Source organism: Primulina huaijiensis, chromosome 3 (genome assembly GCF_012295235.1).
Source record: "Primulina huaijiensis isolate GDHJ02 chromosome 3, ASM1229523v2, whole genome shotgun sequence".
In the NCBI taxonomy this organism is placed as follows: domain Eukaryota; kingdom Viridiplantae; phylum Streptophyta; class Magnoliopsida; order Lamiales; family Gesneriaceae; genus Primulina; species Primulina huaijiensis.
Genome location: NC_133308.1, coordinates 25588077 through 25727253, shown reverse-complemented (window position 1 = coordinate 25727253; position 139177 = coordinate 25588077). Strand labels below are relative to the sequence as shown.

General features: G+C 33.7%; 19 protein-coding genes, 1 long non-coding RNA gene, 3 other non-coding genes and 1 pseudogene across 33 annotated transcripts; 14 read left to right on the top strand and 10 right to left on the bottom strand.

Annotated features, from left to right (window-relative positions):
* Positions 1-478: 478 nt before the first annotated feature.
* LOC140972308 (protein TIC 20-II, chloroplastic) lies at positions 479-1247 on the bottom strand. The gene has a single exon (XM_073434754.1). The coding sequence runs from the start codon at positions 1200-1202 to the stop codon at positions 597-599; it is 606 nt and encodes a 201-aa protein (XP_073290855.1). The 5' UTR covers positions 1203-1247; the 3' UTR covers positions 479-596.
* A 493-nt stretch (positions 1248-1740) lies between these two features.
* On the bottom strand, positions 1741-10239 carry LOC140974071 (membrane-associated protein VIPP1, chloroplastic-like). The gene is made up of 11 exons (XM_073437293.1): positions 10022-10239; positions 8068-8192; positions 7862-7972; positions 5184-5248; positions 5025-5106; positions 3706-3780; positions 3435-3505; positions 3264-3346; positions 2688-2752; positions 2335-2409; positions 1741-1969 (listed from the first exon to the last, which is right to left on the bottom strand). Exons 1-11 carry the CDS (start codon positions 10149-10151, stop codon positions 1853-1855), a joined length of 999 nt encoding a protein of 332 aa, XP_073293394.1. The 5' UTR covers positions 10152-10239; the 3' UTR covers positions 1741-1852.
* An 806-nt stretch (positions 10240-11045) lies between these two features.
* Positions 11046-12790, bottom strand: LOC140974070 (uncharacterized protein At5g01610-like). The gene is made up of 2 exons (XM_073437292.1): positions 12112-12790; positions 11046-11429 (listed from the first exon to the last, which is right to left on the bottom strand). The coding sequence occupies exons 1-2, from the start codon at positions 12646-12648 to the stop codon at positions 11367-11369; spliced, it is 600 nt and encodes a 199-aa protein (XP_073293393.1). The 5' UTR covers positions 12649-12790; the 3' UTR covers positions 11046-11366.
* A 2007-nt stretch (positions 12791-14797) lies between these two features.
* LOC140974068 (U1 snRNP-associated protein usp106-like) lies at positions 14798-22520 on the bottom strand. Of its 3 annotated transcripts, XM_073437291.1 has the most exons (13): positions 22296-22520; positions 21806-21858; positions 21526-21694; positions 21380-21443; positions 19835-19914; positions 19598-19745; positions 19014-19075; positions 18735-18797; positions 18330-18388; positions 17942-18023; positions 16110-16153; positions 15792-16016; positions 14798-15023 (listed from the first exon to the last, which is right to left on the bottom strand). In XM_073437291.1, the coding sequence occupies exons 1-13, from the start codon at positions 22440-22442 to the stop codon at positions 15005-15007; spliced, it is 1215 nt and encodes a 404-aa protein (XP_073293392.1). In that variant the 5' UTR covers positions 22443-22520; the 3' UTR covers positions 14798-15004. The 3 variants fall into 3 exon arrangements, 1 of the variants encoding a protein (XP_073293392.1); XR_012174713.1 differs by lacking the exons at positions 14798-15023; positions 15792-16016 and adding an exon at positions 18156-18205 and having other exon boundaries at positions 16104-16153; XR_012174714.1 differs by lacking the exons at positions 14798-15023; positions 15792-16016 and adding an exon at positions 18156-18202 and having other exon boundaries at positions 16104-16153.
* Positions 22521-23333: 813 nt separating this feature from the next.
* Positions 23334-28257, bottom strand: LOC140974072 (calreticulin-3-like). Its single transcript, XM_073437294.1, has 14 exons — positions 28073-28257; positions 27453-27560; positions 26587-26779; positions 25841-26099; positions 25524-25580; positions 25387-25434; positions 25098-25184; positions 24949-25006; positions 24787-24854; positions 24415-24507; positions 24261-24317; positions 24078-24176; positions 23972-24001; positions 23334-23583 (listed from the first exon to the last, which is right to left on the bottom strand). Exons 1-14 carry the CDS (start codon positions 28182-28184, stop codon positions 23572-23574), a joined length of 1281 nt encoding a protein of 426 aa, XP_073293395.1. The 5' UTR covers positions 28185-28257; the 3' UTR covers positions 23334-23571.
* Positions 28258-30425: 2168 nt separating this feature from the next.
* Positions 30426-32862, bottom strand: LOC140974067 (acyl carrier protein 2, mitochondrial). The gene is made up of 2 exons (XM_073437290.1): positions 32572-32862; positions 30426-30821 (listed from the first exon to the last, which is right to left on the bottom strand). The coding sequence occupies exons 1-2, from the start codon at positions 32785-32787 to the stop codon at positions 30645-30647; spliced, it is 393 nt and encodes a 130-aa protein (XP_073293391.1). The 5' UTR covers positions 32788-32862; the 3' UTR covers positions 30426-30644.
* A 5964-nt stretch (positions 32863-38826) lies between these two features.
* On the top strand, positions 38827-45677 carry LOC140974066 (uncharacterized). The gene is made up of 12 exons (XM_073437289.1): positions 38827-39015; positions 39137-39192; positions 39293-39326; positions 40399-40497; positions 40595-40743; positions 41331-41369; positions 42681-42773; positions 43059-43157; positions 43743-43823; positions 44395-44478; positions 44844-44909; positions 45291-45677. Exons 1-12 carry the CDS (start codon positions 38940-38942, stop codon positions 45375-45377), a joined length of 963 nt encoding a protein of 320 aa, XP_073293390.1. The 5' UTR covers positions 38827-38939; the 3' UTR covers positions 45378-45677.
* A 1213-nt stretch (positions 45678-46890) lies between these two features.
* LOC140972307 (large ribosomal subunit protein eL38z/eL38y-like) lies at positions 46891-48565 on the top strand. The gene is made up of 3 exons (XM_073434753.1): positions 46891-47017; positions 47923-48106; positions 48347-48565. The coding sequence occupies exons 1-3, from the start codon at positions 47015-47017 to the stop codon at positions 48367-48369; spliced, it is 210 nt and encodes a 69-aa protein (XP_073290854.1). The 5' UTR covers positions 46891-47014; the 3' UTR covers positions 48370-48565.
* An 8422-nt stretch (positions 48566-56987) lies between these two features.
* LOC140974064 (phospholipase A(1) LCAT3) lies at positions 56988-62762 on the top strand. Its single transcript, XM_073437287.1, has 11 exons — positions 56988-57275; positions 57452-57543; positions 58056-58183; positions 58340-58475; positions 59421-59472; positions 60307-60407; positions 61029-61208; positions 61376-61533; positions 61973-62027; positions 62314-62367; positions 62498-62762. The coding sequence occupies exons 1-11, from the start codon at positions 57068-57070 to the stop codon at positions 62687-62689; spliced, it is 1356 nt and encodes a 451-aa protein (XP_073293388.1). The 5' UTR covers positions 56988-57067; the 3' UTR covers positions 62690-62762.
* Positions 62763-63107: 345 nt separating this feature from the next.
* LOC140974065 (ycf20-like protein) lies at positions 63108-67424 on the bottom strand. Its single transcript, XM_073437288.1, is given in 4 exon segments — positions 63108-63702; positions 63943-64066; positions 67014-67100; positions 67235-67424. Coding segments are annotated over 3 exon segments (585 nt in total). The 5' UTR covers positions 67045-67100; positions 67235-67424; the 3' UTR covers positions 63108-63272.
* An 875-nt stretch (positions 67425-68299) lies between these two features.
* On the bottom strand, positions 68300-74129 carry LOC140974063 (phosphoglycolate phosphatase 1A, chloroplastic-like). Of its 2 annotated transcripts, XM_073437284.1 has the most exons (11): positions 73788-74128; positions 72342-72409; positions 71893-71985; positions 71737-71808; positions 71230-71301; positions 71059-71118; positions 70425-70477; positions 69693-69790; positions 69031-69130; positions 68644-68747; positions 68300-68561 (listed from the first exon to the last, which is right to left on the bottom strand). In XM_073437284.1, exons 1-11 carry the CDS (start codon positions 74083-74085, stop codon positions 68455-68457), a joined length of 1125 nt encoding a protein of 374 aa, XP_073293385.1. In that variant the 5' UTR covers positions 74086-74128; the 3' UTR covers positions 68300-68454. The 2 variants fall into 2 exon arrangements, with proteins under 2 accessions (XP_073293385.1, XP_073293387.1); XM_073437286.1 differs by lacking the exon at positions 68300-68561 and having other exon boundaries at positions 68662-68747; positions 69016-69130; positions 73788-74129.
* A 2268-nt stretch (positions 74130-76397) lies between these two features.
* Positions 76398-82774, top strand: LOC140974061 (chromatin assembly factor 1 subunit FAS1). Its single transcript, XM_073437282.1, is given in 13 exon segments — positions 76398-77247; positions 77774-77873; positions 78583-78730; positions 78803-79001; positions 79270-79637; positions 79732-80043; positions 80766-80847; positions 80918-81055; positions 81431-81844; positions 81997-82134; positions 82316-82361; positions 82458-82564; positions 82566-82774. Coding segments are annotated over 13 exon segments (2631 nt in total). The 5' UTR covers positions 76398-76752; the 3' UTR covers positions 82650-82774.
* Positions 82775-82956: 182 nt separating this feature from the next.
* Positions 82957-83776, bottom strand: LOC140974062 (uncharacterized). The gene has a single exon (XM_073437283.1). It carries the CDS (start codon positions 83685-83687, stop codon positions 83109-83111), a length of 579 nt encoding a protein of 192 aa, XP_073293384.1. The 5' UTR covers positions 83688-83776; the 3' UTR covers positions 82957-83108.
* A 1966-nt stretch (positions 83777-85742) lies between these two features.
* On the top strand, positions 85743-91211 carry LOC140974059 (uncharacterized). The gene is made up of 14 exons (XM_073437281.1): positions 85743-85899; positions 86375-86491; positions 86777-86911; positions 86987-87183; positions 87561-87764; positions 87974-88066; positions 88206-88244; positions 88565-88654; positions 88733-88835; positions 89006-89086; positions 89413-89489; positions 90185-90265; positions 90389-90480; positions 90925-91211. The coding sequence occupies exons 1-14, from the start codon at positions 85875-85877 to the stop codon at positions 91046-91048; spliced, it is 1458 nt and encodes a 485-aa protein (XP_073293382.1). The 5' UTR covers positions 85743-85874; the 3' UTR covers positions 91049-91211.
* Positions 91212-92331: 1120 nt separating this feature from the next.
* On the top strand, positions 92332-92453 carry LOC140974689 (small nucleolar RNA SNORD14). Its single transcript, XR_012174846.1, has one exon. It is a non-coding gene; the product is annotated as a small nucleolar RNA SNORD14 (small nucleolar RNA).
* A 288-nt stretch (positions 92454-92741) lies between these two features.
* On the top strand, positions 92742-92817 carry LOC140974674 (small nucleolar RNA R12). The gene has a single exon (XR_012174832.1). It is a non-coding gene; the product is annotated as a small nucleolar RNA R12 (small nucleolar RNA).
* Positions 92818-92904: 87 nt separating this feature from the next.
* On the top strand, positions 92905-92992 carry LOC140974696 (small nucleolar RNA SNORD24). The gene has a single exon (XR_012174852.1). It is a non-coding gene; the product is annotated as a small nucleolar RNA SNORD24 (small nucleolar RNA).
* Positions 92993-100133: 7141 nt separating this feature from the next.
* LOC140974058 (uncharacterized) lies at positions 100134-104698 on the top strand. Of its 3 annotated transcripts, none has more exons than XM_073437279.1 (9): positions 100134-100750; positions 101043-101563; positions 102402-102452; positions 102527-102634; positions 103560-103655; positions 103806-103904; positions 103967-104026; positions 104119-104187; positions 104422-104698. In XM_073437279.1, the coding sequence occupies exons 1-8, from the start codon at positions 100252-100254 to the stop codon at positions 104182-104184; spliced, it is 1500 nt and encodes a 499-aa protein (XP_073293380.1). In that variant the 5' UTR covers positions 100134-100251; the 3' UTR covers positions 104185-104187; positions 104422-104698. The 3 variants fall into 3 exon arrangements, with proteins under 3 accessions (XP_073293380.1, XP_073293379.1, XP_073293378.1); XM_073437278.1 differs by having other exon boundaries at positions 104316-104698; XM_073437277.1 differs by having other exon boundaries at positions 100135-100750; positions 104368-104698.
* A 2280-nt stretch (positions 104699-106978) lies between these two features.
* LOC140972620 (putative F-box protein At3g51171) lies at positions 106979-108043 on the top strand. The gene has a single exon (XM_073435012.1). It carries the CDS (start codon positions 106979-106981, stop codon positions 108041-108043), a length of 1065 nt encoding a protein of 354 aa, XP_073291113.1.
* A 2866-nt stretch (positions 108044-110909) lies between these two features.
* LOC140974056 (uncharacterized) lies at positions 110910-115701 on the top strand. 2 transcript variants are annotated; one of them, XM_073437276.1, is made up of 8 exons: positions 110910-111171; positions 112029-112098; positions 112242-112401; positions 113017-113098; positions 113563-113779; positions 113905-113969; positions 114549-114814; positions 114995-115701. In XM_073437276.1, the coding sequence occupies exons 1-7, from the start codon at positions 111064-111066 to the stop codon at positions 114801-114803; spliced, it is 957 nt and encodes a 318-aa protein (XP_073293377.1). In that variant the 5' UTR covers positions 110910-111063; the 3' UTR covers positions 114804-114814; positions 114995-115701. The 2 variants fall into 2 exon arrangements, with proteins under 2 accessions (XP_073293377.1, XP_073293376.1); XM_073437275.1 differs by having other exon boundaries at positions 114985-115701.
* Positions 115445-120737, bottom strand: LOC140974055 (V-type proton ATPase subunit H). The gene is made up of 11 exons (XM_073437274.1): positions 120583-120737; positions 120268-120393; positions 119578-119680; positions 119459-119531; positions 118950-119015; positions 118751-118862; positions 117880-118041; positions 117530-117655; positions 117188-117313; positions 116254-116433; positions 115445-115928 (listed from the first exon to the last, which is right to left on the bottom strand). The coding sequence occupies exons 1-11, from the start codon at positions 120691-120693 to the stop codon at positions 115680-115682; spliced, it is 1434 nt and encodes a 477-aa protein (XP_073293375.1). The 5' UTR covers positions 120694-120737; the 3' UTR covers positions 115445-115679.
* On the top strand, positions 118039-118872 carry LOC140974057 (uncharacterized). Its single transcript, XR_012174712.1, has 2 exons — positions 118039-118166; positions 118694-118872. It is a non-coding gene; the product is annotated as an uncharacterized lncRNA (long non-coding RNA).
* A 5013-nt stretch (positions 120738-125750) lies between the features above and the next one.
* Positions 125751-129367, top strand: LOC140974054 (protein FAR1-RELATED SEQUENCE 5-like). Of its 5 annotated transcripts, XM_073437273.1 has the most exons (5): positions 125751-125880; positions 126556-126840; positions 128247-128721; positions 128817-128884; positions 128962-129367. In XM_073437273.1, exons 2-5 carry the CDS (start codon positions 126558-126560, stop codon positions 129003-129005), a joined length of 870 nt encoding a protein of 289 aa, XP_073293374.1. In that variant the 5' UTR covers positions 125751-125880; positions 126556-126557; the 3' UTR covers positions 129006-129367. The 5 variants fall into 5 exon arrangements, 2 of the variants coding, with proteins under 2 accessions (XP_073293374.1, XP_073293372.1); XR_012174711.1 differs by having other exon boundaries at positions 126556-128721; XR_012174709.1 differs by having other exon boundaries at positions 126556-128721; positions 128817-129367.
* A 208-nt stretch (positions 129368-129575) lies between these two features.
* On the top strand, positions 129576-135272 carry LOC140974053 (leucine-rich repeat receptor protein kinase HPCA1-like; annotated as a pseudogene).
* Positions 135273-139177: the final 3905 nt, after the last annotated feature.

The following is a 139177-nucleotide window of genomic DNA, read 5'->3' as shown; positions in this document are numbered from 1 at the left end:
TTTTTTTTTTTATTTTGTAAAACTTACTAAAATTTTCACATTCCTAGTTTTCAATATTAGAATTCTATGCATCCTTATCATGATTCGTGTCATTGAGACTGTTGGGGGGGAAAAGTGGGTGAAAGGATATTTCATAGTACTAAATACCATAGGCATAGTCAAGAATATTTAATAATTTTAAATGAACAATGGTATTTTTGCTTGGGGATCGGAAATGGCCAAATTAATGACAAATATGAACTCTCAAACTTAGCAAAATATCTTTTTTCGAATTAAAATCCCATATTCATCTATTCAAACAAAAATTACGTTTTTCATTGTATCATATTATTTTGCAAGTACAAAATAATTTGGTCCATTTTATACAACAAAAACGTCTCTCAAACTTTTGATTTTCGACTGGATAATTAAAAATAGCGATTTGATGAAATATTGAAATGAATATGGAATAAATTTCTAATTCAAAAAAAATATGGAATAAATTTAATAAGACATATCATTTCTTTTTTCAATAGCACCAAAATACAAAAATGTATTCTCAATTTTCTGTTGAACAAAATTACAAACAGAGCACCGGCGGGATGCGGTGTCCTCAGTCAGTCCAGCTGCCGGCCCGCCGCCTCCGCCACAAACGGCAAATATGGAGTTTTCCCGATAATGCTGGACACCAGCCCATATAAGAAACAGCACGTGACGAACACGAAGAGCCCGCTGTGGGCCCACGCGGTCACCTTCAGTGCGATGCCGCTCCTACCGGGAGAAAATATCCTCTGTAGCAGCACCGGCACGGCAAGCATCACATCCAGAACCAGCGCCTGCAGCGCGTTGAACCGGGCGTACCGGCTCAGATTAGGGTTCCTGACGACGCCAAGGTAGAGGCCGAAGAAGGTGACGAAGCTGGCGTAAGGGACGGAATGGTAGAGGGAGAGGAGAGGGATGAGGGGCTCCATGGGAACGGCGAGGAAGGGGTATTTGCTGAAGAGGAAGCGTCCGTACTGGAGGCCGTTGAAGAAGGGGAGGAAGTATGAGGCGGCGGAGATTAGGCGGTCGGTGGCCGGGGTGGGAGTGTAGGAGCACTTCGTGGTGGTGGAGAATTTCTTGGGATGGTGGCGGAGGTGCGTTGGCGGCGGGAAACTCCGGACGGAGGACTTGAGGAGGCTGAGTGGGGTGTGAGCGGGGCGGAGGATTGGGAGGGATGCCATGTTTTGGTTTGGTTTGGTTTGGTTTGGTTTAGGCTGTGAGGATTATGCCCGAAATAATTATTTAACTTGTTATTTACTATTTACTCAATTTTAAAAAATTAAAGTATAAACTAAGTACAATATTTCTTTTATATTATAATATTTTTATGTTTGTTATTTAATGTACTTGAAGAATTTTTGTATTTTCTAGTAAGATTTATTTTGTTTTTGTTTTATATTTTTTACATTTTTTGTGGTTTTAAGATTGTCTAAATCAGCTAATGAAGATTTGTTAATTATTGTATGTATCATAAATATGTTTCTTAGTAATTGATGAAAGAACATCAAGATATGGAGGCAGGGGTAACTTTTTTCCTCGTGAATCTATCTATATTTACAAATATATAATAAAGTCGAAAATTTGCACTAAAGAGAGTTTTGTAAATGATATATAACATAAAAATCAGGAAAAAATAAAATATAATTTTAAAAAAAAATACATAGTCATATCATGAAATGATGCAAACCATGAAGGACATATTCACAAATACTCTGAAAATTAGAGAAATCTAACAAAATATTTATTATATATAATAAGATATATTGTAAAATATAAACAATGCATAAAATATAGACAATGCATGAAACAATGAGAAACCAAATGCAAGCTACTAGTATTCTTTGGCTTTTCGCCTTAGTTCATTCAGCTCCTTTTCAACTTCAGGATCTTGAAACTTTAATGCAGAGCTTGTGCTCAACGCCGTTCTCCCTTCCGGAAGCTCTCCCTTCTGCCCAAACACAAATGACAAAAAATTTCAATCATTCAAATATTTCTGATCAAAATACAAAAGCGATGATGGTGTCTCGGAGGTGAAAAGAGAATGCGATACATCACGAAATCAAATCTACGTGGTTCGGTCACGGACCGACCCTTACAAACATGACAGAGTGCCTAGAAGACGGACTCTATTAATATCTTTTAATTTATGATATAAACATCGCTAATTTATGTAGCTGAAAATATGTGGGATAGATATGGTAAATCTTTCAGAATACATGTGTCATCATCATATCTTGAAAAGTTGATTAGATTTCTGACAAAAAATTTATCACCAGAAGGAAAAAGAAACCCCGGGGTGAGAATTTGAGATACCTTTGTGCTTCCAGATAATTGTTTCTTCAAGGCAGCAAGGTCATCATCAACCGAAGAAGTCTCTAACATGGCAAACTACAAAATGATATTTTAATCGATGAAATCCAAATTCTGCTGATAAAAAGTTAAACACAGTTCAGAACCACATAGATATCACATTTCTGGTTTGTATATAGCCTATAATCAGCATCACACGACTGGCCAAACCAAGCATGACGAGTACAGGACTACAGGGGAACGCATTATCGTTTGACATGGAATGTTAGAGTACGACAAATTCACTATGATGCTAAGAGAATGAAAAAATGTCAACTTTGAGAGTTGAGCTATAGATAAATACAGAAGACAGCTACCTTTCCTTCAAGTTCGTCACTGGTCAGCTGGTTAAGCGCTTCCGACTTAGATTCCAATGTCAAAACTGTTGAGAGGAAAAAAAATATTCTTTTCAGGTACTAAATCTTTCAATTTTTATTTATCTGTATCAGCATACCATTGAAAAGCTACGATGAAGGAATTATATGCAAATTATAATTCCAGTAAATAAGATTCAACTAGAATTGATCCAGTAAAATCTCCTGCGTTTCAGAGAAAAACAGTCAGCTGGGGAAATTGATAAGAACGCCTGTCCCAAACCAGCTGAAGGACAACTTAGGTTGCATTTGGATGGAATCATTTGCAATTGATAAAAAGATTTTTAGGATGGATCTCAACAAACTCCACTTTGTAGGAATTTGAAATCCATTATGTTAGCTTACGAGCAAATTAAAAATGTAAAGAGAGGGATTTCAAGAGTGCTAAAATGAGTGAGATGGATTTATATCTAGGATTGAGACAATTTTAAGAACCTAGCTTTTAATGCGAGAACGAACATTTGGAAAGAATAATAGAAGCCTAAATCTCTTGGAACAAAAGTATGAAGGTCACTTTACCTTTTTCCTCCATCCTTTCGAAAGCTGACAAAGCACTGCTTGTATTTACATTCCCCAACATCTCACTCACTTTTGTTGCAGTCCTATAGAGAAGGTAGCCAGCTACAGTCAATCAGTGTAAATTGAAAAAAAAAAATGAACAGGCAACAGCAACAAAGGGTAAGAACAAACCTGGCAGATTGAGCTCTTGCTTTAAGCGTATCTTTTTTAGACTTCGCTTCTTGTATTTTGCTTTCCAGTAGCTGGCAAACAAGAATTATATGTATCAAGATCTAAGCACGGGCACATTCATGGATAGAAAATAACATCTAATGTTCGGTTATCATGAATACAAGAAAACGGCTATACAAATTGTCACCAACTTAAATAAGGAACAACCATTTGTAAGATAAATATCCATTCAATCGACATCGTTGTAACACAATAATAGATAGTCACCCACCCTTGTGTTGGAGACAAGGTTATCAACTACACTTTTCTGCTGATCTAGCTGAGCCTTCAATGCAGTAGCGTTATCCTGCAAGATTAGTCACAACAAAGTAAGTCAAAATAGAACTTACATATTTTCGTTGCATAATATTAAGCTCTGATCCACTACAAAGACAATGTACATACTGTCGAACTAGAAAATAATGAAGAAATGTAACTTTCTGTGTTATGTTGTCAAACCTAACCCAGAGATCAGAGGGACTAAATGCTTAATATTGATCCTTCAACTGTATGATAATGGCATCTGCAGACGGACTAAGACCACAACTAGAATTTTATTTAAAGTAACACATCAGACAGAAATTCAAGCTAACATAATCTGAAGATACAATCTCACTTCTCACTAAAAACAGAGTAAGATGAGTTATAATTAAAAAGAAGAAGAAAAAGAAAATAATAAGCATGATATATACTATACGATTACCATAAATATATATAACAGATCCCCCACACATTATGTCCGACACTCAACTCCAGACGGACATTTAAAAGTTTATATAAGCTAAAATATCAGAACCCTCACCCCTACACCCACCAAACACATGCAATAAACCAAAATAGAAAAACAGGAGAAAAAAAAGGTCCTGTCCATTATCACACGGTCCGATTAGATGTCCCATCCAATCACACTATTAAAATTAAGACTAAGGGCAGCTAGGTTTTTAATCACAAATTTTCATATTTCAATTTGAAAGTATATTCTCCCCAACAAAAGTTCACCTCAGTCATGATCATGTTTTACCCACGCCACCAATGTTATCTTTAAGGCAATATATAGATTTGCTTGACGTTACTTTTTTACCATTCTTTTGAGGTTATTTATGTGTTAACACAATTTTTCTTATTAGGGATGCAAAAATACAATTGAAACATATTCATCAGCTGTGTAAACTAAAAAGTGCAAAAAAGCAACTAAGAACACAAAGCACTTGGTCATGACTAACATGGTATAAGTTCTATTGATTTTCTATTTTCACTAGAGCTAGATTAAATCTTATATCCATAGAAATAGTTAATTGGATCTTGAAATATAGCATGTACCTTGAATTCATTGAATAATAGTTGGTTTGCGTGGATCGTGAACTAAAAAAATAAGCATCTTTCGCAAATGAACTTAGATTGATCCTAGCAGTTTAGATGGTAGACAGTTCAATAAACTTAGAAATACAATAACATAAATTGTTAAACATCTCAAAATAAGTTGCTTCCAGATTTTTAACAAACCAAGAAATTCTAAAACATCAATTTTATGGAGAGATGGGTTGCCCTTACAGCATAAGATTTTCTCCGCTTAAGAGCTTCACGAGCAAGATCCTCGTCACCCTTCCCAAGAGCAAGTTGCGCTCTGCGATACCTGTGTTCAGACCAACAATGAAGTAACTGCTTCAAGGAGATGCAAGAAATAAAAATGAAACACTCCTTGACGTTTACCAGTCTTCCGAAGCTTGTTGGGCAGCTTTATATTTGTTCTCCAACTGCTTTTGAGAAGCCAAAACCTACGTTAAATACATGCACTGATAAGTTTTCGCTACTTGTTCCTCTTTCTTGTAAACTTTTAGATTCATTATGTAATCATAAAGAAATGCATGTCTAGAAATAATCAAAGCAAAGAGGATAACCTATCCAAACAAGACAAGGGGGCATCCTGGGGAGAGACTAAAATTACGTCCTAGAATTTTTGGTTGATAACCTTAGTTCCATAATCACAAAACAAAAGAAAGCTGGATTCTCGAGCAAAAGAATGTGTTTTTATTTGATATTCTCCAACTCAAAAAAGTTACAAATGCTTTGACCCAGACACAAAAAAATGTCAGTAGACATGGATGTGATCTTTTTTGAAAAACAACCATATATGCATACTCATCTTCAGTGGAAGAGTGAAGGGAATATTTTTTCTTTATACTACTGAATTATTTTTTTATTTTTTTTATTTTGTTTTTGCAATTGATGACCTAAGGATAGATAGTGAGACTCAACATCAAAGAGCGGTTGATAGAGCGGTTGATAGTTTCTCAAAATCCTAGGTCTATTGTTAGATAAACAGCATTCCTAATTTAAAAATTAGAGAATTTTGGATAATCTAATGCAATGCTTTTGTTTAAACATAGAGGAATAGTATTAGAGATAGAGAAAGTGGAAAAATTCTACACTGTCACGTGGTCACGACTTCAAATCCAGATTAAATCAACAATTGAATTCTATAATTCTTCCAGTAAATCTCCTGATCTTGGGATTCCAATTGTTCATAGAAAAGGTATTACACCCTATGCCAAACATCCTGTTGAGTGCAATAATTGTCCTTGCTAGGTAGAGCAATCAAAACATGGTGTTTGAGCTGTTATACGGATTAAAATATTTGAGTTACACCATTACCGCTAACTATAGCTTGCGATAAACCGGCAAGCGCTCAATCCTATAATTGGTATCAATCCCAAAGTCACGGGTTTGATTTTCATTGATTGCAAGGAGTACAATTATTGGAAGAAAGATTGTTAGGTGAAATTATTGTCCCAGATGGGTGGAGCAACTGAAACATGGTGCTTGAGCTGTTATATGGTTTAAAAGATTTGAGTTGCACCATTACTACTAGTTATAGCTTTCGGTCCAGCGACAAGCGTTCGGTCCTGTAAATCCCATGTCTAAATCTATCCCCTATGAAAAGGTATCTTTCCTCACAACTGTCTGATGAAGAATTTCCTCATAATGTATAGGAAGCTTTTAAAATTCCAAAATGAAAGGAAGCAGCTCTTGAAAGATGAGAGCTCTTGGGAATAACAACACTTGGAGTGCATTGACGCTGCTGACTAGAAACAATGTAGGTTGTAAATGGATTTTCACCATAAAATACAAAGATTGGTGGATCATTGTAAAGAGACAAGGAGAGACTTGTGCTCAAAGATTTAATTCAAACGTATGGTGTTGATTACTTCAATTCCAAAACTAAATACAATGGTACTAGAAGATACCAGTGACTAGTATGTTGTATGTAAACTAATCTACATGTCTCATACACATCCTGATTGTTGTTTGTTGATCGTGGTAAGTCAATTTATACGTGTTTCTAATAAGAAACATCTTGAAGCTATCTATTGTATCTTGAGGTATTCAAAGGCTACTCATGGGAAATGTCTATTTTCAAAAAGACCGATCAATGTGTGGTTAAGTGTTTATAGACACAGATTGGGTCGGCTCTATCACCAATATGAAATCTTTGTTTGTGGAAATTTGGAACTTGGAAAGATAACATACAGAATATTGTTGCTAGAAGCAATTCCAAGGGCTGAATTCAGGCTTATAGTACAAGGAGTCTGTGAAATTCTTTGGTTGAGACCAGTTCTAGAAGTGTTAAAGAAAACAGTGAAGCATCCCTTGGGATTATTTTGTGACAACAAGCAGAAATAAATGTCACTCATAATCTAGTCCAACATGATTAAACAAAACACATAGAGATTAACATTTACTTTATGAAGGAGAAAATTGAAACTAGAACAGCATGCTTGCCATTCGTACTAACAGCACAACAAACAGCCGATATTCTGAGCAAAAGGGCTTGCAATACCTGACTTCAAACATTTAATTAGCAAGTTGGGCATTAGCAATATCTAAGCACCAACTTAAGGGGGTGTGTCAGAAAGTTATGGATTAGAAAATCCTTGTTAAGTAAATTCTTGATTAAGTTGGTGTGTCAGAAAGTTATGGATTAGAAAAACATTTCTTCGTAGTAAATTCCTAACTTTCAGTAATAAGAATAAATTACAAAATACTTTATTTTGTTTTTACATTTCCAGTTTTGTTCCTATTTTCTATGGACAGAATAGTTATTCCTCACCTATAAATATGTTATGTTTTGTAGATGAATGTATCAACAAAAAATGATAAGTTGACTTCTTTATCCAAAATAGTTCAATATTTACACTTAATGATTGACTTGCAGTAATTTGTCTAAATTTCAGCTTTGTATAAAATTTTAATATTTAGCAAAATCTCCAACACTTTGTAGAAAAAGAAAGAGAACCAAAGGGTGATGTTCAGACGCTATCAAAACGGATTACTTCTCCTTTGGGGAAAAACAATGAAAAAGCAAAATGTAATTTTGAACTGCGACATACTTGTGCTGTAGCTTGACGCATCTTGACCAAATCATCATTCATTTCAAGTACAGTTTGATCCAATATTTTCTCTGGGTCCTCGAAGGTGCTTATGACAGCATTTGCGTATGACTATGATTAAAATAGACAAAATACAGTCAATAACATAATAGAAACATAAACACAAAGGTGTAGTACTGATTAGATTCACAGGAATGCCAAACAACCTTGACAACTCTAGTAAACCGATCAAAAAGGTTCATTTGAGTACCAAGAGCACCCACTCTACCACTCCTACATCTAGATCTATTAGAACAACGTAGACGTATTCCAGAATATTTTGGAGTACCCACTGCACAAAAGAAAAGAAAAAAAGAATTAGCTCCATGATAGTTTAAAATTATATGTGTAACACCTTAAAACACAATTAGAGATCAAATACAAACATAATTATTGAAGCAATAGAGAATACTTATCATAATAACGTAAATTATACCTGCATAACAAAAGGAAGTTGTGCATGAGAACAACTCATAAACCTCCTCTCATCATGCCCCGAGGTGGGAAAATAAAATGTGTTATATAGGTCTTGAAAACAAAGGAAGTAGAAGATGATCCAAAATCAGAGGGTCAGCAGACGTCGTACATTCACGCAAAATTTTGGGATAAATATAAAGATTAAATACAGCAGATCATACACAGAAAATCTTCATGACCTCAATCTATGATAATGAAAAACACCAGTGGAGTCAAGCACAGTCCATTTGTTACATAAAAGAAATCATCCTAAATTATACATCAAAGTTGTCAATGAACTTTCAACAGCAAGTAGATCAGCCGATAACATTTTACTAGCTAAGCCAGGGCATCTGATTATCACCAATATTATTCAAAATTTTCAAATAATGTGAAGATGGTAACAGCTTTCATCGATAATAAAATCTTATAACAGCATATGATGAGCATGTAGTTTGATATATTAGGGATGCATTTGGACGGGATGATTGAAATCTACATGATAATTTGATAGATAGATGAGATTTTGAGATCTATAAAGGCTTAAAAAAGGGCAGCGGAAGAATTTAATATTCGATGAATTATTTTCTATTATTTTTTTAAAAAAAATCATTGAATTATATATTATTTTTTTTTGGAAAAATCATTGAATTATAATTAGCGAGCAAACATAATGAATTTCGATCATGAATCTTAATTCTTTGATTTCAAATCTATCAATGCAAACAGACTCTAAAGGAACAAGCAAACACGACTTCTATTGTTATAAACCACAACTCTCGTTCCATTTTGACTCCCAAGAGTTTCTGTAATACAGGATGAGAAAATTTATGATCTAGTTGGGAGAATGTGTGTGTGCCAGTAACTCAAACTGCAAATTCATAGATTTGAAACTTCATTATAGTAGGGTGTGATTTGGCCCAATCCAACTATGCAACTGGGGGATATTGCAAATGCATAGATTTGAAACTTCATTACAGTAGGGTGTGATTTGGCCCAATCCAACTAGGCAACTAGGGAATGAATATCGAATGAGTGCTGCTATGGATATTTCAAATTTCTCATAACATAGACCTTAGAAACTCAAACCAGAGTTAGACTGTAGCCTGCACATTTCTTTTGAACTTAATCCACATCCACTGTGGATACAGTCGAAAATCATAAACTAAAGACAACAAAATTCACGAAACACAACCCAATTTCTCTCTTGCAGAGCAGCACAAGGATGTGACCGTGTGCAATATTCCTCAGAGGATAAGCAAATTTAGAACTCTCTCACCATTATAAAGTCAGATGTATATTTACAACTAATATACCACGTGGGAGACCCACAAACATTCAAGTCATAGACTCATAGCAGTCTATACAAACATCCAATCTTAACAAAAAAATCAATCCAAAACCCACAAACAATGATCATTTACAAAACAAACCTCCCAGTAAACGCAAAATCAAATTCTTTGAAAGAAAATTCCAAAACAAAAGGCTAAAGCATATGATAGTTACAAAAGCAGTACTTCTTTATCAACTCTCCCCATATTCCATAATCCCATTAACAATATCGAAAGTATCCACTAGTCAAAATCGCCAAAACTTCAAATCAAACTACTCCAATTTCACAGTTAACTGCGAAAGAAAATAGCCATAGGAATGCAGAAGAGTTACCTCCATGGCCAAAGAAAGCATGCCTGAAACTGAAAGATTGTAGCTTTACAGTAATCACACCTCTGTTGGAGGAGGGAGTATCAGTAGAAGTAGCCATGTTTATCCCTGTGATTGGCGCTCTTACTGCCATGGCTCTGTGATTATTAGTTTGTTTCTTCGTTTGTGGTTAAATGGGAAGGAAGGAAAGCAGAGATGGATGAGATTTTTAATTTTAATTTGTATTTCTTCATAATTTCTTTTTCTTTTTAAGAATATTTTTTTCTTTCCTCATTTGTTTTTGTGATTTATTAAAATATTGGGCCTGTCACAAATTTGATCCGATTATTATTGGGCTGATCCATATTTAATTGATGGTATGTGGATCATTCCAAAAAATATTCCAATATGTGGAAATTAGTTTTTTCGTGAATTATATTTCTGTGTATGATATGAAGTAATTTCCTCGTAAAAATTTAGAAATTATGTTAAAATTATATGAAATAATTTTTAAATAAAAAATATTAATATTACATTTAAATTAAAAACTAAAAGTTGATTTTGTGTACGATTTTTTTTAATAAATAACAAGAATAAACATATGGGTAGACAACCTTCTGTTATTTTCACATTTTGCGGTTATTTGCAATTTTTTCTTTGATTTAATATGTCATGATACCAAGGCAGTTACTCTGCATTCCAAATATATTAGATAGAGTACAAAAATCGTCGACCAATTTCGATATTAAAAACAAATGTTTAACTAAACATTGTTTTTTTGGGTAAATTGAGAAATAGGAGCAATCCAACTGTATCACGTCTTATCTCATGAAATAAACTGTGGTTTCACGTGACATTATATTTCAGCCCCATGCCAACCTCAATTAATGCCAGATTGCATGTAACAGGAGTAAAATAATTGACACGATTCTTTCTTCCTACCTCAGAATCCCAACCAACTAATGACACAACACAATTTGTAGAATGAGGGAGAGCTACGAAGCCCTAATAATTAAGGGCACGAACTTTGACATCCCAAAAACGAAAGTGTAAGAAACATGAACTGTCCATGCTTATAGACAAATTATGATGCTAGCTTGCAGTTCAACAATATAATCCACTTTTCACATTGCATAAAACTTGGACACAAGGACACTCCTATACACAAGAAAGTAAGAAAAAGGAAAGGGCAACGCAAACATTTATCTTTGCTATTATACAACTCAAGACATCAAAACCACACAAACCATGTCATCAGCATCTACTCCATGTCCTTCGAATCTCAATGATGCAACTGTGAATCACCACAACTCTTCAAGCGTAGCATAAAGCTCAAGTTAAAGTTCAACTTGGATAGAAAGTGTTTGCCTTATGAATCAGCTATCCGCTCCTCACCTGCAAAAGGTTTTCTCCACAAATTTCCAGATTCATGCTGCAATAAGAAAGTGATTATTTTATAAATACAATAATATGGCTTACACACCTCATCCAATGGTAATCAAAATGAAGATATTTATATGGAAATTCACTAGCTGGCTGACACCTCTACCAAATAAATCTCAAGCCTCTTAAAGAAATTCCTTTTCATGGGTTTGGGGGCTTGTAGATTTACTCGACTTTTTTAAAGGATTTGTGTATTATAGAGATTGTGTACCTATTTCAAGAAACATGCATCTTATCGAAAAACTCAAACGTACTGCATCAACCAGCACAACAGCAAACCCTTTCTTGGTAAATGTCACAAATAATCAGCAAAATTTCGTTATTCTAGATACAACGAAATGGGATTCTTTGGTAATAAGACTATTAAGCTTAAAAACTGATGATGTGCCTGGAATATTATTCCTCATCTACGAAATCCTCGTCAAAAATGAAAACTTGAGAGCAACTTTCAGGGGTCGATCAATTCATTAACTACCACAAAACATTGTATTTTCTTTTTTGAATGACCACATCAATTGCATATGCTAATTGATAAATTAATCGCTCACGACTAAGCAATTAAAATAGCACGAAACGATTTGATAAAACCTGAAAATCCTAATCCAGAAAGTTAAAAATATGAAAGGATGATTTGCTAACGGTGAGAGTATCTGATCTACAGAGATACAAACCTCAGCAATCCTCCCGTGATCATTAAAGAAAAAGACCTCATTTCCTCGTCCTTCCCCCTCCTCAACAGCATCACAATCCTTAGGCTCCTCAAAAAACGACAGCGAAAACTGCTTAAATACCACCCCAACGTCAAAGTAAATCAACCCAGAGCTCGGAACATCCACCTGGATGCCCTTCACAGGCAACCACAAAAACAGCTCCTGAGTTGCAACCCCAGACAAATTAGCAATCTTCCCGTAATTGACGAAGCCGCTAATGTTGAACGTGTACCTGACACGCGTCTCGAATTTGGCGTCACAGGGGGACGGAGGCAGCAAATGTAGCTCGAACCGGCCGGAAGCGGGGTCCAGAGAGAAATCGGAGATGCCCTTCGGGAAGATGCCCATCGGCAGGCCGTTCGACTTAAGAACGTCGTAAAAAGACCTCGCCATCGAGGAGTGGGGATCGCTGGGAGAGAGCTTTTCGCCAGCCACGACTACGGTTAACGCTAAGATCATCGACGATGCGATGAAAAACGGGTGATTGAGCGTAGACATTTTTGAATTGTTCGCGTGGAAAAGGGGGGAATTTAGCTAGGGACTTTGGGAAAAGGATTCGATTTCAGGTTAGGGTTTAGACTCCACAAATGCCGAGATAAATTAGGGATTCCCACTTCCATCAAACATGTTTCGGGAATTTTAAAACGGTTGGAGGAAAATATTGGTTATAATATTTTGTCGAAAATTAATAATTTTTTATTTTATTTAAAACATTATTATTGTTTTCTATATGATAGATTATTTAAAATGTAAGGGTAAAATAATTTTGAAATTTTAGCATATTTTATTTCTACGTAAAAAAAGAGAGAAAATCAGAGTAAATTATTGAAGATGAGAAATCATTACGGAAAATAAAAAATACAGATATCTTTTTAGCATTAATATTTTAGTTAAAATTTTATTAGATTGAGGAATCGAATTCATTTTCGATTATCCAAAACTAGCCATTAAAAAAACAATTGATATATTCATCAACCATTTTCTGAAAAAATTATGTCTGTTTTTTGGCTTCATCTCCATGTACTATCTAGTAAATAATAATGTATATTTTCAACTTTTAAGGATATCCAAGTTAGTAGAGTAAATATTTTGTCAATAGTTAAGAATTTGATTCCTCTTACCAACACATTATTGGATGAGCTTATCGCACAAAATTTGCTCAATGTGGTTTACTTGATTAGCGTAATTTTCAGGTTATTGTATTAACCCTAGGTTTATTCAGTGCATGTCAAAGAGTAGTAGTTGCGTGTTTCCATGGAATATAAAATTTTTTTATTATCAAAGTATAAAAATTCTGTACCTCTTATACCATATTTGCTATCATCTCACATGCTCCTCCATTTAGTAATAGTATGTCGTAATTCTTTACATATTTCATTTCATTAGTAACTTAATTTTTCGAATTATTTTCAAATTCCCAATATATTTGATACCCCATGGGCCCTCTAGGCCCGGATTACATCTTGGAGGCCCAGATCACATTTGGGTGGGAAGTCCATCAGGACCCATGTATTTTTCTATAAATACCAGGTTTGAGCGTACAGTTGAGGGATTCAATAGCAGGATTCAATATGCTATTTTTCAACAGCACCTTTAGCTGCTCCCTCTTATATGCCCAGTCTCTGACTTGAGCGTCGGAGGGGCTACGCCGGGACACCTTCCCGACCCTCTTTTAACGGTCTTATTCGTGATTTCAGGCTCGGGACAATTTCGAAACTTGCGTCTGAACTAGTGACACTTGCTGGAATCGGACCATAAATTTCCCGTGAGTATCAATATTTTTTCTTATTTAATAGACGATATGATATAAAGATTGATATTTAAAAATACTAGTGTATCTATAATTACATAATCAGTTCAAACACATGTACAACCTTGCTATAATACTATCATTTATCGAATGAATTTTTTCGGGCTTAGAAATATTTAAGAGACATTTCAATCTTTTTCTGATCAATTAAAACAAGAATTTCTAATTTTTATTCTAAATTATATGGGGTTAAATAAAAATGCAATTCACTTTTTGATATAATTGTTTATACTTAGTGTGCGACTCGTTAGTTGGGATTAGGATTTTAAAATTTTGGGATTAGGATTTAAAAAAAAAAAACAGTCCCATAAATTAGATATTAAGTAAATAAGAGTATATTAATAAAAAAAAAATAAGTAAAAATGTAAATAAATTTCATATAAATAAATTTTAAATGAAATTATATAAAATAAAATAGAAATTTTGTTTTAAAATTTTATTTTTTCAACCATTTTCTTAATCTATGTTAGATAACAATCTTATATATTTGGAACATAAAATAATACTTTGTCTCACTCATTTAGACTTGTATATATTTTCACACATATTAAAAGAGTATGGAAAAATAAATTTTGTAACGCACTTTTTCATTTTCCTAAATAAAGATTTTAATATAATAAAACAATTATACATATGATTAATGATATTAATTTAATAAAAGTAAATTGATAAAAGAATAAAATAGATAACATTAAATATAGAAACTAGCCGAGTGAAAAATAAAATATAACCTAAATAAGTAGGACGAAATGAGTATAACTAGACGGATGAGTATTATATTATCCTGTCTTGTTCAATATACCGATGAAGCCATTTTCCAAACATGAAAATTCCCAGTTAAGAATAAATTGCAATCATCTAGTAATCATAATGCAACTCAATCCGACAATACGCACGAAACCAATCTCAGTTGTTAGTTGTACAGCTCAAACAGGTAAAACAAAGCACTATCTTCGCATAATAACCATCTTGTCCAATAACCTAAGACTTAAATTTCACATCCCTTCCATACAAGAAATCGGGCTTCGCTTGTCCGCCTGGTATTTAGTATCGGTCGTGACGCCTGCAAAGCAACCAAAAACGGCACATTTAGACAAAAAATTCATTGATTACAAAAGGAAGAATAGCAACCGGGTGTGTGTGTGTGTGTGTGTGTGGCTAGCTAGGTTGACGAAATATACAATCAAGGAATGTGAAACAAAGTGAAGGTACAGCAAGAATTAACCTTTCTTGGACGAAATAATGCAAGTCGCGTAAGGGAAATAAATCACAACAGAGGAACCAAAAATTTAAGGGAATCGTGCAGACACCCAGGTTTTTGTACAAGCTACTCTATCTTTGCTTTAAACGTAAAAAAAAATCTATAATGGCCAGCCCAAATCAGTGCATCTCGAGACCTGAAGTTTAATTCTGTCTGCCATTTCCTCGAGAATGCAAAGTATTTGTAGGTTGATATTTTTCACAAGAATGGCTCTTTTAGAAGCTAACTTGTTATACTAAAATAAGCCGAGATGAAACTGACTTAGAAAATAAAAAATTAATCAGGGACCAAGCACCATATATATTTAATTTGGCAACAAAATTACTGTCCAAAAAGCAACGATCCACGAGAAAATTTGACTTCGATGCCTCCAAGCTATAATAACATGGGTAAAAATACGCTTCATTGATGTAAACCTCAGATTCATAAATAAACAAGATAAGTACATCCAGACAGTTCATAAGCATAGTAGGAATCAACAATGTAATGACAGGCTAATCCCCAGACAAGGCATATTTAGGAGTGATGCAAACAGAAGCAACAAACAAAGACAAGGCACATGTAGAGAACCTGTTGCGATCATAATCCCTTGATCGTTCTATTGATCGAGAACGAGACCTTCGGCGACTCCTGGAATCATAGCTGCGAGAAACATTTCTATCTCTTTCACGCTCACGGTCTTGGTGCCTATCACGATCTCTGCGGTCATAATCCCTTCCATGGTCACGGCTATCAACTCTATCGCGATCCCTGCTAGATTCCCTTTCACGATCCCTGCTTCTCTGATCTCTGGATCTGAATCAATACAAGAAAAATATTACTCAACCAGTAAGCGAAGAAACAGATGTGATTTTGTATTGAAACGCCAGAGATCATATTGAAATCAACCTTCTCTCTTCTTCATAGGCTTTTTGTTTCTTGTCTCTCTCTTCCTGGTAATTGATCACAAAGAAACACATTTCATAGAATTTAAATTCCACACACGTGATACTAGACATGGCATCTAAACAAATCAATGCACATAAAACATGTCATTCCTTCATCAATTTTAAAAATTCAAAAAAATAATTATACTGAACTCATTCAACCTCTGCTTCTCATAATCAAGACGAGCCAAATTATCAGATAAAACAAGTATTTCTACACCCAACTGCAAAAGAATATGTTCCTATCACTCAATAAAAACACAAATTAACTCATCACACGTATTTTTCTTTTGCAAAACAGTTTGGAATTGTAGACCAAAATTGCAAAAATTTATGGTCATGAGTCAAGACTCACGACAGATAACAAGGAATAATACCAACTCCCAAGCAAAAGATAAAGTTCGCTGGTGACTGATGCATACACACCAAAAGGGACATTTAGAATGATTTGATTAATATGTACCTATGATTCACTACATGATCAAAACTGAGACCATATGCAGCAACACTGCCGTAGTGTGTATGACATGATGGTACTTGGTATGAGTATCAGAAATTGAAAAATGCAGATGATGGTATCAGAAAATTGGGACACTTTTCCATAATCTCAGTCCTAAAATAGTTAGTTCCAACTTCCTCAACAAAATCCAATTTCCATCATTATTTAATGGGTTTTGTCTCAAGTAGAACTTGCTATTCAGAAGGTCTTCATGTAAACTTAACAAACAATTAACAAGTTCACAAGTAGCACATGGCTAAAGAAGAAAATTAAACCAAGACCAGGCATACTCAATCAATGACAAATTCCTTGCTATTTCCAGCATGCATATCATTCATCAATACTTTCTTCACCCCTCTCTTTTACTTTAAGATTCAACAAAAGGAGAAATTTAATATTTTCATTGTTCTATAGGCATTGTCAGTAATTAATGGTTTTGGTTTTAGATATTAATAAATTAACGGACAATCAAGTTTCAATGCAAGCTGTTTATATTCAAAGATAAAATCTAATCTAAACACAGATGCGGCAATAAATATTGAAGGATAGAATACAAAATTTTGATTCAGTGTAATGATCTACGGTGGATGGAGCAAAAATAATTAGCCAATGTGACAATATACCAAACAAATAGAAAATTGTGACTTCCATCTTTCAGGGCCGCAGGCTTGACCACAAAGTCTACTCATTGGACCATGTGGATGTGCCATGGTGGTCTAGTGTAGGCTCCACAAGTGTCAGCGGTAAGGGGTAATGATGAAGTGAAACACTGAGATGAAATGAATGTGAAGAACCTGATTTGATTTCTATCATGCAATTAGCAAGGACAATTGTGATTCTAATGATACTACATCATGTCTTGAGCTTGTTCAAAATATTGTTCAGCAGCTGACTAGAACATGCAAAATGACATTTAAAAAGCGAAAATTGCCTGAATTTATCATTTAAATAATCATGGCGTCCATTTAAGCAAAAACTCACAAAAGCCTTGCACTGAGATTTTCTATAGAAAGAGTTGAACGATCCTATCAGCAATTGAAGCAAAATGTTCAGAATAACATCTTAAGTAAAGCAGCAGGGAGCATCTATAGAATTAATAAGATTGCTAAAAGCACAAGCATAGAGAACATAACTTTTACACTTGACAAGCAAAAAAACACATTATATACTGCTAAAAAGAATATAGTAAAGCTAATTTTTTACTTTAAGATGTCATGTTTGATTATCACACAACACATTTATTCAAGTAAAAAAAGTAAGTGGATTTAAGTTGATAGTAATTTGGGAAGTAATACCTGGAGTTCAGCCAATTTTTCCCGAATTTGCATGTAACCTAAGTGAAGCTTTCCGCCAAAATGATCTGCTAAACGACGATCACTGAAAGACACAGAAGATCCACCATTTGTTGTCACAAGTTTAAGCAACAATGTCATGGAGATGCAAACAGAAGCCGGTCAATCTTTATCTACAATAGCATGATCAACAAACATGAAACAGAAAATAACGCACATTCTGTAGCTGCAAAAGTTTATCCGCGTAAAACTGGGCCCATAAGCCTGCTGGTGACAAGGAGTTATAATTTCCAGGTCAAACACTGAAGCACCCAAAAGCCTTATAACTACTTATTCCTCCTAAAAGCTACAAATCGCATTCTACAGCAAAGAAGTTTGAGAAAAAATATACCTGTCATAAACACTCAAGAATGCTCCACAAATGTCACAGACACGAAGCTTCTGATCAGTCTGTAAAACAAGAATGATGCATAAGAATCACATATTTTTTTACATAAAACTTGTTTTTTTATTTTCAAAATCGAAACAGCAGCCCTAACAGGAAAATATGGAAAAAAATTTGAAATGATTTGTTAGAAAGTGAATACACAATAGCAAAATTTTGTAGGTTTGAACAAACAAACAAGTTCGTAATTATGGAAAAGAATCTTTTGTCCAGAATTTTCCATCAATTTTCTCCTAAGTTTTAACAATTAAAATCTGGTTCATATAATTCATCCAGAAGCAAAGAAGAATTAAGGAGACGTCAACAGATTAAGGAAACAAAATATTCAGAACACGGATACGACTAACTTACAATTCGCACATCGGCAGCTGTGTACTTTGAAGGATCTGCCACAGGTTCCTGACGTGCTGGAAGCTGGTTAAACAACAACAAAAAAGGAATCAAATTCGAGCACACACATCAAAATAGTAAAATTTATCAGGTGAAATGGAAATGAAAATAGTAAGTGGCAAACATAACAGCGAGTAAAAGCATAACAGAGTGATAAAAAAAAGTGATAACATAAACATATCTTCGTATGTGAGCTACAGACCACACAAAATTCAAATATTCAATGAAGTACAAGTAAACCTTTTTAAGTGCTTCAGCCTCTTCCAAAGCTTTCTGCGCTTCATCTACCATTCCTTGTTCACCTGAACAATGCACAAACAAATTGGTATTCAATACAGTCTCTAATGCATGCAGCTCATAGCGAAAGGTTGAAAAATATATTTTAAAATGTGTGCAGATCATAGCGAAAGGTTGAAAAATATTTTTTAAAAAAAGGATAAAAAAAAGAGAGGTGGCATTTCTCAGCATGACTATCATTTCCCATAATTCATTATAAATTGGTTAACTTAAAGGATCCTTCGAGCAGGTCCATTAAAGAAAAAATTAAAGCATCGTTTTTTTTTGTCCCCACAAAAACAAGCAAGTTCCACTAACATTGGAAAAAATGGAGATCAAGAGTAGATGCCAAGGAAATCTGCCATATCTTCATTCTAAATGAGAAAAAAGGCTTCTGATCCTTGAAGTATAGTTAACCATAAGAAAATTGAATTCAGAAATCCTGGAAATATAAACCATCAAGTATGTGTCATCAATTTTTAAAGCTTGTCCATTCTCTGAAGTCAACCTTCATAGTATTTATGTTTTGATTGACAGAAAGATCTTACCAAGATCTTCAGCTTTCTTTAACTTCTCGTTGATCATTTCTTGAATGCGAGGATCTGAGACAGCTGCAGGCAAGGAAGACGCAGTGTTTGTGGGGGGTTGGGGAAGGGATGCACGATCTTTGTTGAAAGCATCCAAAAGAAGCATCGACTGTCATCATAGAATATTAATACTTTACCCACCCCATGTTCACCATCACTAGTTAAAATAAAAAATGGATTATATTAAATCAGACAAACCTGGTTGTCCGCTCTTTTAATTCTTAATTCTTCAACCTCTTCCAGAGCTCGAATCTTCATGTCTGTCTTGCCTTCAAGATCTATAAAATCAGATCAATACCATCAGATGAATATCAGAAGGACAACCAACTTAATGAGAAAAAAAATGGGAGATTCCTTGTGCTTCACATATTCTTCATTGGATTCGAGGTAATTTTTTGAGTCACTTATACATATGATCAAGTTAGAAAGGAATATTTTAGGTCAGGAGAGGAAAACCATGATGGGATTATTCACAAACTGATGATTCTCTTGTGTCTCATTTCTATCAACCTATCAAACCTTCAATGCTCATTTTGAATCAAGGAAAAAATTAATAGACATTCAGCTAAATAACTATACGTCTACCCCATGGTTACAATCACAAGTAATATAAGATTACATTACGAGTCACAAATGGAAAATTCAAGGTTTGAAGTAGTACATGCATAGCTGTTGTTGTCATCATTAACGGCACTAACATTTGTCGTTTCTTTTCATCAGACATAATATAAAGGCATCAGAACAATATGCAGCCCACAGAAGGTTCTTCTTGTCTTGGTTTTCAAATCTTACAACAAACTAGTTGGTAAAACTACACCGCATTTTCAGTACTCAAAAATAAAATTAAAATTAAAAACATCGTATAATCAACTCTAAAAGTCACGAATTAAATGCCTGAATATATTTTCATATCATGTTCTTCATATTTGTAAGTTGGACATATCAAAAGAATTCAAATCCAAGTTTAATAGTGAATATAAAATGCATGTTTAACATGTTGACTTGAGACTGAACAAAACAATGCAGAAAATCAGTTGCTACAAGACAGAACCTTGCAGAAAGAGACTAAAATACACTACAAAAAATATTATTAAATCATAGTATCTATTTCCCAAGAATAAGAACATCCATCAATCTCTCAACCCAGATAAATAAATGTTGAAAGTTTCTACAGTCAAATTAGTGAAACCACTAGGAAGCATTTAACAGAGAATCAGAAAGATATTGCACTACCCGAGCAGCACAAATTTTTGGCACCAATCTAAAGTTTCCTAGATGTTCTCGTTCAAATTATCAAATATTCTTTCAAAAATTGTTACAAACTAAGACTTTTAGTTTTCATGAAGAAACAATACAAATATATCTTTCGCATGGACATAAGAAAGTAGCTTCCATCAGTTTCTGTTAAAAAGGTAAGATGAACACACTAAATTCTGAAGGGAGAGACATAAAATCTTGTTTCACAGGCCAAGGGGGAGCAAGAAACAAATACAGCTCAATATTTCATCAAGAACACATAAACACTACTAACACCTCAGAGCCTCGATTCAAATTCAAAATAACGAGAAATATGAAAGTCACTGAAATGCCAAAGATTTCATACATCATACTGAGCTACTGGAAAATCTTTCAAGATCTTCCTTCCGGCTTAAATGCAAATCACGAGATGAAGATTGGGAATCACTGTCCCACTAAGATCCACAAATGACAGCGAATACCAACTACGAACACAATTAGACTTACCAAATTGATCAGCCTCCTTTAGTTTCGCTTTGATTTGCTTAGACAACTCAATATTTTCTGGTGTCTGAGATGACAAAAGATTAAATAATTACAAGGTTCAAGAGGAATGGGTCAGACATAGAAAAACATTGCAAAAAGATACATACCTGGGTGACTTCGGTTACAGAGATTGCAATAGCTGCTTTAGCATCCTCTTCATCAAGTCTCCTCAAAGCCCTGGAGATTTTACGATCGCACTCAACAATAAGCCTGTCTATAGTATCCTCCAAGTCCTTGTCATAATTGTCAAGACCTTTTGCTTTCGCTTCCTCGTATCTGTGTAGAAGTCAAAGTAACAAAAGGACATCCAAACTAGAGGTAGGACGATGTGATAACAGCATTCTAACTGGTGCACCATAGATTACAAAAGTACAAAAAAAAGGATACTCTTTTCTCAGCGGTAAAGAATGTATCTTGGGGCATGGTCCTTTGTCCATTTTCTGCATCGAATTCAAATAATTAAACAAAAAATGCAAACTTGAATTATCAGAAACCGCAGGAAGTTCAAACTTCAGACAAGTCATTTAGGTAATTTTCTTCAAATCTTCGAAAGTTATTCAGGCGCAGAACGACAAATATATAGCCTCGATAAAAAAAATACAGATAAAAGGCAGCAGCAGCAATGCGTAAAAACTAACTTCGAGACTTTCAGAAGCAAAATCAGGTCACAGCACATTTAATTTTCTTCAAATCTTCGAAAGTTATTCAGGCGCAGAACTACAAATATATAGCCGCGATAAAAAAAAATACAAATAAAAGGCAGTAGCAGCAATGCGTAAAAACTAACTTCGAGACTTTCAGAAGCAAAATCAGGTCACAGCACATTATTCATAATACGAAAAGGGGAAAAAAAAAAAAAAAGCAATAGCAAAATTACCGTAAGCTGGAAAAGCTCGTGAGGGCAGATTCCGGCGAGGAAGAGCCGGCAGACATCTCGATCGTAGTATTTTCGCGTCACCTCTTTCGAGTCGCCATTCCGATTCGCTCCCATCAGCACGTCCAGCTGTTTCCTCAGCGCATCCATGGCTTCTTCGACCTAGTTTCACTCTCCCAGAACTACCTCAACAGAGGTGGACCGTGGATTAGCTGTTAGGGTTTGTTTTGGTTTATTAAAATAAATTAATTGATTATTATTTTGGCTGCCTGATGTTTGAGGAATTACAACATAGCCCCTAAACTTTTGTGCTATGTTACTAATTGGCACTACAAAATGATAGTATTCATTTTCCATCCTTTTATTTTCTGTGTGTTTAAAGATTTGACCATAAAAGCATTAATTTGTTATTTGATCTTACAATCCAAAAAGTTTACAAAGCTTTTTCTATCAAAACTTTTGAATTTGTGTTCAAATTTGCCTTCTAACTCTTCCTTAGATCATATTTTAAAGTTGTGTCAAACTAACTCGAATGTTATTTTCTTTAGATCATATTTTAAATTTGTACCAAACCAACTCGAATGTTATTTTCTGAGCTAAAACGTACTCAAAGTTACTTTCGATAAAACTTGCTCCAAACTTATTTAATAATATTTTATAGATAGCAATCAACCCATGCGATTTATATAACTATGAAAGTTGTTGAGAAATTAACTCATGAGACTAAGGCTAAAGCATCAATATACATTGTTCACGAGAATTTCGTTACCTACTTACGCGACAATTATACTCCATATTTATACTGAAATGTTTATTGGCATGAACTCTCTACTTGAATTAATAAAAAAAATTAATATGGAACTACCTCATATTCTAATAATACGTTTATTTCAAATGAATCCTCCGTAAATGAGGATGAACCGGATGTTGTATCTCGGACATAGAAAAATTTAGCATAATTAATTATTTATAAAAAAAACTTTTTTATTATTTTTCGAATTTTTTTAATATNATCACCTTATTAATCAATGGGGAAAAGAGTCAAAATAGATCGTTTCTATCATTATTGTTATCATACCAAAGGCCTCATTCCAAATATTAAAGTTGATAGTACAGAAAAATATGACCCGCCCGCCCCCTTGTTTGCTTTGATTTCAAATGAGGCACTCCAATACATCATGCAATGGTGTCAGACTTTAGTTCTGAAAAATAGAATTGGAAGGGGAAAAATAAGTAATTGGAGAAAGGCCTCAAACAAGAATGAGCCACAGGCGCCATCTCAAAGTTCATCCTGCAAAACATTAAAAAACAGAAAATTACTGAGTTCAAGCACACTTACTACTAAATGTGTTCGACTAGTTTTCAGTAAGTAACCGATATAACCAAATTAGTAATTTGATTCGGTTATTTCGATAACTAGGGTCATCAATCTTTAAAAACGTCAGTTTGCTTGGATTTTCTTTGTAAACCAAAGTGATTGAACTAAATGAATAAACCAAAATTGAAACAAAAGATTCTTTGGTTATGATTCAGTGAATCCGGTTTTTCCTATTTGGATCTATTGGAGTATGAAAATATCAATAGTTAGTAGGTGTTTTTTTAAAAGGTTGGATTGATAACCAATGCAAACTGAATGATCATCGTGTTGTTCAATATAATGCAAAAACTGAGAAACTTACATGATAATCATCCAAGTAATCATCACGACGCTGCACAAAAAAAAGGAAAACACTGAGAAATTAGATATTCTACCACAAATCGAATAGCTGAGTAAGCGAGACTAACCCTATATCTATCTCGGGGTGGTTCCCTGTGACGGTGCCTTCTCTCATAGCCCCTTTCTCTTTTCCTCCTTTCACCTTCCTCTCTTGCTCTTTGAGCTTCCTGTATACAAGGTCAGGAAAATATTTCAGAACTCGATCTAGCAATTCGAAACGAAAGGACTGGAGCAGTGGGTTTGGCTCAAACCTCGTCCTCTTTTGCTTTTCTCACTTTTTCGGCTTCTTCAAATGCCTCCTTTTCGATCTAATTTACAAGAAAACAACACCATATAATGAATGGTAGGTTAGATTTGTTTGTGATGAAGAGGTGCTTTCTAGATAGACAAGAGCTCAGTAACCACCTCCCTATTGGAAAATACTTCCTCTATAACTTGCTTTGCATAGTCGGGTTCATCACAAATCAGAATGTTGTCGTAAACAGAGCCTGCTTTCACCTGAGGGAGAGAGAAATGGAACACCAGGTCAACAATAAATAATGCAAAACACTAGTCAACTTAGAACATAAAACAATGACGCTTTAGATGGTTCAACCATGGCATATTAATGAACATATATCAGAACCCATTTGCTGGGAAAATTTTTATGACAATAAAATCATATCAAAGATACAACTGTCTTTATAATTTCAAATCTGATTCCAGTATATACGTATTGCTTTCCAAGGGTTACATAGGCTGAATAAAGCAACACCGTATTCTGCAAGCTAAGATCACCTGCCAAACTTCGATACCAACATATTTGATGGGCTTTAGAACGTAAAGATCTGGATCATCTTCAAATTCTGATTGAGAAAAGCCAAACATAAAAACTAATCTTAAAATTCAGATACAATATTTGGAGGTGACTGAGCAAATGTACAACATTTGCAGTCTTACCAGGGTTATCAATCCAAGCAATCTTCCACTTCCCTTTATAATTAGGATTCTTGATTTTCTGTTTAATAAAAAAGAAAGGAGTCATCGATGTGATCACAGAAGAGTGTGACTACATTCTGCAAAACGATGTTGACAATATTTCGTGATACCTTACGCTTCCATGGTCCCTTGTATGCTGGATTTGGAATTTTTTTTGGTTTCCATATTCCATCTTCTTCCTCATCCCAGTCATCGGGCTGCTCATGAAAAAATAAAAAAAAAATATTTAGTATTCCAATCCTGTCACCAATACTTGAAAAAAATAGTCAATTCTGATTTCAATTTCAAGTAGAGGGAGCACACACATGATGGCCAAATAACAATGACAATTATCATCAACTATGTTGGCATGTAACAAGTTTGTGGAAGGTAAAGCTAGCCTTTTAGTAGATAGAGTACCTCCTTTGCCTTTGGATCAGGTATTTCTTGAGGAATGGAATCATATCCCTGAAACATGGCAGATAAAAAACATAATTTTTTAGCAAAAAAATATATATTCTGCTGAAATTGAACTCCATGCTACAAAGTCACGCTACCTCAGGTTTGACATCATCTGGATCATCAATATATTCTCTATCATCCCAGTCTGCAGGCTGTCACAATGATTTCAAATAAAAAGACGCGCATATAACAACAAAATACCATCAAATTATATTATTTTCATTCATTTATTTGAAAAGATGCTACAAGAAAGAAACTCAAAATTCAGATTACACCAAATGAAAAAAATGTAGCTATTTTTATGCAGAGATAAATACACTTAATTCAAATTGGTCTAAAGCAAAAGGCGATGTGCAATCGATGATGAAATAATTTGGTTTAAAAGTACTGGGAGGATCTGATATGAAAGTACCTTTTTCGCATTCACAGCTTTAATCTTGCGGGGAGGCAGGATATCCCAATCTGTATACATGCTTCCAGAATCTCTTTCTCGACCATCAATCCAAATGCTATATGTGGCGTCGGGCCGAAGAATAAATGTATAAAAATGAGTTAACTTGTCTGTCTCACATTGCAAATCCTTCTTAATGGGGTAATTTTGACCTTGATAGGAAAGTATGACATGAAGTTTCTTTGTCTGTGAGCCACATATATCTGGTCCAAACATTAAACTGAAGACAAATATAAGTTTCAAACGATTAATATACCAGAAAAGTAATATATAGCTCCACCGCATCACATATACCTTTTCAAACATAACAAGACAAGAATAGTGGACTCTATTTTTTAGCAATACCGTTTATTACAGATTAATGAGTAAAGCGAGCAACTTGTGATCACATCGTAATAGATGCAAGAAAGGATAATTGAACAACCATAAAGACAAGTGTAAATTTTTTTTATCGCTAAGGTGTAACAACTAAAAACATAAAAAGTGCGTCCAAAATTTCTGAGTAACTGAAATCAGCAGGTGAAATCCATGAGGTACCAATTGCTGCTGTTTTAGAGCCTAGACTGTCGAATAATACTTTAAGATACGAACTAAATGAGTTTTTTTATAACTGAGAAATTAAAAGGTACAATATTAGAAAACACTCCAGGAAGAAAAACAAAATTGGATATATTTCAGCGTCTTCATAAAACCTTATGCTATCATACCTGTATGGCGTATCACCACCAAATTTCTTTTGATTAACATAACCTGAAAGAAGCTTTATGTAACCCCCACCGCATTCTATGTCCTGCTCAAATCTAATGGAATACTGAACGACCAAGGTTCTATTCTGGTTGCTGAATTCTGGTATCTTAGCAGAAATGGCAGAATGCCTAGCATCAATTGACGTCTGAATACCTGAAAGGAAATGAGGAATTATGACAATCTGAAACAAGCCGATGATGGGTCATCGTGTCGTATATCACATTTATGGAGTGACATTTAATGCGTAAAGGGAAAATAAAAAAGACATGAAACATCAAAACCATACAGGCGGATGAAACTGATTTATCAAGTCACCAAAAGATTCATGCTGAGGCAATACCTTTCAAGGATAATACTATCCATAAGTCATGACCAGAAAGCTGTGATATTTTCAGTTTATACTTTTTTTGGAGAATTATTCAGTTTGCTGGCGCAGAGATGCAGGAGATTTTACCTTGAGAAAAGTTCTCTCAGAAGAGGTGGAGCCAGAAATATTAGACCCATTCACCTATCTGATGACTAAAATATTTGCTAAAACTGTTGACAAATTTTCAACTTTTTTTGTCTCCAGAGAAAATTATAATCATACGAACTTGGGAGTGTTGGGGATTGCATATTTACATCCCCAAAAACGAGAGAAACAACAATGTTACTCTTATATTACTGCTTCAAACTTAGTTTATTAAGTTGACCCTTCAAATCTATTAAACGGAATCAAATGCATTATTTGAAACACATATTGCACCAATACTCACATGCATAACACTATTCTTTCCAGCCAAATCCATTATTATTAGAGTAAATATACTCAAAGAGGAACTCAAACCTTTGTCATCAGGATCACCATTCCACTTCCCGGCAGTGTGCTTAAAGGATCCGGCTTTCCCTTCGCTTCTTTTCCAATCAGATTTCACCCACCCACGCTGCCATCCATCTTTTCCACAGAAAAGAGAGAATATTAACACAATATACACACCCAAAATCCAAAAAAATAATAATAATAATAAGTTTCAGATTATTAACATGATATCTTAAAGAGATTCGAGGTGCCAAAAATTTCTAATATAAATTAAGAAATTTATTCCTGCAAATTCATTAACAGAAGCTCCAAAAGAAAAAATAATTAAGTTGACTTCACTCTCCAAGTTCACTTACTCTACAAATACAAACAGCAAACTGCAAGCATATGATAAAATCACAAAACTTAATCTGTTTCAAAATAACAAACTAAAAAAATATCACTAAATCTTTTCAAAAGTATACTAACGATCACTACCCAAAAGCTTGTAAACCCAGCAAAGATTTAAACTGAAATCCATGATAAACCAAATATTCACCCAGCATCCATTTAGCCACAGGCAACTAGCACATGATTGAGTATTTCAAATCCAAATCGGAAGTTCAAAAACACCAGGAAAAAAAACGCAAAAGAATCAGAGAACTTACCATCAAAACGCTCCTCGAAGATGATTTCAGCCACTGAAGATTGGATAAGTGAAAAGAACACTCCAATTACTAATTTTGTGACCAGAAGAGGTTTATGCTTGGATTTTGCCATTTCTTGGCCGAGTGAACTTCAGCTTTTCTCGGGCAAATGCTAATTACTGAAATTTAGTTCAAAACTTGACCCCATTTCTTAAAGAATTTACAGTCATACCCTATTGTACTTTAATTTCGTCACCTTTAGCTTCATCCATTTTTATGAAATGAAATTCTATATTTAATTTAATTTAAATGACAATTCTCTTTAATTTTCTGATATTTAAGACTTCTAAAATAATTAATAATTTAAACAATAAGTGATGAAAATTTTAATTTTATTAACTAATTATTTAGAGGGAAAATTTTCATAATAATATAAGATCTGGTATAAAAAAATTATATTGGTATTGAATGATTTTTTCTGAATGGTATACAAATCTATACTTTATTTATCAAGTTACAAATATATTATGATAAACATGAAGTATCGAACACATATATAAATAAATTTTATATAATAGGGTGAACTTAATCGACACCGGATAAAATATTAGGAGTGGGTCTCATATGAGACCGTCTCACGAATCTTAATCTGTGAGACGGGTCAACCTTATCCATATTCACAATATAATATAATACTTCTAGCATAAAAAATAATACTTTTTCATAGATGACCCAAATAAGAAATCAGTATCACAAATACGACCCGTGAGACCGTCTCACACAAGTTTTTACCAAATATTAGAGCTTAAAATGGATATGTTTAAGTTCAAAATTGATTTTCGAATTTGTTTCCTTGACGTGGTATAGTCGAGTCAATTCGAAATATTTCTCGATAATCAATAATAGGAAAACTTCAAGTTCATTTATTTAATACATAGTTTATATTATACTATTATAATATTAAAATCCTCGAACGACTAATGAAATTTGAACAAAATAATTGAACCCACCCGAGCTCAACTAGCAAAAAAATCTGGACATGTTCGAGTTCGATTAAATATCAATAATTACAAACATAAATCAAATATTTATTGAACCGGCTCGAAAAACTCATGATCAGCTTAATTCGTTCACTCTTAGTATTTTCATTAGTTAAAAATTATTTATAAGCATACGATTTTCGGTACTGATTTTTTAAAAAAACAGGGAAAACAATGACTTTTCTTTCATATTTTATCAATTGGATTATATAACTAAAGAGTGATAGGTTCGGATTATTTAATAAAAATAAATATATGTATTATCCAATATTATAATAACACATGAAAGAATTTGGATTTGAAGAAATGCGTCACGTATAAATTTCAAATAACACAATTATTTGGAGTTAAAATATCTGTTTTAATTTATTACAATTATCGAGTAAAAGAAATAAAATGATAAGAATGAAAATTCCCAAAAACAAATGTAACGGAAATAATTTAAAAATTATTATTTTGCAGTTATCAGTTTAAAATTTTGAATTTTCAGATAAATAAAGTCAAACATCTTAATTGAATATATAAAAATGGGATGGTTTTGTAATATCTTGACAAATGTGAGTTATTGGGTTTAGGGTTTGAGTTTCAGGTTGATTCGTCGAAGTCTTCTAACAAAGAGTAAAGACTACGCCGGTTGGAAGCTAAGTCAACATTTCTTCCATACTGACAATAGGTTTTCCAGATGTTCAAAAAATATAGTTTTTTGAGTTTTTCAAATGTAATAATAACAATCGAGAATTATTTTTTTCCCACTAGTTTATCTTTTTTTTGAGTTTTGTTTCATTAAATATTTGAAATTTTATTTTGATTCAGTAACTTTGATTTCGCCGGAACGTTAACGTGATACTTGAAATTGTTGTCTTGTCGACACCATTTCATTAATTCGATCAAATAACCGAAAATTAGAAGTTAATGTACAAAAAGCAAAGTTTGATGAATTAATAAATTAAAACTCAAAATAGAACAAGTTAGTTAAAAAATATTATTTTCTCGTGATAATAATATATAAAAATACTATTCAATAATTCAAACTATGTATTTGTATTGATTAAATTAAATTTTAATATAAAATATAATATCGAGTACACTAAAGTTTTATATTAAGTATAATTACATATTGGAATAATTTTTCCCATTAAATATTATATTCTTGTTATACTTAATTATATTTTATTTTCCATTAAAAAAAATTTGATGGTATCATAATTGGGAGATTTCTGGTTGCGATCATGAGTTTATTAGCATCAATATTTTACTAGTGCTTCCCACATCGTACGCTAATAATTATTCCAAGTTTAAAAATAAATCAAAATTAATAACCAGTAATTATAGCTCAGNTTAACAAATCAAGATTAAACTTCGTGACCAGTAGTTTCCAATACAGGGAATTATGCAGGAGAGCAAAGAAGCTCGGGAAACGGAAAAAAAACACTTGGTTCAACTTACAAGCATTTGGCTTTCTTGAAAAGGAAAAGAGATGATATATGTTCGAGTTCAAAAAACTAGCCCGAGAATTCGCCGAGAAAATAAGAACCTGTGCCTATACTGATTCATTATTTAGCTTGCGGGTGAGATGCAATAAAGTCAACAGCAAGATTGATGCAGTCTATTTTGTCCGCTTCGTTGTCGGGAATCTCAAACCCAAACTCTTCCTCAAGAGCCATCACAATTTCCACAGTGTCTAAACTATCTAGACCAAGATCATTCTGGAAATGAGCATTCGGTGTAACCTGAAAGGTATTTAGAACAGTAAGCGAATAAAATTACATGCAACAAAAAGAAGCAATGCCCTCAACGAGAGAAAAAATATAACTATCCAGATACAGATAGCAATTAGATAAGTAAAAGTACAACACAAGGGATACATAGATGCATGATTCATTGTTCGTGTTTTGTGTATCCTGTTCCTGCAATCTCAATAAAACCATCTCCAAAATCATACTGCTGGCTTCAACACTCAATTATACTCTCCAATCTTTGTCCCAGCCTATGATTAATATAAAAGATTATCAAGATTGTCCTAATCATGCAGCCTCCAAGCAAAATGGATATTCATTATTACTGTATTGGGTGATGGAAAGCAGAGTGAATTAGAACAGTAAGACATGGTTAAGAACTGTGGACAGGTAGAAGTTAGGCAGCAGCAATTTAAGAAAGCTTTCTGAAAGAGCCTATCAGTAACTACTTACTATACCCTAATTGCATCAATATGCAAGTCCTACGAAACAATCCAGCAAAGCAATAAGGACCTTTCTGTGCATGCCCAAAGGAATTTGTGTGTGACGCACAGGCATGTTATCACCCACCTATTTATATACATGTAGATAACCATAAACAGTATCACAAGTGATGAACCGATCAATTCAATTATCTAACTCGTGAAGAAACATAGAACGGCAACATGATTGGTTTTCTTACTGTATACAAGCACTTTAGACGTCTCTTACTTTTCAAAACTAGTCCGTATCCAATGTGACATTATCAAAATTTGTTGATAATTATATAAATGATATCATGGTTCATAAGAATTAAGTAAAATGGTGTTCAAGGTCAAATCAGTTTCCACATGAAACAAAAAACCTGGCACGTATTACTAAAACCTTGTTATATTTCATATGATTCTGTCAATAACACCAAAGTTTTATGACTCGGAAAATCTTCAAACGAGCTATAAAAACAATGTACCACCCAATTTCTTAAAAGCAAAAACAGTGTATCGCATGACCAAAACCTTTTAAAATCTTAAGCATGATGCCCGAAGAAATAAAATCAGCTTCATCAAAAACTACTTATATTGCGTTCTTAGGTGGGTACATTGATGAATTTGTAGTGCATAAGATTGCTAGGGCATTTCACAAATAGAATGGCAAACTGTATGCAGCACCTTTTGCACCAAATCTTGTGCTTTCTACCTGAAAATAAAAACTACTACAACTATGGTGTTTCTCAACCCTTCACCACATCAAATACAACAAATAACTACCTTGGCAAACAAAAACACAAAAAAATTCCAGTCAATAAAAGAACAAATTCCTTGACATCAAACCCACTATTTTCATGGTCATCTTAGAGCATTTCACTGTTTTCATGGTCATCGTAGAGCGAATATGCCGCAATCACCAAAAGTCCCAATCAAATTCAAGCTGTGTCGCTGCTGCTTCAAAAAATAATTCAACGCTTTTCTCTTCAAACATTGTTCTTAGTCGGACATAGCATTTTTAATACATCTTTCTTCCCTTGTAATCATATAGGTCAACTTAAAAAATAGTGTACTTAACCCTGATGTTTTATAATCATCTCTTTCACATACATCAAATCTCTACTATCAGTGCGTGGAGAAAAACAAAATAACACGTTAAACAGCATAACCTCCATAAAACCAACATTTCCCCGACTTTCTAAGATATCACATTCACACACACACAGAAAAAACGAACGCGTCCAGGGAAAAATCAGAAAATAGGGAAATGATAAGGCTACCTTGGACGGATCGAGTTTTTGGAAATTCTTGACAACAGTCAAAACACGATCGGTAACCTCGGACTTGTCGAGGAAGGAGCCCTTTGCCTCCTCCGAGAAATGGCGTCGGATTAGGCGCGATAGCCCGCCCGCGGCAGCTCTAGGGTTTTGAAGCAGCGGCACGGGACTCACGTTCACTCTCAGGTACTTGAGCAGTGCGCTCCTCACCGCCGCCATTGTGACTGATGCTTGTTGACGAGAGAAGCTGGGGATTTCGGTGCGTAAGAATAAGTTTTCAGGAATGTACAATTTCTGATGTACAACTCTTTCAAGGTCCAAAAAAATCGACTTTTTAGTTTTCACACGCTTTTTTTTTCAACACAACTTTTTTTTTTTTTNAAATTTTAGTGAAACAAATTCTGAAAATTAATTTTTTAAATATTAATAATATTATTTCTCATTTTAAGTATGAATCAGATATATATGTCTTACAAATATCCGCTCATCTCACAAAATAAATACTCTTAAGTTTTGAAAAATATACATTTGCCGTATAATTTCGACAATATATTTTGAGAAATACACATTTATCGTGTGAGATTGAATGGTTTTCGTGCTTCGGATATAATCGAAGAAAATCAACTAAATTACAATTCGTTTATTTAACTCGGTTTTTCGCTTTTTTGTTTGGTTTTGAGTTATATATTTTAAAAAATCCTGAATCGACCATAATTTTACAATAATTTATTTTAAAAGATTCCACGTTTGTTGTTCCATACTTGATTATATGTATTGCTCTACCTTGATCGTTCCAACTTCCACGGTTGATGAAATGCATATGAAAATTTTGATTAATTTATGTAAGTGAGAGGTGTGGTTTTAATTTTTTAAGAATCAAAATGGGTTGAAATTGAAATAAGAAAATTCGTGATTAAATTTTTTCATGTAGGTTGATATATTTTTATATTTTAGTTATGTAATTTCTTAGAATTTGGTAAGTACCGATGATCTCCTACGTGACTCATGTGTCGATAATAAAATCTATATTACACAAATTAAAATATATGTATGCAAAATATAAATGGAAACAACACGTTTTTCCATGCAATTTTGAAATATTAAGTATTGTTTTTCTTCGTTTGTCATGTATATGTTTGCTTAAATAAATTTTAATGTATGTAACTTAAATTTTTATTTCGGTCACATTAGTCATATAAGAGAGTCAACGAAAATAAACAATATTCAATATGTTAAGCGGCTTCCGACAAAAATGGATAAAAAAAAAAAAACAAAGTTTCTAAATTGGAATTTAACTTTGACAAGTTGTGGAACCAAAGTCAAAACAAACCAAGTTACAAGACTACGATTTTAATTTTTCCTAAATTGAATTGTTAGTTTACAGTACATCATTATTAAACCCAATGTTTATTTTGTCACGGATGATAAAGAAGTCGGATACTAATGTCCGGTCAAGCGACTCGTAAATAGCATGCGAGCAACTTCATTAAAAATGGATTGAGACTTGATTCGATCGAGTTCGAGTTTTAAGTGTTTTTACTTGAATAGATCGCAAACTACTCAAATGATTATGTTTTAATTGTTCATTAAAAGATTGGAATGGTTTTAAATTTACCGGAACGAGGAATCTAACCCAATCTAAAACGAAAGAATTTGATTGGATTTTCGATCGAATTGCAACATAATAGAAATGGGTGGATATTGAATTTGAATTAATTTGTTATTTTAAATTAGTAGACATCTAAAAATATTATTATTTATCCATCAACCTATTCAAAAGTTTTATATAATTGGTTGGTTTCAAAACAAACAGGTCTGGCCCAACAACTGGTAGGCCAACAATCAATTGTGATAATAAGCTTCGGAAGTTAATAAACCCAATTCGGTTAAGGAAAGAAAGTAGGGAGTCAAAGCCCACCTAGGAAAGTGTTTGGCCCAACAAATTATGCAGCATTCTTCAAAAATCATAGCTTTATTTCAATTTAGAATGTAAATTTCAGATTATCATTTCCAACTTTCTAGTTTATTTCAAGATGTTTAGCTTTTATACCATTTTAATGTAATTTATATATGTTTATTCAGTCATAATGACAAAGTTAGTTATTGAGTCGTTTGTTGAATCTCCATTCCAGATTCAATAATTATCGTAAATTAAATTTATCTATTTTTTAAGATTAATAGACAGTTCGCTCATTTCTATTGACCAAGCAAAAACCTCATTCACTCCTTGGTTAGAACCTCTAAGAGGTCCACATTCAGGTATCTACTTCAAAAGAAACTTGTTTAACTCGTTCGCTTTGCTCTTCTTCTTCGGACACATTTAAGACAGCCCAACTAATGGTTGAAGTTACGAGTCAAAGATAGGAAGCTTTTTTTTCGCAATCTTTTTTGAACCGTATGCATGAATGTGAAATATTCTAAATAAAAATGCGGGAGATAAAAAAGATGCAGGGTCGTTTGTCTGTTTGGCTGGTGAAGCATAGGATAATTCATAGATCTTTAGGCTTTGATTATCAAGGAATCGAGACTTTACAAATAAAGCCCGAGGATTGGCATTCCATTGCTGTCATTTTATATGTATATGGTTACAATTATCTACGCTCCCAATGTGCCTATGATGTAGCACCTGGCGGACTGTTAGCTAGTGTGTATCATCTTACCAGAATAGAGTATGGTGTGGATCAACCAGAAGAGGTATGCATAAAAGTATTTGCCTCAAGAAGGAATCCTAGGATTCCGTCTGTTTTCTGGGTTTGGAAAAGTGTGGATTTTCAAGAACGAGAATCTTATGATATGTTGGGAATCTCTTATGATAATCATCCACGCTTGAAACGTATCTTAATGCCTGAAAGTTGCTGATTAAATCGATTTAAGATCAAAAGCGAATTATACTCATATTGATTTCGAGCCGATCGTTTATCGATTCAATTCGTTAATCATCAAAGTCAAAGAAGTATAACTATTTAGAGTTTTGATTGAATCTAGCAACATACATATATGATATAGATCAAAGTTTGAGTACTAAACCAATGTATTCCAAATATTAGTACAACGTAGTTATCTACTCATTAAAGTTAAACACAAAAACTAATGTGAGACGTTATCACGGAACAATTTTGTGAAACAGATATTCTATATGGGTCATCAACGAAAAGTATTACTTTTTATGTCAAATATATTAATTTTGATTATAAATATGGATATATTTGATCCGTCTCACGAATAAATATACGTGAGACCGACTTATGAAATACCTGCTCAAAGTTAAAAACCACCGGCCTCTTAATGCGATTTCGGCCTCTTAGGGCATCTCCAACCGGGACTTGAAAATAGCGTTTCACGCTATTTTCAAGTCCCGGTAATCCAAAATAGCGCCCCACATCTCCTGCGTCAAAATTTGACGCAGGGTGTTGTATTTTTTTTAAAAAAAAATTTTTATTTACTTTTTTATTATTTTTAAATTATGATTAATTTAATAAATAATATATGAATTCTTTAATATATTTTAAATGATTTAAAAGCATTTAATTAATATATTAAATAAAAAAATATTTTGTTAGTATTAATAATTGAAATTTATTTGATTAACATATTAATCTATAAATTGAAAGGTTAATGTAAATCATTACTGTAAATAACATAATCGAATACACAAATTTATTGAATAATATTTAAACATTCAAACACACGATTAAAATAAGAAAACGAAATCAAATACATTTAATTTAAGTGCAAGGATGATAAAAGAGAATCAAACGAAATTAAATAAAAGAGAATCAAACTAAATTATCAATAATCTGGAAAATCAGGTCCAGATCCAGATCCTCCAAAATCACCAAAATATTTTCCAAATGTGTTGCCTTCACGTTGACGACGTTCTTCCTCTCTTTTCTGCATAATTATTGCTCTTTCATTTTGAACCATTTGACGCATTTCTGGATCACCAATTGTGGTCAGATCTATGTACAAAATTTTATTCTCCTCTTGAAATGCAGCCAATGCTATTTGTTGTTGACAAATTTTTAGCTTTTTTTGTTCATTTTGCAACATTAACAGTTTAATATCATAATTTTGTTGAATATCGGTAGCTCCCTTTTCTAGTACATTGATAAGATCGCAATGACCTTCCTTCATCGTAGAAATTAAATCTGATACATTTTCTTCTATTTTTTTCTTTAATTTGGATTTTTTCACTCCAAGTGGTCGCTGAGCTGGAGTTCCACATGCATTTTCATCACTACTTAAATTAATTGAAAATGAATTTATTCCTTGAGAACCTGACATTGGAGATTCCGGTTCTTGATTATCTGATTGTGACGAATCCAAATTTGTGACATGTTGTTTTGATAATGGTATCGGTGCACTGTCGTTGGCCGAAAATTTCTCCAAATCTTTCATGATAGGCCACACATGATCGAATTTGAATCCTCGGCTGAAATTATGATCTTGCATCATTAAGTCTTTTGCTCGGTTCAACTGCACAAAAATATCCAACCCGTATAAAAATAAAGTTAGCGTATCTAGAATATTTTAAAACTAATGACTTACAATATCTTCCTCAGATGCGCCACTCGGCTTCAGCTTTTCAATTATGCCTACGCAGCTACATAATTTTCTAACAGCACGGAGGATAACTTGCATGCGACATTGCATTGATCTTCTATTGCGTTCTTGCATGTTATTCGATCTGCTGCCATTGAAAGCTTCTTAAATACGACTCCAAAATCGATCTTTGGATTGGTTTATACCGATGATAGGATTTTGCGAGACGTCAAGATAAACATGACATAATAGCTTATCTTCTTCGATAGAGTAGTTAGATGTTCGGCTACTGGAGTCCATTGATTTTCTTTGAATAAATATATTATTTGGATTATGATTTGTAATGTTTGATAATTCATTCAAACAATCAGGAGTATATTTATAGTAGAAATTCCACCTACCATTTCAAATGCACCTACCGGTCCAAATGCACCCACCGTTCCAAATTCACATACAATTCCAAATGCACCTACCGTTCCAAATGCACCTAACCATTCCAAATTCACCTACCGTTCAAAATGCACATAACCTTCCAAATCTACCTACCGTTCCAAATCCACCTACCCTTCCAAATCCAATTACAGTTCCAAATTCATCTACCATTCTAAATTCATCTACCGTTCCAAATCCATCTACCCTTCGAAATCCAATTACTGTTCCAAATTCACCTACCATTCTAAATTCATCTACCGTTCCAAATACACATAACCTTCCAAATGCACCTACCGTTCCAAATGCACCTACCGTTCCAAATCCATCTACCGTTCCAAATCCATCTACCATTCCAAATCTACCATTATATAATGTGGATTGTATTATCCTACTAACACATAAATCTTGCATTCTTCATATCACGAAAATGAATCCAACTTTTCAATTTGATGTAATATCGTCTAGCTCATATTCATTGTCAGATATTGAAGATGATATTCCATTCTTCGAAAATCTCCAAAACAGAAGCAATGCAATACTGACAACTATATCTCGTGAACAAAATTTGGTTGCTTCCTACATCATCCAACAAGAAAAAGAAGTCACACATGGAGGTTCAATTCCGGGTCACATATTCATTCGACGCGACCGTGAAATTGCTGATCGTAAGTTGTTTAACGACTATTTGCTGAAAATCCAGTATATAATGAAGCAATGTTCCGTAGACGATTTCGAATGTCTCGGAATCTTTTCATTCGGATAGTAGATGATATACAGAAATGCTTTGATTGATCATTTATGGGATGAATATGGTCATTCAAATATTTGAAATTGTATTTGTAATGTATTTTTTAATTTAATGTCATGTATTTGTATTATGTTTTTTTAATTCAAAGTCATGTATTATTATATTTTATCCATTTAAATAATTTATGTTTCAATTCGTATAATATTAAACAATTAAATAAATTTTTAATAATTATTAAACAATTTAAATAAATATTAAACGATAATTATTAAACAATTTAAATAATCATTAAACAATTTAAATTAAACAATTTAAATAAATATTAAACGATACTTATAATTATATTAATAAAATTAGAAATATATATTTAATAATTAATAAGAAATAATTTAAATATATTTTTAAAAAGGAATATTCTGAGAATATTTTTTTTAGAATAAGATTTGAAGTAAATGGGTTGGAGATGAATATAATATGCAAAAATTGTTTTAAAATAGAATTTTGGGTCCGAGATATGTCATTTTATGGATCGGAAAGTCGCATCCAGTGAACAACGGGCCGCCCTTTTAGCAACTTAGATCGCCATAAACCATCCGCGGTTTTATTCATTTCCTGGTAAACTAGCTGATCAGAAAAAGGCGAAAAAGACATGCTGATCTTGATATGTTCTTCGATACTCGCCCTGTTTTCCCTTGCATTATTCTTCAAATTCCTGAAGGCGGATGGTACATTTGATGATTATTTAACTGATTTCAACTTGATGAATTAGCTATCCCTGTGCTGCTGCTGCATTTTTTGTTGCGAAATATGGGATTTTCAGCCACATCTCTTTCTCAAAATTTACAGGGGATTTTACTTTGATGTCAAGGAAGCAGGTGAAGCGCGAAGAGATTGAGGATAAGGTTAGGAAACGCTTGTTTCCTTGTTTGGACTGTTGAATATAAGTGGTTTCTTTCTTTTTTTATTATTATTAATTTTTGCTTCTTTCGCATGAATGAATAGGTTGTGTGGATTACAGGAGCCAGCCGCGGCATTGGTACGTGGTTTTAAAATGTTAATAATTTTTTTTCTAATTGTTAGGATGTAATAAATTGGTGGTTCTACTCTCTGTCTAGCCGCCTACGCTATGCCATCATTTTAAGTGTTGCCAATCTTTCATCGACATTTAGATTTTTGATAAGAAGTTTTCTGGGGTTCAGTACTAAACTCGAGTTAAAAAAAATTGTATAAAAATGATTTCATTATCTTTGGGATAACGAGTGGATCATGGATTGAAATGTATATGGTGAGTGAGGGATATTTTGTGATGATTGAATTAGAAAGGTGAAATGAAAGGACATGTTTGAACAAGGTGCGGGGAAAACGTGATACTTTTACTCTGAATTGTCAATTCAAAATGTGAGATAATAAATTTCTTGAAAACTTTGAAAAAACTATTTTTCTGAATGTTGAAATTTTAAACTTTCTTAGTTGTGATAATTATTTCACTTGGTTGTTAAATAGATATCTTCTCTCGTAATTGTCTGCAATTGAAAATTTAGGCTGCCTAGCAGCGGTGTTAAGATTCCATGAGATTTTGTCGTTTGAATTGGAATATCCCTGAAGTTTGTTGTGTTACGTAAATAAAGCCCTTTAGTTGAGGTTGTCCGCTCAGTTTAGCTATAAATTGATATGAACAGTTATATTTTTTTTTTAAGCAAGGGTATTTTTATTGAACACTAGAAAACAATGTACATGGGAGGGGGACTAGTCCAAGAACACCCAATATCTGAAACACGAGTCCCTCAGGATTACAAAGTGCACCAAAAAGAAAAATTCAAAAATCATTAGCTATATATTCAAGGCTTGTATGATACATGAAAGCAGTTTCTGTGGTAACTAAATAGCCATGATTTATTCAACTTTGTAAGTTGGTGAACAATGGTTTCTGAAATTAATGCTGGAATGAGAACACTTGAAATGTTATTCCTCTGTGTTCGGTTGGTCTTGGATCAATTATGTTATTACATGTCCCCAAAATGCATTTATGTAAACCTGCTATTTCTGTTCTTCACAGACATGAATGATCGACAGCTGACTTGTTCTATATGTATGTGTTTGGTGAAAAGGGGAAGTGCTTGCTAGACAAGTTGCTAGTTTTGGAGCAAAGCTTATCATATCTGCTCGAAATGAAGTGGAATTGGAGCGAGTGAAGAAAAATTTGACTGGTTTGTGATCCTTTTTTACCGCCTTTCTGACATCTTTTAGAACTGATGTGAATGTCCTTAGCGTTCTCTTATCTTGACCATTTAATGGCTAAGACAGGAAAACATGCACCAGATGAGGTAATGATATTACCTTTGGATTTGTCTCAAGGCGAAGAATATCTGAGAGAGGCTGTACAGAAAGCAGAATCTTGTTTTGGTGATGCTGGTGTGGATTACATGTTCCACAATGCCGCATATGAACGCCCTGTATGTGAATATGTCTCTTGCACAATAACTTCAGTGAAACAGATTATATACGCAAGTGAATTGCTCCTGAAATAATACTATATTTATGCAAGTGCCGGACAGAAGTATTATCTGATATACAAAAAATTAATCACTTTTGACATCAGACTCTTCTATGGATAGAAATCATAGACTAAAGCGACACCCATTGGTTCTTTCTAGAATTTTAACAGCGATTTTGTGAGAATAAATGAACAGGGAGATGAAAGGGTTTTTTACAAACTGTTTTTGTGAGGAATAAATATAAGTAAGGTTCATAGCAAAAATTAGATGCACCCTTTATTTGTACCTTTGTTTTGTTCTTTTCTTTTATGTATCATTTGACATTCGTGGGTTGGAGTGTGGAAGTTAAGGTTCGTCGGCAGTGACCACTGATACTAGACGCCAGAACTACAGATATATAGACCTATTGACTTGCTAGATCCAACTAATTTTCCGCTCTTCAATGTAATTTGCGCTTTGTAGTCTTTTATGATGAAACAAGTTTTGAGTATTTCCAGAGTGGTGAATTGTCTTGGGATAGTTATTTGACTCTGTTCTCCTAGCAGAAAACAACGGCATTGGATGTGACAGAAGAAAGTCTCAAGGTATTGCATGGGGTTAAAATCTCTCCTATTTATTTTACTGGTGACCTGTCACAAATGTTGCTTTTATTTGTTTCTTCCGATTGATATTCTGGTCTAGCTTGACAGTTTGATTAGAAACCTAAAGTTGTATTTGGATGAATGAATTTGAAATCGATAGATTTAAATTGTAGTATTGTTGTTAACAATGAACAATAAATGAAATATTAAATTCATACATACTTATTTACACATTAGTTACACAAAATAAAACAAATTTCAAATGCATCCATTATTGGGTGAACTTGAAATCCATTTTAATTAATATAAAACACTATATAAAACATTCATGAGTGAATTTGAATATTATGATATTTATTCTCCAAAACTACAAAAATACATTTGAAATATATGGATTTAAAATCCTTCAATCCAAATGCAACATAAAAATAATTTAATAATATCAAGCTTTTGAGAATTTTCTATATACGAAACTTGGCCAACCAAGTTATTCTTGTGGTAGAAGAATTGACTTCTTGTGAGAAGATAGCAGGGGAACACACCGGGTGCATGAAGGTGTAACTTTGTAGAAAGGGGAAGTACAAAACATTTGAATGACAACCGAAAATTACTATATTTTTTCTATGTATCTAATAAGCTTCTAAAATTCTCAGCCATTTTTCTTCACCCATTTTTCATCTCTACTTATTTCACTTCAGCCTTCAACCACATAGGTAGTTTACAGTGACAAATTTGTTTCGATATGTTTTGATTTTTTTATTCTAGTGAAAGTGAGATTACTCATAAAAAGTGCTTGTTTTATATTGACGTAAGACTGTAGTTACAAGATTGGATCTCTGTATATATGAATTTTTATCATGGAAGGGCGAGAGGAAAAAATTAGATGGTAGCAGATGCTCGAGTATGTTCTTTGATTAGGAAAGTAATTTGCATAAATTAAGTTGATGACACCTCATTTATTAAGAGCTCTTCTGTCTTTAGACTCAAAATGTCCGTATGGATACTGGTTGCAAGTATTTTCTTAGGTGAATGTCATAGTTTGCTGTGGCATGCTTCAGAACTGAATAGAATTTTCAATATGTACTCTTGCATATCATATCCATACAGTATCTGTATTGTTACTTCTACTGTTCTGCATCACCTAGCTGACTCACTGAGCAAGCACAACTTTCATTTATTTATTTTCCGTTGAAGGGATATCAAATTTAATTCCCCATTTATATAAGTTTATTATAAGAGTTGAATTATGTTACTTATGTTTAAGTCAGGAGAGCTCGCGGAGATTAATCATCTGAATATATGCTTTCTTATTAGGCTACATTTGATGTCAATGTACTGGGGCCAATATCTCTAACGCGACTCTTGGCACCTCACATGTTGAAGCGGGGCAGTGGACATTTTGTTGTGGTATGTTTCATGCAATGTTTCATTTCGCAGACTTGCAGGTGGTCCATCTTGTGTGTCTGAAACTGCTTTGACATTCAAATACACTGCATTAGCTTTTAACTGAGTTTTGCTCAACCGTCTTTTTTTATGAATCGAAGTCCAAGATTTCCATGCCTCTACACTTCTTCAGTCTCCCATTTCAGAATGTCATAAGCCTGACTGGATTGTATGAATGTCCTACAAATTTTGTTTTCAAGTTGTATCCATCTCTGACCCTTCAAATTTTGTTTCCACGGCTTTGCATAGATGAGCAGTGCTGCAGGAAAGGCCCCCGCTCCTGGACAGGCTGTCTACTCTGCTTCCAAATTTGCTGTGAATGGGTATTTTCATACACTGCGATCTGAGGTGTGGCTTTCATTCATATTTTATACTATTTTTCTTTGAGTGTATATATCCTATTTCGGTGTTATTTTTTTCCAAACACTATTCATTTGAAGTATGTAAAATCTTTTTTTGTAATATGCCTTCGGGGACACAGATGAATCTCCTTTTCTGGCTTTGGTCATCGCCTTTTAACCATGGGAGAAAGGTTTTAATGAACTTGCTCTGAAACCGTAAAAGTGGAGGAAAATAAAATACCTCTATTATCAATCTCTTGTTTGTTTATGCACGTCTGCAGTGAGTATAAACAACATTTGGTGTCCTGTAATCTTAATGATTTGGAAAAATCAGGAAGATACATCCTATTAAATCCAAGCTATAACTTGGATATTCTTGAACATGAAATAGCATTAAATATAGGAGCAAACTTCTTAATCATTCTAAACACCGTGTTTTTTGAAAAACTTGGGTTACGACATTTGAAAGGGAAATTGACAAAGAAATTACATTTTATGCATGATGACATTCACAAAACCAGTTTGTAAGCTTCAAACATGGAATCCTAGATTTTAACTCTTATTTCTGCGTTCGCCTTTTTTTCTTCTTCAGCTTTATACGAGAGGAATCAAGGTGACTGTCGTTTATCCTGGGCCTGTAATGACAAGTACCTCAGAAAAGGGTTCTTCTGAGGTAAACACATAAAGTACTACTCCATGAATAAATTTTTAAAGATCCACCAAATGCTATTAAAAAATTTGTTAATAGCCTGTCCATTCTGTTTGCTTTACCTTGTTGACTACTGTTGCTTCTGGCTCGTAAGATAAAAGGATGAAATCGATGTATCGATATCTCCATCGCTATTCACATCGGAATTCTAGTTTGTGTAGAATCAGGAATCACTGAATAATGCTAAGTGAATTACTATACTATTGCAGTACATCAATATTTTAAGCATCTACTAATGCTAATTACATCAATATTTTAAGCATCTACTAATGCTAACGGCCAATCAAATTTTAATGTCAATTCATCACATATTGCCTATGCAGTCTTTCTACGCTCTTGTTTGATTTTTAAAGTAGGATTTATTTTCAATATTAGTCTTCCATTGCGGGAAGCAGCACTTCAGATTCTGGTTTCATCAATTTAAAGAAACCATGTTATTGAGCCTTTTATTACTTCATTTGTTGTTGGTGCACAACTTTTGGCTGGAAAGTGGCTTGATGAAGTTCTTCTGAAGTGTTCACTTATTACTTTCCAGAAACGAGTGTCTTCAGAGAGGTGTGCAGAGCTCACAATAATTGCTGCAACTCATGGTCTGAAGGAAGCTTGGATTTCACATCAGGTTCGTTAATTGAGGTGTAGTTCAATTTCGTATTTTAATTTTGAATTCCACAAACATGGACTCCTTGTCGCCCATGTGGCTAGCGGGATAAAAGAAGGAGAAAGCAAGAAGAGAAAATATCAGGTCTTGAATCCAATCTGATTTCGATCTTATTTTGGATCTGGAGGGCCCAGACTGGAATGGAGTCAATCAGGGATATGTTCGGGTTGTATTTATTTATTTGTGCTTTTCACTAGATGGGCTATAATATTTCTTCGTCCTGCACATGTGAATTATAGCAAACCCATTTCTCAATATTTTTTCTTCATTTTGTTGCCATGAAATATACTTTAATATAGAATGATGTTAAGGTTTTCTTAGTGCAGCCTGTGCTAGCTGTCATGTACCTGATGCAGTATATTCCAACAGTTGGATACTGGCTCATGGATAAGGTATCATCTACCAGCTGTTGTTATCTGATATTTACCATCTGTCGTCTTCACTGTATAGCTACCAACCGAAAGTTAAAACTGTATAGATTTATAACTTGATTCATAATATTCCCATTCCCTGGAACCCCTTTCGAACCATACCCAATCGAGTCGATCATATAACTCTCCTGTCAGTTGCCATATCCATATCTAACAAGAAATAACTCATTAGTCGATTGTTCTCGGGTAAAGATCCATGTTTCTAGTGTCCTAAGAGAACTTTTGGCCACTCATGTCTAAACTAAAATGTATGGCATACTGAACATGAGTTATTTTATGTATGATTATATCAAGTTTTCATATCCTCTCTGCCCGTCTAAATTTTTGGGCAAATGATTTTAGATTGGTGCAAAGCGCGTAGAAACTGCGGCACAGAAAGGGAACACATACTCGATAAATTTGCTTTTCGGGAAGAACAAGGCACATTGACTGATCATGACCATATATAGATAACACGAACTAGTGGGATGTGGAAGGAAATAGGAATAAGAGCCTCCGAATCCCTGTTGCATGAATGATATAGGAAGAAGAAGTTGGTCATCCAAGTGATCACTACTTCTCTTTTGGGATACTTTTGTTTTCTCATGCCTATAGATCCGATTCTCTCGTGTTTGTATGTTAGATAAACATGACTCCGACGCAAACGTTTTCGAATTTGACTGGAGCACTTGGATACGCTTGTGAGCTGATTTATTTTGCTCTATATTCGATTGCTACTGTGTTCGAATACCCCTGGTGCATGTTTAATATTCGCGAAAATTATTTGGACTTGATCACTTGAAGTTTTATTGAAATCATTGTGTTTTATTTTGAAAACCAGATCCCGCAATATTTAGGATGAGAGAAGGAAAATATCATTAAGTTCTTAGATAATGTAATTTCAATATTAGATGGGTGGTACGAAGGTAATCTGATATTGCAACCCATTTTTTATTTCGAATTAAAAAAAAAACTCACAAAATATTATATTATTAATCAGTCACTCTCTTTTATCCAATTTTATCATTCCAATAGTCCCAATATAAAGAACCTAAATGAACAAACTAAATTTAGTTTTTTTTAATTCAATTCTCAAGTATTGCTTCTATTTTGCATTTATAACATTTTAATTTAAATGTTCCTCGACATTACCAACTAATAATAATATTTTATTTATTTTTAAATGCTGTTTTGTTTTGTTTTGCTTTTTTAAAATATAACGTGATAAATTGAAACAAATATACAACCTAAAGTTTAAATAAATTTAAATAAAAACCTTAAATCTATTATTTTATATACAAAATTTTACTATTTAAATTTACTGATATGTTAAGCAAATATGATTAATTTCATACACCACGTGAATACTAGACTTATATATCCATATTATATTATTATCTGTAACCTAAAATAAGTGAGAGAACCACGTATTAAGTATTAACCAACTAATCATATTTGGTTTCCAAAATACTCCAATTTTTAAAGTCAGAAAATACCCCTTCCGTAGCATTCTTATTTCTTTTAAAAAACAACATACATAAAATATAAAAAATAAAACACATAATTTAAATGAAAAAAAAAATTCTCATGATTCCTCTTTACATAAAAATGTATCGATCTTACAAATTATATTTTATATTAAATTAAACCAAGAATTCCATATATAAATTATAACGATTAGTCAAATTTCGGTCCTACATATCGATGACTTATAGTCTATCTGATACAAAATCCTCAAATTCTAAATATAATATGGGGTTTGAGAAGAGATTGAGACAAACGTCTTCCTAATAAAAAAAAAAAAAAAAAAAATCCGGCTGACACAGTATGATTCATTTCACCAAGATTTTTCTCATAAAACCACGGTTTATGCTTGGAGCCCAAAAACAGCTAATAGACCTATTGTAGGCCCAAATTATATGGGCTAAACAGATAGGTTGGTCCAACTCGGGCCCATAATTAATTTTTTTTGAACGAGCCGATAACTGAATCCGTTTGCTATAAATATGCAAATTCAAGATCTAGGGTTTTTGCTACTTCAAGTACTCCCGGCAAGCTAGGACAGAAGCTTAAGATCGCCGGAGACAATGGTAAGTGTGCTCATTTTACACATTGAAAAGCTATTCTAATTTGTTTAGCCGATATTTGTGACGGAGAATCTTCTGTCTGTGATGTCTTGAATCTTTGTGGTAAATGTTTTACGTTTTCGTGATATATTTTGTGTGAAATGAATTGAGAATATGGATTGCGCTCATGTTTAGAATGAAGTTTGATGCTTATCTGATGTGGTTTACTGCTTTTAGAACAATGCAGTTGTGAACAATACCTCATTTGCATAATTCTTCGGTGAAAGATTAGCTGTTCAGGTTTTGTGCAAATATTGATATTCTAAATGTTTTAAATATGATGATTATGGAATTTGACTTCATTCCACAAGCAGTATGATTGACAATATTGAATGGGTTTGATTTCATGTTATAATAATTAAGTATATGATTTAGGAGAGAATTCAGAACCATTGTTGTTGTGGATGTTTTAGATTCCGTAATGATGTTATCAGCATAAAAGGTATAGATGAGAAGTTTAAAGTCTATTGCATAATTCCTGAATGAAACCCTTGTTACAAATTCTTTGTTTTTGAATTAATAAATTAGCAATATATTTGATTTTCAAGTTAATAGAATAAGCTAAAACCCATAAAATTATAACCCACGCGGATGTTAAATCTTCTGCTTCAATCTCATTTAAAAAATCCAGTGTTATGAGTTGATTTTTTGTGTGATTCAATTCTCTTAAAATCAGAGAGAAAGTTTACTTTTGACACAAAAATTACTGCATTTCTACCTGTTACCTTAATGCTCTTGGTTAAGCTTCTCCTTCTTTATAGGTCCAAAATAATTTGTTCTCGCGTGCCTTAACTATATTGCTTCTAGTTAGCTTATAATACTTTGTATGGGTTTCCAATTGATATATGGTGGCTATTGTTAATCTCCAGCCTAAGCAAATCCATGAGATCAAAGATTTCCTTCTTACTGCAAGAAGGAAGGACGCACGTTCCGTGAAAATTAAGAGGACTAAGGATGCAGTGAAGTTTAAGGTTCGTTGCTCTAAGTACCTTTACACACTTTGTGTTTTTGACACCGAGAAGGCCAACAAGTTGAAGCAATCCCTCCCGCCAGGTATGCTATTTTTTTTCCTCAAGTCATGTTTAGTCTTGGACAGTTCTTAAATAGTTTGTTTTGAGGATGAACTCTTGTCTGTTCTGTTGTACTAAAGCCAAACTGGCTACTAGAGGATTGCCCACATTTTGACAACTTTTATTGTAGATAGTCTGTGTTTTGTGCTTTTTAATGGTCGTTTCACTTTCATCAACTCGACAGCTTACACCGAGTGATTGAATTTTTCACTGTCGTGTGTAGGTTTGACTGTACAAGACCTGTAGAGATTGATGGCTGGAATTGACAAATTTTTCAACATAGGCATTTGGCTGTAGAAGTCTGGGGTGTTGTTGTGCTCTTCTGGTTTTGTTACAGATACCCTTTTATCATAGTTTGTGTTGTCATTTTGTTAAATTCTATGACTGGTTTTCCCCGTTAAAGCTGAATGAATTATGAAGGGAATTCATTTTTGTCATAAAACCTCGAGCAGTAAAATAAAGCTAAAGAACAAAAGATATTATAGTAAATGTAGAGAAACCATCCCTCAGATCAACACCGATGGATCTCTTTCAAATTTTCTCTGAAAGCGGCCAAAAGATTATAGTTAAGGATTCATCTTCGTGTTTGTCCACCAGGGTTCTACAGGCAATTCACAATTGGAAGCAACTACTCATAACCTTTCTCGTACTTGGGTTTCTAACTAGAATCTTATATAATACGTTAAATGTGACTGTTAGTTGAGTTCATTATATGGAGACGTTTCCAACTAGACCTTGTGCGAGCATGCACATTGAGGCATCTCGACACCCCGGTTACACCCCCTTGCTCTTATACCGATAGTTCTAAAAAAATTCGAATATGGGATTTTGATTTTTGGCTTCTAGTCTTTCATTTTCCTATATGCAGTCAAAATCAACCATCAGGTAGTGTCAATAATCAGGAAATTAATCTTTCCAAAAAATAATCATTAAATTAAGTTACTTTAAAAAAAATGCTCGCTTTTTTTACGCTTTGCGAATGTTACTTTTTGTGTGTTTCTCCCTATGAAAGCCCTTTAATCTTTTTCTAATCTTTTTCTTTGGGTCTGCCTGGCCCGTTGCACCGAGGTAGGCACGAATGCTCAGTTTTCCTGTCTTGATGAGGACCTTATTGTCCCTGTGCCATTATTTGGGCAACTTCTAGATAAATTATTCAACAATTGTAAATATATTCTCCGAATATTCCTTAAAAAATACTGTTTTGATTTCTGAAGTCTATTATAGGTGCTCTTTGAGAGATAACTTGCTTGATGGATGATGATATTGTCAAATAAATGTGAAAATGACGATCTTGAAAAAAACACATAATTTTCTCTGAGTTAAACTTGTCGTACAAGCTATGGACTATGAATATAAATCGAATTTGGAAACTCAAACATCAAGTTTACATCCGTCGAAACGATCGTTTAGGTATATTAGTTAATGTTGAATCTATATTTTGTGATAATATTGTAGCTTGATTAAACCAGTATCTTGTTCGGATCTGATTATTTGATAATAAATTTGAAGAAAAATCTCGACTTTTTTTTAGGTTTGATAAAATTTTTAAAAAAGTACATTAAAAATACATTTTATTGTTGTGAAAAAGTAAAAATTTACGGTAAAAAAGTAAAAATCTCAAACTCTCAAAATTATCACACTACACACTTTATAATATTTTTCTCTCAACTCAATTGTGATTTTCTTCACAAATGAGAGATCTATTTATAGAAAATTTTTACAAATAATCCAAAAATAAAATACATCATTACCTACATCATCACACACTAATTTTCAATATTCAACACCTAATTTTACCTAATTTTCAACATTCAACATTCACATTTTCAACACAAATATTTAACACATTTTTAAATAATTTTTCAACACTCCCCCTTGTGATGATGATCATAATGATTGTATACATTACGTGTTTTTATACTGCCTCGTTAAAAACCTTACTAGGAAAAACCCATTGGGATAAAAACCATAGTAAGGGAAAAAGAGTGCAGTCACGTAAACTCCCCCTCATGTTGACACGAACAATTCTTCACAAATTTCGTAGATTGCGCATCCCAATATTATATATGTGCTTTCTGAATATTGTCGTAGGAAGTGCCTTTGTGAAGAGATCTGATGAGTTTTCACTTGATTGAATGTGACGAACATCAATACATTTATTCTTCTCAAGCTCCTTGGTGAATGCGAAGAACTTAGGAGGAATATGTTTAGTTCTGTCGCTTTTTATGTATCCTTCTTTCATTTGAGCAACACATGCAGCATTATCTTCATATAGTATCACAGGCTTCTCGTCGAATGATAATCCGCATGAGATTTGGATATGTTGAGTCATTGATTTTAACCACACACATTCACGGCTTGCTTCATGTAGTGCAATAATCTCGGCATGATTTGATGAAGTTGTTACAAGTGTTTGTTTCTGTGAACGCCAAGAAATTGCAGTGCCTCCACGAGTAAATACATATCCAGTTTGAGAACGTGCTTTGTGTGGATCAGATAAGTATCCAGCATCGGCATAACCAATTATACTTGGATTAGCATCTTTTGAATACAAAAGTCCCAAGTCTGTCGTTCCTCGTAGATAACGGAATATATGTTTAATTCCGTTCCAATGTCTCTTTGTTGGATATGTGCTAAATCTTGCCAATAAATTTACGGCAAAAGATATATCAGGCCTTGTACAATTTGTAAGATACATAAGGGCACCGATAGCACTTAGATATGGTACTTCTGGACCAAGAATATCTTCATCATCTTCACATGGACGGAATGGATCCTTTTCTATGTTTAATGATCTAACAACCATTGGAGTACTTAAAGGATTTGATTTGTCCATATTAAAACGTTTAAGGATCTTTTCTGTATAATTTGTCTGGTGAACAAATATTCCACATTCTTTTTGTTCAATTTGTAAACCCAGACAATACTTGGTTTTTCCAAGATCCTTCATTTCAAATTCTTCTTTCAAGTATGACACAACTTCTTGAATTTCCTTATTTGTTCCAATGATGTTTAAATCATCAACATATACAGCAATAATTACGCATCCGGATGTTGTTTTCTTAATGAAAACACAAGGGCATATTGAATTATTTACATATCCCTTTTTCATCAAGTGATCACTTAGCCTATTATACCACATTCTGCCGGATTGCTTCAACCCATATAATGATCTTAGTAATTTCACAGAATAACATTCTCTGGGTTTTGAACTTTGTGCTTCAGGCATCTTAAATCCTTCAGGGATTTTCATATATATATTACTATCAAGTGATCCATATAAGTAGGCTGTAACAACATCCATAAGACGCATTTCTAAATTTTCAGATACTGCCAAGCTAATCAAATACCGAAACGTAATTGCATCCATCACAGGAGAATACGTTTCTTCATAATCAATTCCAGGCCTTTGAGAAAAACCTTGTGCAACAAGTCGAGCTTTATATCTTACTATTTCATTTTTCTCATTTCGCTTTCGAATAAAAACCCATTTGTATCCAACAGGTTTTACACCTTCAGGTGTAAGGACTATAGGTCCAAAAACATTACGTTTATTTAGCGAATCCAATTCAACCTGGATGGCATCTTTCCATTTTATCCAATCCTGCCGATTTTTACATTCACCAAAAGATTTTGGTTCATGATCTTCATTATCATTTATGATGTCGATTGCCACATTATAAGAAAATATATCATCAATTTCTTCTATATCTTTTCGGTTCCATATTTTTCCAGTATTAATATAATTGATAGAGATTTCATGATTCTCGTCAGTTTGTGGTTCTGACAAAACATTTTCATCATCATGTGTTTCTTCAGGAACATCATTCTCTATTTTGTGATCATTATGTGTTTCTTCAGGAACATCATTCTCTATTTTGTGATCATTGTGTTTCTCTATGAATTTTCTTTTTCGAGGATTTTTATCCTTGGAACCAACTGGCCTTCCACGCTTCAGGCGTTTAATGACATCATGACTATCTTCAATTTGTTTCTTCGGAATTTCAATTCGAGCAGGGGCATTTGCAGCATGTATATATGATTTAGTTACCCCTTTTGTGTCTGCAAATGCATCTGGTATTTGATTTGCTATTCTTTGCAAGTGCACAATTTGCTGTACATCTTTTTCACATTGTTTTGTTCTTGGATCCAGATGTAACAATGATGATACATACCATGTAATTTCTTTTTCGGTATGTTTCTGTTCTCCCCCTAACATTGGGAAGATTTCCTCATTAAAATGACAATCAGCAAAACGTGCTGTGAACACGTCGCCTGTCTGTGGTTCAAGATATCGAATGATCGATGGACTATCATAACCAATATAAATTCCAATCTTTCTTTGAGGTCCCATTTTCTTTCGTTGAGGTGGTGCAATAGGCACATACACCATACATCCAAAAATTCTCAGATGAGAAATGTCTGGTTCTTTACCAAATGCAAGCTGCAATGGGGAGTATTTATGATATGCACTTGGTCTGATGCGAATTAATGAAGCAGCATGTAAAATTGCATGTCCCCATATAGAAATAGGGAGCTTTGTTTTCATAATCATTGGTCTAGCAATCATTTGCAGACGTTTAATCAATGATTCAGCCAATCCATTTTGAGTATGTACATGAGCAACAGGATGCTCAACAATGATTCCCATAGACATACAATAATCATTGAAAGTCTGGGAAGTAAATTCACCAGCATTATCAAGTCTAATTTTCTTGATTGTATAATCGGGAAATTGATTCCTCAATTTTATTATTTGAGCAAGTAATCTTGCAAATGCAACATTTCGAGTTGACAATAAACATACATGTGACCATCTGCTGGAGGCATCAATCAATACCATAAAGTATCTGAATGGTCCACATGGTGGATGGATTGGTCCACAAATATCACCCTGAATACGTTCAAGAAACATTGGTGATTCAGTTTGGATTTTGGCTGGTGATGGTCTTATAATAAGTTTTCCAAGAGAACATGCTTTACATTGAAACTTATTATTCTGAAAGATCTTCTGGTCTTTCAATGGATGACCATGTGTATTTTCTATAATTCTTCGCATCATTGTTGAACCAGGATGTCCTAATCGATCATGCCAATTGGTTAATATTGAAGAATTATCAATTACCATGTTTGATTCAATGGGACGTATATGTGTATAATGCAATCCAGTAGGGAGCATTGGTAGTTTTTCAATCACATATTTCTTTCCTGATTTATATGTGGTAAGACACATATATTTCTCATTCCCTTCATTCATTGTTTGAGTATCATACCCATGGGAATATATATCATTAAAACTCAACAAATTTCTTTTCGATTGTGGTGAATATAAAGCATCATTGATCAAAAATTTTGTACCATTAGGTAACAAAAATTGTGCTTTACCACATCCTTTAATCAAGTCTACAGGACCTGATATTGTATTCACCGTTGTTTTTGTTGGTTTTAGTTCCAAGAAATATCTTTTATCTCGGAGGATAGTGTGCGTTGTACCACTATCAGGTATGCAAACTTCAGCTTGGTTCGTAGCATTTTCCATATTTGAACTTCAAAAAAATATGCAATGAAATAAAATTATTGACAATAAAATACAATACAATATAACACACTATAAAACATTATCATACGAATACATAAAAAATAAAATATTTTACATATTTATTCCACCATCAAATTGATCATTATCTGAGAAATCAATCAGAAAATCTCCAGCATCAAAATGAGTTGAACCACTCAAAGGTTCACTGTGTTCAGTAAAGTTGGTCTCCTTTTCTTTCCCCTTTATTGATTCTTTATAAAGTTTACAAAGGTGCTCAGGGGCTCGACAAATACGGGACCAATGTCCTGGAGTACCACATCTGAAACAAGAACTTTCAAATCTTTTTGAGTGATTCTCATTAACACTCATATTCTCTTGATGCCTTTTCGGTGGGTGGTTTGGGACGTTCTTTTGAGATGAGTTATAGAAATAACTATCTCGATTATTTTCAAAACCACGGCCGCGTCCACGACCACGACCACTTCCACGTCCACGTCCACGTCCACGACCACGACCACGACCTCGATTTTGTCCTCGACCAAAATCTTGTCTGTAACTTTGATTTTGGTTTCCAGGTTTAAATTCATTTTTGCTTACAGCATTTACTTCTGGAAATGCTGTTGATCCAGTGGGTCGGGACTGATGATTTCTCATTAATAGCTCGTTGTTCTTTTCCGCCACAAGAAGACAGGCGATGAGTTCAGAATATCTCGCAAATCCACGCACTCTATATTGTTGCTGTAGTGTTATATTTGATGCGTGAAACGTGGAAAATGTTTTTTCAAGCATTTCCGATTCTGTAACCTCATGTCCACAAAATTTTAACTGCGAGATTATTCTATACATCGCTGAATTGTAATCACTGACTTTTTTAAAGTCTTGGAATCTTAACATATTCCATTCATCACGGGCGGTCGGAAGTATAACTTCCCTTATATGTTCAAATCTCTCTTTTAATCCTTTCCACAGAGCCATGGGATCTTTTTCGATGAGATATTCACATTTTAAACCTTCATCAAGGTGTCGTCGTAAAAATATTATAGCTTTTGCTTTTTCTTGTGATGAAGATATACCATTTTCTTTAATGGTCTCGCTTAGACCCAATGACTCAAGATGCATTTCTACATCAAGAGTCCATGGCATATAGTTTTTCCCAGTAATATCAAGAGCGATGAATTCGAGCTTTGCCAAGTTTGCCATGGTGGTACTAAAAATTACGATGCATTTTATTAGTTAATGAATATTGCAATACAAAGTAATGGATAAACAACAAGTACAAGTATTCGTAAAAATAAAGAAAACACACGAGGAGGATATTCTCCGATAAATACAAGACTGGTGAGTATGATAACCAAAATAATTAAAAATAACCTCGTGAAAGCCATCTTCTTTTTTTCTTCGAAAATTTGATGAAGAATAATTTTTAGAGAAGAAGAGAAAGTTGGAGTGATTGAATGTATTTGTGAGATTGTATTTATAGAGCAAAAACTAGCCGTTTTGTTACCGTTTATTACCGTTGGTGTATAAGAAAATAAATGTATGTATTTGTATAATTTTATGGTAATAATATGGTGTATATAATATTAGTCATATTTAAATAATTATGTATATCATATCACATTATTATAATTAGGTGTCATAAGTTATTTTGTTTAAAAAACCTTATAGGCTTTTATACTTGTCGTATCCCTTACCGGGAGTGTGGGATGTCGTCTTAACATCCTCCCAGGATTTATAACAAGTTTTTGAAAAAATTATTTTTATTATTTCTAACAATAACATTATATTATATATTACATATATAAACAATAAATAAATAACAGTAAAATAAATATTATTACTTTTGTTACCTTTTTCTTCTGTTCGGAGCTTGGAAAAATATGGAGGACTTTTAGAGCTTCGTGCTGATAACGTGTTGTGAAAAAGTAAAAATTTACGGTAAAAAAGTAAAAATCTCAAACTCTCAAAATTATCACACTACACACTTTATAATATTTTTCTCTCAACTCAATTGTGATTTTCTTCACAAATGAGAGATCTATTTATAGAAAATTTTTACAAATAATCCAAAAATAAAATACATCATTACCTACATCATCACACACTAATTTTCAATATTCAACACCTAATTTTACCTAATTTTCAACATTCAACATTCAACATTCACATTTTCAACACAAATATTTAACACATTTTTAAATAATTTTTCAACATTTATAAAGTTTGTGCTTTCTCATCTGATTTTTAATTTTATATAAAAAAAAGTAAAAAAAAAAGAAAGAAAACAAATTTGGCTGATCGTGATTTGTTGCCACCACTTGACCACGAGTATGCAGCATCCTAATGGTATTTGATAATACTTTCCAATTTATCCCACAAACCAAGGCTGGCTGGCTATGAGAAAAACTGCGACACGCATTTTGTCTATGAAATAAATAAGAATTTTCTAGAGTTCGTTTTTTTGTTTATTTTCAGTGGAAGGGAATTCATAAATATATTTTTTTATTAATAGTTTATATTATATTATGTTATATTAAATTATATTATTACTAATGAAATATTTATCTTCACCTACTATACACGTGGTTACAAGTTAATGAATGTTAAATGCTGAGCAACCCACGTCGATCATTTTATTATATCATAAATAAGATAATATATTATAATAATCATAAATATGAAAAGTCTAAAGTAACCATTTTAATTTCGCGGCAGTTATAAAAATGATTTTATGTCCCTACTCCAAATTTGTTTTGTTTTTTAATTCTACTCCAAAAAAAAATTTAAAATTAATATAGAACACCATATATAATATAATTACAAGAAAACTTTCATAATTTCTAATTTTTTTGCAAAAAGTATCTAACATCAAAATTTTATATGCATATGTATATATGTTGTAACGATACTGGAGGATATGTGATTATACAAACATAAATTTTTTTGTGAAATTATATAATTGATCACTTTTATTAAAAATATATATAATATGATAAAATTCATGAAAATATATATTTTTTATATTAAAAGTATAAATTTTCATAATACTTATGTTATGAATTGTGTCTATTCGTTGAACGAATATAAATTTGTGAGGTTGATCTCACAAAAAATTTATTTTTATTAAAATAATATATATGACTCAAATCTCAACGTCACTTGTTTATTTGTTTTATTATTAATTATTATTATTATTATTATTAATCTATCTAATATCTATTTATAAATTTTCAAATACAAATTTTTTTCTTTCTTTCAATCACTTTATTTATTTATATAATTTGGAAAAAAATAATAAATAATAGTTTATATCTGTACTCATCTTGACTTCCAGGTTCCAGCATTGATCACCATCCCAAAATACACAACCAACCCACCTTCAACTCTTGGGATTTTTCTGTGAAAATGCTCGGGGACTTGTGCTGTTGTGGGAGCTCCGACACGGACGATACCGTTGATCGTGACCCGGTTCTGTTGGTGTCGGGTATCGGTGGCTCGATCCTCAATTCGAAGAGGAAGAAATTCGGGTTCGAGACCCGGGTTTGGGTTCGGATAATGTTGGCTGACTTGGAGTTCAAGAAGAAGGCTTGGTCCGTTTACAACTCAAAAACAGGTTCTTTTTTTTTTTTTTTCTGGGTTTTTCTTTTTCTCTTTTTATGCTTTTGTTTGGTGTTTCTTGGCTTTATATGTTGGGTATGTGCGTGCGTGTGTGCGTTGAAAATTATCTGCTTTTTTTGTTTGTATTTCGTTTTTGCTGTGGTAAGTGTGTGGAGTAACACGTTTTTTCAGGATATACGGAGTCGTTGGATACTGCTACGGAGATCATTGTGCCGCAAGATGATTATGGGCTCTATGCCATTGATATTTTGGACCCTTCTTTTGTAAGCTTTTCACTTGTTTGATTTTCTGAATTTTGTAGCCCGTTCTTTCGTGCGTGCTTTCCGTGATGTTTCTCTAATTTACTGACATTGTGCAAGACGGGTAGATAGATGGTTTTGTTACCCGGTGAAAAGGAGAAAGAGATACAAAATGTGTGTGCTTGCTGATACGAATGATATCTTAAACTACACATGCCCGTTTTGTGGCATTCCTAGATTGTTGTTTTAGATGTTTTCTGGCGTGTGCTTTGCCCATGATCTCATTGTGAACAAAAGTTTTCTTGACCAATTTACTTTAACTGGGCCTACAAAACTTAGTTCCAGTGCCATCCCTTTTCTGATCTAGAGAAATGCTGGGTTCACATTTCTGTTGTCCCCTTGTCGATTACCATGAGCCCAGCAAGAAAATTCATTTTCTATAGCTATAAGTTGTTTCCATTGCTTAGCCATTCTTTAGCGTCCTAATTTCTCTTTCCATCTCTCTGTGATACTGATTTTATTTTTTGATTTTCCAGTTTGTTAAGTGTCTACATTTGACCGATGTGTACCATTTCCATGATATGATTGACATGCTTGTTGGATGTGGGTACAAGAAAGGAACAACATTGTTCGGATATGGTTATGATTTTCGGCAAAGCAATAGGTAGTTTTTCTGCTGAAAATTTCAACCATGGCGCCTTTTCATTTTTCTATTTATGTGCAGATTACTATTACAATAGTACTTTTTGAGATTCCATCCTTTTTCTGTTGTAAAAGCTTTAGTTAAATACCTTTTCTTCTTATACTTATTACTTTACAGGATTGACAAGTTAATGGATGGTCTAAAAGAGAAATTGGAGGCTGCGTATAAGGCCTCTGGCGGAAGGAAAGTCAATATAATTTCTCACTCAATGGGTGGACTGCTGGTGTCATGTTTTATATCTCTTAATAGTGATGTATGTTTAGTTCTTTTATGGTTTTCCATGTCCTTAATTACCTTTATATCATATTTCTTTCAGGTAATTAATGAATCACACTAAACTATCACGTTGAGTCTAATATACCAGAATCACGAGCACATGAGAGAGCCTGGTAACTCATTGTCGGGAACACTATCTGCATCTAACTAGCTATAACTTTCCATTAATTGACTTGTACCATTCAAATATTAACATATAAGTTGCTTCTTGCTCCAAATATTGATGTTTAGTTTCTAGAAATTCACGTGCATCCTAACAAGTTCCTGAACGCTGTGAACTCCAGATAATTACGGTATTGTTTTTAGTTTGAACAGGTATTATTAATTATTGTCTAAAATTTAGTTTGATATGATAGGTTTTCTTATCTTGAGAATACTTGGCCTTATATGGCCATAAAAAGTCGAATATGCTGTCTTTGAATGTATCCACACATACTTCTTCACTATTGCAAGTGAAAAGTTGCACCCGCTTGTATCTGTAAGATAACACCAATCGACACTCAACAAGAATAAAATTATTTTCATGCATCATGCGTGTGAAATAATCAGCAAAGTCGTCACCATACATTTGTTTATAGTCGTCACTCCTTTGCATTAAAAGATAATTTATAGGAGCTTTTTATGTTGCTGTATGCAAAGTTCAAGAGTACTTTGGTTTGCTCCCCCTGAGTTGCTCAATGTTTTAATTTCTCTGCCATGAAAACCTGATCACACTTTTTCTTACTTTTTGTGATTTTTTCTCTTGACCTCCTGAGATGTGGAATTGATCGATTTATTTTCTCCTCACTTGTTTAGTTTCTAATTAGTTACATTTGTTTTCTTTCCAATGGAACATTTTAGTACCTGTTTTAGAACAAATTAACTCATTTATTTTATGCTGTTGGAAATGGAGGCTTGACGACAAGCTTAATTTTCGCTGCAGACTTTCTCCAAATATGTTAATAAGTGGATTACCATTGCCACTCCCTTCCAAGGTGATCTATCTTTTGTATCATTGCTGGACACACTAATATGACAAACTATATTTGATTTGAAAATGCTGCTCCACTAAGAAGGAAAGTTGAAAAATGGCACCAAACAATTTTCTTTTCTTTACTGTCGTAAACCTGATTAGTTTTCAAGCTGTCGTACTAAAAATTGAAGTGTATTCCAATTATTTTATATTTATCGATTCTAGCATTGCACCAATCCTTGGATCTTGGAGATTTAAGGAATCTAAGGGGAAAATCTATGGTGTCTTTGGAGGAATTCCTCGTTTGATGCCAGTTGTTTTTGAAGCATAACATAGTGCCACCACTTATTCCTTACATATGTTTTCTTCTTTTTTTCCCAAACAATTTTGCTTGCACTGTAGAGCAGGAGATGTTATTGTACTTAACCTTTAAATAGAGGTGCTCTCCAGGTGGCAAAATATGACATTTGTTTTTGTTTTTCTTTTTCTTTTTCTTTTTCTTTATGCCATTACTTTTGTTTCATAGAATTCAAAATGGACAGCTTTTCATTTGTAGTCAGCCTTATATCAAGTTTGGATGTAAGTAAAAAATGCTATGCTGGAGCTGGTAGGAGATTTAAAGTCCATTCTCTCTAGTCAGAATGTCGGTTTGTACTGAATCTACTGATGGTTTTGCTGAATGGGTTTCCGGGGATGTACATATTATTTTTCTGAACCATATAAATCTTGTGCTAGATCATATTTGTTTTTGTGGCCGAGTGCTTCTTCTCATGGTTAGATTCATCTTTCGATCAAGTAGACCATCTGCATTCATTGACTAAATCAACTTAATAGAGACCTGATATCTTTTGAGCAGGTGCACCAGGATGCATCAATGATTCTCTGCTTACGGGATTGCAGTTCGTTGAAGGATTTGAAAGCTTCTTTTTTGTGTCAAGATGGTCAATGCATCAACTGGTAAACTTCATGGTTGAAGGACTTTTTTGTGTTGCCTCGTGAAATAAAGTACCATTTGCTGTACATTTTTGCTTAGGCTTTCGATTCAACTCTTTCTGGTTTATTGGCAAATTTTTGTCCTTTCACTCTTGTTTTCCTTCCTCCCGATCACATACCTATTTAATACAACGTGCTACCCATTAAAATGATGTTTGCATCATTTCAAAGCAAGTCTGATGAACTAAAACATGAAGATGATTGGGCACAGTATAGTATGCTTAGTATTCCATGAACCACTAAGAATGTAATGAAAAATATCTGAGATTTGTCATTATCTTTTGAGTTTTATGGTAATGTCAGCTAGAGTTGTAAGGATGATCCTCTTGAAGTGAATGTCGAATTCATTCGCTCATCTTTTATAGTTCTACATTTTCCCATAACATTCAGTGAATAGTTGAATGTTAGTTTGTTGATGCAAATATGATTTGACTTTTTTCTCCAAGGCACTCTCAATCTACCAGTTTTATTTGGTTCTCTAGAATATCTATCGGTTTTATATTGTGTTTAATTATACACTTCCTATTGTCAGACATCGCCTTAGCCTCTTCTCCCTACCTTATGTTCTTCTTTGACTTCTGCTAGCTGGTAGAGTGCCCATCCATTTATGAGATGTTGCCAAACCCTGATTTTAATTGGAAAAAACAACCTGAAATTCAAGTCTGGCGAAAGCAATCCAAGGACGGAGAAAATTCAGTTGAAAAGGAATCCTATGGCTGTAATGAATGTGTGACTCTTTTTGAAGAAGCATTAAGAAACAACGAGGTAAATCCTCTAACCTTGGCAGTAGAAAATGTTTCAAACATAGAACGTGTAAATGCCAGTTATCGTGTTGCTTTGTGTCTTGTTCTTCACATTTCTATGACCTTTTGTGTTTAATTGCAACTCTACGTTTCCTATGTTATGGTAGTCTTTTTACTTACATCTTGCAGCTAAATTATGATGGTAAAACAATCGCTCTCCCTTTCAACTTTAAGATTTTAGAGTGGGCTACTGGTACCCGGAAGGTTCTCAATGAAGCTCAACTTCCCCAAGGAATTTCCTTCTACAACATCTATGGAACAACTTTCGACACACCTTTTGATGTTTGGTTGGTGGCTTATTAGTTGTTCATCTCTTTTTGATTTTCAGTGAAGTTGAAGTTCTGATTTGCGAGGATTCTCTTGATTCCATCAGCCATATTGAGAAATGAGAATCGTCATGAATACTGCCATCTATATGGACTTTTCAGTGAGATTTGATTATATATAGGAAAGAAAACCATACAAGCACGGATCATGAAATCTTCTTTGATTAGGAAACTTAATAAACCTTAACCCGAAAGAAGAGAGATGCAAAACATCAATCAAACAACCATATCTTTATAACTAAGATTTTCTGTATGAGTTGCAGAACTGGGAGGGGCTAGTTTTATTGTAGTGAAAATAGTTTGCATAATATTTCACAAATTTTGCATTGGTGTTCTGAAATTTCTGAGCAATAAATCTGTCACCAACTTTGACCGGTGTCCATACTTCTTTTTCTTGCAGCTATGGTTCAGAAAGTTCTCCCATAAGTGAAGTATCCGAAATATGCCACACAATGGTAACTGCTGCTTGGATTTTTATTTCCTACCTATGGGAATTTGAGCGAATCCCATGTGTTTTTATATGGAAGTACAAAAGCATACAGCACCTCTGTATCTCGTTTACATGCTCTTTTGCTATGTATTAATTTTCATGTCTAAAGATCATGAGAACATGACAGTGTGAATTACCCCGTGTTATGCGCATATTTTTTAACGTTAACCATATGGAAAATCTTTGGATAGAAAACTTCGTGACAATATAATTGCCAAGTGGTGCTTACGGTATAATTTTGTCATTTGCAGCCTGAATACTCATGCACAGACGGTGATGGAACTGTCCCTGCTGAATCAGCAATGGTAGAATATTTTCTTCGTATTTAGTATTCCTCATATATTGAGATATGGGTATACTGTCAAATGTCTCTTGCCTAATCACTTTTCTTTAATTCGAAAACTCATTCTCTTATTTAACATGTATATCATGCAGGCTGATAAATTTGATGCTGTGGAAAGAGTGGGAGTTGCTGCTACTCATCGAGGATTGTTAGCGGACAAGAAAGTGTTTCAGCTCATACAGAACTGGTTAGGCGTCTCCTCTGAGGTTAAGGTGAAGTATTCAAGAACGTCGAAAGTAATGGATGTGTGTTTGAATCAACCTCACGAGGAACTCTACATTTGAAAATTGCAATCCAATCTGTGTATTATGCTCTATATTTAGATTATCTTACAATTCGAAGCATGGAATTTCTCAACCTGAATTCAGATTGAATGGAAAATTAATAACATTGAAAAAATGTATGTGTGTTTCTCGAAAAGGATTTTCGACATGAAAAATTTAATTATTTCTGCAGAAAATATATATATATATATATATAATAATAATTAACATGAAGGCAAGAATAACAAACCTAGAAAATTATATATATCTATTTATGTTATAAAGTTTAAAATTATATAGAATAATTATTACGTATAATCATAAAATGGAAGAGAAATTCAATGCAACAGTGATGAGAAACCAAGATTTCAGAGCTAAAAATGCAGTTCGTCCTGTTACTGGAAAGCTGATGCAAAAGAAAAAGGAAATGCCTGGGAATTAGTAAGAAAGTTTAGTGAAGATAAATATCTTATTTTCTGAACTCTTTAAATGTTACAGAAGTTTAAACGTTCACATATCCCATTTCTAGCTAGCAATAAGCTTCTAAATGGTTTCGCGACAATCTTTGGAGACATTTGTGGAGGAAATCTAGAAAAGCTTAAAATCAACTACCCAACTTAAAAGCATCGACAAACAAGCCTAAACAAACGCCGGCCTTCCAATAGTTTACCATCACCACCACCGCCTGCAATCATTCGGAAGGGAGAGGCTTTCTTCTGTACATTAGCATACCAATACCTTCGATGGCAGCGACAACAAATCCTGCTACCAGTACGTCCCAGTCACCGGTCTGACCAAGAATAGTAGCAAGGGCGTTAGCAGTGTAGAAACCCAGAAGCAGAAGAAACACCTTCATGGGAAAATTCTTGCGAGCTGAGTTTAGCTTGCTCAGTAGCTGCCTGCCACCTGCACTGACTATCCTGCCCAAACGAGTTCCGCCAAGAACGTTGTCGTCTCCATTGAGGTTACCTTGGTTCTTATCAGTTGTAATTCCATCGGTCTTTAAAGCAAATGCTATTTTTAAGCTGCGTCTACTTGATGAAGAACCGTTTTGCGGAACAAATGTCAAAAAACAGCCCAAATGGCATGAAATTTCTAGTCAATTCTCAATGTTTAACAACAATATACTCTAAATATTGTTTTATATAATTTAAAAGACCAAATAAATCACATACCTTTCAACCAAACTCAACGTAGATAATTAATCACATTTTAAATGTCCGGATAATCAGTGATATCTCAAATAATTACAATCCATTTAGTACAGAAATCACCTGTTCCTATAAGAAGGAATATCAAGCTTTGAAGTCTGTCTACAGAAATTCAGTGCGTACAGACAATCTTGAATACCATGATAATGTCTGAGAAACTCGTATGATCTTTCGGGGCGTTCCTTCTCTATGACAGACAAAGACTGCAACATTAAAACATCCATCCTGGAGGCCCTTAAACTACAAAATACACAACAACTAAGGCCTATGAGAAAATAGAACCTAGGCCAACGTAAGCTAAAATAGAAAATAATACACTGATGAAAATACATTTCTTTTTCAATTTCCCCTCAAATTGACAAGACACAAGTATAGGTGATTAATTTAAAATCACCAGGCCTATTCCATATATTGCTGATACCCGTGAATATTATGAATGCTATTTACCTGCATTTATCATTCTTTAAAGATGGCCAGCACACGTTATAAAAAAACAAAGACCTCCAAATATTACATCCAAGTGATGAGCAATAACTGGGAAAAGAACTATTTAGTCCTGGAGTACAAGGAGCAACTGGAGACCCAAAATATTAACAAAACATCTATGTGACAAAATTCAAAAATCTTGTGTGCACCATCTTAGAGCCGCGAAAGGTAAAACTGCCAGGAAATAGGAGAAACCCAAATACCAACAGAACAAAACCAAATCCTTTTATAAGTACTAGCAACTGTGGCACATATATTGATATCATGTGTTGCATATGCATGATTTATTTTTATTTTTAAGTACTCGATTTATTTATGGTACTATACAAAATAAATGGGACATAAAATTTAGTAATATGATTTTTAAAATTATGGAATACATATTATCTGGTAAACATTTATTATTGAGAAGAGAATATGAAATCATAATTCAAGTTGTTCATGTACCTTGTCAACATATCACTTGCAAAATATAGTACAAATTTTATATAGAAGAAAATTACAGTGATAATCACCAAAAAAATTGTCAATCCCATTTACAGGTTTTTGCAACTTTGCAGGTGGCATCAACAATGTAGAAATACTAAGCTTTGAAATTAATCAGATCTTGTCATTTTCATAGCTTGTGTAATCCTTTGATAGAATTCATGTCATGAGCTTTTATACAATCATTTCATATCATTCATATTAGACAACAATACATCAATCTTATGTGATCTATATCTATACATATTAAAAAATCCAAAATTGTTTCTATATAGAGTAATACCAAACTCATAAATTTTTAAAGTTTCACTTATATAGTAACTAACAACTAATAATATTAGTTATATGAAATGAGAATATTATACATTCATAAATCATGTGTTATTATTATGTATGGCAAGAAATAGCTTATTAAAAAAATCAAAAGAGGAAAAAGATGCACAAAAGCAATAAAAGGCGTAATTCATAAAAGTTCACCAAGGTTACATTCCAATCCCATATACTATATATTAAGTTTCATATAATGTAATTCATGCACTAAAATACCATCAAATATTAAGAAAAAGAATTAATTTTTTAAAAAAAATCAAGAATCCGGACTTTCTAAATTCCACTTGTACTATAAACGTGTAGTTAATTTTAAATAAATAACCCAAAACTAGAGCTTGAAATAATTGAAGCCTAGAAAATTAACATGCAATCAAATTTGAGTTGACATCTTATGCCTACACCGTATAAATCAAATAAATATCAGATTAAGAAGAACAAAGATGCAATGCATAAGGCAAAGCGTACATGATAATATGGTTTTCTTGGTAAGACGTTGAGTTAAACAGTTGGTAGGCAATGGATCCAAACATTAGCGTTCAATATGAAGACAAACAAGAATTTCCTCTCCTCCCCCACCCTCTTCGAGAATTCATTTTTAGATATAAGGCTTCCTAGTTCCTACAGTAACAATTCCATAAATTTGTGTATTTTTTGGCATTAATGCATGGAGCTCGATTTTGTATCTTTAATTCTTTCATTTTTCAAGTGATGATTTCTGGGAATTTTTTGATTTTGTAATCTTTAATCCTTTCATTTTTCAAGTGATGATTTCTGGGAATTTTTTCCCTTCCTCGACGACGTTCTCGTAACAATACGTAATTACTGTGCCTACGTTAATCATTGCAATAAGTTACCTTTAATATAAGAAATCTCAAGCTTTTATTACACGATCTATTTCGAGCAAAAAAAAGGATATTAAAAATCAGAAAACCAATAACATTAAACTTTAAAATAAATAATAATAATAAACATTATATCAACAATCCTTCTCTGAAATTTAAACGGTTTAAAAATGATTTCCCAATTGGCACCTTATATCGAGTGCATAGTGTGCAAATGGATATTAAACTTTAACATTCAATTTCAAGCAAAAAGTTGATCAACAAAAGAAAACTCAACAAATAGTACACAAAATATTTAACTAACTGAAATTTAATCACCATAGAACAACATTTTTATCTAATAGAAACTAAACATTCATTCCCATTTTCATCACACTAATAATAGTAATTGTTTCAATGATAACAATTTCAATTGAAAGAACAAAAATTGATATCCTACGTGCGCGCATTGAAAATTGATATTTTGTGAAGACATGCAGAATTTGGCGTAATATGCTTCTGAAGGTTTTGGGCCTTGTATATTTTTACTTTTACGCACCCCCCCCCCCAGCATCGCCGCACTTGGGGCACACGAGCTGCTCATGGTCAAGCATGAGCAGTTAATCAGAAACATGACAAAGCAAACCAATGTTGAAGTAACTAACTAACCACGTAGTAAAAACTACACACACTATCCACTTTAAGTGCTGGTGTCAAATTATTTGTCTGTTATTTACTACTCATATTCTTAACCATACATTCTTCTCAAAGCTACAAAGAAAAGTGCCCTCTTTCAAACATTTTTCAGAAATCATTTTGGTTCTTCAATTAATTATGCACTATTCTAAATCTTTGATTTTACCAAGTATGCCTCCCTCCTTATGCTAAATTGTCAATGTATCACATCAACTAAACTTCGAATACAAGGGCTACCTACAAAATTACACGACCTTGGAATCATCTAAGAGAATAAGCATCCATACTTCAAAAACAATAAAATATTAAAATTACCAGCAATTCGATTATAACAGCAGCTACACATAAATTCCACGCTTGGTAAAAGAAAGAAAGGGAAACTCCGCCAGATGAAAAAGATTCCTGCAAAATGCACAAATTGGAACAAAATCCCAAGGTGAACACATTTCAAAGCAATGATGCTCATACACAACTTCATGTTTCGATTGAGTAACAAAAGAAGGAAAAAGTAATAGAATTCAGAATCCAAAACCCACCAGCAAGAATTGCAGTGAGATCCAAAACTCTATGCAGAGGGAAAAAACAAAGAAAAACAAGAGAGATTCTTTGAGCTGTGGGCAGTGGGATCCTATTTCTTGAATTGTGCCTGACAAGCCGCAGACGAAACACGGTCCACAAACTGTACAGTACAGGGTCCCTAACGTCGCGTTTTGTTGGTCGCACGCTTCATCGGAATTCTTTTTATCCGCTTTCCTCGGACTCTCGCGAATTCAATCCTCTCTTTTATTAATTTCTTTAGTTTTTGTATGTGTAATTTTTTTTTAAGCTGTGTAATTTTTTACGTATAATATTTTTTTAAATATTGTATTGTATTTTTTGAAGTCGTGTAATTTGTGTAAAATATAGAAAATTATATATTAAAATTAATAGTTTTAAAAGTTTTTATCGTTTGATTAATATATATATATATATAGATATATATATATGAATAAGTTATAGGAAAAATTGATTTTTTATCATGTTTTCTTTTTATTTTGGCCTTACATGTTATAAAATTTCATATTTATTTTTGTATCTTCTAATTTTTAATAATTTTAATCATTTTTCATCGACAGATGTGACACTACAAATGTCAGCTTCATATTAGCACAATATTTGTTTCATGTCAATGTCACGGGAAAAAAAACTAAATTTGCTTTGAAAAAAACAAAGATAAATAAATGACTAAAATTGAAATTTGAATAAAATCACAAAGAGAAATATATAGGACCAGAAACAATTTTCTCTAAGTTATACTATGATTATTAAAATATTATATGAGGTATGAAATAGAAGAACATGATAAATAATTTTAATTTTCTTTAATGCAGCTGGAGTCACAATTTTGCTCTTTCACTGCTATGGAAGAGAATACAAGGAAAGGTATATTAAGAGTTTTTTCATTTTCTTTCAATTTATAAAAACGTTAAATTATTTATGCTTATTGAAATTAACGACTAAAAACAATGCTTAAATCCAATTATTATCGGACTTTTGAGTTTAAGAAAATTAGTATTTTTATAAGTAAACACTAAATTAATTGAGATTAATAACCCTGTGAGTAAAAGTAAAATATAGAGAATTTTATTTTGTTGCTAGGATGGTACGACATTTCCGAATTCACGAGCTCTTTACCTTCTGTAAATGAAGAAATTTTAAACGTTTGTAATGATACATCTAGAACGAAGAATGGCACTGTCGCGCTAAATAATCGCTCTCATACGGTTGCAGCCTTGAGAGATAGGAAGTCTGAAATCTTGTTTGTATAAAAATCAGGCTGTATTGAGTTCTCAGGATTTTGTAGCATTGACAGGGTTGTCACACCTAAAAGTAACACCAGAAATCTTGAATGTGGTATGGTGCATAAGTTTAGACACTGAAATGCAAGTTCATTTGGATCACATACCTGACAGGACAAGAAGTGTTCTGCAACCACCGTTTTGTCCGAAAAGAATATCAGTATCTAGCCTATCTCCAACCATGCATATCTGGGACTTTGTAATGCCGAATCTATGTAATTTGGGATAAGAAATTCTGTTAGAATCTAGTCAATCATCTAAATACATATACATGACATGAACTGAAAAATTCGTATTACTTTAAAGCTTGTGTTGGAGGGTATGTCCTCAAACAAAATAAATTAAAAATTTAATCAGTTTTTCATAAACAGTTTTGTGTTTCAGAATATATTGAATCTCCTTCCCTCACCAAATCCCATCCCTTCTTTCCCCGATTCATGAGTCTAACCCTTTATCTATGGAGTTAAGGTTAATGAAACCTTCAGGTAACATACTCATTTGCTAAATAGTCCATCATGAACGTTGAAGGCTTTCCAACAACAAGTGGCTCGCGTTGAGTGGATCCACGCACGGCACCTACCATTGAACCGCCACCTGATAACAAGAAAAAACGAGGTAGGCATCTTGTAATCATGGAGAGACATCTATTTAATATGTAAATTACAAAGTAATAGAGGTACTTCATTCCTACGGACTTATAAGCACCTTGAATAAACTGATTTCCTGATTCACACAGTACAGTAGAGGTTAGCAATGTGGTTCATGCTCGTGATGTCATGAGTGACAGTTACCACATCTAGTGATTAACATTTTCATATCTCCAGAAAATTGACTACAATTACGTGTGTTTATTCATTTCCGATGCAGTCAACTTAGTCTTCAAGGCCCTGGTAACATTGCCAAGATGTGAACTTACAAAATATTAGAAACTTGCAGGTTAGATCAATTTGGACATACATGTTTCAACATTATCAGAGAGAACCTCCAATTTTTCTGCTTCATAGTCATATATTGTCACCGAAAGTGCTGAAAACATTTTCCCCTAACATTCTAAAAATAACATGGTAATCGTTTTCAAAAAGACATGGACTTGTGTAAAAATAATCTTTAAAACGAACATCATTACTTCAAACTGAAATAATTAGAATATAGTAACCTGCCCATTCTTGAGCATCTGTAAGATGTGTGACGGCATCACGATTTGTAGCAATGAAAAGACAGCCAGGGTTTTCACGGATGCACAAAGTTGCATACCTTCATAAATGAAACTAAAACAAATCATAGTTCTATGGTTAACCGAGTGACAAGTTTATGCATATATAATTTTTGGAAAATTTTGCTCCTTCCCTTCCTTTACTTAATATCATTTGCTGATGTCAGTGAAGTCAATACTTAATGTTCCTCTACATCACTGAAGGAGAAGGAGAATGATACAATTAAGTATATTTGAGTATTCAAAAATTTTGAATAGTTGAACTAGCAAATAGTAAGAATTTATTATTTTCTTCCCAGCTGATGTTACCATTTTCCCTTAACTTGAATGGCAATAACGGTGAATAAACTTTGGAAACATCAAGGGATGTGAAGGAATAAAATAATTTCAATCTCAAAAAAGGTGGAGTAGTGTTTCAGAACCCAACAAAGGACTGAAAGTAAAATAGAAAGAAAATAAGATGATTTGTGAGGAGAATATAGCATTCTGAAAAAATAATACCAATAGGTTAGATTCATCCCTCCAATGAATTTAATGGAAAGGAAAATAAATACTCTTCACCATTAGAAAATTTCAACTAATTTCTAGTTGTTGTCATCTCCAGTTTAAAAACTATAAGGTGAAACCATGTATCTCACTTAAAAAAAGGAAGAAAGACCTTGTCAGGAAACTTACTGAATTTTGTAATAGTTGAAATAACGATCAAATCCAACCACAACAGCCCCAACCTAATCGATAAATCATGATATTTTAATGTGAGTTGACTACTTTCATTGCAATAGTTTATATGGTAATGCTTCAAAGGATTGTTACTGTAAGAAATATGTAAAGCTTATACAAAGATATAGAATACTTGGGGGACACAGTTTACGTGTGGTGAAAACTGCTGTCAAACGAGAAAACTTCAACTCTATCATATAAAGATTACTAAGTATCTGATAGAATTATTTGCTCACTCTTTGAAATCATAGAAAATAAAAACATATGAATGTGTGTGTGTGTGTTTGTGTGTGTCAGAAGAAAATTCCTAACAGTAAACTGGTCGGACGAACTAGTTCAGACCACGTGGACTCTGCCGTTCACCAACATGAAGCCATTGTTGGGCTATGGGATTTATTACCACCATAGACCTCTAATTTTTCCCACAAAATGTCTTTCAAAAATTTTATCCCACAGCGAAAAATTCAAGCCTAACTAAACAGAATTTAGATCACCATATTCCACCAATAACAAAAATTTTCCACATTGTGTTTTTTCTATCGAATAGCCATTTGATTTTATTTAGAAGCATAAGAGGATGAATGCATACATTTTCATCATGTTCCATAAAAAAACCTGGTTTTAGTTCAATCTTTTTTTCGCCATCTCCCTGCAAGATTAAAAGTCACGTCATTGTCGAATCTGATGGGATCATCAAGAAGGAATAGAAAGTTTTGTATATTTCGAGTGGAATGAAAATAATTGAGAATTTAATACATACTGGCCCACCAATATACTGAAACCCAGCCAACTCAAGCTCCTTCAAGATGCCATCCTCACCAACAACATAAACCTTGAAGTATGACAGAATGAAACTAGTCGTCAGTTATTCACATCCCCATGATTTACATGCCTCTATACCCATTCTTCAGTTTGCAGACATATGACGTTATAAGAGTAAACTCTTAAACTGTTTTCGAGAAAAACTCATAATTGGTATTACGTGGTACCAAGGTTAATAGTGCAGAATATTAAGAACCATACAGTCTTAGATAAAGTCACTTAAGTTAATAAAAAGCCATGTGCAGTGCATGTATCAGCTATCATGATGATGGAAAGAAAATTAACTCAAGAGTCAAGAACCAGGGAAACCGTGGGGATAACTAGCTGTTTACATAAGATTTTCATACATATTATGTGGAGGTAAACGAAACGGATTTTTTAACAAAAGAAGTATGATTAGCATCTCAGTTACGGAATGGTTTTTTAAGGATACTCCATTTCTTACCTTTTTATCTTTGGGGAAATCAATCGATTTTAAGTACGCAGCAGCGGCAAAGGATGACGCAAAGATTTCCTCCTGAAAACATCAAAAGCCAATTAGACAAACTGCCTTTTACTCAATAGTACGAGAAAATGCATAACAAAATGACTATTTACCCACCTCCTTGACGTCAAGACCAAGTGTTTCAAACTTTTTCCCATACTGCTTCCTAGATTTTGTTGAGTTGTTGGTGACAAAAACCAATCTTTTCCCCTACGTGAAGATGCATTCAAATCCAAACATTACCAAAAGAAGAAGCATGAATGAGTTGGTACTATGAACTAAAGATTATGTGCTATACAACATCTGTAGCTAGCAATGAAAAGGCAGTAATGCAGTAGCAGATTGCCCATTCTTGGAACTTTAATATAAAAAAATGTACTATCCTTTTTCTATAAGAAGAAATATAATGGATTTGTCCCCACCCCCAATTTAATAAAAAAAATTGATTTCCCTTTTTCCTCTCATTTCATATCTGTGGCTCCACCACTGTAGCAGTGGGCAACAGACTGCTAGCATAAAGCACAGTAATGTATAGAGAGTCCTGAAAAGTACTAAAGTGGTATAACCTTTGATCGAAGCATGTCAAGAGTTTCTGGGACTCCACCGATCAGTTTGTCTCCCTTCCATATGACCCCTGGAAATATTAAGCAGCAATGTATTGTCAGGATAATGATAGAAACTGAATTCTTCGACAATTTTATGGAGTTTGAAAGAGACAGACTTTGATCGATAAATTGTAAAACACTAGATTTTTCAACTAAACGTATTGCATTCATTGAAATTGTCATTTTTGTCGACTTGTTTTATTATGATGGAGAGAAAATTTTGTTTACAAAGAAGATGCAGTTGGAAGATTTGGAAACCTGTCTCTGAATCTTACACTGTATGTCTGTATACGTCATGCATATGTCCTTTTATTTTAAGACTTTTCACAATATAACTCCGGCAGAACATTTATTTATTTATAAGAAAAAAGAGCAGGAAAGAAAACAAATTATCTGACAAAAAGGGTCTATCAAACCGGATGCGCGCCAAGATAGCGCCTCGACAGGCACTATTCTCTGTGCACGGTTGGAGTAGCTTCAGTCCTGCGCCTAACTAGCGGCAATGCTAAAACCATCTCCGTCCCCCAACTTCATTTTAGCTCAGGTTTTGCATCAAAATAGTGCAATCTCAGCACCAAATGTAAAACTCATATCAAGCAAGTCTACTCCGAACTCAACTTGGAAAAAAAATTAAAAATATTCTTGATATGTTCACTTCTATTTTAATTTACAACAATTATTTTATTCCACAAAATATTTATTTACATATTTATGAAAATATCAATACGTTATACGTTAAACTTACATTTAAATAATTTATGTAATTAATTTGATTAAAATACTTTATTAATTCAAATATTAATTTATTTTATTTGAATAATTAATTCCGTCAATTTAAATAATTTATTTGATAAATTAATCAATCAATTTAGTAAATAAATTTAATTTTCGATTTAATAATTAGTTACTAATTTCATATCAAGTGAGTATTTTAGTAATTAACATACTACACATAATGACATGAATAATTTACATGATAACAAATCTTAAAATAAAGATCGTAAAATAAATAAGAAACATAAATATCGAATTAAATGATTTGAATTACTATACAAATACCACAGTTGCTCGATTAGTGCATTCCCAGAACGATGTGACAAGAGAGAAGTTTTATGTTCGGTGCATGGATCATACAATTTGGTGCAAAACCTGTTCTAGGATATCCTAATGGTTGAACATGGCCCGGGGAAGAATGATTTTCTCAATTTGCTTAAATCCCGTGACAGGAACATTGAAGCTCACTTAAACTTCAAAAGTCCAGTTACAAACAATAGTTCAAGCATTTTCTCGAACAGTTTAGTTTCACTGATAAGGAAAAGGGGGGGAAAATTCCCGGAAATAGTCCAACATTAATATCAGAATTCAGAAACATGGAAAATGATCACCGATGAAAGAAGAAATAGTTACCATCACAATCGAATATGAATGTCTCAACAGAGTCAATGAGCTGATCAGGGTCCTTCAGCTGCTGAGCAGAAGCACGAGGACTGGCAATTCTTGAAACAGATGCATTCATTTTCTTTCTGGAACGAAATTTACCGCAAAAACTCCATTCGATTATGGGTCTTAGGGAATTGTAGAATAATGGGTTCGCGATGGAAGGGGTTCTCCCGGGAAGAATTGCTCCGTTTCGAGGATTCAGGAGCAGAGTGGAGGAAGAAGATGCGGATGCTGCTACAGCAGATGACAATCTGGTAGTGAGCATTTCTTTCGATGGCTGTTGTTTTTGGTTGGATTTTGAATTTTGTTTAATTAATATTTGGGTTGGGCTTGCTTTGTATGGTTGGCATTGCGCTTGTTTTATCCTCTACATGTGTTGAATAATTTTGCAAGTTAGAGTTTTACTTTTGTTTTATTTTTTTATAGAATAAAATTTTTATGAAAAATTATGTCATTATAAAAAACATATGTTCATGTAAAATATACATAGATTTCAGATATTCGACTTTTCAAATTCTCATCAAGCCCAACTCTCTTGTGGATTTTGCTTCATCTTCTCATTTAAACACCCAACCTTTTCTAGGTTCAATTATGCATGCTTTAACGGGCCGTTCGACAGGAATAGGACTTGAACCGATCTGTTACGCCCAGAATCAGGACCAATATGAATGAACATGACTCGGAACCGTCTTCAATCCACTTCCCAATGGATTGAACCAGATCTGGATCTGGCCCTTTACCGGATCCGTTTCAGAACAATAACGGAACCGGAAATTTTTAAATAAATAGTAGATCTCTTGTGAGACGGTCTCAAGAATCTTTATCTGTGAAACGGGTCTTCTCTACAGATATTCACAATAAAAAATAATACTCTTAGCATAAAAAAGTACTATTTTTTCATGGATGACTCAAATAAGATATCCGTCTCACAAAATACGACCCGTAAGACCGTTTCGCACAAGTTTTTGTCATAAATAAATTATCATTGGGTCCACAAATGTGTATTCAATAGTCATTTCCAACCGCTATTAAATGCACATATTTAATTGTAATTTGGCCCTCGAATTTGGGAGTCAAATTGCAAACATATATTTTTTAAAATCCCACACATAATACAAGACTATTTTTTTAACATTTTCACAAAACAATATTTTCTCAGCTCTGCATTTCTCTACAATCAATTTTGTCTATTTGCTATAATCTGGCAACATATATTCAATAAATTTTGTAATATTTTTTATCTACACTCAATATTCTCTTCATTATTATCTACTTACTGTTTCACAAGTTACTCGTATAAATAATTTGAATTTCAATGGTATCGTTTTCAAATCGTGGTGGTGGTGGATGTTAATAAATTTTCGACTTTGGTAAACATTTTGGCTCCATCCCCGACTCTGATGAAGTCGAACCTGGTCACGATGATGAAAAAACCACGGAACGTCTCAACAAATATGTAGGGACATCATCGTCTGCCTGATCAAGCAACACGATGGCATCGAGCACGACGACAACCCGAATAAAGCGAAGCAAAGATTGTGATCACGTCGATATTGAAAAACAAGATGCGAACGACTCTTTTATCATATGTAAAATTTACAAAACCAAATATTCTTATGAAATGGATGGTTGTTCTCGTGGTACTGATACTTTGAAAAAACATTTAGTCAATGTACATAAACTTGGTCTCGATACTCTACAACATTCGATAGATAACCAACTCAACAACAAATTAATCATTCAAGTGGAAAAGTTTTTACAACTATAAAATAAATTTCTTGAAAAACTATCGTTAAATTTGTTACAAATTGTTGTCAACATTTTTATAATAGATCAATTGTGCATGGGTTAACAACATTACTCGATCATAGTAAAAGTCAAAATGAGTTATATATGTTTTTTGAATAGCATGCTAAATTTATTTGGAAGAATATTGACGATAAAAAGAAGTCAATCATGCATTATCTCAAAGAATTTTTCATTTGTATGCTAGTGAACCGAGTGCATAGTCGAATAAGATGACGACAGAGAAAAGCAAATGTGGAGCACTCAACTTATTTAAAAGTTTGAAACGAAAAAAAAAACTGATGACAACAACAAACTACAATAAGATTTAAATATATCTTAGCCAATCTATCGAGGCTACAGAGAATTTCGGTGTTCTTGATTGGTGCAAAAGAAATTATCAACTTTATCTAGTGTTAACGACAATTGCAAGAGATGTTATAGTCGTTCAAAGTTCAAGTGTTGTTTCCGAATCATTATTTTCAGAGCTTAAGTTTCGACGAAGATTCAGAATATTTAAAATATATTTTAATAAATCGTGATAAATTTTATATGTTAAATTGTAAAAATCAATATTTAATTATTTTATTTTTATAATTAATCATTAGTGTTTTCATTAAAAAACAGAATAAAAGACATGGACCGAAATCGGTCTATAAATCATGAACCTTGGATACCTAGGAACTGAAAAGTTTAGAAACCGCCCGACTCGGATCAGGCTGGAACCCGACCCATTAAGATATCCGTCTAATGTGAATTTGAACAATGTAATGTCGTAGAGTGGCGGACAAATGTATCCAATTTTAAGCGCCAATTCCCGAAATTTGCTATCAATTGGAGCCATTTCTTGACTCTATATGGCGGGATTCATAAAAATATTACGAATTAACATAATCTTTTAATCGGTGCAAGTAATATGGCAGGAGAAGTAAAAAGAGGGTTTTGTTCTTCCCGTCTTTTCGTCTCATTTCGTATGAAATCCCATAATTCGCCAATTTTTTTCACTTTCCAGATATCAGCAAATTGACAGCGAGTTTTTTTTTTTGCCATTTGGTTATCCCGAAAATCTCCATTATTTGAACCATTTCAGTCGATTAGGGCGGTTTTGTGAAGTGGGTTTCGTTAATTTCAGTGATTGCATGCAAAAATGGAGGGGGGTTCACCCGTGGTAATCGACGGCCCGAACGCGGGAAAGACAAAAATCGACGTTTCCGATCATAAGAAGGTGGTTTTGAAGAGGAAGAGGGTGGCTCCACTTTCTTGTCTAGAAAATCCGGAGGAAAAGAAGGCAAAGATCGACGCTCTGCGAGAGGAAACCAACAGTCTAGTTAGATTTGGTAAAAATTTAGTACTCGAAAACAGAGCGGCTCTGCTGGAAAATGTGGAGAAATCTGGGAGTTCTTCTGCGGCGTTGAATTGCGTGATTGCATGTGCGCTGGAAGAGAGTGATCTTCCTCTGTCCAAGCTTGTGGATGAGGTTTTCGATAAAGTTGTTGAAAAAATTGGAAATACCGACAGTGTTACGAAGGCTAGTGTGAAGAGTATCGTGCTTTTAATTGGGCAGAGGTTATGTTATGGAGTCACGGATGCAGATGCGGATGTCTTGGAGAACGATGCTGATTGTGCTCTTTGGTGTTGGGAGGTACAAATTTCAGCAAATTGACTACCTCTGATGCTATGTTATAAATTGTATACTGGATTTGTATCGAGGGATTTGTTAATTTATGTTGGTTTGCCATTTTTATGGGTGATTTACAGAATTCATGGTTTATTGATGTACAGAAATTTTGTCAGATAGTTCGAATCGAGTGGCATGTATCCGTTTTTCTTAGTTTCGCGTCTCTTAAATTATACCGAATCACATTTTTGCTTCCTTTGAATCTGGTATTGTTGGCGCATAGAATGTATTGACCTTTTTAGGCTTTTAATGAATTAATAAATATTAAATCACACGATTTTATCTTTACGTACAAGTCTTATGTGTACGCATTAGTTTTTATTTGCAATGTATTCAAATTTTGCTCAACTTGGGATATATACTTATGTTAAAATGTCAGCTAATCTTTGTTTTGATGGCATACTTTCTTATTGCAATGCATTATCTGGCTCTTGGTGTTCCATATCTTCGGACTAGTGTTAGTTTATTGAATACTGTTTTCATGTCGTAGACAAGAGATTTGAAATTGATGCCAAAATCGGCACGCTCGTCTCTGAAAGTTCGCCGCACTTGCCGGAAAAAGATACAGGAGAGGATTACAGCTGTTTTGGGTAATTCCTTAAATGCCTAATTATAACTATATTTTTATGTTTCAGTGTTGAACTATTTGACTGTGAATAATCTATTACAAGTTTGTGTCTGTGACCCTCCTTTTGAAATAGGAAACATAAACAGAATTTTGATAAGTAATGAAAATGGTATATGTATGTCAGTATGTGTATAATTGTCAACCTAATAAATTATGAATTATAAACTGTTTCTGGTAAGTGCATTTATTTCGCTTAGAATAATTTCAAGACTGTGCAGTCTGTTGAATTTTAATATTATAGAAAGCTACAGGATCAACTGAACTTTGAGTTTAAAAATGTCGTGTGCCTGGTTCATCGAAGAAAAATCAATGGCACATCATGATAATGATAAATCTGTTCAGTCAGAAACGAAGTGATATGTCTCATATTACACTTAAAGGGTTCACAATTCGAAATGTTTGAGTTTTTCATGACATGGGTCATTTAGTACACTAGAATTTTTGTATGGCCGCATGTTCTGTGTAATCTTACTAGTGCAATTCTCCTTTCTTGGAACTTTTCCCATTGTTTAGTTGGATTTAATTGCATTGCCATTATAGTTTGTCATTTTTTGTCCTATAATTTTATTTTATAGTTGTAAACTATGGTGCTTTATTTGATGATTCATCTTAGTAGGTCTCATAGATCTTTGCTCACGCTGCTGTTACTAAATAATTTTTGTATGTCTCAGCTATGATAAGTCTGCTGGAAAAGCCAGAGGCCCGTCAGGACCATCTGCAGGAGTTGTTGAAAGCTTCGGAGAGACTTGCTAAAGTGTTAAACGAGGCAGACATTTTGTCATTAATGGAGAACATGTCGCAGAAAACTGGTTGTGAAATGTATGTATACCAGGTATGGTTTTTAGTATGATGTTACAAGCCATAAGCTTAATCAGTATTTTAATGGTAAAGGGTTGAAAAAGAAGCCAAGAGAGACGAAAAACTGTTAATCAAGCAAATGGAGAGAAGCAAAAAAGAAATGGAGAAAGAGAGAAAGAAGACGGAAAGCCAAGAAAAACTGTTAATCAAGCAAATGGAGAGAAGCAAAAAGGAAATGGAGAAAGAGAGAAAGAAGATGGATCGCAAGCTTCAGAAGGAAAAGTTGCAAAGTGTATGCTATCATCACAACCTCTCATTTTGTTCTTATATTTGAAGTATGTGCTTTAAATTTATGTGCATTCATTGTAACAGCAATAGAAACAATTGACATTACATATAGCATCTTTTAAATATCTAGGTATTCTTGTTTAAAAACGTGAAGGGGGATCTTCTATTTGTGTGGCTTTAGAGTCAAATGAATTCCCCCTTTCTCATGTATCCAATTTATCTTTTAAGTGCCCGTTTCATGTATCTTATTTGTAACCTCCATGTCCTGGCAGGAAAAGGAGCTGAAGCGGTTGCATGATGAAGCAGAAAAGGAGGAGAGACGACGTGAAAAAGATGAATCTGAAATGCAGAAACATTTAAAAAAGCAACAAGAGGAAGCAGAGAAAAATAAGAAACGTAAGGAAAGGGAAGAAGCTGATTTGAGAAAGCAACTCTCCGTACAGAAACAAGCATCACTGATGGAACGTTTCCTTAAAAGGAACAAAACTGATTCAACTCCTCAAAATGACAGTTCTACAAACAATACAACCACATCTGAGTCGTCCTCAAGCATGATGGAGAGGAAGTCTCAATCAACTACTCTTGCAATGGACTCTGTTTTATCCCAAAATGGTGGAATTGAGGAAGAAGATATATGGAAGTAGGAAACTCTTTTCATTCATCTTTTCATGTGGATATCATGTAGGATAACCTTCTGGTTTTTTAAAAGTTTAAGATTTATGTAACTGTTTCAGATCGCATTTGAATTCTTGGCGCCTCATGGGGCGTTCAACCAATTCAAACAGGAAGGTCCATTGGGGCATTCGCCAGAAACCTAAGACACAAGTGGTCAAAGAGCTTAAGCTTACTACAAGCAAAGAACTGACTTGTGACGAGGACAACATTGAGAAGTTTGTCGATGGATGGGGTGACTCAAGTGTTTCTGGAGGATTGTCTCAAATAAACACAGATAGCCCCGTTGGAGAGAAGCGGATTCGAACTATAAAGTTGTTGCAGTTTGATAAAAGTCACAGGCCTGCTTTTTATGGTGTTTGGCCCAGGAGAAGGTGAGTCATGTCGTTGAATAATATCCTGAACACCATTTTATAGTTGCTGTAAGTATATTTTCTTGACTTGTGACATCTGCACCTGTGACTTTGCAACCTCTAATTACCAGTTTGGAGGATACTTCGATTGTTAAAGTTTTGAGAGCAAGATATTTCAGTTTGTGAATTGTAATGGTAAACTGAATTCTTGTTTTGTCACGTATCACCATCCTTTTTCATCTCGTCCGAGTCATTAAACTGTGTATGTGGAACCAGGGCAGATGATATTTGATTTTTATTATGAAATATCTCAGTTCCTAGGTCTAACTGTGGTGAAAGAATTTTCTTGGGCTTGGAATTGGCTATCATTCGTGTCTTTGATGGGCTCCATTGTTTTTAAAATTGATTAGAGTATAAGATTCTAAGTGACATGTCGGGGACCGTTTGAGACTGGGCGTTGGACCTGCTATCCAATAATATAGCAGTTTTGGCATGAGAGTCATTTGAAAGAAGTGGGATTTCTGCTCTTTAAGTTGGTGTACCCATTTTTCATACTTTGTTTTTAGTTTTTACCCATATTTCTTTGAGCATTCAATTAATTTCTGATTTTCTGCATCTTTATTGCCATTGATGTACTATTTAACTTTCACGGGATATTATAACATCAAAAACATTCATTGGGCATTTCCCCTAATATATTTAAATCGATAATGTTGTCCTGATGATGCCCTTCTATTTGCCAGTCAAATTGTTGGAGCATGTACTCCTTTTGCAAAGGATCCGGATATAGACTATGAGATTGACAGTGACGAGGAGTGGGAAGAGGTATTCTATCCCTACTATAATATGGTCATCATCATTAAAATCGTGCAGAGCTGAAAGTTTGATTGCACAGGATGAACCTGGTGAAAGCCTATCAGATTGTGACAAGGATGATGAAGATGAAAGCCTGGAAGCACGAGTAAAGGGTGATGATGATGATGAAAGTGAAGATGGATTTTTTGTTCCTGATGGATATCTATCAGAAAATGAGGTACTTCAACATGTGACATTTCATGTCGTCTTACTAAATTTACATAATTTCTCCAGTATTTTTTAATACATTTCATGATTCATGAATCTCATGTAGCTCGAACATAAGAAATTACTCCTATGAATTTCTCTAGTATATTTCTCCTGAATGCTTTTGTATACACGTTCATATAAATGTGAACCCGTGTTTCTGTGTAGTTATGATATTTTCTGTGTAGTTATGATATTACAAAGCATCATGAATGATATTAGAAAGAGATATTTTTCAGATTTGGAAATCAGTGTTGTAGAGAAGCTGGCGTAGAAGTAATCCTATCTCCAATTTTATGGATACATAAATTTGTTTATTATACATTCTTTCCTTGTCCTAACATAGGGAATGTATGACGATGAAATGGACTCTGATGAATACTATGAGGAAGCGAGGAATGTGCCTAGTTCTGAACAGCCAGTTCAGTGTGAAGATTTCATTACCATGCTTCAGCAGCAGAAGTATCTGAATAATTTGACTGAGCATGCACTTAAAAAGAACCAGCCTTTGATCATATTAAATCTTATGCACGAAAAGACAGTTTTATTCTCAGGTGAAGAATTTACTTGTGTAGAGAAGCTTGAGCGAATGTGCTTGCAAACTCTTTCTGTTCGTACTATGCCTGGACTCCCAAGTATAGGTATAACAAGTGAGAGCGATGCGGTAGCCAAGGATTTGGAAACTTCTTCTAACAAGTCAAGTATTTCCACTCCTCTTGGAACAGGTGTTACTTTGCAAGACGCAGACTTGCCTCAGATGGTAAGTTATATTTAGCCTGTTTTGTATATGCCTTTTGATTTAAGCAAGCAACATCCTTCGTGTAAATGACTTGTCCAAACTTACAATTTACCTTGTGCATTTGAAATGTTATGGTGTATGCATTTACATCGATTTCTTGTTAAAATTTACAGATTCTTAGCATTCAGTCATGCCCATATAGTATTGGAAAGATAGTGGAGTCACTGCACATGAAATTTCCCACAGCCACAAAGTCACAATTACGGAATAAAGTGCGAGAAATAGCAGAGTTCTCTGACAACCGTTGGCAGGTGAATTTTTTTCACGACTCAACATCCTGTAGGTTAAGTATGTTGGTTTTTAACTTTCATTATCTGTTCAGTGTGGAAGTATTTCACTGATTTATATGACATGGAGCGGCGATAAGTTTATTCATGCTCCAGTTATTTTATATGAGAGATGATGTTAAGCTGCATATCTCATGTGATTCAGGTCAAGAAAGATACTTTGAGCAAACTCGGCCTCTCAATATCACCAGGTATGAAAATAATAAGTACCTACCTCTCTATCATATTAGCTCAGTATAATTTAGTTTATACTCATTTCTATTAATTTTTTTCCCTCGTTATTACAGATAATAAAAGCTGTGAGAAGAAAACAAGCATTGCTGCATTCTTCTCAAAAAGATGCCTGCCTCCATCTATAAAAACTCTGAACTTGAACGAGACCTCTCCCACCAGCATCTCAAAAACCAGCTCCAGCCCTTATTCGACCACATAATGACTCACATGAGACTGATTTATGCATTGCATGTGTAGTTTCTTAGTACTTCATCTTTTGCTAGTTTTGGCAGATGAGCTGTGTTTTTTTGATGATATGTTGTGATGAAATGACAAAGAATATACTCTTATTAAAGGCTCTGAGAAAATACATGTGCTAGGATGGATGTTTCCAAGTTGTTCATCGTAATGTGTGAAACTCCGGTTTAAACTTAGCAAAATAAACTTTTCTTTGATCTTTTTCCCTTATTTTCACAATAAAACTTGGCTATTCTAGGTACACTTTAGGTCAAAATGTTGCTTCTTCACACTAAAACATAGTTATTTATCCATTGGAAGAGTTTCTTTGGTGAGTGGCAAAGATTCAAGCGATTATAAATAAATGAATCATATTATAAATGCATTACAGCGACAAGCCTTTATGGCTTATAGAATACATCACACATTATATTATATGTATAATGCAAGTACAAACAAATTCAATAATCCCACACCCTGTATCTCAATTAGACCTGAAATGGCCATGGCCAATTCTTGATATCCTCCTCATTCTGAACCTTGCTGCTTCTCATGGCGTAAGTTGAATTTCCATTATTTCCCCTCTCCATATGCGCATAGTAGCTCAAGAAGAATGCCAGTGTCAGCACCACCCACTCGAGGCAGAAGATCGAAATGCACAATCCTCCAGCGAGCTTCAGAATCATCTCGGCATCTTCTTCTCTCACGTAAGTCTTGAGATATCTCAAGAAATCCGACGGCCGTGTGAAGATGAGAACAGACACGGAGCCTTGGAAGATGGCTGTCAGCACCGTGGCCACCATATGCGCGCCATAGAACTTCTTTGCGCCTGAGATGGAAGCCTTGGAGGCGGCGGCGCAGCCGAAGATGGCTCCCGCGATGGTTATGATGTGCAGGAGGATGAGGAGGAAGCCGCAGAGGGAGGGGATCAGGCGGAGGGAGAGGGTCAGGAATATGCAGCTCGAGGCGGCGCCGAGGAGGACGTAGTTACTGAGGAGGAAGACTTTGTGCGTGCGTGGGTGAGAGGATTCGTCGGCGGCGGAACTTCCGGTGATCGCAAAACCCATTTCGAATTCGTGATTTCGATTATCTGATCTGAAGAACTGATTGTAGAAAGGCAGTGAAATAGCTCGTGGAGAGGATTTATTTCGGGACAGTGGAGAATATATGTATACATATATATATATACAGAGATATACAACGGTCATATTTTCATATTTTCCTATCAAATATGACCGTTGCCGAAAGGCAATTGAAAAATGAGGGACAGCGCAACTGTTGCCTTTGGGAGTCATTCACATATTTGATTTATTTTCTAAATAAGATTTCATATATATATATATATTTGAATTTTGAAATGAAATTTATTTTCATATTCACGAGTCCATTTGAATGTGATGCATTGGATACCTAAAACACACTGTTAAATACTTACATCTAATTTAAATTTAAACAGAATCTTGACAAACTATACAACTCATACTTCAATTTTAAATGATACTGAAAAATAAGTCTTATTCTAAATCTTGCCTTTTAGTATTATATTTCAAAACTTTGAGTTAGTTTACGTTCCACCTAGAGTAAATTTACTTATATCCCAATTGAAAGTGTAATCGAATCGAGTCGAACTCAAGTACTCGACTAAAAAAAAATTCAACTGCTCGAGCTCGACTCGATTCAAGTAGTAATTTTCGAGCTCGAGCTCATCGAATTCAAATTTTTTAAAAATGATTTTAAATTTTTTAGAAATGATTAATTAATAAATTATATATATATATATGCTAGAATAGCTACTCGAGTAAACTCATAAAATATTCGAGCTCGGCTCGATTACGAGCTCGAATGGAGCTCCTCATTAATAGCTAGCTTGACTCATTTCACCTCTAATCTCAATGCTATTGAGTGATACGAGTCATTTGTTTAATAATTCATATATTGATGATTCATCAAAAAATAACATTTCAAAAATATTTAAATTTCAACGAAAACGTGTAAGATTTTTTTTTTTATTGCACCATACGTGGAGAAGGGGGATGGAACCCGGAGAATCGACTAATATGATAGAAGGTGAGATCACTGTGTTATAAGCTGTAAGATATTTAATTGAGTTGATACGAATTTAACAGCTTAAAAACATATGCGAGGGCATTTAGTAAAATAAAATAAAATTGTTGATTTGATTGATTGACAAATTTCTAAGAAAACCCCGAAACAAAGCGGGTCTGGGCACGTTATTTCCTATCAAAATAATAATTTTGAAGAATCTGAAAATTTATTTAGTCCAATTAAATAAATAAAACATAAACCTTGTGTTATCTTGAATAGAAATTGCTATATTATCGTAATAACTGTATAAATTTAAAATATATGTACACCGATACTTATTTCTTTTATATAATCTAAAATATTTTAATTTTTAGCTATTCAATTTGAATACCATACTTCCAACAACAAATTCATAAAATCAGGATCTCACCAATCCAAATCCAACCATCCAAATACAATTTGGCACGTCCTAATTCAATATAAAGAAGGATTTAGAATCAGAATAATTGAAAAATTAGTTGAACTAGCATATAATTGTTATTCCATTGAAATCTTAAGATTTTTCAGATATATATAACATTTAAAAAATAGATTTGAAATAACATATAATTGAAAGTCGATCAAATCTTAATCGAAGCCAAACCTCTCATCAGGAGGATAGATGAGATGATTCAGGTGAGATCCAACGTGAACAAATCTAACATTCGATTCACTCGTGGGATTCAAGCAGTCTGGGGAGGTCACCAGAACTGTTCTTTCTCGAAAATCCATAAGTTTTTTTATGACGTTTCCGAGTTGATGAAGTAGGTGAGGATGAAACTAAGAAGTTACGAGTTCGATTTTCTTGAATACTTTTATCGGTCGAGCCTGTACATATAAAATTTTTGAATATAATTTACTGATTTGACGTAGTTTGTAGGCTTATTTCTAAACCCGATAGTTTATCTTATCTAATAAACACTGCAATGGATGTGGTTTTCCGTAGCAACATAACAATAATGACAATCACTCTACATAAATTACCTCGTACGAAATATATTGCAAGAGATTTAGAACAAAGGTAGCCCAATTTAATAGGCGTAGTTTAGTTTAACAAAGAAGCCCAATGGACGTCTAATTGGGCCAAAGTATTTGCTTTTTCCTGATTCTCCGACAGTGGTGGAAGAAGGGGGTAGAGAAACCACGAGAAGTTCCGAAGAGAGGAGCCGATGTCGTCCCAATCGCAACTGGCAGGTGGGTTTCGTCCTATATTTTTTATTTTGTTTCATCATTAAATCCACTTTTTAAATATACTTTTCGATGTATTTTTATTGATGTTTTTTTTTTCTATATTTATCGGCTGAGTTTTGAGATCGATTTTCTGGATTTTCAATAACACTTTCTAGACAGCTCTCTATCTTCATTATTTTGGCCAAGAAGTTTTGTTTTTTGTGTTTCCTGGTGAAATTTGATTTACATTTACTGGGTTTTTACTTTTTTCTTGAAGTTGAAATGGGTGGTGCAATCATTCATTACCATGGCCATATCAAATTTTTAAGTGTTGTTTAGTGTGATACACTGTACATGGTTTTCTTGACTTAGAATCATGCGAATTTGACGTGTGCGCGTAGTCTGTTTGTGCAGTTGTTTATAAATTTGTTTGCATATAATGATTAGGGAATAAGAGGTGGATGGTTTCTCATTTAAATTTAGTTTTTGAAATTTTCAGGCGGAGAAAATGCTTTTCAAGAAAATCCAGGATGTAGCTTTGACGGTGGCCGTGGATGGTTTATTCTTGGCCAGGAACAACAGCTTATTGGCCCTTATTCAGTCCCTGAATTGCGTGGTGAGTAGTTGCATAGGTATTTTCGTATAATTTGCATGTGCTGAATTGGTAGGATCACCATTATCTCACTCGCCCTTGTTTCTGTAAAGCATTAACATTTAGTTTGCGGTTTTTATTTTGTCTATCTGTCGAGTACTCAGGTGCCTTTTTAATGTATTTTGATGACTTTCAGTTCTACAAGTGACAGGCTTGTTGTAAATAACAAATGTTTAATCTGCATATATTTGGGTTGTGTTAAGTGACATTGAAATTATGGGCTTAACCATGTTTAATTTTCCTGGGCAGCGCACTATTCGAGTGGATACTTGACACAGGATACCATTGTGTGGTCTGAAGGACTAGGTGATTGGCAGCCGCTGTCCTCTATACCTGGATTGCTGGCGGATGCACCTGAGGAAAGTGCACCGAGTTCAATTGGTGGTATGTTTTTCCAGCACAATATTTTGAACTACAAATTATTACTTGTGCTACCAAATTTATTTTATTGTTTTGTAGTTCTTGCTCCCGCTAATGAAGAAGATGAGTTTGAAAAGTGGCAAAGGGAGGTTAGGGAAGCGGAAACAGAAACGGAAGTTAACCAAAACAATGATCAAGAGAGGCCTGCCACGCCACCTGATGGTGAGGAAGAATTCATTGATGATGATGGGACTAAATATAAGTGGGACCGAAATCTTCGAGCTTGGGTCCCTCAGGTTGGTGTTTGATATGTATACTATGTCATTATTTGCTTTTTTTTTATCTGTAATTTTCCTGGAGAACAATTGGAATATAAAATTGAAATGTAGATGCTTCTTTACTTTTCTGACGAGATACTTGGTTATTTATATGTTTTCTTTTCCTAGTAAACAGTACGAGTATTAATTTAAATGTATATGCTTTTTAACTTGCCGGGTGAGACTCTTAGTCGTACATACATAGGTTTTTATGCTAATTTTTCTCCAAGAATCCTATTTGCTCATTCATATCGTTTTTTTATTCCTAGGTTTCTACAGTTCAATTTTTTGATTGGTTGTAAACAAGTGCTTCATGCCTTCCTTTTAATATGGGCTTTGATGATTGGTTTTGTTAGGAAAATGACACTCAAAAAATTGAGGAGTATGAACCGAATGATATGACTTTTGTGCAAGAAGAGGAAGTATTTTCAGCAGTAAGTGCTGATGTTTTTTCTGTCAAGGAAGAGGTTAATGATGTCAGCGAAGCTCTAGAAGACATGCAAAATGGAAAGAGAAAGTTACCCGGGAAAAAGTCTGATAACAAAACTGAGGAAAAGAAGGTTTAGTCTGTGATTTCATTTTTTTTATGGTACTGTTGTCTGCCTGCTTGGGTATCTGTTGACAGTTTCGTACAAGTCCACCTGCTGGACCTTGTCAGATGTTTTAGATTATTGTAAATTATGTCGTACAAATTTAATTTAAACCTTGTTTAGGGTTATCAGGTGTTTTAGATTAATTCTGTTTACCAAATTATTGCAACCTTGTGTAGGAAGGTAATCAACCTCCTGATACTTGGTTTGAGTTGAAAGTGAATACACATGTGTACGTGACTGGCTTGCCTGATGACGTTACAGTTGAAGAGGTCAGTTGTGGTCTTTGTTCTGTTCGTTTGGTGATGTCCATCTGAGTTTCTTGGCTAGCATAGAAGACAGTATAGTATTGATTGACATGTGCATTTGTGTTTTCGTTGCTTAGGTCTTTTATTTGATATATTGATGCAGGTGGTTGAAGTATTTTCTAAGTGTGGGATTATAAAGGAGGTATGCAAAGTCTTGTTATCAGCCGCCCACCTCTTCTCTTTCTAATTATATCATGACGATGAATTGATGATATGACATTCATTTGTATTTTTGGCCATCAATTTTACTGGCGACAACGTTGCAGTTAGATTCCTGTTTCATGTTTCCATAATATGCTTCCCCTTTAAGTTATTGATTTTGTTCTCACATTGTTTGACTAGCTATTCTGATTCAAACTCAATCATAAGGTTTTCTTATTTAATTTTTTATCCAGGAAGATCTTCCTGTAGTTTCTTTTGAGAATAATGATCCTTGTGATGTATTATTGCTGAAACACACAGGACCCTGAAACAAAAAGGCCTCGAGTGAAGGTTTACGTTGACAAGGAAACTGGGAAAAAGAAGGGGGATGCTCTTGTAACATATCTAAAGGTTTTTTTCTTTATACTAGTACAGTTATGACTCGTGACATAATTTGTTTTACCTTGTTCTATATTTTTTTTCCCTCAGGATCCTTCGGTAGATCTGGCAATCCAAATTTTGGATGGGACTCCCTTAAGACCCGATGGCAAGGTGAACATGGTAGTTACAAAAGCTAAGTTTGAGCAGAAAGGTAATATGCATGAGCTTTATGTTCATTGTTGCATTTTTTTTGTTTGGGTGATATAACTGCTTATGAGATGATTTTTTGGCTCATCAGCTGTTGATTTGGTGGATAAAAGATTATAACGGTATTTTCAATTGTTGAATTTTTTATCTTAGTAATCAAAGATTGACATCCAGGTGATAAATATATATCAAGGCAAGTGGACAAGAAGAAGAAGAGGAAACTTCAGAAGGTCGAACAGAAAATGCTTGGCTGGGGTAAGTCCTAAAATTTGTAAATGTTGCTGTGCCAAATCGTAATTTCGCCACTTATTTATTTTAAAGACTGCTGTGTTTGTTGGCGTTGAAGACGGTGAATTCAACTTCTGTTTCTGGAAATAGTTTGATACTGTTAAGATGTCTGCTAGTATTTACTAGGATTTACTATGATAAAGCCACATCCTTGTCCTTCTCGAACTGATAAAGGATCCAACATTGGAGCATCTCGAGCTCTTCCATCTCGTTGGATTTTATTTTTAGCGTGCTCTATATGCAAACATTGACAATTTTATGTGTGCTTTCTTGTATTGGTGGTGGCCAAACAGGTGGTCTTGATGACTCAAAGGTGTCTATTCCAGCAACTATAGTTCTTCGTTACATGTTCACCCCTGCAGAATTGCGGGTAGGCAAATTTTTCATTCATGTTTGCTTTGAGGCTCATTGCTGTGTGGTTAAGTTAGACACCTGCTATATGGTTGGGTGGTGGATTTTATGAATATTAGTTCTGGAAGGTGTTGTAGGAGTATGTTCGCGGGTGCTGCCAATACCCCGTCTAATTGTATCTGTCTACATGGAAACACCATTTTTTTATTAGTGTCTGATTGTAGCCCCTCAATTTTCTCTACCAAGAACAATACGCCTACTGTGACTGCCTCTTGTGACACTGCTAACATAATTTGTCCCCTATGACCTACCCGTGTCTTCTTCCCGCTTCATGTTTTTATTGTAGAAAGCAATAACATAATTCTGGATTATGAAGACCTTGGCTGTGTTAGTTGTAATGAAAGTTGTTTTTATGAGCCTTTGTAATAGCCCATGCAATGAATATATTATTTAATATTTATGACTTGTAGCGTTAAAGTAGATACAACCTACAACTTTCTGTTGATTATATTGCAAGAGGTAGGCCCATTTTAAGAATCATAAGTTAAAGAGAGTATATAGAATTCCTCTTCAAATATTGCATGAACTATGTTTTGCACCGGTTCTTGTGATTTTTGTGGAGTTGCGAGTTGTGACCCTCTCTCGTTTCATTCTTCAAGAATATTCTTTCACGGAATCCTAACCTGGACGTACCCTAAAAAACTGTGTTAATAGGCTGATGAGAATTTGCGTTCCGAATTAGAGGAAGATGTCCGTGATGAATGTGGAAAGCTTGGTCCATTGGATTCTGTCAAGGTATCACACAAATGTTCTAGTTATGTTGGAGCTCTACAGATTAATTGGGAAAGATAAACGTGTGTCGTGACGTCCAGTTGTCTGTTGACATTCGTTATTGATATACCGGTCTATTTTTTGCAGCTTTGTGAGAATAACCCACAGGGGGTTATCTTGGTCAAGTTCAAGGATAGGAAGGATGCTCGTAAATGCATAGAGTTGATGAATGGGCGATGGTAATTTTCACATTTTTTTTTAAATTTTTGCTCCAGTAATTTGCTTTATAAAATTTGTTGTGGGACTTCTGACAAGGTTTGAATCAGAGAACGTCTCTACACGCACATAAAAGTAAAACAAAGTAGTTTGGCGGCAAAACAACATAGTCTCATAACCATTGAAGTACATGATTGATTTGGTTTAAGAACTTCCAAACCGAATTTTCTGGTTTTCGATTAATTATTTAACTCCTGACTTTAAATCACCGGCTAAATCTAGAGATGGTATGGAGTGTATATGATCCGAAAAATGACAAGATTTGTAAGATAAGAGTCATGAAGTTTTGTACGTCATGTCCTAATTTGATGCAAGGAATAGTGTATTTGCTACACATGCATTAGATGTTTTCTGGATCCGATTCCTTGCAATAAGATTCTGATAATACTTCCTTTCGACATTTTAAGGTTCGGTGGAAGACAGATACATGCAAGTGAGGATGACGGGACTATCAACCACGCTTTGATACGAGATTTGGACGAAGAAACGGATAGATTAGAGAAGTTTGGATCCGAACTAGAAGCCGATTGAGGCGAGCAACATGTAGATGCATTTTGTGCTCCACTTGTTGATGATATGTAGGTTGTAATTTCTTACAGATTCACCCATGTTTTTAGAGCTTGAATCTTAACCGTTGTTTGTAGCAGGATGCGAACAAGCAATTTTACATGTTTCTAATTAACAAGCAATTTTACATGTTTCTAATTAACAAGCAATTTTAAATAATTTCTGAATAATTTAAAGGGAAGATAAAATAGAGAGTGAACCAAATAAATAAATAATGGTAAAAATATTATCTAAAAAAATGCTATTTCTTTTGATATTAGTATATCATAACAATAATAAATATGCAAATTTATAACATTGCTAAATGATTAAAAAAAACAATTTTTATAATTTAAATGTCTAATAAAACAATATCGTAATATTTTATATTTTTAACACGAATATGATGTTATAAAATACAAGAAGTTGTAAATTAAATTTAAAACGTAATTTAACAAAATTTTCAGCTTTTAATATCCATTTATTTCGTACTCTAAACACCCAGATTTCATCCGGTGTACTTTAATAATTCATGTTGAATTTTTTTGGATCTGAAATTTTGTTCTATTACTAGTTTTAATTTAATATATTTATTATAATATAATAAAACATCTCTTACTATTTATTAAGTTTGGACATAATAAAGCCAAAACATTTTGTATTATGGTCTTTTTGTTTTTTAATTCATTATTTTAAAATTAAAATTTACTTCTCACTAATTTTCACAATTATGGTATGACCCTGATTTAAATATAATAAAATCAAATTGTAATAGATAATAATTTCAAATTGAGTATGATCCGTAATTAATTTTTACAATTACGATATTAGCTATATTTGAATATAAATCAAATTAAATATTAAAAAACTTAAATCAAAATATTAAAAAATTTTTTTTTAAAAAATCACACATTTTGACTAGTTTTTAATTATATTTATTATACATTTGGATTTTGGGCTCTTTCGGCCCATCTTCTTTCTCATTCACTACATCTAAACCCTAACCCTAGGTAGCAGCTTGTTCTTAAAATCCCAAATCTCAAACCCTATCCTCGTTTCTCCCTCCCTCAAAACTCAAAAGGGCCATCACTTCCCAGGACCCCTCCCTCAAACTTCCAGCCTCCTGCCGTTTCTATTCCACCGAGTCGCCGCCGTGGGCTCTTATTCATCCTATTTCCTTCTTTTTTTGTTTGTATATTACAATCTCCTCCCAAGAATTTTCCTTATTTTCTAATTCTCAAATTTGAAGGTTTGTGTTATGGTTGGTGTAGCAATGATGATAAATTGAAGGCATGTTTCTCAAAATTCGCAGTGGCCGCCTAAGTGCTTTCGCCTTCGCCGGGCTTGAGAGCTTATGCTGCACTCTTTCCTTCCTTGGATGTCTGAGCAACCGCAACCACAGGCAGCGTTTTTTCGGTCAATCTTGAATTTTGTTTCTCTGTTGTTTTGTTTTGTTTTAAAGCCTGATATTGCAATCCATTGATTTATTTGGGTGGATCAATGGATCTATCATCAGGCTATAACGAACTTCTGTTCACGTATATATCTTTCCTGTATATACGTGTCTACCTTTTAGCTCCGAATTATTCTTTTTTTGATTTGTAGGATATTCGGTGACAAGGTAGGTACATTTATTCTAGTTTTTCTCTTTTGTATTTCTGAGGATTGGATGTGATTATTGGGGATGATGAAACAAATCAGACGGATTCCCACTGATTTATACATGATTTCAAAACCAGCTACTTCTGACCCAATCCTGCCTTCAATCTTTTCAAAATTGTTTTTTTTACTATTAGTTTTTTCTGGAATATATATGATATTTTTCAAGAAGAATTTGACTGGGCTTATGATGTGAGAGTTTATTTGCTACTCTTGATGGGAATTGAATTTCTCCATATGATATTCTTATCTACCAAGATCTCTGAGGCCGCTTCACATTCTTCGTATGATATGAAAATTCAAAGGAATTCAATTATATAGTAAAAACTGCATGATTCTGTTAAAACTTGGAGTTTAAATTACAATATCTATCTCTCTAATTTGATGGTGTATCATTCAGCACAACATAATCCAATTCCTTTTCAACCTTGCCATGTATAGATTCATTTCGAGTCATCTTGAACACAAGCTAGATCTCGCACCAACTTAGGAGAATGAACTTCTAAATGAATCAAGAACGCTTCTTCCGGCACTAAATTCACTTTTCCTAACTGCAGCAGAAAGCAGACTTGCTAACACATTACCACCCATCTCAGTAGGAAATCTAGGTGAGTGAACTTTTCACCAGAAAGAAAATATCGAATTGCTAATTTGCAATCTCAAGAGTTACCTATCCAACTCTCTTTTACATCCATATTTCCACTCTCTGCTTTATGTCTCAAAATATTCTTGTCTAGATTATTTTCCAGCTTCGTATTTTGACAAAAAAAAGTCTGTGAAATGCGAATGACCTTATATATATATATATTTACTAAAAATAAATACAAAAAGAAACACCAATACGTTAGACATCCAGATGAAAGTACAATAATCAAACAACTATATCCCCGATAAATGTATTATATAGATTAGTGTGATCATACACAAAAAAACATACGATTTAATTCTGGAAAATATAGCAAAGCTAAATCAGAGCTGGTGTCATCAAAGATCTTATAGGTGTCCAAATGAAGAAGAGAATAGAGGAGAAAGCCAAAGTCATAGCCAAAATTTGCTATCTTGAACTATTTCAGTACAATACAAATGGTTGTCATGACAAAACAAGGGAAAATTTGCATTCAGTCCCCTTTGACCACCCTTCTTTATTCTTACTCTCCATTTTCTAAAATACCCTTCAACCATATTTTAAATTAAATGATTTTCTTTTCAAATTTAAAATTCCATCACGCTTCCGTAAAATAAATTAAATCTTTTATCTTTTTGACCAAAATGTCATCGGGTTATATTAATCGTATTTTACGAACTGATCCTCAGAGTCCAATCACACAATCGCAACCGATGGTTACATACGCAGATTCCTTCAGCATCACTTAGCATAACCCTAATTCGTTTCCTACCTTAGGGTGTACATCAAAAGATAAAATTTTGAAAATAATACATGAGAGGGGCTGAGAGCAAAGATCTCTTTATTCAAACATAAACATTTATTATTACATTGAAACCTCCTGTAGAGGAGGATAAACTTGTTTAGCTACTTATAGTAATCGAACTTGAAAAACACATAAACTAGAAAGAGAAATATTACAATTTATTTGTTGAAAGAAATGAGGAAAATGTTCGATGATCTTCACTTCTTTCTCTCTGTCTTATTTATAGAAGGTTTTTTTGGATTTGAAACCCGGATTCCAAATCTTGATAAGCCTTTACAGCTTGCTTTTGGATCATGTGGTGGTTGAGTGGTCTCTCTTCTTGTCTTTTTCTAGATTATGAATCTAGCAACAGCTTGTTCCTCATCTTTGATCTGATGGCAATACCAGTAGAGATGAGTTTGAAATAGATCTGCGGTGATCTCATCTCCCTTTTCTTTAAAATGTTGGATTAGAGATCTAAGGGCTGAAAGCTGATCTCTATATCTCTTGATTATTCTTTTTGAAACTTTAAAGATTGTAAAATACATTTTTCTTTAAGTTTCGTTCTTTTATGTTTAGTTGGTTTCATTTACCCTTATTTATAGCGTGAATTTTGGGACCAATTATCTTGTTTTCTTTATTGGATTCTCTTTTACATAAGATATCCAATGTCCTTTTGTCACTTACCACCGATTATTGGTGGTCCGGTCCATGCATTCCACTTTCATAGTGGTCCATCTTTTTTGAATTCTTTTTCCACCGATTATTGGTGGTCCTGTCCTTCCACTCACATGGTGGGTTTTCTTTATGTTAGTGGGCTGGTCACATGTCCATTTTCAACTTTGTCGAGGAATCTTTAGCTTTTTGTATCCTCGAGAAAAATGTGCTTGTGGTCCTTCTCTCCTTGTCCTCGTTTCGATAAAATGTTTCCGATCAGATCTCGGTTTAAAACCTTTACCGAACTCCGGTTCTTTCTGATTCTGGCATTCAGGACAGATGTTTTCTGACCATCTTCTTATATGTGTCATATTACAGAATTTTCGGCGAGTTTCTTTACTGGCCGGTAGCTTACTGTTCCATATAAGATTTCTTTTCTTTTCGAATAAATCTTCTGCAAAACTTGTTTTCTTTCCTGTCATAGTGTTTAACAGGAATGATCCGTTCACTGAATGATTATAAAATTTGAACGGGAACTTGACTTTGTCCATCTCGGTGAGACAGACCCATAAACCCCATGCTCTTCTGGTTGAAATGTCATCTTCCGTCCAGATGAGACGTTTTGGAGCTATATTTTTTCAGTGCAGCACCAGAACCAGCAGGAAAAGGCTCCCACGAAGCCTTTCATTTCATCAAGTTAAGGAGGTCGGATACAAATATTCAAAAATTTATCAAGGACCCTCCGACAGAAGAAACACCCCTGGTTGCTCCAATAACGGAAGATGACATTTCAACTAGAAAAGCATGGGGTTTGTGGGCCTGTCTTACCGAGGTGGACAAAGTCAAGTTCCCGTTCAAATTTTATAATCATTCAGTGAACGGATCATTCATGTTAAACACTATGACAGGAAAGACAACAAGTTTTGCAGAAGATTTATTCGAGAAGAAAAGAAATCTTCTATGGAACAGCAAGCTACCGGCCAGTAAAGAAACTCGCCGAAAATTGTGTAATATGGCACATATAGGAAGATGGTCAGAAACATCTGTCCTGAATGCCAGAATCAGAAAGAACCGGAGTTCGGTAAAGGTTTTAAACCGAGATCTAATCGGAAACATTTTACCGAAACGAGGACAAGGGGGGAAGGACCACAAGCACATTTTCTTCGAGGATACAAAAAACTAAAGATTCCTACAAAGTTGAAAATGGACATGTGACCAGCCCACTAACATATAGAAAACCCACCATGTGAGTGGAAGGACAGGACCACCAATAATCGGTGGAAAAAGAATTCAAAAAAGATGGACCACTATGAAAGTGGAATGCATGGACCACCAATAATCGGTGGTAAGTGACAAAAGGACATTGAATATCTTATGTAAAAGATAATCCAATAAAGAAAACAAGATAACTGGTCCCAAAATTCACGCTATAAATAAGGGTAAATGGGACCAGCTAAACATAAAAGAACGAAACTTAAAGAAAAATATATTTTACAATCTTTAAAGTTTCAAAAAGAATAATCAAGAGATATAGAGATCAGCTTCCAGCCCTTAGATATCTAATCCAACATTTTAAAGAAAAGGGAGATGAGATTACCGCAGATCTATTTCAAACTCATCTCTATTGGTTGCCATTAGATCAAAGAGGAGGAACAAGCTGTTGTTAGATTCATAATCTAGTCAAAGACAAGAACAGGGACCACTCAACCACCACATGGTCCAAAAGCAAGCTGTAAAGGCTTATCAAGATTTGGAATCCGGGTTTCAAATCCAAAGAAGCCTTCTATAAATAAGACAAAGAGAAGGAAGTGAAGATCATCGAACATTTTCCTAATTTCTTTCAAAAAATAAACTGTAATATTTCTCTTTCTAGTTTATGTGTTTTTCAAATTCGGCTACTATAAGTAGCTAAACAAGTTTCTCCTCTTCTACAAGAGGTTTCAATGTAATAATAAATGTTTATGTTTGAATAAAGAGATCTTTGCTCTCAGCCCCTCTCATGTATTATTTTCAAAATTTTATCTGTTGCTGTACACCTTAAGGTAGGAAACGAATTAGAGTTGTGCTAAGTGCTGCTGAAGGAATCTGCGTCTGTAACCATCGGTTGCGATTGTGTGGTTGGACTGTGAGGAGCAGTTAGTAAAATACGGTGGATATAACCCGGTGGCAGGCATTCTGGTCAAAAAAGTAAAAGATTTAATTTATTTTACGGAAGCATGATGAGCCTTTAAATTTGAAAAGAAAATCATTTAATTTAAAATATGATTGAAGGGTATTTTAGGAAATGGAGAGTAGGAATAAAGAAGGGTGGTCAAAGGGGACTGAATGCAAATTTTCCCACAAAACAAATACCTCTTATTTGTTTGTTTCTATGTGAAAGGACGTGTTAAATAATTTTTGAGTTGGGATATATTAAAATCAAGAATTTTTTTATTATTCAGAGAAGTAATTATTAAATAGGATAATTTTTGTTGTTTTTTTTTCTTTTAAGAAATTATGGTGTTTAATAACATATATTTTTGAAATTTCAATCTAAGGGTGAAATGAAAATTTTGTGACAGTACTATGATTCAAAGATGGGTTACTCGACACGCAATCTGAATTTACATTTGATTTGTTTATTCAGTAAGTTACTCATTTTCTCCCTTAAAAAATAGAAAATGTAAATAAACAATATTTGATTTTTATGATAGTCTGTAAGTTTTTGTGGTTATTATTATTATTATTTTGAAGGTGCAATTCCGTTAACATATCCTTTTATTACCGCAAAATCAATACATAATGTGATTGACTTAACAAAATCCATGTTAGACCTGATGTGAAGTCCTTGAGAATTAAGGAAATGTGCTACATTTTTTATTTTGATTGATTTGGAGGTTGAGGAAGATTCGAACCCGAGTCGAGAACATGGTGTCATTATACTTCGTTAGCCAGCTCCTGAAAATTGTGCAGCAGCCACTCGAATGGCTTCAACTATATTTGCAAGCAATAAATTTTTTGCACCGCATACATTTCGACCTAAATATGTAGTATAAATAAATAAAAAATTTATAGTGATTAAATTGTGTTGCATCGTGACACCAAAATATCTATTATGAATAACCACTGTCGTAAAGCATTTTTTTATATATAAATATACATAATGTATATACTTAAATATAATTTACATCTTCAAGACACATGGAATTCAAGTTTGAAATTCATAAAAAAATTGAAAAACTTGATATTTAATTACACATTTATTTATTTTATATTTTCAAATATTTAATGAGATAAATAAATACATTAATAATCATAAATATTTCTTTTATAACAATTTTTTCCCATAACTTTCTAAATGTGATAACAATCCTGTTTTTATATATTAATATATCTTTCGTGCGATGCACAGTGTATTAAATTAATATGTATAAATATTTAAATAATGATGAATATATTTAATTATTGTATAAAAATTTTTATACTGTTTGAGACCATACTCAAATAAAGATAATAACCATGTTGTCAAATCAAATTATTTATCATTACATATATATTGATTTAGTAGAATTTTTACTAATAAAAAATAGAAAAAATATTTAAAAAATCATATATTATTTGTCTATCAAAATTTTAAAAAATAAAAAAATTAATTTATTATATGAAAATTTTGATAAAAAATTTAGAGTTTTTCAACATTTAAACAAATATTTATACTAAACTTCTAATTAAATAATAATAATATTTATTTATAGACAATCAATATAACAAAAATTTATGATGATATTATTTATTAAAAAATTGAAAAACATAATATTATATAAAAATTCTATAGCTTATTCAAAATTTTAGATAATATGAAAATCGTAACGAAATTAAATGAAATAATACGATCAATGCAAACATTTAATGTTGTGTTATTTATATTCTGTTTTTTTAAATGCATTTTATATTTTTTTCTTTACTCTAAAATGTATAATATGTTCTCAAATGATTTTTTAAAATATTGGTGTAAATATATGTCTTTTGACTTATGGGTGGCAAAATACAACACGACCCGTTAATCCGACACGACCCAACACGAAAAAAATCAGGTTTGGTTGGGGTTTTTCGGGTTCGGTTTGGGTGGGTTCGGGTTAGTGCCAAGTTAGACGGATTTCAGGTTCGGTGGCGGGTTGACCAGAAATTTATTTATTTTTTTTGAAAATATTACCTATATTTTTATATATTTTATGTTTGAACAAAATTTATTGTATATTTATATGATAAATTTTCATCATTTAATATTTATTTTGTATATTTTTATTTTTTTAACAATTGTTTATTTGATTTAGTAAATATACTTTTAATTTTCTACAATTAAAATTTCAAATTTAAATCGAAAATTTTGTTATCATGTGTTTAAATTAAAATATTATTATTATTTTTTATTTTTCCGAATTTTTTTCATTATTTTTTTTAAAAAAATAAAAAAATAAATAAAATTCGGGTTAGGCGGGTTAGACGGGTTGAGTCGGGTTAGATGAGTTCGTGTTCGGGTTGGGTTCGGGTTGAAAAAAAAATTGTGGATTGACCCGAAACCCGACCCAATTGACACCCTATCTTTTGTACATTTATTTTTATTAAATATAAGAAAATGTTAAAGCTAATTAAGAAAAACTCTTTTGAGAACGTATCATGAGTCTATTTGTGAGCCGGATTTTCTATTCGACCTGATTCAGAAAAAATATTGTTTTATGCCAAAATTATTATTTTTCATTCAAGATATAGATCATGTCGACTCATCCCATTAATATAGATCTGTGAGACTATTTTACCGAAAATTTACTCAAACTAGTCTAAGTAAACTTATTTTTTATACCTTGAGTAATTTTCATAAATATTTTGACAAACTATTTAATGATATTATTGATTTCTAACACTTTTTAAGTATCATAACATATTATTATAAAATAAAAATGTTGTTAGTATTTTTTCCCCAAAATTATAATGTAGCGAATTTTAAGATTCTTTCTTTATTTTCAAATAATTATTTTTTTATTTTTAATATTTATTTATTTAATATAATGAATTACAAGAAAATTGTAAATATTTGTATAATTTATAATTAATGTGTATGTCATTGTATATTTAAATTTATCAAATAAATTTGTCTTTAATACTATTTCAAAATCAATGCATTTAAATGAGTTTATAGTAAATAATAATGAATATTATTATTTTTTAAATAAATAAATTAAGATATTATTATATATAACATTAATTTATATTTTTGGTACGAACTTTTGGAGAAATTTATTTTTATATAAAAACAATTCTACTTTCAGATATATATATATAGATGGACAAAATTGTTATGCCAACGGATCAATGATAAATCTGATTCGCGTCTAGCGATATTATTAGTACAAAAACAAAACCCTTAAACCCGTTCATCTCTTTCTTCACTCCGCCGCCGCCGCCGCCGCAGCCGCAGCCGGGATTATGAGCCGATCTTCGCTCATTTCTCGTGTTCTACGCCACCGCTTGTCCTCCGTATTCATAAGTTATCCATATGCTCCATCCCTAAAACCTCATCCCGCGCCTAGTTATTTATCTCCCCAAATCACCAGAAATTACAGCTCCAATTCCAAGAATTTATCCCTGAACAAAAGCGTCGCCGCCGCAGACCGTGCAGTGAAGGGACTTTCAAGCCAAATGTGGCGGGATAAAATGCGAGAAAAGGAGGAGAGATTGAAGGTGGGGATGGATACTGCTGATATTGATGCGATAGACGAAGATGATCGTGTTGGAATTGATGCCCTTATTGACAGATGGGCTAGAGAGAAAGGTGATTCATCCGGAAATAGGTACGAGGAACCTACTGATTCAGAGTCTGATGACGATGAGAGGTTTTCGGCGGAGGCAGTTAATAAGAGGATTGATCAGTTTGAGAAGAAGTTCAAGAGGCATGAGGAGCTCCTTGATAAGTTCACAAAAGCTGGTTTGTTGCCTCATACAACACTTTGTCTGCATTTTTCTGGAGCCCTTTATGTGAAATAACATCATTGTACTACAATTATTTTGGGTTGTTGGTTTATTGAGATTTACGGATTTGGAGCAATCTGCAAACGGAGTTGATTCCAGCACACACACACACACACACACACACTCACTTCTGTGTCAAATTCCTATTGTCAGCGGCAATAGATCGTTGTTGCTATTTGTCACTTATATATGTTTATATTTTAACTTTTGCAAATTATATATCTGTTTGATTTTACAACATTGGGCAGAGACACTTGATGATGCATATAACTGGATGAAGAGAATAGACAAATTTGAGGAAAAGCATTTGCGGTTGAGGCCAGAGTATCGGGTTATTGGTGAGTTGATGAATAGGATGAAAGTAGCTGAGGGTAAGGAAAAATTTCTTCTTCAAGTGAAATTGAACAGGGCCGTGAGGATGGTGGAGTGGAAGGAAGCCTTTGATCCAAATGATCCGGCCAACTATGGAATCATTCAAGATGATCAAGCTGGAGGTTCAGTAGATCAGTTGGAGGATTCTCTTGAAAAGGAGCAGCGAGCTATGCAAGGTGAGGGGGATGACGACGACTTAGAGTTTGATGATTTAAAGGAGAAGGATAGCATTTTGTTGGAGAAACTTAATGAATTAGATAAGAAACTGGAGCAGAAATTGGCCGAATTGGACCATACTTTTGGGAGGAAGGGGAGATTACTGGAGGAGGAAATTAGAGATCTTGCTGAGGAGAGAAACTCATTGACTGAGCAGAAGAGAAAGCCTCTCTATCGGAAAGTAAGTACATATATTTGTCATTTTTTGCATCTGCTGCCAATTTATGGCATATACGGTTTCTAATTAACTAATGACCGCCTTATTGACAAAGTTGACACATGAAATTTGTGAATATAAACTTTATCTTCTGTTAGTGCATCTTCTGTCATTTTTGGAACCTTAAAGTAACTAATTGCTGTACACGAGGAAGTTGGTTGGGTTTCTTTTTTGATTTTCTTTTATTTTACCATTTTCTTATTCAGTTTTGGGAATAGGTACCTGTGTGGGTGAAAAATTGGTTTGTTTTTATTCATATTATGTTTTTTCCCAACACAAGAAGACACTAGGATGCTAGCCCTATTGGCAGTTCATAACTTCATTTATCCTTTCTGTTAAGAAAACAACACTGTGGGAGATGTTACCTTAGCTACTTGTCAAGATTTTATATTGTAATAAAATCTTATGCTCTAAGCAGTAGTCATTCATCTCGTGAGAGGTGGATGCATTTATTTATTGGGTTATTACTCATTAAAAGATATATTATTTTGAATTGAGTGGATAGCGCAATCATCACCCAATTATGAAATTAAATTGATATTTTGTCATGCCACAACCCATTTATTTTTATCTACTAGAAATTTCCAAGACATTTATGGCCAGAGTCATATTGACTCATATTACATATCCTTTCAAAGTCGCACTTTTTTAACATCAATTTTATAACTAATCCTTGGTAAATTGGATCAATTTCTTGTTGCCTTTAGGCTTAGCAACTCTCTTTACATTAAACCATCACAGCATTAATTTATTTGCTGTCAAAGTTTAACTTGTTAATTCAATCTTTCCTAAATGGTGGCAGGGTTTCGATGTTAAGCTAATTGATGTCAATAGAACCTGTAAAGTTACCAAGGTGATTTACTCTCTCTCCTATGTACACTATCCTCTCTGGAGAATCTTCACAATTATGACTAATAAGTGACGCAGGGGGGGCAAGTTGTTAAGTACACGGCAATGCTAGCTTGTGGAAACTATCAGGGTGTTGTTGGTTTTGCGAAAGCGAAGGGTCCAGCAGTCCCAGTTGCCCTTCAAAAGGTAGAAAAATATATTATTATTCGCACTTGATTTTTAAGGTTGAATTTATGAGTCTTGAGAATTGATTGGTTGATATCATGGCTACTGTGCGCATAAAATTCTTGATCTTTCTGATCATGCATTCTCTTAAATCAATTTTCTCTCACAGAATCATCCCTTTAACATAAATTTCCATATTTTCTGATTAGTTTGTAATTGTGTCACCCCAAATCCGGCCGCACAACCCCACAATTCCTCAAGTCACCCTATGTCTATGTGCAGGCGTGTGTATGTGCATATATGTATGTGTATCGTTTATGCTTTTTTCTGTTTGTTTTTGTTTGTTGAGTTATTGTCTGTAATGAGTACCGTATCGATGCGTATGTGTACTCTGTTTTGCGATGATGTCCACTACCATTATGTTATCCACGTGGTTTTTTGTTTTATTTTTGTTTTTAAAATTTCGCATTATTCAGAGCTTTTGGATTTTGATGCCTCTTTATGTCAAACTCGAGTTGGATATTAGGCTCTAGCCTCTAGCTGTGGTAAATGTGGGAGGACTGGTTATTTGGCGGAAAAGGAGATGTGGTAGTACTGAGTGGGGCATATGGATGCTGCCCAGGGCTGCACTCTGTTGGATTTCAGGTGATTTGGTAGCTAGGTGTGAAGGATTACGAGGATTTGACGAAAAATGGCATAACGAGAATTGAATTTCTAAGAGAGTTATCGAAGTAGTCTTAAAAAGTCTACTTGCATGTGCTCAGATTTGCAAACAATTATGCCAGTTCAGAACTTTTTTATCTTGAAGTTTACAAAGGTTCTTCAATTATTAAAGGATTAAAATACAACCATATATTTGATCATGTGAGCAATTTAGTTTTATCATGTTTAGAATTGTACTAGTATGTGTAGGATTATGATTGCATTTGTTTCTTGCTTTCCATAGGCATATGAGAAGTGCTTTCAGAATCTCCATTATATTGAGCGACACGAGGAACATACAATTGCTCATGCAATTCAGACATCGTATAAAAAGACCAAGGTTCGGAAAAAGATTCATCTTAATTTGTTTACCAATCGGTAGTATGTATGAGAAGTTAGATTCCCCTCTGGATTACAGTGGAAGAAAAAAGAGAAGGTAAATAATATTTTTTGTTTGTTTATCGGCCCGACCTTAAATTTCTACCTGTAGGTCTATCTTTGGCCAGCTCGTACTCAAACTGGAATGAAGGCTGGCAGAACTGTCCTTACAATTCTCAGTTTAGCTGGTTTCAAGAATGTGAAGTCGAAGGTATAAATATTCTACTGCGATAATTTCTTTTCTCCAGCTGTCTTAACAGTAATATCTTGTAGGTTATTGGTTCAAGGAATCCTCATAACACTGTCAAAGCAGTCTTCAAGGCGCTGAATGCTGTACGTGAATAATTGACTGAAAGCTACAAATCTCTATGAAACCTTTCTCTGCATCATATAACTCCTGGATTTCTTTTTCATTTATCTTATAGATTGAAACTCCCAGAGACGTTCAAGAAAAGTTTGGCCGAACTGTTGTCGAGTCATATTTACTTTGACAGGTAAGCATACAATGTTCACTCATAACATTTTCGCAATTTCCATTTGGTCGAAAAATTTTACACACTTAAGGAACACATTGTTCTTACTTAACTGCACTTTTTTTTTTCTTTTTCTTTGGCACTTTCAGCGAAGTAGTAGCAAGAGTTTAACATAAATGTATAAATTCCTCCTGATTTTAGGCTTCAACCGGATATGATATTGTCCTCACCATATCAAACTCTCCGAACCAACAGGACCTGCCTCTTATCGAAATGTGGTGGCGAAGCGATTGGGAATGCAGCTGCAGTAGCCGCGAAAACATCAAAGAAGAGAAGCATGCGTATGATTTCTCTTTGAAGGAGGTAAATATTTTTGGGCTTGAGAAGTTGATTTGTCAATTTCATTTGTTGTATAATCTCCCAAGTCCAACACCTAAGATTTGGAGTTATCATTCAGAGGCGCATTGATTCGATGGAATCTATTGATGTGTTTTCTTTCCTTTTTTTTTTTTTTTAAAGAAAAATTCCCAATGTTTATCATCTTGCAAAGACGACCCTCTTGAATCTTGATTGGCCGCATCATTCTAACGCACAACAAAGAAACAGAGCCTTTAGTTACTATCAAAACCATCACTAATATAATTAGCAACGATTTTAGCAAATCGGTGTTAACCGTCGCAAAGTTTATAAAACCATCACTATTCTAGCAACGTTGTTGATGAGAGGAGCCGTTGTCGTTAGCGGCGACTTCATAATAACCGTCGCCACGTTTGCTATTGTTCTGAAAAAACCATCGCCAAACCGATGTACATTATTTTAATGTTAATTAAATAGTAGGTAAACAAAATTGAAATAATTTAATAAATTTCCTCTTAAATTAATTTGTATTTTTTTTTCCAAATCGTCCCATTACGATGATTTTTTTAATTAAATTGTAGATAAATAGGGAGCGTTCAATAAATTCCATCAGATTAATTAATTTGTAATTGTTTTTTATATAAATTAGTTTAAAATAATTAATTTATATTTTTAGTTTAAAATAATTAATTTATATTTTGAATGACAACAAATCATTTTTATGTGTGGTTTTAAATTATTAATATTTTTAAAAAAATAATGCTAATCGATTTTTTTTATATAAAATATTTTCAAATAATTAATTTAAATATACATTAATACATAAACTGAAATTTTTACAACCAAATCACATTAATAATTCCAAAATACACATGTCTAAATCAAAATTAAATTTGTACAATAAAAAATTGAGTTTAAATAAATATAAATATTCTAAATCCAAATATCAGTTATACGTAGATGGTAGATATATATAATATAGTTGTGAAATAATATTATCATTCAAACATCCTAACATACGTAGTCCTATGAGTAATCGCACCCATGGAAGGATCTACCGTCCTGTGAGGATCCGGCAACGAAGCGGTCACCGTGGAAGGAGCCGTGGCCGTGGAATGCCCCACTGTCAACATATATGCCGCTATAAACTTAACAACGGCTGGCTGCGTAAATGCTCCTAGTGACATATCAGCAACGAGTACAAGCACTTGCTGCTCCAATGAAGGCATTCATGTCTCAAGCCCTCGCACTCAACACGAGCTTCTCGCGTAGCCTGTTTGGACTGTCAAACCTCTCTCGCTAGTCCCTCAGTCATCTCATTAATTTGCTTTGGATAAATCCTATTTTAATTTTGTTGTCTCGTCGTTTGAAGCTGCATTACAATTCCCACTGCTGCTAGAGGCTCCACGTGGACGTAGAGCTATGTCTTCATGATATAACTTAGATGCCGTCGAACAACAACCATATGTCCTCTTTTTTTGAACCTCCGATGACCAACGTAACTTAAACATGGTATTTAGCATCAAAGAGTCAACCAACCATGTATGTTTCTATAGCTTCTTGACAGGAAGAATATAATATGGATTACTTGCTTGATTTTTTTATTTTATTTTTGTAGTACTAGATTTAATTATTGAAAACTTTGAACATGAAAGGTTTCTAATACAAGAAAGACTACTTTATTTACAAGAAAAAAACATAGTGTTACTCCCAATGGAATGTGATTATGTTTCTTAAAATAAGATATAATAGAATGAAGCTATAGAAGATAATATGTTCGAGAAAATTTAATTTAATTTAGGGTATCAAATCCGAGATCTTGTCCTAATTTGAAACCTTCTTGTCATATATAAGATACCATCAACATTTTTTTGGTACCTTTGTCTAATCCATTATCAATGTTTATTTATTTATTTATTTTTTTGATGTTTGTGCGGATAGATTTCAAAATTTATATATAGTGTTAAATTAGTTAATTGTCAGATTCGTTGATATCAAAGGAGATTTACTTAGATTTTATTTTACCTCCTTTGATGGCTTAATTAAGCAAAGTCGTAACTGATGTTGATATGGATAACTAATGAGGAGAATAATGGAGCAGAGGAATTTAAAAAAAATAATAATAATTAAATTTTATATATTAAAACTAAAAATTAAAGGTTTAAAATATTCAAAATAATTTTTATTTGAAGAAAAAATTGTTTGCGACCAACTAGTCAGTTAAAATAAAAATCCTCCAACTGAATTCAAAGATAAAATAATTCAATAAATTTCGTAAAAAAAATTATAAAATCTTTGTATGTTAATATAAACCAATACACGTGAGCTAGACAAATTCCACGTCCTTGTATACGTATATAAATAAATACACGCAACCGCACATCGTACGGGTTTATATGATTCATTAAAAAGATACCAAACAGGAGAATATTTGGCCAACCATATGAAGAACAAAATGGCAGTCGTCAACGGAGATGGCGAAGGAGACGGGGATGGCCGTGTTCTGCCCGATGCCATGGTGGAGGATATACTATCAAGATTGCACTCGAAAGTCCTCATGAAACTAAGGATCGTCTGCAAGAATTGGAAATATCTGATCTCTACTAGTTATTTCATGAACCTACACGTCGAAAAATCTCTCAGAAATCCAAACTTTTTACTCTTGTCAGATTCCTCTTCCAATCAGCCTGTTATAACTACCGTCAGCCTCGCAGGAGACGTGCTGGACCGATGGAATCTCCCTCTCGTCTTCAACCGAGACTTAGATATGTTGCCCTCCCAATGGGGGCCAAACAATCTTGTTTGCATCTTTGACGGGTGGAAGAGTTTCTTGGTGTGCAATCCAAGCGTCAGGAAGATGATCCGTGTACCAAGAAAATCATGTTCAAAAAGAGTTGATGCTTATGGTTTCTGTTACCTCCCTAGCAGGAACCAATACGTTATCATGATCAGCCTAATCGACTATGAATGGCAGATGATCCCTTTTTCCATCAATATTGGCAACAACTTGGAAGGCTTGCGTACCGGGGTCTGGAATTCCATCAAGGACTGTAAGGTGCTCTTGCCCCAGGCCGTTTTCGCTAACGGGGTTTTTTACTGGATAGGACTCAAAAATACTTGGAGTCCATGTCTCCTGTGCTTCGACTTGTACAAGGAAAAATTCTTCACTGCTGCATGCCAGGATGTGATCAAAGGCACTTTTTCTGACTTGTTACACAATTTGAAGGGAAATCTACGTGTGATGACGTGGGGAGACTGGACATTTATTCAATCGTCGAAGCTTGATCATGATGTTATGAATCAGGCGTCCGCCATTTACAAGCCTGGTTCGTATTTCAGACCACTTATGGTCGGAGAAGATGGAGAGATGCTGGCTCGCGATAGAGGATTTCTGGAGTGGTTTAGGCTACGAGAGGAGACAACTTTTATAATTAGAAGAAAAGGGGAGAAAAGAATTCCGCTGTTCAGATATAAGCAGAATATGAAACTCCACGCTGATACCCTGATCTTTCTCTCATGAAATATTTTCTTGATCTGTGATTTTTCTTTTTAAAAACAAAGAGTTAAAAATGCGAACAAGTTTCACCTATGCGAACAACAACGTACAGATTGCCTAATACAAGAAATAATACTTTATTTGCATTGCGAGAGAAACATACAGATTGAATGAGTATGAATAATAAGGAGCGACGTGCGGTTTTGCCTTTCATGGGTAAAAACCTATACATAAAAGTAATTGAATGTAAAACCCCTTACGGTTTTTGCTACAATTGCATATTATTTTAAGTTACACATATTATGTTTCTGTCATTGAAGTAGTGATATATGTATATATCTATCAAATATAATTTTATAAACTGGAATGAATAGATCGCGTCGGTACGAATCATAAACGGTAGGCTGACCCAACATGAGCCTCAACTCATTCGCATGCACAACTACTGCTATAAGTTGGTCTAGCATGCTCTAGCCTATGCTCATACACCGTCACTCATAGAATATCTCACAACTAAAATATTAGAAAATTTCATCGAGGATACAGGATAACAACAAATACTTAGAGTTTAAAATTTTTAAGAAATGATTTTGATCTCTTTTAATCTCAAGCTTTGAATCTCCGAATTTGGTGTTTTCAAATCTTGCTTTTTCTCCTCAAAAAAAATCTTGCTTTTCCTATTATTTTTTTATTATCGAGTTCCCTTAATCCCCAAGCAATGTGATTATGTTTTTTAAAATAGGATAAGAATATGAAGTTACAGAAGAATATATACAAAACGATTATCCTATCGATTAAAGTCATAATTTCTATAATATAAAGATATTATTTTAGGTATATTTATATTATGTAGAAAACATTAAATATTAAAATTAATTTATTTCTATTTTGTTTTTTATTTCTAAAATTTTGGATCCATAAATATATTTACTATAAATTTGATAAATAATTTATATTTTAAAACAACAATTTGTTAGTAGGTTTAATTTTAAAAGTTAAAATTTTAAGTTACAAAACGTGAGCTACTCAAATTCTATTCCTATAAATATACTCTCTTCCACACCTATGTATACGAAGGTACACGACATGAAGAAGGAATCTGCAATAGTTGGAGATGGAGACGGGGATGGGTGCGTTTTGCCCGATTCCATTATCGAAGATATACTGTTAAGATTGCACTCAAAAGTCCTTCTGAAACTAAGGATCGTCTGCAAGAAGTGGAAATCTTTGATCTCTACCAGTTGTTTCAAGCGCCTACACGACGAGAAATTGCAAAAAAGTCCCAACCTTTAACTCTTGACAGGTTACTCTTCCAATGACTATGGTCTAACCACCCTTAGCCTAACAGGAGACGTGCTGGACCAATGGAATATCCCTCTCCCCTCCGCCCAATACGTAGACATGTTGCCCTCCCAATGGGGGCCGAACAATCTTGTGTGCTTCTTCGTCGAGTCGAATGGATTCGTGGCGTGTAATCCAAGTGTTAGGAGAATCATCTATCTACCCCAACCACCATATTCGGAAACAGTTGGTGCTTATGGTTTCTGTTACCTCCCTAGCAGGAACCAACACGTTATAATCAGCTTAAGTCGTAGCTGTGAGTGGCACATGATCTCCTTTTCCAAGAGCAACGAGTTCGAACGCTTGCGGTACGGCTGCTGGAAACCAGTTTTGGACAGCACACGCAGCCAGGTCACGGGCTCGCCCGGGGGCGTTTTGGTTAACGGGGTTTTATACTGGATCGGACTCATACATATTAGGAGTCAATGTCTCGTGTGCTTCGACTTGTACAAGGAAAAATTCTTCACGGTTGCATGCGGAGACCAGATCGAAAGCACTTCTGTTCGTCCCATTTGCGGTAATTTGAGATAATAAAACCCGAAAATAAAGAATAAACTGGACATCGAGATTTACGTGGAAAACCCCTAAAAATTATTATGGTAAAAATCACGGACAAGATGAAAAGAATTCCACTATAATATTTTGTGGTGTACAACTCGATTCACGAATTGAATGGAGATCTTCATCTGATGACTGAGATGAGGGAGAGAGACAGGATATTTAGGACACGGAGTTATACATTGTGGAAGCTCGATGATGTTGCAAATAAGACATGGATTAAACAACACACCATTAACAAGCTCGATTGGTGTTTCCGTCCGCTTTTGGCGGGTGAAGATGGAGAGATGTTGTTTCGTGATGGAGATTGTCTGGTGTGGTTCAGCCAGCAAGATGAGGTTGTAACAAAAATTAGAAGAATTCCACATTTGAAACATACGCTGAATATCAAACTCCAAACTGATGTCCTATTTTCTTGATTTTTTTTTTTGTGGATTCATTTTATATTTTTCTATTACAATGAGAATGCCAAGATCGTTTGTCAAACTGATCACGGGACAGTCTAATCACTAATGCAAGACAAACTATTAAAATAGTGATTGCGTTGCTATCTTTTTTTTTTTTTAGGTGTTACACATTTTGATATTATGATTTAAGATACATCAAATGGATTTTTATTTTTTTCGAAAGATATGAGATATTTTTTTTTTGAATTCGAGAGAAAGAAAAATCAACCATAACAACTAATGAATACAAACTCATGTCTCTATTTTGTCTTCATCAATGATATCTTGTAAATTCATCGGAGGGGTCGCGACGAATTTGAACATTCGATCATACTTTATAGTTTCAGTGGCCAACAAATCTCTCTTTTTCTGCTCCTTATATATATATATATGTGTGTGTGTGTCACTCTTGAATCATAATATATGTATCACTCTTAATTGTCAGTCTTTAGCAAGAAGATCTATGCATAAGGAAATCAAATCAAGCGATCCTTCTTTATGCATTTTTTAATTAATATTGAAATAATATTTTGATAAAACTATTATTTGTTAAGGTTTTTATAAAACACTTTCAAATTTTATTTAAAAATTTTTAAAGTTACATATTAACTAGTGAAGAAATCCCAATCTCCACATCTGCTAGTCTCAAATTCAAACGATATTCTCCCAATTCCGTTTCGATTTCCAATCCGTCCAAAGATGCTGGGAAGGTGCTGTTCTTCGATTCCATCGCTAAATCCAGGCGAATTGAAGCCATTTCAAGCCATCAATGGACTGCAACAGCTCGCGGAAGCGAACCGATTCAAGGCATTGTTAATTCTTACTCACAATATTAAACTCTCCAATTAAACTTTTTCTTCTTCCTGTTGTTTTTCTCTTGGGTTTTCATTCGAGTCTCTCGCTTGTGACCTTCGAATTGTTATTTTTAAATCTCGTGGTTTAATTTCAATCAACACGGCTTCATCTTTATTTTTGAAAATAGTATTCCTCTGTTGTCATCAATGTACTTTGGCGGATAAGTAGGTGTTTTTCCATGTGTTAATCGAACAATAACACGGAATGGTTGGAATAGTCATGTGGCATTTGACTAGACAAGTTGAACTGAGGATTTGAACACTCTTGGGTTGGTTAATGACAATGAGAGACTGGATTGAGGTGATGGAACTTTTGAGATTGATAATCACTCATTAGAACCAGTGTTATACGCACCGTCTAGGCGCTGGGTGGTCGCCAACCGACCCGATTTTTAGATCCTTTTAGGCGGTCGACTAATGTAATATACGTAATTTTTTTTGAAAAGATTGCATGACATATTTTTCAATCAATTTGTATAAATAAAGAGGATGATATGCTATTAATTTGGAGTTAGAATATGAGATAGATGAATTATTGGAGAAATATGGTGATAAACAAGAAAAATTAGATATTTAGGTTAGAAAGAAAAACCACCCAGGCACCGCCTAGATGGCCGCCTAAACGCCTAGACGCCAAGCGGCGGGTGGTCGCCCGACTACCGCCTACTGCATTTTAGAACACTGATTGCGAGACAGTTATGATGTGAAGATTAAGTATATGTATGCTACCTACACGAACGATGAAAGAGTATCCAATTTGTGTTTGTAATGTCGGTAGAATTCATATTACTTCGATATTTGGTGGAGCAGGCATGGTTCTTGGATCAGTTTGGAGTCCTACACGACGGGAAACAACCATACTTTGGGGCCGTCATGACATGTATGTTCTCATCTGTTAGCTTTGGCATTTTGGTAAGCCTGTTTATTTCATTTATAGTTTCTTTCAGCAACTTTGGTATCTAAATTCACTTAGCTTTTGTATTCTTTTTGTGGATGTTTTTGCATGCTTGTTTTGTGGAACAGTAGAAAAGTTAGCAGCTTCTGGTGCAAAGATGGTGGTTATCAGTAATTCATCGAGGCGTGCATCAACCACTATAGAAAAGTTATGTAGCCTTGGATTTGACCCCTCTCTCTTTGTGGGTGCCATCACCAGTGGGGAGTTGACGCACCAGCATCTGCTAAGGTTTAATAATCTTCTCCACAGTAATTAATTTAGAATGCAATCCTGTTACTAAAATTCTTCGGATCTTCTCTAAAGTTTCTCTTTACCTGATTAGTAACAGTTGGATAATGATTTTACTTATGTAGAATGAACTTTGGTTCTTGTTTCCCAAGTTAAATTTGTTTTCAGAGCTAAGTTGAGGTTATCATTTTGATTCGTTATGATCAAATTATATTTCCATTGTTTTTAGTATTCTTTTTGTATTTATTAATTCCCTTTGTATAATTTTTATCAGCTGATTGGATTTTGTACTCTTAACAATAGCGATAAATTGGGTTAAATCTTTTTGTCATTTTTAAATCATGGGACCCATCTTTTTTGCTTCACGTAAACAATAACTTATTGTAGTTGTACTTTTGAAAACCTTCATATAACTTTTCCCCCAATAATACACCCTTTTGTAAGAACTTTGCAAATTCAAGCAAATTTTGTTTCATTGATGTTATGATATCTCAAGATTGATATTAAAATATGATTATCTTCCTTCAAATCTGAAATATCTCTTGAGAGTTGAGGTATGCTAAGTTATTTGAAAATTATCTTCATGATGATATCATGTTACTTGATCAAAATCAGGAGAGATAGTGAGTGGTTTGCTAGACTGGGAAGGTGCTGCATGCACATGACCTGGAACGATAGAGGTGCAATATCTCTTGAGGTATGCTAAGTCATCATTATTGGCACCGACTATATTATTTTTTGGAAATGTACAAGTTTGTTCGACTAAATTGTTTATTATTATACATATCTTTATTTCTTTATTTGATTTTCAACTAAATATGATTATCTTCCTGCATGAAAATATGAAGTTTTGAATGCTAAGGGCTCTAAAGCTCACAGGTAAAAAAACTAGAAAATTATTATTAAGCATTTATTTATGCAAGTTTGCTTTGCACTTTTTAAGAGTTCTTTTGTACATTACAATCCTCAATAGAAACACGAAACGAAAGAAATTTTAAAATTTGAATATCATAAAATGTCATTTTATGAGCACGGAACATGTGTTGTGCCCATGCCTACTAATTAAGTACTCAAAGCTAATTGGTTTTCAATTAGGCATCCCCTTAACCTCCGCCACCAAATTTCTGTTTTTGTGGTCGTGTAAGTGTATCATTGCTTTAGGGTTTGGGGCTTCGAGTTGTGGATACTGTCGAAGAAGCTGAATTTGTTTTGGCTCATGGAACTGAAGCTTTGGGACTTCCCTCCTGTGCTACTCTTCCGAGGACACTTGAGGAACTTGAGAATATTCTAGAGAAATGTGCTGCTAAGAAGATTCCTATGGTGGTGGCTAATCCTGATTTTGTTACCGTTGAGGTTAGAGCTCTGCGGGTGATGCCTGGTAAATATTTAGTATATTGTCTGATGTCTCCTCTAAATTTGGTAACAAAAGCACTATTCTTCAATCGACACTCTTTCATGTATCTATTTGGTACTGAACCAATTCTATGTCAATTATTCCACTAGGTACTTTGGGAGCCAAATACGAGAAGCTTGGTGGGGAAGTAATGTGGATGGGCAAGCCCGGCCAGGTGATTTGGTTTGAGAACTGGAAAATCTTATTATGAATGTTATTGCATGTATTTGGCCGAGTGCATAACTGTTATGTTGCTCTAGCAGGGCTCATGATTTGGTGTGATCGTCTTCTCAAATGTTGTTGTTTTCAGCAATCCATGATTTTTCTAAACCAGAAATTTATGCAAAAGGAAAAAAAATAGATTAAGCAAATGGCAAGGGAAGTATACACAAACGCAATGACATTGGAGTTCTCTCTGTTTGCTCTAACAATAAATTCCTCAGTATTGGTAGATTTCATTGATCACTTTTCTTATATCGCTCTATGGTCTTTTTTTTATTTTTTTGAATAAAGATCATTCTATGGTCATTTGTTTTACTAAGTTTGCCAATGTTTATCTAATAGTTGTCCTGTTCAGCTTTTTGGCTTGATGTAAAAGTTTGTCACTTGGAATAGAAGTTGGATTATGATTTTTGAGTGTTACCTTAGCTTGTCACTGAGACTAAGATTTGTTTTGAGACACACCATAGAATTCACATTTTTTTATTTGATTTGGAATTTACAACTTTAACTACAACTTGAATCGATAATACAGATCATATATAACTCAGCCATGTCATTGGTTGGCGTGGAAGCTGCTGATTGTATTGCTGTTGGAGACTCTCTCCACCATGACATAAAAGGTGCAAATTCAGCTGGAATTTCGTCAGCTTTTATTACTGGTGGGATCCATGCAACTGAACTTGGACTTGGTAAATTCGGAGAAACCGCAGATGATTCCTTAGTTCGTTCTCTTTCCACAAAATATGAAGCCTGTCCAACGTATGTGCTACCCTCGTTCACATGGTGACCTCTCTGGTTGTGAGCACCCTATAATTTTTTTGCCTCTTGTTACCCACACCGCATACTATAAACAGAATTTTATACCTAACTGTGTATCTCCATATCAAAATACAATTATCTTCAGAGCGGATGTTCATGTAGTTTTGACATCTTTCAGAAATGATCCATGTAATTTCTTTAACCTCTAGGCTGTTGCAGGTTCTCAGAATGAGATTAGCCATCTCCAAATTGTATTATTGCACTTCCTCGCTTCAGAGCATCAAGGGCTGCACCACTGAACGTTTAGTAAAAAAATTTACCATATATCTCACGTTGCGTGAGCTAATATTGGGTGGCCAATGTCAAAATCATGTTTTTAGTTTTTTTTTTCTGTTATAATAATTAAGCGGCAAGAAACTCTGGGGATACAACTGATATAGTATCTGCAAAAAGCTTCAATTAAGTTAACGTTGTGTTTTTGAGTATCGGTTCGACGAGACCTCGATATAGATCTATCTAATAAATGGAAATTTTTTGTCAAAGGATTTTTATTCTGGGGCAAAAAAAAATTTATATTTGTCCCTCAACAATTACAGATAAAGAAGCTAGACCACTGAAAAGAGAACCATCTAACACATAACATAGCAGATAACGCACAACAATCCGACATAATGCACCAAATATCAACATTATTATTATTGATCAACAACAGTAAAGATACAAAATAGAATCGAAAAAATAATAACACCACCACCATGTTTTCGACTTATTGCATGACCTAGTGCGCCTGGATAATTACTCATAGCGCAATGACAGTATCGAACGTCAAATAAAAAAGGCGCCACAACGAGTACAACAAATGCTCATTTAAACACGAAATATAAATTACTTGCATAGACAATACTCAAGCCTGCAAAAAACTCGCATATTTGGCTCCTAGGAAAAGCCTTTGGATGCAGAGCAGGGCATTTTTGGTAACCTCTACGTTCTCATGGTTCATCAACTTCATCACCCGGTCCTTTGCTTTGAGATCAGTCACAATGATACGGCCAGCCTGGTGGTACTGAATGAACTGAGAGAGGTCATAGCAAGCAACAGCTAGTGTTCTAGGATCAGTGGATGTGTCCAAAATTGTGATCAGGACCCTCAGGATCTGTAGCGATGTTTCAAACTTAAAATGTGAGATACACACAAAAGGTGCAAGAAAAAACAGGCAGTCGAAAGATTTCAACAAAAAAATGAAAGTTTGCTACTGTAGTTTAACCTAGCTAGTCACAACTAAATTTCAAATTGTTGAAACGGCATGGGATTCTTCTTACTATACATAGTAGTGTTTCAAACAAAATATCACCGCATACTCACAAATGCCCCTGCAGTAGAAAATCATTTAAAAATAACACTTATTTCTTTTACGGTACAAAGAAACCCCAAGTCCAGAAAAATCAGGAACTCCATCCAAAAAATTTGCAATAACAAACCTGAAAATCATGTTCTTCGAAGTTTGTAATGTTGTCCCGCCAGAATATAGGATCTTTATGCATAGGCGACCAATCAAGGTGTCCAAGGAGGACTTCCTGCTTGTACCTATCAAAAGAACTAAGCTTCTTGATGTTATCTTTCAGTCCTTCCTCGAGCTGATTCAAGGCTTCCAGCAGATCCTGAAAAAAAATAAATAAATAAATTGCCTTGGAAGTTCGGATTTGTGGGTGACAGAACGGAGCCGAGGGAATCCAAGAAGAGAGGAGAAACAGAGAGAGCTTGCAGTGAAATGTTGGTTATGCTTCACTCAGCCTCAGCACAGAGCAGATGCTGAAAGAAATTGAATAAGCATAAAACAGCAACAGTAGTTAAATATTTAACCAAGCCCGTATGAGCAAGAGTTTTCAGTTAAGTTTAAAACGGTCATCTTTCAAGCCTCTTCCCATGTCATAAAATGATAATTTACTCTCCTCCAGGGAAATATGCAAAATCAAAAATAGAAAAATGAAATTAAATCATGGCAAATAGAATAATAATGAAAAAAGAAAACTATGATGCAGTCACTCAACATTGAGAATTAGGTTGATAATAACACATATATGAGAGTTTGACATATTGCACCTGTAAATGGATGCACTGTGAGTACGAATTTTGTTGCTGTTGATAACATGAATAAATTGAAGATATGCTATCCGCTCTAAATTTTAACAGTGGTAGCATGAGTGTGTTGTTGTTGGGGTTGTGGTTTTTTTCTACCAATTGGGACGGAAATGCCCGGCTTATTAATTTATCCGGTAAACTACTATTCATTGATGCAAATTATTATGAGAAGTATTTTTTTTTAGACATAATCTTTACTTTCCTAACACCAGATGCAAGAAATAAAAGACAAACAAATCTAAAAGTCCCCAATTGGCCAAAAAAGTTCCTCACCTCGTCACTCCATGCTTGGGCTTTCAAACTCTGAACGAGCTGTGGCAAGCCCAGGTCTACCATCTGAGCTCCAAATGTTCCTTTGTGAAGCAAATTTCTAAGGATCAAGACAACTAGACGGACGACCTAGCACAAGTGGATAGAAAGATATATTCAGATGAATGTTTTGTAGAAAACATTAACAACATAAGTCCAGTTATAAGTAAAATATAGCTTCAGCTGTTTCAAAGCTTATATAGAGAATAGGGAGGAAAAATCAGGGATGTACATATAAAAGGGTATCCATCCAGAAAGGTATATATTACTCTTGAGTCTTGACAATTATCACATAAATGAACTCACTTTTTCCTTTGTGGATCCCTTGGCAACTTCAATCAGCCGTGGCAAGCATTTAGTAGTAGCCAAGTACTCAACTGCAGGTTCATAGTAAGACAGGAGCCACACACAAAGGCATGTTTCATAAAGGAGCTGTTTCAAGGATAAAATCGGGGACAAGAAATATCAAGTTATATGGCAGGTGATCGAACATTTAAAACTCCAAAGTCAATAATAGTAATGCCACAGTCCACATGTTATGTAAGACCAGACTGAAAACCCAACCCATCTGCTAAATGATTAGATTCTACATGATGTATTCGAGAAAAAACAAAAAACTAGATGCCGTTCTACTTTGAAATCTGAATAGGGATTACCTGGATAGATTGTTGAGTGGATGCTGGAGATATTAAAGGAATGAGCAACTTCACTCCATCAGCCTGAACAAATGAAGATCGCACTGCAGGCTCTTTCAGTAGAGTTGAAAGGCAGTTAATAACTACTGGAATGCTGCGGCCAGTATGAGATTGGTTCTTCAGCTGTACAAGAAAACTATAAGAGATAGGATTGCTCGCAAATATAGTGTATCAGTTCTAACATATTTTCCCTCAGGATCTGAAATAGCTTATATGCCCACTGATTTAATCTTTCAATGGAATGTGCAGTTCATTCTCTCCAGAAGCAGTTACAAGTTGTAAATGCATGGAAGCATCTATGTTATATAGGAAAAAAGTTCATTAATGTATCTGCGCATGTTCGGAAGAATACAATTTTACATAATTTTTACGCCAACTAGTTACTAAGAAGTATAGTTGTATATCTCAGTCAGAAGGATGATGGGCAACAATAGTTGGCGATCCATTTGGTTCGACAGCACAAATGTGCAGAGGGATGCCACCTGGACTTTTTTTTATATGAATTCTTTGATTTTCAAGCTAAAACATGGAAGTTTCAATTGAGTATTTTTGGTCACAAGAAACCTCTTAGATATATCACAATATGACAATATCATTTTTTACTTATTATCCATCGTTTTCTAAATAAGGTTTCTCCCAAAAAAAAAAGGTCTCAGGATTACCATTCATCATAACTGTAACAAATGTTAACTTCCAGGATCAGTGAAATTTTTCAGTCTTACATGAGCAACAGCAAAAACTAATTACGACTGCCTCCAAAATTAAAGGTGGCCAGTTTCATTCACATTCTGCAGAATTAACCTCATGAAAAAATAACTGAAAGATCACTTACCTGTGCACACAGCCAATCAACCAGTCCCTTCAAAACATCATTTATAGAAATAACTTCATTCTTCGACTTGGCTGCTGAATCAGCAATGGCATTTTGACCTTTAGGCCTTCCACTGAAATTAATGAAAGCAGAAATGTCCTAAAGGAGGCAACTATCAATCTATCATGATAAGGAGGCCAATACATGAAAACATTCGCACCTTACTATGAAAGAAAGTATCTTACAGCTCTTCTCTTGTATAAACCAATTACCTTTCCAAAGTAGCCTGCAAAAAAAAAGGAGCATCTCCAACCATTACAAGTGAAACTTAACAAAATATAGGGTGATGTGATTCACAAGTCAATTAACAAGTGAATGCTTTGATACAAGAGTACTACGGTATCAGTATCACAATTCACAACGAACTTTTCTAACTTCCGAATCGACAAGTGTAAACTGTTACATATTCTTTTTAACTCTGGATGGACGAGTGGGCTTTTGGTGGTCATATTTATTTACTGGTGGTCCAAGGCAACAAGAATCATAAAGTTTCAACTTAAGGATTAAAGGTTTCCTCTACGAGCAAACACTAACATAAACCAAAAAAGTAGCAACAAAAGTTGAATAGTGTTTCAAAGATTTAGAGGGATAACAAGGAAATAGAGACAGACCACTAATCTCATCCACATTAATACATTATGTAGCAATTAGCATGGGTAGAATACTTGCCTCAGGAAAGGATCATATATATCCTCGCCAGCCAGAGACTTGTCATGGAATAATCTAGCTCGTTTGGGATTTGCTGCCGAGTAAAAGTTACAATTATATNTAAAAGTTTTGCTGCTTACCCAAAAGCATTTCATCAATCAGAGCTAACACATATTCTACAGTTTCTTCCTTGAATATGTCTCGCAAAATGCTGACAAAACATCGAATATATGCTGGACCATCCTGCATATTTACTTTCACCAATCAAATAACAAGAATGATTCATCAAAGCCATCTGAAGATTAAAAAACATAAGCTGAACTTGAGACGAACCAAACAAATCCATGGTGGTTAAATTTATCCACCTGCAAAAATTCATGACACCAACTCGAGGGTAATCAGAATTCACCGAATCACTCTTTCAAGTAACCTCCAGAAGATAACAAAACTCCAATGAGAAGGGATACTTTCTCTTTTTATAATGTTGTCAAAAAGAAAAAATTTCAGCAAGTCTTTCTCATATCTCTCCTCTATTCCCAGAGTCCAGACAAGAATAAAATAAATATGAAAGATCAAAACTAATAAGACAAGTATTTCAGCATAAACAGGTAAAGTGGGGAACAACTCATAAGAATCATAAAACAATAACTCCCACAAAAGAACTAAAAACACTTTCACAATGCTTCAAACTTTGACGTCCAACTCAAATATAAATTAAGAAAAACGAAACAAGTTAAATAACCAAAGCACAAAACACAGAAATTTTCAACACAAGGATAATGTCTTCTATCCTTTGGCAATCAACATAAATAAAGCGGTTAGAAAATTACATCATCAAGTAACTGAGCCTTGTAACTCTCAGGCTTCTTATCGTAGCGCCGCAGCAGCTGAAGTCCAGTTCCGGAGATCAACTTCGTCGTCATGTAAGTCTCCCATGGAATATCCCTCCTCAAAACCTTCAAAAAATCAACCATAGCAGATCCAAAAAAGATAAAATTCCAGTAAAAAGAATCAATAAATTGCAAACCAAGAAAGACAAGCGAACTCAAATCACTGAATCAGGTACTAAATTACAGCTCAAGGTGTAAATTAAACTTGAAATTTCATCAGGAAAACACCGAATCCCTTTAATTTCTTCGATCTACCTGTTCTGTGGAGAGCTCCGCCTGATCGGTGGGCATTTCGGAAAATCGGAAAGCAGAGAGATTCTTTGACGATGAGCAATCGAGATCAAGAGAGAGAGAATAAAGCTGCATCAAGCAGGCCAGGTATAAATGCTGGCCAAGCCTAAAACTTGTACAGCCCAAGAAACTAAACCCAGTATTATTCAGCCATATGACGTGGGCTGGGAAAATAATTAACCCAATGTGTTGGTTGGCTCATAGTTTTATATATAAATTAATTTGTGTAGTGGGCTATGATCATGGGCTCATGCTGGGTCTTGACTCTTGATGGGCTTGAATTTTAAACGGGCCTCCGAAGAAGATAACAGCCCCCTCAGTACAGTTTGGGTTTCGTCACCATTTCACCAGTCCAGACAGGTTCAATTTGGCACGTCTGCCGACTGCCATCTACTGTGGTTTATTAAAAAGACAAAATATCATTTCTTTATCTCATATATTTAATTTTTTGCGATTTAAATAATTTTAATTTTAATCTTAGTCTTTTATATTTGAGTTAACGAAAAAAAACCAATATATATATACATAAAAAAGAAACATATGCCACTTAAATTAGATAATAAAATTACATTAGATTCATACATGTAAAAATGTTATTTTAAAAATATTTGACTGGAACATCAACACAAACCATATTTTTTTAAGGAATAAATTATTTTCCAGCAGAATGATCTAAGGAGACAAATAAATACGGCCATGAGACAATATTTTTTGACCGTAAATCAATTGTTAAATCCGCTCTTGTGCACATGTCAACATTATGTTGATATTATATTAGTGTCATGTCGAAAAAATGACTAAAATTAAAAAAAAAATTATGACGGACATTAATATTGAAATATGAAAATATAGAAGACCAAAATTACAAAAAGATAAATATGAAAGACCAAAAATGCAATATCTCTTGAGAATTGTTTTTCCATTTAATTTTTTGTTGAATGCATTCAATTTTACAAGTTTTTTTAAATTATAAATTGATAATTATGTTCTTTAATTGATTGCTATCATTTTAGTAGATTCATTATTAGTATCCTAAAATGTATTACCTAAGGCTATGTTTGGTGTGGGTGATAAAGAAATGATAGATTCTTAATCTCATGTTTGTCTAATTTTTTATGAATCCAATTAATCAAGAAGCTCATGATTAAAAAAACCTATGTGATTGATAAGACAACCCATTGGTTTGAGAGGATTGTCAATCTCAATCCTAAAACATACCATAAATTCCAATTTTATCCTTTCGTCTTCTCTTGATTGCTAATCACCATAAAATATTTTTCATTTATGTTTATTTTATAAGTTCATGCGTTATACATAATCTTAACTAATATATTTAGTTAAGATTTGTAATTAAATTAGTATTTAAAATTTTATTAATTATTATTTTAAAAAATAATAATTCGATAAATATAAGCTAAAAACTAGAAAATAAATATATGAAACAGCTAGTTCGGATAATTTAAAGTGAATTTAATGAAAAATAAATTACATAATTTGAAAAAAATAATATTACATAAGTGGTGAATATTGGATCAATTAATTTAGGGTATTTTTGTCTCAACAATAAAAAAATATAAAATTTATCCTACTCATTAAAATCTTACCAAACAAAACATTCTTTATCACTACATATTATATATCCTTACCTTGAGTTTTGTTATCAATCCAATTAATTATCCTATCCTACACACCAAACATAGCCTAAAAGTTTAGTTACTCAAAAATTTTAATTAGATTTCTCAATACCCTTAAATATAGAAAAGGAAACAAAACAAATATTAAAAATATTATTAATTAAAATTACGGTTACTTTTATATTTTATTCTTAATTTATTTTTTATTTCACAATTTCCGAATTGATTGATTTACTCCTTTTGTGCTTTAATACTTTGTTTCATATCTCCTTATTGTAAAACCCGGGATTTTGTAATATCGTGATCATATCAATTTAATATCAGGTTAATAATTTGATGGTGTAATCTTGGATATTAATATTTAAATCATTCAGAATATAAGATTTGTTTTAAGGTTATCTAAGTTGTGTAGATAATTTTATCGTGTACAGAATCATGAAGCTCGAAATTAAGATAATATTATTTAAACTTGAAAATTTGATATGAATAAATTTATCTCAATCTAAGGAATTAAAGAAGGAATTTTGAAAATAAGAAGATAAATATCTAAGATTTAAGTTGATATTGAGATACCGGGATAAAAGATCAAGCAAGAGATAATAAAATCCCTAGAATTCGAAATCTAACAATATACACTAGGCCATTTTCGAAAATTAGGTGGGGAATGAAGAAGGAGATTTCGAATATCTACCTAGATCACGGATATAACATGATTTTAGATTTGATTCACAGTTCAAACGCACTGTAACTCTCGATCACGATAGCAGCCAACCCCTATAAATAGAAGGGCCCTAGTTTTCGAAAATCACACCTTAGAACATACACAAAATTTCGAAAAATCTCCCCTAGTCTCCTTAGGATTTTCGAGCACAGCGAAGCGCTGCCGCGGTCTAGCCGCCGAAGAGGAATTTTCGAAAATTCCTGTGCAAGCAACCCTAATTATTCACGTAATTTTGCATCAAGAATTTAAGGTAAGTGGGCAAATTTTAAATTTTAAAATTTTGGGTTATGTGTTTTCTTTTTAAAGAAAAAAAATGCGCTCGAACACCGTCTACGTTTTTTTAAATCTTGTTACGTTTTGTGAGACAATGTGAGGATTCCCTGAAAATGGGTGGAATTCTAACATATGGCCCTTAGCAGTGGGATAGAACTGTTTTACGGCCTCGCCCCCTTAGAGGATTAAAACTTAGGGACTGACGTCAGTAAACGATGAAAAGTGAAAAATTGCAGTGTTAAAATTATGAAAAGCATGCTGTAAATATATGTTATTTTCGAAAATATGGAATTTTTTATGTGGTGTTCGATAATTCCCTCATTTACTGAGTATTCCCAAAATACTCACTCCTTACAATCTTCCCCAGATAAATCAGAAGAACATGTTGAAGAAGAAGAATCTGAACAATTTTGGGGCTGGTGAATATTGGTTATTTTCGAGAATTTCTAGAATAGGAATTTGAATTTCGAATTTTAGGACTTTAAATTTTATGTAAGACGTTTCCGCAAATTTATTCTATTTCAGTTGTAAAGACATGGTTATTTTTTTTAGATTTATGATTAATAAACTGGTTTTCGGTGTATACTATACTACGAGGCTGGTCGTTTCAGTTGTGTGATTGTTAAACGACGCAAGTGTCCAATCCCGAGTTTCGGGGCGTGACATTTTAGTGGTATCAGAGCCGCCNCTTATTATTTTATTGTATATTTTATAAATATTTTTGTACTTAATAATAATTTCTTTAAAAAGAAATATAAATTCTAATAACTTATTTTTATAAAAAAAATTTACAATAAAAAATATACATAAATTAATTTGAATATTCAGTGTGTATCAACATAAAATTAGAAAAATTGCCATTTTAATTTTGTAAGTTGACTTGTTTTTTGTTTTAGACTTATAACTTGTCAATATTTGATTTTAATCTATTAACTTTGATATATTTTTTAATCATTTTTTGGTCAAAAGTCATTAATCTCAACGAAAATTGTTTATTTGATATCGATGCTTCTCTTATGTAGATAATGTAATAGAATAAACCGATATTACAAACATAAAAATAAATATAAGCAAAAACAAAAAGAAAATAAAGCAAAACAACATTCAATATTTGAAAATGGGAGCGTCATTTACCTTTATATTTGTTAAGATATATTTTAATTGTATAATACATGTTTTATTCTTGGTATATGAGACATGCATGAGAGTATCCGTTCCAAATAAGCAATAGTGAATAGATTTAGTGGTTTCAGGTGGAAAAAAGACCAAAACAAGACAAAATCTTATTAGATGAAAACCAAATATTGACAACTAAAATCCAAAACAAGCTAACTTACATAACTAAAAGTGCAATTTTCTCACATAAAATAAATTTAGTTCAAATATTTTTATGTTATAAAAAGTATGTCGTTAATCATCGGTGGATAGCCTGGATATATTAGATATTAGTAAAAGATCCACACACACTGTATGTGTTATTATTATTTTTAATTTGATCAAATAATACTAAACAATTAACACGAAATTATTTTCAATTTAGAAGAATTGTTCGATTTAAAAGATAAGTTTTGTTTAGATTTTTTTCTATATAAAATATGGTGTGACTTGAGGGGTTTTTAGTATGGTGAAAATAGTAATTATGGAATTAAATATTTTGTTGTTCTCTAAGGTAGTTACTCTAAGGATCTCACACTTAATAATATAATTTAGATTTTGAAAAAAAAATAAGAGAAAAAATCTCAAGTAAACTCGATATTAATATATTTTGTACACCGTGATATTTTTATGTATTTGTCAAAAATAACGGACCAGTATTTTTTACTCTTACTAAAATTTGAGATAAAATATGAATAATATTAAAAATATGATTGTCTGGTTTATTTTGTTCATGTATGACAGAAAAACTATTATAAACTTTAAAATATAATACAAAAAGTTTAGTTATACACTTGTACCCTGGACTAGTAATCCAGTGGCATTAACATCTAGGAAGATGTGTGAATTCGATCATATGTAAAAAAAAAAAAATATTATCCCTATTGTTATAAAAAAGCAAAGGACAATCTTGTCAAATAATAATAATAATAATAATAAGATAAAGTATTGTCACACTCACTAAATATAAAGCTGGGAGTTGTTGATGACAGCTCAAACAATTGGCTCACTCATCATGTCGTTATTACATTAGTATCTAATTATGATTTTGATATAAATTTAACATATTATATATCTTTGTTTAACGACGATAAAACTGAGTAAATTTCGGACTATAATTATAGCTTGTAAATTGTATTATGCAAACTTTGTGTCACATATTCGATAGAAAATATGTTTGTAAAAAAATTGAATTCCTAACAATTAATCGACTACTCTTCCGGGACATCCTTACAACATATTATATATATATATATATATATATATATAATTAATCNTGTTTTTTAAAAATTAAAATTACAAAAATCACAAGATTTATAACTCATCGGCAAAGAAGATATACACAAAAAGCTCAAGATTCAAAAATCATCAGCAAACAAGATATTCTTTCTCTTATCACGCATCATCAATCGATACCTTCCACCCTGTCTCCCAATCTCCGCTGCCTGCCGTCCAAGCTCCGGTGAAACTTTTACCAAGGTATGCTTCGTATCTCGTAGATTTTACAATGGGTTTTTTATATTAGAGCTTCTAACCTTACATTTTTGGGAACTGCAATTCCATATTTACAGAAAAATGAGGTTCAAGATTTGTGTTGCTATTACAGAATAACGTAGCCTAAAAAATTGTGTTCTAATTACAGAAAAACAAAGCTTACGACATTTTATTTGTGCGTAAAGGACGGATACATTATTTTCAATTATGGTTTCCCCAAATCTTTTTTGCTGTTAGGTCACCTATTGATATTTGTGTTTATTTTCTAGAACGGTGGATGGATCGCTTAAGTTCTTTGATGTCTTCATCTCATTTTATGATTGTGATAACAACTTTAATATTAAAAAATTTTGGTTAACATTGAACTTAATTATTGCTCATAACAAGAAATGGTAACTATCAAATTCTCAGTAAAAGCGGCAAATGGTGTATGAAATGAGATTAAGTCAGAATTTGACAATAAACTTACGTTTTAAATAAAATATATTAAACAACAAAATATTTTTAATTTCCTTTAATTTATTTAGACAAACAATCATTACTATAGGATTTATAATTATCATCTCTAATGATGATAGTATTGTCTATTAAGTCAAAGAAATTTGCGTTATAAAATCATCATATTTTTCTAAATTGTGTGTTTGTCATTTTTTCCCTAAGCAATGGAAGAAAATAGTGGTGATGATCAGCTATTCATTCCCCAAGTTGCAGACGATCGAAAACCGAAAATTGGGATGAAATTCGCATCATTGGATGATGCATTTTCGTACTATAACCAATATGCACGAGAAGCCGGGTTTAGTGCGAGAATGAGCAATAGTAAGAAACAAAAGATGACAAATGAAGTTGTGTGGAAAAAATTTGTATGCTTTAAAGAAGGTCATACAGATGAACTCCGCTGGATGAAACATGTAAAAGACGCTCAACCGAAACAGGAAAGAGCTCGTGGTGAAGTTAGAACTGGATGTAAGTCAAAGATTTCAATTGTCAAGGAACAAACTGGTCCTAATTGGGTTGTCAGTACCTTCATGGAAATCCATAATCATCCGCTCTCGACTCCTTCAAAGGTGCATTTGCTACGCTCACATCGAAATGTCTCAGTATCAAAGAAAGCATTGATTCAACAATTTTCAGAAGCCAATGTACCAATTTGTCAACAAATGCGATTATTGGAAATAGAGTATGGAGGGCCTGAGCATGTAGGTTGCACAGAGAAAGATATTAGAAACTGTGAGAAAATCCTAAGGGATGAACAAAAGGGTATTGATGCTGAAACACTAATTGAGTTCTTTGCAGCTGAGAAAGACAAGTGTTCAGCTTTTTTCTTTGATTATGAGACTGATTCGGATAATAGATTTAGTAGGTGTTTTTGGGCAGATCCTGTATCAAGGATGACAAACAGTGTATTTGGTGATGTAGTGGTGTTTGATACGACGTATAACACTAACAAATATGGTATGATTTTCGCACCATTTGTAGGAGTTAATAATCATCATCAGACAATTGTTTTTGGTTGCGGATTTCTAAGTGACGAGAAGACTGAGTCTTTTGTTTGGTTATTTAACAAGTTCATAGAAGCCATGCCTAAAGGTGCACCAAACGTGATCATTACTGACCAGGATCCTGCTATGACAAAGGCCATTGCACAAGTTTTCCCACAAGTAGTGCATCGATATTGTTTGTGGCACATACTGAACAAATTTTCAGATAAATTAAATCCTGTGACTTTTCGCGACTACTATCAAAGCATAAAGAATGTCATTCAAAATTCTACGACACCTAATGAATTTGATAAGTCTTGGGAAGATGTTATCAAGTGTGCTAATTTGGAAAAAAATGATTGGTTGTTATTGATGTATGAATTACGACAGAAGTGGGTGCCAGCATATTGTAACCATGTATTTTGTGCTGGAATCTCAAGTAGTCAGAGATCTGAAAGTTCACATGCATTTTTCAAGAAGTATGTCTCTAATAAGAACTCATTGATGGATTTTATTACTCGTTTCAATAGGGCACTCCGACATCAAAGACACAATGAGTTAGTTGCTGACCATATTGATTTGAATGAGTGTCCCAAAATTAAGTCAAAGAGGCCAATGGAAACTCAAATGGTTAAGGTGTACACGAAAAAAAAAAATGGTTAGAGTTTCAAAGTGAAATGAATGAGAGTGATGGTTATTTTCTGCAACAAACATCTGAAAGAGTTGAATTAGTGGTTTACAATGTGATGAATTTTCAAAGTTGTTCTTCCTCCAAACCAAGGGTGCTCACTCATAATAAACTGATGGACTATATATCATGTAATTGTATGAAATTTGAGTTCGATGGCATTCCATGCAGACATATGTTAGCTTTTTTTCGTATTAGCCAAGTGTATCAATTGCCTGATAAGTATATACTGAAACGATGGACACGAGTTGCAAAGGTTGATGCCATATATTTTATGACTGAGCAAAATAGCATCGATGATCAAGAAAATAGTTTGATGTCAAGGCACTCGAGGTTATCTTATAAAGCTTCCGTAGCAATTGATGATGCGTCGTTGACTGATGAAGGGACAAACTTCTTGGATGAACAATTAGATTATATTTTAAGCAAAATTAAAGAGATAAACACCAGTAAAACTTTCAACAGTGAAAGTCAAAAGAAGAAAACCATGGATGTGGTCCTTGGTATATTTGATCCTTCTGAAATAAGAGCAAAAGGGTGTGGGAAGAGATTGAAATCATCAAAGGAGAAGTCAATCTCAAAGGCCAGACTATGTCGTGGATGCGGGAGTCGAGGTGTGTCTCATGACAAGCGCAATTGTCCAATTTTGCATAACGGGTATGTGTTGATTAATATTGTGTGTATTTTATAAATTTTTTGCATACAAAATAATTTCATTTATTTTGTAAATATGGCGATGTGTCGTTTACTAGATCAACTATACATGATCATCATAACAACAATGACAACATGGATGAAGAAGATTTTGCATCGATGGCTGGTACTTTAAATGTTTAATTTTTTTTAAACAATAGTGTTATGAGAGATTGATGTTAAGAATTGTATTTATTATTGCAGGTTCTAACAACATGCGAGCAACTGGAACACATTTGGATGAATGAATTAAGTTCATTTATGTACGAGAATCTTCTTTTTGTTTTTCATTTTTTAATCTTCTGGTACTTCGTGTTATTCTTTTTTCATTCAGTTCCACCTATGAGATTGTTAAGTTCTTTATTTTTGGTATTTATTTATTTATTTGTTTTTCAGAATTTTTTTCGTATAGTTTTGTTGTTTTTTACAGCTTCAATTCGTAAAGAAGTTGTATGATAGATACAAAGCTCATGTTAATTTGGCTATTTTTTATGGATGCTTTACGAGATAAGAGAGTAATTATGAAAACTCTGACATGTATTTACTGCACGCAATACCTTAAGGTTTTAATCGTTTGTAAACGGTTCTGTGATAAATTTTCTTAATTGTTGATATGGAAGGCCCATGATTTCAGAATTTTGTGTTTTTGTAATTTTAATTTTTAAATAACAAAAATAAAAAAGAAAAATGAGGCGCCCATCATGGTACACACCATGATTGTGTAGGGTAGCATTTCTCTATATATATATATATATATTGTATTTTACTTGGTGTTCAAAATATATATGACTCCGGCCATGATATACCTATATATCATGCAGCAGTTTAGTGAGTTCTTGAATATAAAAAATGGCCGCTTTGTTGGATACTCGTATGGGTTCTTGTTGACATTGGAAAGCTCGCAGGCAGGCGGACAAAATTAAACAGAAAGGAACACTTCAAATTCATATATCGAAGAAATCCACGTCACAAACAACACATCCTCGTAAAGTTCGTTTTTAGTTAACGTTTGTCGTTACAAAAGAGGTGGATTGATTTTCATGGGAAATGAAACATAAACAGAGCCTTCTAACTTCTTTTCCCTGTTTTTAATCATTATTTCTTGGTAATCGACCTTCTAGGAAATGGGTTTTACGTGAATGATCTTCTTCTTGAAGAAAGTGTGACGAATTTAAGAAATTTTGTTTTGTTTTGTGGGAACAAATTGGTGCTGCACTGCAGCCATGGGAGTCCTGTGGTTGCTCTTCTGCTATCTGGTTTTATCTACATGGACTTGGGGTGTCTTTTCTGTGACAGACCCCCAAGATGGTAAGAATTTCTTTATTAAAAGTTTTAATGTATGTTCGAATGTTTGTTGCTATCAACAGAGTTTTTATATGTAATGTCTTTTCCATCCCCTTGTCGAAATTTTTTGTTTGATTCGATGTGTGTTTTTGTGTCTTGTGGTTGTAAATGGAAGCTTTTGTGGTCCTGCATGTTTCAAAATTTTGGTTCAAATGTGTTCGTATCTGATATGAAGTGACTTTTTTAAAGTTAATAAACCTATATTAGTTTCGAATCTGCAAAAGAACGAATATCAACATTGAAACTAAACAAAAAGTTGTCTGAAAAGGAATTTAGATAGGTCCCTAGTTGTCTGATTGAATCGGTCACGTGACTGTATTTTTCATGTCAACTTTTGGCCTTTTCGTGTTCTCGAGCTGTAAAAATCGTAATATAGGACTTGTAGTATTTGTAGAATCGGATTCTAATGCTTGAGCACTTTCTTGAATTGGTAAATGGTTGCAGCTGCGGTACTTCTATCACTAAAAGGTCAATGGGGTAACACGCCCCCGAGTTGGGACAAGTCCGATGATCCCTGTGAATCGTGGGATGGAGTTTCATGCGATAACTCGAGAGTCATTTCACTGTAAGAATATAATAGTTTCTAATTTTTCCAAAAGGGTGACACTGGATTTTTTCTCGGTTAGTCGCCCTTTGGACGGAGAATCTTCGTGAAATTTCATTATATGTTCTCCTTCATTATGCAGAGGATTATCATCTTTGCAAATAACTGGTCAAATGAGTGGTGATATTGGAGGGCTTAGTGAATTGACTACCTTGTGAGTTTTCTTGTATCATAGGATTGAACACTTTCTGTTTAACCAAAAGCTAGAATTTGGAAGTGGAAATTAAATATCTTACAACAGCTCAACCACCATATACATTTTGATCGATACGCAACATATGCAGCCATAGCGGACAATTGTTGCTCCAGTCGCTTACAACATGAAAGGCATTCTTTCATTTCATTAGGCTTGAATTTCCACCGCTGATGAATTTTCAATCATGATATATTTTGTAACTGAACTATGAATTGGTCATGGTATGATCAATTTGCTCGTGTGATCGAGGCCTGTGGTCGAGTTAATGTAAAAAATCTGTTGCCTCAGTTGTTGTTCAGTTTAGAGATTAGAGTTAAACTGCCAGTCCTTATGTATATCTTGCCTAATTTTATGCTTTAAGCCTAAGACTGAGCTGATGATTATAGGGACTTGTCATATAACCCCGGCCTTACAGGTTCGATATCTCCTCGACTTGGAGATCTGCAGAAGCTAACTTCACTGTAAGATCAAATGTTAATTACCTGTCATGCTGCATATACATGAAACAGGTTCATTAGTTTCTTGTTTTTCTCTCAGAACTCTGACCGGCTGTAGCTTCACAAACAATATACCAAGTGAATTGGGAAATCTTTCAGAGTTGACTTTTCTGTAAGAACATCTGGTTTAGTCGCATTTTGTTATGAAATTTTATGGGACTTGTCTATGCATCTTATTTAATGGAACAAATATACATTGACAGCGCGTTGAATACGAATAACTTAACTGGTGAAATACCACCTTCTCTTGGTAAACTCTGGAATCTATATTGGCTTGATCTGGCAGAAAATCAGTTGAGAGGATCGATCCCCGTCTCTTCAATTTTTCCCCAGGGACTGAACCAACTCAAGAATGTGAAACATTTGTGAGTATGGTTAGCTATGAATCTCCGATCTTGTTCATTTTAATTTTCGAGGTTTCTGATCTTTAAGATTTGCAGTCATTTCAACCGAAACCAGCTCTCTGGGGTAATTCCTGAGGACCTTTTTAGCCCTGACATGGCGTTAATACACGTGTAAGCCGAGGAACAAGACCATCTTGTTCTGTTCTCAGAAATCTTTTTAGGAACTGTAGTAACGATGAACAAACTATTTGTAGATTGTTTGATGGGAATCAATTCGAGGGCAACATTCCATCTACTGTTGGATTGGTTCAGTCGCTCGAAGTTCTGTGAGTAACTTAAGAGTCTTTACTATGTTTCTTGTTTTATCTTCACTTCCATGGATCTCATATGATGTATGTGAATCACTTTTTTCATTTTTTTTGTTTTTTCACGATAAATGTGTCTAGTCGGCTTGACCGGAATAACCTGAATGGAAGCATCCCGACAAATCTCAACAATCTCACTAAAATCACAGAATTGTGGGTAGTTTTCTAAGTCCAATGAAATTTTGAGTCTCATTACGTACAATGGTTTGCTAAGAGTTGAAAATTCATGTGATTTATTGTAGGAATTTGGCTCACAATATGCTGTCTGGTCCATTACCAGATCTAACCAGACTGGACTCCCTCAATTATGTGTAAGAAATAGCCCTCTCTGGTCTTGTCCTTCCTCAAGTTCATGGAAAAATCGGTGTAGAAGCTGCCTTCTTTCCATGCAGGGACTTAAGTAACAACTCTTTTGATCAATCAGAAGCTCCAGATTGGTTCTCGACTTTGAAGTCACTTAATACATTGTGAGTATAAAATGAAAAACAAATGAACATCAAGAAAACATTCATAACAAGGATTAATCTCTCTTTCTAAGTCAAGAATCATGGAACAATTATCCTGTAACTAATTCTGTCTGATCCTCAGGATGATTGAATTTGGACCGTTGCAAGGATCGGTTCCACCTGAAATGTTCAGTTTACCTCAGATTCAACAAGTGTGAGTCTACCAACCTACACGAATTCACCAATGATATTTTTGAAATATGCAATAACTGAAATGGACAGCAACTATTTGACAGGAAACTTAGTAACAATGGCTTTGATAAGAATTTAAACATGACCGACAACATTAGCCCGCAACTTCAGCTTATTGACTTTCAGAACAACAGCATACCATCCATAACGCTAGGACAATACAAAAGTACTTTAATGTAAGAATACTTTACCATGCTCGTACTTCATTACAAAAGTATTGAACTTTACACGTCTTAGATTAACTTTTTTATGTCCATAGGTTGTATGGAAATCCCGTATGTTCGGCCTCTCTTGAGAATACGGTTTACTGTCAAATTCAGGAACCAGAAAAGGCTTACTCCACCAGTCTCGCAAATTGTGGAAGCCAATCATGTGACTCCGATGAAAAACTCAATCCACAAAGTTGTGAATGTGCTTATCCATATGAAGGAACATTGAATTTTAGAGCACCTTCTTCTAGAGATTTGTCGAATGTTACTTTATTTCAGTCTTTAGAAACTACACTTTGGTTACAACTAGGCCTTTCCTATGGATCAGTTTCTTTACAAAATCCATTTTTCAATATTTATGACTATCTTCAAGTGGAGCTTGCGCTCTTTCCTACCAATTCAAAGTACTTCAACCGGTCAGAGATTCGGAGGCTAGGATTTATGTTAAGTAACCAGATTTATAAACCTCCAAGTGGATTTGGCCCATATTACTTTATAGCAGCTCAATACAATTTTGAAGGTAAGACTTAAGTAGTTATGAGTTAAAATAGTTGAATTTTTGCATATGAAACTCATATTTCTTGATTATTTTAAACAAAAAAACATCATGGTTTCAGAAGAAAATGGGAAAGGTCGCTTTAGCACGGGTATGATAGCTGGAGTAACAACCGGATGTGCGTTTCTAGTCCTGGTTCTAGCAGGATTAGTTTCATATGCTCTTTGGCAAAAACGACGCGCTGAACAAGCGGAATCATTAAGTAAACCATTTGATAGTTCCCATTTCTGAATTCATGTGTACTGTATGGTCCATTTCTTGACTAATTTCCTTGAATTCTCAGATCCAGTAACTTGGCCTTCGAGCGGCAGAGATAACGGAGGGGCACCACAGCTAAAAGGGGCTCATTGGTTTTTTCACGCCGAGCTAAAAAAATGCACCAATAATTTCTCTGATAGCAATCAGATTGGCTCAGGGGGCTATGGCAAGGTTGTTGATAATTGACAAACAAACTCAATGTACATATTTACATGCCATAAATTGGTAAGACAGAGAAATCTATATGTTTTTGGTAATCAGGTTTACAGAGGAACAGTGTCGAGTGGACAAGTAGTTGCGATCAAAAGGGCTCAAGAAGGCTCTATGCAAGGCAGGGATGAATTCAAGAATGAAATAGAGCTGCTTTCGCGAGTTCATCACAAAAACCTCGTTGGCCTTGTCGGATTTTGCTTCGAACATGGTGAACAGATGTTGGTATACGAGTATATGGCTAATGGAACTCTTAGGGAAAGTTTATCCGGTAAGCTCATTTTCATTAGTACACTGTTTTGTGCCATCTTCTGAAATTTTTAGATGATTGTCGGAGGTTTTATTCCTGCACAGGAAAAAGGGGAATCCATTTGGATTGGGAGAGGAGGATACGAACTGCGTTAGGCTCGGCTAGAGGATTAGCTTACCTACATGAGCTCGCTAATCCTCCGATTATTCACCGTGATGTCAAGTCGACTAACATTTTGTTGGATGACAATCTAACGGCAAAAGTGGCAGATTTTGGCTTGTCTAAGCTGGTATGCGACACTTCAAAAGGTCATGTTTCCACTCAAGTAAAAGGAACACTGGTTAGTAGTGAAAATACCCGAACTATTACACAGAATTTTGGGGGAAAAAGCTAACATTTGCATGTTTTGTAGGGTTATTTGGATCCTGAATACTATATGACACAACAGTTAACTGAGAAAAGTGACGTCTATAGCTTCGGTGTCGTGATGCTTGAACTGATCACCTCTAAGCAGCCTATCGAAAAGGGAAAATACATTGTACGAGAAGTCAGGATATCAATGGACAAGAACGATGAAACATATTTTGGATTGAAGGAGATCATCGATCCGTCGATAAGGGATGCTCCGAGTGTTCTAGTAGGATTTTCAAGATTTCTGGAGTTAGCCATGCAATGTGTCGAAGAATCAGCTTCAGACCGTCCAACAATGAGTGAAGTCGTGAAGGCCCTCGAATCCATCTTACAGGATAATGGCCTAAACACAAATTCTGTGTCTGAATCGTCGTCTGCGACCGAGTTTGGATCGGATAAAGATGTTAACACAAAGGCATCCTTATGATGCATCTTTACCAAGAAAGGATGGTGGTGAAACTGATGATTTCGAGTGTAGTAATGGAATTTCAGTGTTTACAAAAGTTCAACACAAGTAGATATATAATGTTTGAACGTTACATATAATAATAATGGATTTCAATTCTTTGATTTAATTTGTGTAGTTTTGGAAGAATTACATGCAACTGCGTGTGACTTTTCTCATAAGGTTTGAATCGTAAACTATCCACTATCCAATGAAAATTATATAGTATTTGCTTGAATTGCTTCTCCTTTACTATGGAAAAATCGAAATGTGTTTACGAATGAAAGTAATTTTTTTATCAATAATTTATAAAGAGTAATGTTATATTAGTGCACCGACGCACGCAACAATATTTTTTTATAATTCATTTAGTTTATATTTAAATGAGGATCAAAATANGTTGCGTGCTTATACAATATTTTTTTATAATTCATTTAGTTTATATTCAAACGAGGATCAAAATATAATTATAAGAAATAGTGATGGATTACACTGCAATATTGATTTTTTCGGGCTAATGGTTGTTGGCTTTCTATTCTCTCTGATTTTCAATTTTCATTCAATAATGTTATACAAAAATAGAAAAAAGAACGATTTCACTTTCCAAATTCTTATTTGGCCTAATGCCTTGATCTTAATTTTGTTCTTTTGTTCTCAAATCTTAAAGGATAGATCTAAAATTTCTTCTTATGCAATTTCATTGTTTCTCTTATTTCTTTGCCATTTTTTTCCGTGGATAGTCTGAATTTGATTTCAAAAATTTGTAAGGTGTATTTAATTATTTATCACTTTTATTTTATGAACTCTAAAGTTATATTTACGATATTCTATTTAAATTTTTTTTTGTGGAATCTATCTAATATGGAATTTATGATTTTTTTGAGTAATTTTTTTTTAAAATTTTGATATTAAATTTAATCCTGGATTAACTTGTCGTGAATATTATTAAAATAATGCAAGTAATTTTTTTATGCACTTCTGTCTCAGTATTTGATTTTCATTTTAAAATTTTTATTGTTCTAAGTAAAGATTGTGTTTTAAGATAATTTTATTGTTATTACTATTATTTGTGAATAAATATTAAACACTTTAGTTGTATTCTTTAAACTTTTTAGCAGATGAGGGTCAAGATTTTTTTTGTTTTGTTTTAATTTGGAGGAAATGTGCATTTAAAGTAAAAAAAAAAAAACAAATAGGATTGGTTTAGATATTGGAGGAGATGAATAAATTTTTTTCTAAACTCGAGATAATCCTCAAACCAGACTTGATAGTTCTTGGTTGTACAAGTTTTTTCTCGACTGACGGGATGCGATTAGACCACTTGAATGATTTTTCAAAGTATGGAAGGGTCCAGCTAGATCTATTGATAACTATATTCAAGTAATTAAGTTATAACAATTAAACCAAAAAATATAAAATACAGAAAAATAATAACACAAATGTTTTTGTGGAAGTTCGAAGGCTTAATTTTTTTATGTCTCTGCTTCTTATACTTAGGAAGGAATATAGTAGAGGACTTTGATTTTACACGACTTTGTAACAACTAAATTCAATATATGACTTATCTTTCGCCTAAATTGAAACTCTTAGTACAACTTAAGAAATAATACAAATTATTATTGTAGAATCATTTGATTTAACATTTTAACAACTCTCGGCAGTTAGTCTTCAAAGAATGACTTGAAAAGTTGTAAGTCGCCATGGTTGATTCTCAACAATCTAATGAAACTTGAAAGTTAGAGCTTGCGACTGGCTTGATGATATATCAAATAATTGTGCTTGAAATCTTGATAAGGATGATGCCTGAGAATTTCAAATGATTTTTGCTTAGAGTGCTCTTAATAAAATTTCACGTGTCTTCGACGTTAACAAAATCATTTGCTTTTATAGTTGAACTGTCTCCAAACGTTCAAATCTTTAGTAGCGTTCAAATTTTGTTTTTCCTAAATCAAAACGACTTTGTCCGTCTTTTCTTCTTTCATCATACACTGCATTAAATAAATATCGACGTCGTACCAAATATGAAAAGTAATGGCTCTGAAAAGTTTTTTGAAGAGAGAGGAGATTGCATCGATTCTCTATCTTATTGAGAGATGTTAATCACGTTATGATATTCTGATAACCTCATCTCTTGTATATGATTGATCAAAAATATCTTCCAAGAATAAAAGGCTGATAGATAAGATTGATTTGAACTTCTTGAAATCCAACTTGAAGACCAATTGTGCACTAAAAATTTTGCACCAACTAAACAGTGTCCAGTTGGACTATGGATTGTCCGGCTAGGCACTTATATGATCTAGCTCGAAGAATCTGATGCAAGATAACAATGTGGCTAGATTTCTTGAACTCTTGGTCAAGACTCGTAAATACATAACAATGGCGATTGGATCTTACAACAGTTAAATATTATTTGTTATTACTAAAACTAAAGAATTGCAATCTAACAAATACATTTCAAGTCCTTATACATATCTACCATATGGAATTTAGCAACTTAAGAGCGTTGTGGAGATATGGAACAATTATTTATAATCAAGCGATTTCTTATATTATGTCATCTCTTGCTAGAATTCAAACAATATGGAATGAAAACAAAATTTACCATACAATCATACATATATGACCAAATGGTTGTCTCTTTATAATAATTTATAACTAATGATAACCATGCAACTCTATTTTTTAAAATGGTACAACAACTTAAACATCATATGTCGATCGATTTTCTAGTAGTGACAATTATTGCATTTTAACAATCTTCCTACTAATAATTGCAGTCCTTGCAATAATCGAGAACATAATATTAACTCTGCTATTTATTATTTTATCAAAAATTGTAGTTAATTATAACCATGCAAATCTTGCAAGATTCTTTTCCATCGTTTTTTAACTCCCTTTCCTCTGAAGCTTACAAGAGAGATCTATGTCGCGTCACGATTTCCGTGTACATATGTGGAATGTGCAACTGATACTACTTCCATAGGTATGGGTATGGGATGCGATGACTCAACTACTTGATATTTCATTAATATTTAGCTTACAACATTTACCTAATATATCAATAGTCAATACTACATTAAAGTAGCCCACATGCATTAAATTTGTGAAACAAAAGGAAGAAAAATTGGTGGTGCTTATTACAAAAAAAAATAAAAAAAATCGTTGTTGTTTTAGTAAATCCTACATTCCTACATGGCTAAAAGGGTGTTAGCCATCTAAGTTCTATAATGCCAGTAGGTTACAAAAATTCAAAATTTAAGTACATATTTTCTATATCTCACAAAAACTATGTGATTAAGTCCCACATGTCAATTTTGTAAGATCGATATCCTATTTAGGTTATCCACGAAAAATTATAACTTTTTATGTCAAAAATATTACTTATTATTGTAAATATGAACTTGGTTGATCGGTATCATGAATAAAGATTCATGAGATCGTCTCACAAGAGACTTACTATTGATATATTATTTAAGTCTATTTATATATTATGAATATTATCGTGGCTGTTGTCATTGTCATCTCATATTCTATCACACTTTATTTTTTTTTCGAATCTCGAAATTTCATCCTTTTTTTTTTAAAGAAATTTTTAAAAATACAAATTGTTTTTAAAGAAATAAGATAGAATAGTATTTCAATCTAAATTTAAATCAAGCAAAATAAATACTTTTGCTCGGAGTTTAAAATATCATAATTTATTTATACTCACAACCATTTTAATGAAATTTTACCAAAACAAATTAATTAAAGGTGACATTACTCATTAACCAAAATTTTCTTTCTTAATTATACAAAAAAAAAATTTACTCCACTTTTTACACTGTAAACTGGTTTTAATATTTATGATAGTACTATAAAACTATTTTAAAGAATAACTACTTATGTTATTTTCATGTATGATATTTTTTTTTATATAATTACATTAATGAAAATCATAAAACCAACCAAATTAATATTTTAAACAATATCATCTTATTTTATCAAAAAATTTTAATAATTTATTATTAAAATAAGAACTTATATTTAT

Excerpts from the sequence above, each read along its gene's own strand:
- LOC140972308 (XM_073434754.1), bottom strand. The coding sequence starts at position 1,202 with ATGGCATCCCTCCCAATCCTCCGCCCCGCTCACACCCCACTCAGCCTC.
- LOC140974071 (XM_073437293.1), bottom strand. The coding sequence starts at position 10,151 with ATGGCAGTAAGAGCGCCAATCACAGGGATAAACATGGCTACTTCTACT. Across the intron at positions 8,193-10,021 it reads TGCTTTCTTTGGCCATGGAG|TGGGTACTCCAAAATATTCT; the intron begins GTAACTCTTCTG and ends TCTTTTGTGCAG. Across the intron at positions 5,107-5,183 it reads CAACAAGCTTCGGAAGACTG|GTATCGCAGAGCGCAACTTG; the intron begins GTAAACGTCAAG and ends GTCTGAACACAG.
- LOC140974070 (XM_073437292.1), bottom strand. The coding sequence starts at position 12,648 with ATGTCTACGCTCAATCACCCGTTTTTCATCGCATCGTCGATGATCTTA. Across the intron at positions 11,430-12,111 it reads ATCACGGGAGGATTGCTGAG|CATGAATCTGGAAATTTGTG; the intron begins GTTTGTATCTCT and ends TTCTTATTGCAG.
- LOC140974068 (XM_073437291.1), bottom strand. The coding sequence starts at position 22,442 with ATGGATGCGCTGAGGAAACAGCTGGACGTGCTGATGGGAGCGAATCGG. Across the intron at positions 18,798-19,013 it reads AGGCTGAAGCACTTAAAAAG|CTTCCAGCACGTCAGGAACC; the intron begins GTTTACTTGTAC and ends TTGTTTAACCAG. Across the intron at positions 16,017-16,109 it reads GCCTATGAAGAAGAGAGAAG|ATCCAGAGATCAGAGAAGCA; the intron begins GTTGATTTCAAT and ends GTATTGATTCAG.
- LOC140974072 (XM_073437294.1), bottom strand. The coding sequence starts at position 28,184 with ATGGCAAAATCCAAGCATAAACCTCTTCTGGTCACAAAATTAGTAATT. Across the intron at positions 26,780-27,452 it reads TGGTGATCCTGATGACAAAG|GTATTCAGACGTCAATTGAT; the intron begins GTTTGAGTTCCT and ends ATTTCCTTTCAG. Across the intron at positions 25,185-25,386 it reads CTGATCCAAAGGCAAAGGAG|CCCGATGACTGGGATGAGGA; the intron begins GTACTCTATCTA and ends TTTCATGAGCAG.
- LOC140974067 (XM_073437290.1), bottom strand. The coding sequence starts at position 32,787 with ATGGCGGCGGTGAGGAGCGCACTGCTCAAGTACCTGAGAGTGAACGTG. Across the intron at positions 30,822-32,571 it reads AAAAACTCGATCCGTCCAAG|GTTACACCGAATGCTCATTT; the intron begins GTAGCCTTATCA and ends AATACCTTTCAG.
- LOC140974066 (XM_073437289.1), top strand. The coding sequence starts at position 38,940 with ATGCTGATCTTGATATGTTCTTCGATACTCGCCCTGTTTTCCCTTGCA. Across the intron at positions 39,016-39,136 it reads CAAATTCCTGAAGGCGGATG|GGGATTTTACTTTGATGTCA; the intron begins GTACATTTGATG and ends CAAAATTTACAG. Across the intron at positions 39,193-39,292 it reads GCGAAGAGATTGAGGATAAG|GTTGTGTGGATTACAGGAGC; the intron begins GTTAGGAAACGC and ends ATGAATGAATAG.
- LOC140972307 (XM_073434753.1), top strand. Across the intron at positions 48,107-48,346 it reads GAAGCAATCCCTCCCGCCAG|GTTTGACTGTACAAGACCTG; the intron begins GTATGCTATTTT and ends TGTCGTGTGTAG.
- LOC140974064 (XM_073437287.1), top strand. The coding sequence starts at position 57,068 with ATGCTCGGGGACTTGTGCTGTTGTGGGAGCTCCGACACGGACGATACC. Across the intron at positions 58,476-59,420 it reads TTATATCTCTTAATAGTGAT|ACTTTCTCCAAATATGTTAA; the intron begins GTATGTTTAGTT and ends TTTTCGCTGCAG. Across the intron at positions 62,368-62,497 it reads TCCCTGCTGAATCAGCAATG|GCTGATAAATTTGATGCTGT; the intron begins GTAGAATATTTT and ends TATATCATGCAG.
- LOC140974063 (XM_073437284.1), bottom strand. The coding sequence starts at position 74,085 with ATGCTCACTACCAGATTGTCATCTGCTGTAGCAGCATCCGCATCTTCT. Across the intron at positions 71,809-71,892 it reads TTGGTCTTGACGTCAAGGAG|GAGGAAATCTTTGCGTCATC; the intron begins GTGGGTAAATAG and ends TGATGTTTTCAG. Across the intron at positions 71,119-71,229 it reads TTCAGTATATTGGTGGGCCA|GGAGATGGCGAAAAAAAGAT; the intron begins GTATGTATTAAA and ends TTAATCTTGCAG.
- LOC140974062 (XM_073437283.1), bottom strand. The coding sequence starts at position 83,687 with ATGGGTTTTGCGATCACCGGAAGTTCCGCCGCCGACGAATCCTCTCAC.
- LOC140974059 (XM_073437281.1), top strand. The coding sequence starts at position 85,875 with ATGTCGTCCCAATCGCAACTGGCAG. Across the intron at positions 86,492-86,776 it reads TTCAGTCCCTGAATTGCGTG|CGCACTATTCGAGTGGATAC; the intron begins GTGAGTAGTTGC and ends TTTCCTGGGCAG. Across the intron at positions 88,836-89,005 it reads AGCTAAGTTTGAGCAGAAAG|GTGATAAATATATATCAAGG; the intron begins GTAATATGCATG and ends ATTGACATCCAG.
- LOC140974058 (XM_073437279.1), top strand. The coding sequence starts at position 100,252 with ATGAGCCGATCTTCGCTCATTTCTCGTGTTCTACGCCACCGCTTGTCC. Across the intron at positions 101,564-102,401 it reads GAAAGCCTCTCTATCGGAAA|GGTTTCGATGTTAAGCTAAT; the intron begins GTAAGTACATAT and ends AAATGGTGGCAG. Across the intron at positions 103,656-103,805 it reads CATCGTATAAAAAGACCAAG|GTCTATCTTTGGCCAGCTCG; the intron begins GTTCGGAAAAAG and ends TTCTACCTGTAG.
- LOC140972620 (XM_073435012.1), top strand. The coding sequence starts at position 106,979 with ATGGCAGTCGTCAACGGAGATGGCGAAGGAGACGGGGATGGCCGTGTT.
- LOC140974056 (XM_073437276.1), top strand. The coding sequence starts at position 111,064 with ATGCTGGGAAGGTGCTGTTCTTCGATTCCATCGCTAAATCCAGGCGAA. Across the intron at positions 113,099-113,562 it reads GAGGTGCAATATCTCTTGAG|GGTTTGGGGCTTCGAGTTGT; the intron begins GTATGCTAAGTC and ends TCATTGCTTTAG. Across the intron at positions 113,970-114,548 it reads GGATGGGCAAGCCCGGCCAG|ATCATATATAACTCAGCCAT; the intron begins GTGATTTGGTTT and ends TCGATAATACAG.
- LOC140974055 (XM_073437274.1), bottom strand. The coding sequence starts at position 120,693 with ATGCAGCTTTATTCTCTCTCTCTTGATCTCGATTGCTCATCGTCAAAG. Across the intron at positions 118,042-118,750 it reads TTGATTGGCTGTGTGCACAG|CTGAAGAACCAATCTCATAC; the intron begins GTAAGTGATCTT and ends TTTCTTGTACAG. Across the intron at positions 117,656-117,879 it reads CCACTCAACAATCTATCCAG|CTCCTTTATGAAACATGCCT; the intron begins GTAATCCCTATT and ends TCCTTGAAACAG.
- LOC140974054 (XM_073437271.1), top strand. The coding sequence starts at position 126,558 with ATGGAAGAAAATAGTGGTGATGATCAGCTATTCATTCCCCAAGTTGCA.